General features: G+C 40.6%; 1 protein-coding gene across 1 annotated transcript; it reads left to right on the top strand.

The window, feature by feature from the left end:
- Window positions 1-31979: 31979 nt before the first annotated feature.
- LOC136877742 (lysosomal proton-coupled steroid conjugate and bile acid symporter SLC46A3) lies at window positions 31980-94111 on the top strand. The gene is made up of 8 exons (XM_067151950.2): window positions 31980-32305; window positions 38158-38179; window positions 41434-41740; window positions 48029-48130; window positions 60426-60563; window positions 73801-73884; window positions 88210-88366; window positions 93751-94111. The coding sequence occupies exons 1-8, from the start codon at window positions 31980-31982 to the stop codon at window positions 93887-93889; spliced, it is 1275 nt and encodes a 424-aa protein (XP_067008051.2). The 3' UTR covers window positions 93890-94111.
- The last annotated feature ends 50068 nt before the right edge of the window (window positions 94112-144179 follow it).

Raw genomic sequence — 144179 nt, 5'->3', positions numbered from 1 at the left:
ATTTATTTATTTATTTATTTATTTATTTATTTATTTATTTATTTATTTATTTATTTATTACGATCAGTAGTATTCTGTAAGAACGAAATCAGCTCCTGGACGAAACTATCTTTACACCAGTCTGTTTTCAGACTAACTTTGCTTTACGGGAGTGGAAGCTCAGTGGATTCAGAATATCTTATTCATAAGTTAGAAGAAGCGAGAATTATTGTGGATACAAACAGGTGGGAACAATTGCAGGAGGGTGCTCGGAATGAGGAGATAAAGGCTACGGTAGGAATTAATTCGATGGATGAAGCTGTACGTTTAAACCGGCTTCGCTGATGGGGTCATGTGGGGCGAATGGAGGAAGATAGGTTGCCTAGGAGAATAATGCACTCTGTTATGAAGGGTAAGAGAAATAGAGGGAGACCAAGTTGACGATGGTTAGGCACAGTTTCTAACGATTTAAGAAGTATAGAACTATGCGAGGCCACAAAACTAGCTGCAAATAGTGGATTGTGGCGACATTTAGTAAATTCACAGAGGTTTGCAGACGGAATGTATGTATGCTATTTATTTAATTAAGGCCACGGTCGCTTCTTTCATACTCCTAGTCCTTTCCTATCCCATCGTCGCTATAAGACCTAACTGTGCCGTTGTGACGTAAAGAAGCTTGTAAAATTTATTTATTTATTTATTTATTTATTTATTTATTTATTTATTTATTTATTTATTTATTTATTTATTTATTTATTTATTTATTTTTCTTCTGTAAACTTAAAATCGATGAGTTTGTGTACCCTTTGGCTGCCTGCCAATTCTATTGGCTGAGCTCAGATACCGAGAGTTTGCACGAACAGCTCTGCAACGTATTTGGAAGGTGTTGAAGAATATTTCAGTAAATACAATTTAATTGTAAGTGTTATCAGAATATGACAAATCCCGTCACTCCATGTGAGATTTGTGCTGGACAAAGCGGAGGTGGGACAGGTTTATCTCCGGGTACTCCGGTTTTCCCTGTCATCTTTCATACCAGCAACACTCTCCATTACCATTTCATAGCATTTATCAGGCATTAATATAAACCACCTTGGAGTGGCGACCCATTGTAATAATAGCCTATATATGGTTCATTCGTTACATCCCTGACCCAGCCAAGAACTGGAAAACTGGTTGTAGGTTTTCATTTCATCAGAATATGAATGACACAACAAAATATTCAAGTACGGTCCATGATTTCATTCAACAATCTCACTAGTTCATGAGTATTGCTTAAGTTAACTTTGTATATTTTCTTTTTATTATTCTGGTTTTACATCGATTATATGCTCGTTATGCTTTAGCGCAGTGGTTCAAAACTTCCCTGTCCACAGACCCCTTGAAAAAATAATATTTCACGGACCCCATCTGAATTTTGAAATAAAAGAAACTGAAAATATATTACAAAATCTGTATATTTGAATATAAATTTGTTAAAATTGAAAGGCATAAGTATAATGTCAAACAATTTAACTTGAACAACACAACTACTTTTGAACAATTAACTCTGTAACATTTGATGTAATGTCTGATAATTTTAATAATAAGTCCAGTCAACTTAAAGTTAATTTATTGACTTTCATTATAATACGTGAGGTGGAGGAATAATCTTTCACGCAGATAAATACTGGAGAACACGGATAAGGTCTTCAAAACTTCTCTCGAGAGTTCAGGTTAATTAGTTATGACATATAACCAAAGGTCACTTACTTGTGACTGAGAAAGCCTCAATTTTATTGAACTGTCAGTTGAATGTTCTGCCAAAGGAACTTCTTCTTGTAGCGTAAGAGAGAGGTTGGTTGACACCCTATCAGCAAATGCATTCCTTATCCACAAATCAATTTCGTCCGTCACTGAGAAGTACTCCCTTAGTTGCAAGTGCAGTAATTGCTTCAAACCTGACAATTTTGAGGATACCGTTTCGAGCATTATTTCCTGACATCACGATGAAATTTGTCACTGATAGGCTAAGGGTATCTTAAGATTGTTATATGTTTATTATAGAACATAAAAATAGAGAACATTACGGTATATTCTATTTTTCTTTAATGTGTCTGTAAACCCCCTGAACCTTTGCCATTGACCCCACTTGGTGAACCACTGCGTCTAGTTATTATCAATTTAACAGTCGTGATTAAGACAGTGGAGTGAGCGGATGTGCTGAGTAGAGTGCTGAATATGGGCAATTCACTAGTGCAGTACAGGGCAGCTATAGTAAGGTGGAATGGAGGAGTGAAATGTGAAAAAGTGAGAGGAGAGGTGAAAAATGGGCAGCAAATGGGTGTATTGGCAATCTTGTTGGTAGCCGCAGTGATAGCAATCTTATTGGAAATTAGTGGAGTTGAGCTAAACCCGGGGCCTGGAGCAAATTGGTGTATTGGTAACCTTGCTGGTAGCCGCAGTGATAGCAATCTTATTGTAAATTGGTGGAGTTGAGCTAAACCCGAGGCCTGGAGCAAATTGGTGTATTGGTAGCCTTGCTGGTAGCCGCAGTGATAGCAATCTTATTGGAAATTAGTGGAGTTGAGCTAAACCCGAGGCCTGGACCGGTTGGTGCAATCGGATGGGAAGAATTCGAAATGATTAAGGAACTGATCAAAGAAGCATGTCAGGATGAGCAAACAAGAGACCTAATTAGAGAACAAGTCAAGGAGATAAATAAGGAAATACAAGAATTAAAACTGTGTTAAATAGGAGATGCATGTGATAAAAGAGAGAGTGGCTCATAACACGGTGGAAGTAGAACGACTGAAGATCAAAGTCAGGGATTTAGAGGAGGAACTGAGTCAAGTAAAGTGGTCTGAAAACAGGACTAACCAAGAGCTCAGGAGGAAAAACCTGTTTATTTAAGGTGTGCCGGAAGGAGACAACGAAAGCAAGGTGGAAATAGTATTTAAAGTGGTAAAAGTAATACAAAGAAAAATGAAAATATACTTTAGTGAGGTGGACATAGACGATGTATATAGAGCGGGGGAAGTGAAGGGTAGGAGACCGATCAAGGTTAAGTTATGTTATTATCAATTTAAAACAAGTGTAGAATTTTATTTGCTTTATGAATTTTTATTTGACGATTAGCTCCATAAAAAATTCAATTTAATTTCGCATTAATATTATCAGAAGGGGTTTCCTATTTTTCAGAATAAATCTACTACTTTTACCTTGAAAACTCAATAAAATGCTAAATTACAAGTGCATAAACTGTACAAAATGTTAAATATACAAATCAAAATGCTAAATTACTGATTTCAAAACGCTAAATTACCCCTCACATCCACATAATCATTAACAAAACATGCAGTTTTAGTTGTTCATTACACAAAATACTAAAGATTCACTACTATGAAAAGGTTAAAAAAGTCATTAATACCCACTTTATATATTTTTATCCCATACATCCTTCTTGGACGTATCTGAAATAATTGGACAAATTTAGACTTTTGAGGTAACTAGACTTTAACTATGTCACAGAGTTTAGGATACTTGCTCATGCACATCCGTGCTAGTTGCTAGCTGCGTCTTCTCTGGTTTCAACCGCTCTAATATTCTTTCCCACATTCTCTGATTAAGTAACGGAGTTTTACTGTTCTCCCTGACTTCTTCCGTTCTGTATTTGATAATTGAACAAGAGAGTAAAGTTCACATTCATTCTCAGTTTTACAAATCTCTTTCTCAACTATATATTTTTACTGATTTTCCTTGTTTTATTACAGTATTTTCTTAGGTGTTCCACTTCCATATCTTTATTGCATAAAATATGTTTTCTTATTTTTCTTGTCTTATGGCTTTATTCTTATATACTCCCATCAGCCACCAAATTATCCCTCTCGTTTCAATTTTAGTTAACGTTTTGGTCCTTATTGCCATTCATTTACCTAGTTTACTTTGTTAGTCTGCTGTTCTTTGTTTGTTTTGTTACAATTGGTTTAACATCGCACCGACACAGAGAGATATTATGGCGACAATGGGACAGAAAAGGACTACAGAGGAATGGGAAGGAAGTGGTCGTGTCCTTAATTAAGGAACAGCTCCAGCATTTGTCTGATGTGAAAATGGGAAACCGCGGAAAACCGTCTTCAGGGCTGCCGGCAGTGGGGTTCGAACCCACTATCTCCCGAATGCAAGCTCTCATCTGCTCGCCCCTAACCGCACGGCCAACTCGCTCGATTAGCCTGCTGTTACATTTCACCCTTGCTTTTGTCTATCTTTCACTCTTTGGACCTCCTTCTTAAACAGTCTGCTGTAGCCTTGGTAAATTTATTTCCCAATTTTACCCCATCCCTGTCTAATAGTTTCTTCACCCACTCCTCCCAACGAATAGAGGTGAGCCTAATTTAAAACTTAAGTGATGTTATTCTCATCTCCAGGCAGTGGATTCAATTCTGGTTCACTCCACTGGCACGCCAGTATCACGTCAGTATATTTACTGGCGAGTAAAATAACTCCTCCAGGACGAAATTTCCCACATCTCGGCACCTACGATCACCACAAAAATTGAAAGTGGGACGTATACCAGTATTATTATTATTATTATTATTATTATTATTATTATTATTATTATTATTATTATTATTATTATTATTAACAATAAGGTCATTTTAAATTGTTTGTTCTCACACAATTTACGATTTTTATACCATTCATGGGATTAGTAGAAGCATGAAAATACACATTACCTTACTAATGTTTCCTTCTTTCAAATTTGTTCCCAATAACATACTTCTATAAATTTGAGACTTCCTTTAAACTTATTTCTTTAAGGGTAGATGGTCGTGTACTGAATCAAACTTCCGAATATTTTACTCTTGTTTTGAAAGGTGTGCCTCCCTGAGCAAGTACTAAGTATCATCATCTCACATACGTTTCGTTTTTATGCTAAATCACAAAGAAATCAAGAAAGATATAAAGCTTTCTTTTGAGATGGGTGAGAGTAACACAAACTTTAACAGTAGTTTCCCGCAAACTTTTTTTTTTCACGTTTATGTATGCCTTTGCTGGCAGGGCGTAGTGTTTACAGTGCACTATGTCTTCTGGTATGGGCTAGAGCAATTTTGTTACTTTCATTGATCTGTCTCAGCTTTATCGTTGGCTTTGACAAGATGAAAGTAACTAAGGTATGAGTGATGCTAGTAATGCCATTCCTTCTGCAGCCAGTCCCTGCTATGAATGGTGTGAGAATGTTGCTCATAGGGTCAGTTGGGGCATGCATTTCAGTGGGCTTGGCGAACTGATATGTAATAGCAACTTCTGGCTCGGTGAGGAAAGCAACGGGAAACTACCTCACTCCTCATTTTTCTAGTACGCCTCTTCAGTGATGCCTAGGCCATTTATGACAGCTGATGGCGGAGCTGTTGAGGATCCAACCAGCCTTCGGGCTGAGGACTAAACAACACGTTTATGTATACATAGAATGTGAACTATTCTGTCTAGAGATATCACGTTTTACACACCCATTTATGACTACAGTGACACAAAAACTTCATCATTTTTAATTTAGCTTCTAAATTGTGGTATTTCTAAAACATTATATGTACTTAAAACAATTACGTTTCTAAATATGTGTCAAATGTAAAAATTCAATGTCATATAGCTATGAATATATTAAATATGAGGTAAAAATATGTTAGTACAAGTGTGTACGCACACACATATTTACTCGTAATGACATGCTCGAACGAGAACTTGAAACATTACACAATTTAAACAGGCTCAGTCCGCTAGTATTTGAAGGTGCTGACATACGCCAGCCTCGTATCAGTAGGTTTATTGACATGTAACGAAACTCCCGAGGGAAAAAATGCGGCCCCTCTGTATCTTCGAAAATATCGAAAAGCAGACAGTGGGATGTAAAACCAATAACTATACAATTGTTGCTATTATTATTATTACTATCATTATTAATATTATTATTATTAAATGATTATAATATTTTCTAAGGTCCGTTGGGTTAAATCGATGTAGAATTCAACAATAATAACAACGGTTTTTCTCTCTACATTATATTTTTATGGTAATCTCTTACATTTATTTATTTATTTATTTATTTATTTATTTATTTATTTATTTATTTATTTATTTATTTATTTATTTATTTGTAGTTCAACAATCATTTATGCCCAATTAGAGAACATTTGTGTTATTTCTATGTTATATATAAATAACGTACAATTAAAAATTAAAATACTCTATTACATAGAACCTAAAACTATAAGGTTCTTATGAACTATGTACAGCAATATTTTACTTTAATGATCGTTAATGCCTTCTAAAATATTTAAAAAATTACTTCGCCATACCTTAAGGAATAAAACTGCAATCTGCATGTTAATAAAGAACGAGGATAATATAGTATATTTAATTTAGGTCTACTCTGTGTGAGAGTTCCCATCTGATTGACCGTAAGAAGAAACTCACCTCCTCAAATATGACCACTTTTGATACTCTAGTAATACACTATATTTTAGTCAAACGCTGCTTCCGATAGTGAAAAATTTTGTGGACCACGATGCAACTGAAGAGATTTCACCCAGTTATCACTATTTGAGAGAGGGCATAAATTTGGAAAGCACGAGACTGTATTGAATACATCGAGGAATTATCTCTAACCTAGGCCTTTTTAGCCAGGTTTATAAGTCGTGTTAGTGCTAGTTGATGAGTGAGAGCATGCACACATGGTATCTGGGCTCGGGATACCCTCGACTGACCATCAGGAGAGAGGATCTTCTTATCCTCCGACAAGCACGAAAAGATCCAACTGTTAAGGTGTCTGCCAACCAGACAATTTCCAGGAATTTGGCTGAAAGTGGCGTGGTGTGCGAGTCTGGGGATCATCGCAAACGACAGTTGATCACCCCTACTAATTATTCGAGGGACATTAACAGCACAGCGGCATGTGTAGGACATCCTGCGGCAGCATGTAGTGTTCTTCATCGCGAGGCTTCCAAAGACACACTATCCGGCACGATAATGTTCGGCCGTACACAGTAAGGACACCGCGTCATAAGAATGCCTCCGTAACATTACCACATTTCCGCGGCGTGCCCGATCGCCAGATTTATCGCCCACTGAATATGTCTAGGACCGCCTGGAGCGCTAGCTTCAGCAGCCCACGAGTTAACATGATCTAGAGGACAAGCTGCAGCAAATATGGACAGATATGCTGCACAATACCATAGAAAACCTGTATGCTTCCATGTGCACACCAGTGGTGCTACACATACTCACACGCAAATTGTCTCCATGTATGCAGAGTGCTAATTTAAAAGACCAGTTTATCGTTAAATAAGGAAAAAACTCCCGGACACGTATCTGTTTATTTTTAACGTAGATCAGCCTCCTGAAGTTTGAAATAGGTGACCCCTTAGCTGTGGCTCCACATTATTAGTACCAAATACACGGAAATGAAACTAATTTGAAGATTATTTCTTACTTCAGGTGGTGCGCGTTTTTTGACGCGATCAACCCTGTATCCCTCGTCCTCAGTCTCTTATCACGTGTGAAGCTCTCTCCGATACAAAGTATAAACAAACTGTCCTTGACGGCTAGAGTTCAAACCTTATCCGGGACTATCATTACGTAAGGGATCACTTGTCCATATCGCAATTACATCAATGTTATTTATGAAAGATGTAGTACTCTTAGAATCTCCCAGCTGCAGCACCCGTCTCTAACAGGTTATATTAATGAGAATGGTGCCACTCGTAAAATTAAAATGTTACGGTCTACCAGAAAATCCTGAAATGATCTTCATCAGCCAAATAATATAATTACATCAAGAATCAAATAATAATAATAATAATAATAATAATAATAATAATAATAATAATAATAATAATAATAATGTTATTGGTTTTAACGTCCCTCTAACTGCATTTACGTTTTCGGAGACGCCGAGGTGCCAGTAGCTCTTTTACGTGTCAGTAAATTTACCGACACGACGCTGACGTATTTAAACACCTTCAAATATCATCGGACTGAGCCAGGATCGAACCTGCTAAGCTGGGCTCAGAAAACCAGTGCTCTATCCTCCGTGTTACCCAGCCCGGCCAAAAATTAAGTTCCTAGAAGGAAACAATAATTCAATTCACCTATTGCGAATATTATATTTTAAATCGTGGAATTACCAGCATTTCGGCTTAGGTTTTTCTTTTTTTTTTCTTTACGTCGCACCGACACAGATAGGTCTTATTGCGACGATGGGATAGGAAAGGCCTAGGAAGTGGAAGAAAGCGGCGTGGCCTTAATTAAGGTACAGCCCCGGCATATGCCTGGTGTGAAAATGGGAAACCACGGAAAACCATCTTCAGGGCTGCCGACAGTGAGACTCGAACCCACTATCTCTTGACTACTGGATACTGGCCGCACTTAAGCGACTGCAGCTATCGAGCTCGGTTTTCGGCCTAGTAAGGCAGGCATTTATATGAATGGAAGTAACTTATAACATATATGTTCCCAGTACACTGTCACAGCAGTGTCCCACAAAGGAGGCTTGCAATAGTGTACCAAATGTAAACTAGCCGCCAGCGCCTTGGGAAGAAATGCCAACTGACGAGCCCACTTTCACGCTGGGGCGAAATTAGTAATTTTACGATTGGAAAGGTCCAAAGAATTTGAATACAACAACAAAATTAAAGTTTAATAACAATAATCATGCAAGCCGTGCTGTTTTACGTGACACTTCATATCGTGATCATACACTAGCTTCGGGACGTTCGATTTTACATGGAATCCGAACCATTTCCTGAATCTCACGTGCTTTTGGGCGGGATTTTAATCACGACTGCCTGGCCTTGGTGAGGAGCCAGTGTTAGTGTCACTCGGCTATCACGCCCTCCTTATTCTGTAGCAAAGACTCGTCGAGTCTAGTACTCTTCGTCCAAACCTCACCTTCGCCATATATTTACTCAGCCAGACGTCCCTACTTACATTTCAGTATCTCCTTTTCCTTTTTTCTTTTTTTACAAGATGTTTTACGTTGCACTAACACAGATAGGTCTTATAACGATGATGGGACAGGAAAGGGCTAGGAGTGGGAAGGATGTGTCCAAGGACTTAATTAAGGTACAGCCCCAACATCTACCTGGTGTGAAAATGATAAACCTACGGAAAACCATCTTCAGGGCTGCCAACAGTGGAGTTCGAATACTGGATACTGGCCTCACTTAAACGACTGCAGCTATCGATCTCGGTTTTCAGTTTCTCAACATTATTTTCAGGATATTATTATGTTCTAAAAGTTTAAAGTTGTAAAAGCTTGTACTTATAACTAAACATCAGAAAACCCATTGCACTCCGCTTTTCCTACCTTATGACTAAACAGCCTCTCTTAAACTCATGCTGTTCGAGGTGGACAACGACCTTTACCTCCTGCTGAAACCATTTGGACAGAGAGGCTGCTTCTGTCAGGGATAGAAACACGAAGTTTAAAATTTCATCAATTCAGCAGGTATTAAGGGTGATAAATGTGTCACCGCCATACATCAGGTGGTACAGATCTCACCTGAGTTTACTTCACAGGATTATAAATGGATATTTCTACTCGCCATCCGTTCCGTTCCCACTTTATCATATTTGAAGAAAGTCCGGCTCCATGGCATGCTGGCATTTCGTCCAAGGGATGCCGGGTTCGATTCCCGGCTAATTCGGGGAATTTAACCTTCATTGCTTGATTACGACGGCTCGGGGACTAGGTGTGTGTGCCATCCTCACAGACGCGCAGGTCACCTAGAAGGTGTCGACTCGAAAGACCTGCACCGGGTCTCTCCAAAGGCCCCAAGCCATTATTAGTTATATTTGACCGGGCGAGTTGGCCGTGCGGTTGGGGCCGCGCAGCTGTGAGCTTGCATCCAGGAGATAGTGGATTCGAACCTCACTTTCGGCAGCCCTGAAGATGGTTTCTCGTGCTTTTCCATTTTCATACCATGAAAACGCTGAGGCTGTACCTTAATTAAGGCCACGGCCGCTTCCTTCCAACTCTTGGCTCTTTCCTGTCCCATCGTCGCCATAAAACCTAATTATGTCGGGGCGATTTAAAGGAAATTGTAAAAAACACTTGTATTTGAAGACTATCCCCATTTTGTCCATATTTAAGATACAATAATCCGAAGATTCTCTCGAATTCGACTCTCAACCCTGTTTGATAATGGTGGATCTAGAATGTTAAACTAGTAGTATTTCTTGTAATTTTTCCCGTGGAATTCATTGTTGTACTCCAGTTATTGTTGTTGTTGTTGTTGTTGTTGGGTAGTTTTTAAGTTTACTTCATTATCACTTGTAGTGTTAAGCCAGTAGTAAGCACAACCTATAGTATTGTAAGCCGTAGTGTTAAGTACTGGAAATACTTAAGTATGTTTGTTTGTTTGTTTGTTTGTTTGTTTGTTTGTTTGTTTGTTTGTTTGTTTGTTTGTTTGTTTGTTTGTTTGTTTGTTTGTTTGTTTGTTTGTTTGTTTGTTTGTTTGTTTGTTTGTTTGTTTGTTTGTTTGTTTGTTTGTTTGTTTGTTTGTTTGTTTGTTTGTTTGTTTGTTAACTTTACTTTGTTATTACATTACTGTAAGTGACCATTGCCACCGGTATATTTCCCATTTGTAATGAATTTGTTAATAATAATAATAATAATAATAATAATAATAATAATAATAATAATAATAACAGAAGGATTTGTTCTGGCCATCCAAGATCAAGTAATTGCTACACGGAACTACCGTAGATTTATCATGAAGGATCCAACAGTTGTCTCAGACAACTGCCGCCGCTGTTCCAGAACTACAGAGAGCATACAGCACGTCATCTCTGGTTGCCCACACTTGGCCAACACCGATTATAAGCACCGACATGATCAGGTAGCAAAAATCATTCACCTGAAACTTTCTGTAAAATGTGGATTTCTTCAGTCACCAACTGCATATTGGAAATATACACCTCCACCCATTCTCGAAAACTCTTCATATAAACTACTATGGGACCGATAAGTCATAACCGATGTCACGCTCAGCAACAATAGGCCAGATATTATTCTAATTGATAAATCAAAAAGATCCGCATCCCTTATAGAAAAGGCTTGTCCAAATACCTCCAATCTGCAAACAACAATAGCCACAAAGATATCAAAATACACAGAACTGGCAATAGAAATACAACGCCTGTGGAAACTAGAGTCAGTCACCACAGTTCCAATACCGGTAGTAATATCATGTACCGGTGTTATTCCAAAATGCTTGCACAGCTCTCTGGCCGCATTAAACCTGGATCATCACACATACGTAGAACTACAGAAAGCCACCCTCCTGAGCACTTGCCACATTGTGAGAAAGTTCCTAGGAACGACTTTTCCTCTGACTCACGCCAAACAGCATGAAGTTCCAGGCCGCAGTTCCAGTAATACTGAAGAACGGATTCCCAAAACGGGGACATAAGAAGTCTGAAGTTGTTTGTATTTATTGTATAAATGTATATGTTGTAATTATTTCTGTTGTAAATATTTGTACATATATGTACCTGTAGTTTCATAATCAAGAGGGTGACTCCTTGCTTAGGCCGAGTCAGTCCATTATGTTACCGGCACAAGCCGAGCCTTCCTAAATTGATACAAATAATAATAATAATAATAATAATAATAATAATAATAATAATAATAATAATAATAATAATAATAATAATAATAATAATAATAATAATAATAAATTAAGAGATTCGAACTAGACTTATCATCAAACTAAAGATATCGGTATATAAGAAGAAGAGAAGATAAATAAACTGTTAAAAATAAGTAATGTGAAGTTGTTAGCCGCCGTTTCAATGTACGCCGACTTAGTTTTAGACATGGACATTCGTACGGTTTTCGAAATGGGCAGTTGTTGTACAGTATATAAGCCTGTCTTGTTACTTGTATACTGTGTTCGTCATATTTCTTTTACTAATGTTAACGATCGTTACAATTATCTTGGCAGTACAAATTAGAGGTGTTCAGTGTATCGTTATATAATAATGTTATTGATGTTATTGATTTTACGACCCACTAAGTACGCTTCCGAGACGCCTAGGTGCCGAAATTTCGTCCCGCAAGAGGTTTTCAGCGTGCCAGTAAATCTACAACAATGAGGCTGACGTATTTGAGCACCTTCAAATACCACCGGAATAAGCCAGGATTGAACCTGCCAAGTTCGACTCAGAAGGCCAGCGCTCTACCGGTTAGCTACTCAGTCCGGTTAGCTTTTCCTTGTGCTTTGTGAATAAACAGGGTGAAAGGAAACTTTAATCAAATTCCTTTTATCAGAGGTTGCCAAACGATAATGTATTGTATCAGCATTTGACAAAACAGCGTGGCAGTTGCATCTTATTTATTTATTTATTTATTTATTTATTTATTTATTTATTTATTTATTTATTTATTTATTTATTTATTTATTTATTTATTTATTTATTTATTTATTTATTTGACTAGTAGTTTAACGTCGCGCTAACACATCGAAGGTTTTCGGCGACGCAAGGATGAGAAAGGGGCGACCGTAGCCCTAATTAAAGTACAGTCTCAGCATTTGCCTGGTGTGAAAATGGGAAAACATATTTCATTTAAATTAATTTATAAGTGCCTTAACAAGTACACAATATTGATGAAATGTGCTGAAACTGAAAGAGTGGATCAAGAAAGCCATGAAAGTCCCATAGAAGTGAGATTGAATGGATCGGAAAGAGCAGAGAATGCCAGAAAAGTGAGTTTGTGGGAGCCGCCTGGCCCTCTGCTGCTCAGAGATCCAAATAGCGTGATCAACAGAAGAGATTTCCAAAGAGGTGCACTCACTAACGCTGAGAGGCGATAGAGGTCCAGGAAACGTCAGGAAGCGAGTGTGACCGTTGCGCAATCGACGACCTCTGTTACGGTCGATCGACCCAGATCAACTATTAACATGGACGTTGGGGATGCTCTACTGGTGGATGCAGCGGTTTATCTTCAGTAAAGTGTTGACTGACGCTATCAGGCCAAAAAGTCTGAGGCCGCGTCAGCGATATGCCTACCAATATTTTAACGAAATTAGCAGTCAAAATGTTTGGTAAACCTAAGATGAATCTTTCTAAATTACTATACGCGTTCAAATAGCAGAGTGCAAGGCTTTAAATACTTTGTTTGTAATGTAATCTTAGCCCCTTGCGGAAGTTTCTTTTTTTAACCCTAGACGGGATTGATTTTTCACCCAGGAACCCTCTCCCCTTTTTAAGGCTTGCAACTGGCATGAATCTGCTGAGCTACACATGATATATGACAATTTCTTACCCCACAGCTTGCATTACAAGCAAAGGATGCAAAAGAAATACAGGAGCAGGTCGTCTTCCTTTTCTTCTTCATCACCATCATCATCATCATTTTCTGTGGTTCCTAGTTGGTGCTTTATTTTGGGGAAAAGCTCCGTAGCTAGTACACTCCTATGGATGCCACTAGATTCTGAACAATGTCCACGACATGCTCCCATGCTTTTTGGTTAGTGGCTAAATCCTTGCCATCGCTGACGGAAGCCCTTCATGTCTTTATTCCGTGTTCTTGAGCCAGGTTTTCTTTGGGGCAGTTCTTTGGATCTTCCATTGGGTTGGTAGTCCAGTGGTGTTCAATGGACAAACCTGATCGAACCATTGCAATCGCCGCCTTTGTGTTAATTATTTGATAGGTACCTGGTAGTCGCACCTTTTACGAATGACTTCGTTTGGAACACGGTCTTGTATAGAAATCCCCAGTATATGATGCAGGGGTGCATTTGGAATACTTCGAGCTTGTCGAGGTCGGCTTTGGAAAGTGTCCAGGTTTCAAGAACATGCAGGACCCATACTCCGCTTGAAGTAGGTACTGCGGGGAATTGAGTAGCTCAGTAGTGGCTGTTGCCAGTCTCCACATAAAGAAGGGCTAAACCCTTCCGAGGGGCGGTGAAATTAGGCATGAAACCAATACGTAACAGACAAAGAGTATGCGATAAAAAATAATCAAGAGCAATGAATAGCAAGAAACACAAGAACTCTTTACCTCAACTACTCAGTATGGGACTATAAATATCTGCGTAAGGAAAAGAATAGATGTTAGTGATGAGACATTTGGCATACACATGACAAACGAGAAATGAAACAAACCGCACCCAATAAGAGGTAGAGGTTACAGAAATGAGGGAGCTGCGGAAGTTCGTTACGAACTATATATTAGGGCCTACTGGACAGGAAAATAATAAAAAGCGAACATTATAGAATCCTGCATCGAGCAAATTGGTTACGTGGTACGGGCCACGTAACTGTAAGCTTGCATTCATCAGATGATGGGTTCGAACTGTACCATCAGCAGCCCAATAGATGGTTTTTCTGGGCTTTCCCATTTTTACATTAGGAAAACGTTGGAGCTCTACCTTAGTTAAGGTCATGGCCGCTTCCTTCCTCTTTCCTTTCCTCTCCAATCGCTGCCGAAAACTTATCTGAGCTAGTGCGACATTAAATCACCAACAAACAGTCCGGCTCCATGGCTGAATGGTTAGCGTGCTGGCCTTTGGTCACAGGGGTTCCGGGTTCGATTCCCGGCAGGGTCGGGAATTTTAACCATCATTGGTTAATTTCCCTGGCACGGGGGCTGAGTGTATGTGTTGTTTTCATCATCATTTCATCCTCATCACGACGCGGGAGTCAAATCAAAAAAGACCTGCACCTGGCGAGCCGAACTCGTCCTGGGATCTCTCGGCACTAAAAGCCATACACCATTTCATTACTAACAAATAAATGCAGTGATTCATGCCAAATTCTACCAGTCACTAAATGGATACCTTCGCAAAGAAGAGAGTAGAATCAGTCCATCAACGGAATGCGCACGGATAGGATTGTGACAATAGGAAGGAAAGAGAAGGCCTCGAAGTCCGAGGCGAAAGAGGAAGGAAATTCTGAAAAATTTAAGAATAATCAGGCCAGCGATCAGTTACTTTCTGGATCTAATTCTGCTCCTTATGGAATTTAAACACCTCCAAAACATCGCACTTCTCAGAGCAAAAAGTCATATTCAGTGTTTTTAACATTCTTTAAAAAAGAAACATAGAACACTCTCCAAAACTGTGTAAATAACAGCTAAGGTTGTGGGTAGAAGTATGCCTTCATTACTTTTGCAGTATATTCCAAAATCCTTTAAGCACACAGTGCCGCTTCACTATATAACCTTTATCTACTTCAGCTTCAGCTAACATTGTTAGGCAGCGTGGAAAAGCGAATAAGGAAGGAGGTAAGTAAAAAACTTCGACCACATATGACGAAGACAGAACTCGACGATTTTGATAAAAGTGTTGTGCACCGAAACTTCTTGGAGTATTATGCAGTCCAGAAAGAACTACTGGCGCCGTGGCGCGTTAGTGAAGGAAGAAAGATTCAAGAAAGAATAAACAGCTTTTGATATGACAGCATTTAATGGGCTCCCTCGTGACGGCTCCCAATTTGTGGCTTAGACATGCTGGGCTAGACTTCTACCTTGCAGGCATACAAGCTCTCGTTCCGAGGGGGTGAAAGGAAGCTGAAGTAGATAAAGGTTATATAGTGAAGCGGCACTGTGTGCTTAAAGGATTTTGGAATATACTGCAAAAGTAATGAAGGTGTGGAATAAAAATTGGCTTTATACAAAAGTAGTGTAACACTTGTATGATTACATTCGGGAGATAGTGGGTTCGAGCCCCACTGTCAGTAGCCCTGAAGATGGTTTTCCGTAGTTTCTCATTTTTCATACCAGCCAAATGCTGGGACTGTACCTTAATTAAGGCCTTCCCTACCCCCATCATTGCCATAAAAACCTCTCTGTGTCGGTGCAAAGTAAAGTAGATTGTACAAAATCTAACATAAGCTGTGCATTGTCCATTAACTTGCAATCAAAACAGAGTGACAACGAAATAATTTAAATTTTGTTTGTATTCACTACAGAACTGGTGCGGGCGAGACGGAAGGCAAGAATGCTGAAGCGAGCCAGACATGGGCGACGATGAGTCGTTGGGAGAAGTATCGATATCTTTTGGGGAACATCACTGTGGAACCCATTCTCTTCTGCTACATTTTCCCCGCTGTGCTGTACAGTCTGGCAATGAGTAACCTCAACCTGGAGAAGGCGTGCAGGGTTAACTTGGCGTACAACGACACAGTGTGTGATGCCCTGATGAACAGAGAAACTGATGGTCTCGAAGAACAGGATCGGAACGTTAACAGCCTCATATCCCAAATGAACATATGGATGGGGCCGCTTCAGAATGCTACACCAGGTAATTTGGTTCACTGTTATTACTTGTCTTATCGTCAGTGAGTGTGCGCGCTGACGTTCTTTGATATCTGAGCCTAGAGAGTATTTCATTATCACTCCCTTCGTGGTCATTCCTATTCTATTGTCAACATCTTCATGTTCCCAACGATCGGACCTCTTTCTTCTTTACTTATTGTTAAGAGGGGATGGTTATCTTGATGTACTTTCCCCTTAAAACAATAATCAACACCATCTTTCTATCCAGAGAAAATAAGAAGGGCTTGTTAAGCATACAACAGTCTTCTTCTTCTTTTCCTACCGCTTTTCCCACACTTGTGAGGTCGCGGGTGCGAACTGCGTCGCACATGTGGATTTGGCTCTGTTTTACGGGCCGGATGCCCTTACTGACGTCAACCCTATATGGAAGAATGTTATCACTATAGCATGTTCCTGTGATAGTTAGTAGTGTGGTATGTTGTCTGAATATGAAGAGGAGAGTGTAGGGACGGACATAAATACCCAGTCCCCGAGCCATAAGAATTAATCAGAAGCGATTAAAATCCCCTAACTGGCCGGAAATCAAACCCAGACCCTCTGAAACGAAGGGCAGTACGCTGAAGAAAAGCAGTTTTCACTAATATTTGTGATCGACCATCAGATATGTCCATTCGTGATTATATTTGTCATCATAATGCTTTGTACATTACTGCCTTGGAATTTGGTCAATGGATGAATGGTTAGCATGCTAGCCTTTGGTCATAGGGGTCCCGGGTTCCATTCCCGGCAGGGTCCGGAATTTTAACCATCATTGGTTAATTTCTCTGCACGGGGGCTGGGTGTATGTTTCGTCTTCATAATTTCATCCCCATCATGACGCGCACGTCGCCTACGGGAGTCAAATCAAAAGACCTGCTCCTGGCGAGCCGAACATGTCCTCGGACACTCCCGTCACTAAAAGCCATACGCCATTTAGGGGAAGGTTTCCTATTTCGTACCACCTCCTAAATCGTACCACCACTGTATTCTTGCCAAGTGTGGGAGGTGTTGAGCTCTGGCAGCTAATAAGTGAACCAGGTGATGTTTGCGCCAATCCTCAATAATAAAATATTGGGTTGGAGACACACCGTGCGTTGTTATCGAATTTTTATTGTTTTACTGCCTCTGGAAGTAGATTTTTAACAGCATTCGTAAGCCTGTACGAAGCTAAAAGTTAAGTTTTACTCACTCATATGCATTTATTATTATAAAATGGCTTATCCTCTTTGAGTGTCATTTATGTTAGCAAGGCGATGTACGTTTCACCAAAATGACAAGTCCTCTCAGTTTTAATTACTGTGTTGGAGGAATGAAAGTGCCTCATGGTGACTACTGTAAGAACTTACATGTTAATATAAGGAAAGATCTTCATTAGAGTAACCCCACTGTCGGCAGCTCTGAAGATGGCTTACTGTGGTTTCCCGCGGCCACGTCCTTCCCGCTCCTTGCCCTTTCTTGTCCCATCGTCACCATTAGACCTATCTGTGTCAGTGCGACGTAAAGCAACTTGTAATATATATATATTAGGGTAATCACATTAACGAGGTGGTAAATAAAGAGTATAGATCTCTTCGTACAGTTATGTGGATATTTAGGGGTTGTAGTAATGATGTAAATGAGAGGGCATATAAGTCTCTGGTAAGACCCCAGCTGAGTATGGTTCCAGTGTATGGGACCCTCACCAGAATTACTTGATACAAGAACTGGAAAAGATACAAAGGAAATTAGCAAGGTTTGCTCTGTATGATTTCCAACAGATGAGTAATGCTACAAAAATGTTGTAAACTGGGAAGACTTAGGAGTAAGGAAACGAGCTGCTCGACTAGGCGGTATGTTCTGACCTATGGCGTGGAATGACATTAGTAGACTAAGCTTGAGCGGATCTTTTAAAGGTAGGAAAGATCATAATATAAATATAAAGTTGGAATTCAAGAGTACAAACTGTGGCAATAGTAATTTATAGGAAGAGGAATTAGGGATTGGAATAATTAGAATAATAAAGGAAAATGTTTGATAAATTTCAAAGTTCTCTGAAATCATTTAAGGAAAGACTATGTAAACAGTTGATAGGAAATCTGCCACTTGGGCGACAGTCTTAAATGCAGATAATTGATGATTTGATCCTGTAAGTATTCAACAATTCATTCTTAGGGGAATACGGAAGAGACGTTAGATTTCAAATATTTGTTTCCATCAACACTTGGTTGCGTAAATCTTACCATCGCGTGGTGTCCTAAAGCGTACCGGTGCGATTTATGGATCCATATTGTGTCAGGCTCCAACTTTGCCATTAGCTAGCATAGCAAGTAAATAGAAAAGACATAATTTAGTTTTCCTGATTTTTCCTATTACGTATGTGTCCGTTGTAGTCTATGGTACAAAATGGCGAAAGGGATAGCCTATATGGGGTTAGACTGACACGGACGTGACGCTTGCAGCTTATAAGAATGGAAAAATGGGATTCAATGAATGCTGTCGACATTAGAACATTCCAAAGCCAACTCGAAGACACTTAGATGGCAAGAGTATTGGAGTTATTGAAGCTGTTAAAATATTAGATCGTACAACTACGCTTTCTCCTGAAGTTGAAGAACAACGTAAATTACATTCTAAAATTAGACTAGCTCTATTTTTGGTCTCACAATTACTTATTTCCACAAGACAGAGTTTCAAATAGCCGAACGGATTAAAATATATGTTCAATCGATAACAGAAATGACCGGGAAAAGGGGTTTTTCGCTTCTAAACACCCTCTAAAAACTCATCGCACTGAGCTCGATAGCTGCAGTCGCTTAAGTGCGGCCAGTATCCAGTATTCGGGAGATAGTGGGTTCGAACCCCACTGTCGGCAGCCCTGAAGATGGTTTTGCGTGGTTTCCCATTTTCACACCAGTAAAATGCTGGGGCTGTACTTTAATTAAGGCCACGGCCGCTTCCTTCCCAGTCCTATCCCTTTCCTGTCACATCATCGCCATAAGACCTATCTGTGTCGGTGCGACGTAAAGCCACTAGCAAAAAAACTCATCGCTTCATGAACCTAAGGCAATATCAAGTGGCCCAAGTCCCAATGGAAGCTATTTCACCAATTCCTAAGTCATTGCCAAACATTTCTAAACGAGAAATACAGGCAGCCCAGCGAACCAGTTTCCATATGCAGATACAAATGCGCCTTCCACTTCAGAAAAATCTGATGATGTGGAAGAAGAGGAAAAGGATTGGTTTCGCTCCATGTGTGGAAAGTACTCTCTGGAAGACGTGGTCTGCTGTTTGCAATGTCGCTCCAGGGTGCACGAAACGTGTGCTGCGGCAAAGTCTGCCCTCAAGTGATTAATTTTTGTAGAATGTAAGTGAATTCTTTGATTCAGTGACTCGAAACAACTTGCTGACTTTAGCACCATCTCACTTGCCTCACACTTGCAAGACTGCTGGTTCTGCTTCAGAATTGGCCGTGTGCTACAAAAGGAAGAAACGCAGAGCAGAAACGGACAACTCCATTTTCGTGGCATTCGCAGCCGAAACGATGGGGACGTGGTATCAAGAGGCTAAAAGTCTTGTTTCAGTTATTGGCAAATAATTATCTGCAATATATTACTGGGACTCTTCTGCAACAGGATTCCAGAGGCAGCGGACAGGAATTGCTATCCATCGAGGAAATGCTCGCCATGGGCTCGTTTCCGGATAGCACTCCACTGGACGAAGTATTTTATCGTACATCTTAGACTTTCGAGCTGGAGCGAAGCACCAAGGTCACCAGTAGGAAACCTTGTTCGAATGACCTCATTTTGTAAATAAAGTCTACAGTAATGTATGGTCTAAAAGAAAAAACGTCGAAGTAAGAATAATAAATAATCGATCTACTTGATTATTATAGTGGTACGACTTAGTACACTGCTGGTACGATTTACGATACTGGTTTCTTATATCGTACCGATTGCAGGCGTTAGAAAAATATATCCTTTAAATCTATATTGCTCAATATTATAATTATAACTGGTTTCCTGACAAATTAATTTCTGTGCATTAAATATTAATTTACAGCAATGAAAAATAAAATTGTTTTAAGTGGTACGATTTAGACAACTTTACCCTATATTATTTGCTGTTTAATTTATATCATCAATTTCTAAAATTGAATTTGTAATTGCTTGGCATGCGCATGCTGCGCATCGGGGGAAAGTATCTGAGTTGTACTATAAAACACTTTCTTGGTTTCCCTCGCTTGAAGGAATGAACGAGGCATTCTGCTGTATTCATGGATTGTGAAACATATAAGTTACATTTGTTTCTTGCTAATTTCTGGAAATGTTGATTTAGACAATTAATATCTCCCGAATATCAGGTCTTCAAATGTCACATGTCACGCCTAATACAAGGGGGTACAAGCATCATCAGCGATGGTAGGTCGATATAAACAAATGTAGGATCACCTGCCTGCTGCAAAGAAGTGATTACTAGTTGAGTGGTGGGCGAGTTATACCGTAACTTGCATGGCCCTAGTGATTTCATAAGTCAATACAGGTCGAATTACTGTTATACTAGCAAATGTACACGTGTTTCGCTACGGTATTCTACACTGAATACGGATTTCTACGTAAAATACTGTACACACAGTAAGTGAGATTTTATTAAATTGCATGTCTCTTAGCGTTATCAAAGATACACCGTAAGGATGTCCCCATATGATCCTTTTTTTTTTGCTAGTGGCTTTTGGCTTTACGTCACACCGACACAGGAAGGTCTTACGGCGACGATGGGATAGGAAAGGCCTAGGAGTTGGAAGAAAGTGGCCGTGGCCTTAATTAAGGTACAGCCTGGTGTGAAAATGGGAAACCACGAAAAATCATCTTCAGGGCTGCCGACAATGAGATTCGAACCCATTATCTCCCGGATGAAAGCTCACAGCCTCGCGCCTCTAACCGCACGACCAACTTCCCCGATCATACGTTCTTTGTCGTGCAAGGTGTGAGAAGGGAAGTTTCATTATAATGGCAGATCACCTTGCCTACTGTCGGTCACAATCGATACGGGGAGTTTTCGTTACAATGGCAGGCCCTCTTTCCTACATCCTGACACATTCCAATTGAGGAGCTTTCATTATGATGGTAGGCACCTTTCCTACTGCCAGTCAAAGTTAAGTTTTGCTGTTATCACTATAATGATAGGCCTCTTCTGCTAATCCCAGTCAGCTTACTAACAGACTTGAGTTGCTGAGTTTCGGTTATAGTAGCAGGCAATTTTGCCTAATGCCAGTCACATTGTAGATGACATATTTATCTATAATAGTGGACAATCTTGCCTACTGCCAGACACAATTGGGTAGAGGAGTTTTAAACAAAATTGTATATGCTCCTCTGCCTTCTGCCAGTCATATCGAGAAGGAAATTATTCATTACAATGGTAGACCCGCCTTATTAATTCCAGCTACACAAGAGTTGGAGAAGGCCCCCGTTCCTACTGCCAGTCAAAGTCCATGTGGGGAGTACTGAATACAATTGCAGACGCTCCTCCTGCTGGCAGTCACCATCAATTTGTAAAGTATTAATGATAATGGCAGACACACCCTTTCTAGATGGCTACAAATCGGCTTCAATGAATATAAATCGATATACGAAAGTACACGCACGTTTAAAATATTACTGACCCTCATTTACAGATTAACTGCTGCTAAACAGTACGTCATATTGACAAACCGATTGCACCATCAGACGCTTCTTTTAGCGATCTATATGGCGATCCGATGATATTTTCTCCTATCTATTCTATTTATGGGTTAGATTGAGTTAGAAACGTTTAACAGGGGGAAAATTTGTATATAGTTTTCACACACTGCATTTATTTTCGGATATTTATGTGACAGCTAGGAACATAGAATTTGGTTCACCTACTGTGTGGGCCAATGTTCATGCTGAATTTGACGATTCTATCTTTGCCATAAGTGCGCCAAACTTTGAAATATACGTGTAAAAAGCACAAAATTTACGTAAAATCGAGAAATACAACCACATCTAACGTATAAAGGACAGAGATACAACAAAAAGTCATAAGACTAAAGTTGTAGATCACTCCAAATTGAACTAAGATTGTGCCATCCGTTTTGTGATACGACTTACCGTTTAGCCATCAAGTACCTCGAAACGAAGGTCCGTACCGTCATTAAAATTGCCTCCATATTTTGATATTATTTGGGTGTAAAATGTGAAAAATTGAAACATCTTGGAATTTTTCCGCTGGTTACAGGCTAAGTGCTATAATTATGACAAATTTCAATTATCTATCTCGTCTGGCAGATTGTATCGCTACCTTGATTGGGGGGGGGGTGATAAAAATTAGAACTTTCAGGAAATGTTTTAGCCCACGAAACCTACATGTTATCGCTTTGGGTAATTATATCCGACTGCGTTCTTATGCTGAGCCCCCAATTTGAAACACCGCTGCGTGCCCCTCTCAGAGAATTTTGAGAATTTTCGAATTTTCTAGGGATCCTGAGATCATTAGCTTCTCTCGTTCCAAGTGCTGAGTTTCTAAGATGCTTAGAATTTCCACACTAATTCACGTCTATTTTCATTTTTATACCTTTATATAGATCTCTCCAAATCGACTTCCATTTGTTTATATAGATGATGGGCGAATATGCCTCCAGAATCAATCCCACATGCAATTCCAAACAAATGCAGGCCATTTGAACATGGAAAGAATGTGTTGTTTCATTATACTTTCCAGTGGTTTAGTTAGTATTGTTTATTATTTGATTATATGATTTAGAAGTATTTGCATTCCAAAGACGAGTGGTTTCGAACCCCACCGTCAGGCGTTCTGAGAATTGTTTCCCGTGGCTTCCCATTTTCACTCCCAGCCAAATGCCGGGAGAACTCCATTCATAGGCCACATTACCTTATTTAATTTCATTCATCTGCATTAGTTCCTCAACTGAGGTTGACGCCAGGAAGCGCATCCGGCCGTAAAACATGCCATAGAATTTCATCTCACTTTATTCCAGACCCCTTATCAAGAAACGGGATTAAGCAGTAGAAATATATAATTTTTACACGCTAAAAGCAACATTTAAAATTTAATTTTCTCTGCTTGAAAATAGTTAAGTTGAAAATTTTCTGAGGTTAAATTTTAATTGATATTTAATATCAAGATGTTACGTGGTTCATTTATTTTGTTTGTATGACTGAGGTTCCTGAACCATTTTTTTTTTCATCCAACTGATGAACTATAAAATTAATTTAAATTTAAAAATAGTGTAGGACGATTTGTAATTTATTGTGCCTTGTTTAAAGCGAATTGAAAATATCGTGTCTTTAATGTTAAACTAATCTGGAAAACCGAATCCTCTAAATAAGCTGTCCACTACTGTGCATGAAGTGTCGTCAATGTACCTGCTTATCCTTCGAACTTAACGCTCTGGGAAAGAGAAGCCGAAATGTTGCCTAGTTTACATAACCCTGCCATCGCTATACAGAGGTCTGAGAAGTTATGTATGCCTTAATAAATAAGTTTTGTGAGTGCATTTATAGAGAAGAATAGAATACTCCCATCTTATATGTCCGGATCGCTAGGTACTGGGTCAAGAGTAATAATTTATTGCAATCCAAATTATTTTGATTCATGCATGATTTTGTTACATTAATTTACCTATTACTACCTTAAATATTACAATTATGCCTACTCACTATTAATACCCTATCTCTGAATTGACATAGACGTTAACATGTTGTACAGGGTCTTTCGTATAAACTAAGACACTCTCGGATTGGGGTTCTGCAATGTGGTAGGCGCGCGCATAGTTCTAGGCCTTGCAAGCAGCCTGCACGGGCTCGACCTGGCAAGCATTTACCGCCTGTCTGAATCTCATCTGTTAACATGATGACACAGTTATCAATGCAACACGTATTTTCTAAGTAAAAGTTCTGATTTCATGTTATCGGTCGTGTGAACAGTCATAACTCTCGCTGTGTGTGTGTGCAGAAAATCCCAATGGTGTTTATGAAGGCCCTCATTATGATACGAAGAGTGGTGTTTGGTGTGCTATTAGTGAAATGTGAATAATTGGACCTATTTTTTTCAAGATGACAGTAAATGCAGAGAGATACCGAGATGACATTTTGACGCCTTTCTTTCATCAGTTAACAGAAGAAGAAAAATCGCGTGAGTGGTTTCAACAAGTTTCAGCCCCTGCTCATACAGAAAAGATTCCCTTCTTATAATCTCGGAAGTGTTTACAGACAGAGTGGTCAGTGCTGTTCTATTTCCCTTTCGTTCGCCAGATCTAACAGCGTGCGATTTTTACTTGCGGGGTGAACATGTGTATCGAACAAATCCTCACACATTGGAGGAACTGAAAGAAAACATTACGAATGAAATCAGAAACATTGCAGTGGCAAACCTCACTCGCGTCATCCAGAATCTGGTTACCAGGTACAATGCCTATAGCGTATAACGCAAGAAAGACGACACTTTCAGTATCTTTTATAAGATAATTTTTCATATAAAATTGTATACACGCTTAAAGCAGGGCGACCGCGCGCGACAGAAGTTAGGATGAGGCAGCTGCCGTAGCGCAGAGTACAAACACAGTGCTTTCGGTCTGAGTTTATATGAGAGACCCTGTATAGTCTAGGACAACATGTATCTTCTTCTTCTTATTCTTCTTCTTCTTCTATGTGCCCTGCCCAGTCTCCCAGACGTTGGCGATCAATGTGGAGAGTGCTTTTCTGTCCTCAGCAACACGGTACAGTTCTTCGGTGCTTTTTATGCCTGTCTACTTTAATATTCTTAAGGCATGTTGTTCTCCTTCTGCCTACTGCTCGGCGCCCTTCAATTTTGCCTTTCAAAATTAGATGTAAAACTGCGTATTTTTCACCACGCAAAACATGCCCTAGATATGCAGTTTTTCTGCATTTGGTGGTGGTTACTAGTTTTTTTTTTTTTTTTTTTTTTTTTTTGCAGTTTGCTCTCTGTAGTACTTGTTCATTGGTGGCATGGTCAATCCACGAGACTCTAAGCATTCTTCTATGAAGCCAAAGTTCTAAGGCTTCCAGTCTTTTGATGGTGGTCTCTTTTAACGTCCAAGCTTCAACCCCATAAAGGAGAGTAGACCAAATATAACATTTCACCATACGCTGCTGAAGTTTTAAATTTAATGCATCATCACACAACAATGTTTTCATCTTCCTGAATGTTGATCTTGCAATTTCTATTCGGCTCTTAATTTCTAGGTCTGGATTCAAATCATCCGTTATCCAACAACCATGACATTTAAGTTTATTTACTTGTTGAATATGTTGGCCTTTAAGTTTCAGAGTAGCGTTAGTTTTGTTTCTTTGATGTTGATGCTTAGACCATCTCTTCCCCAACCATATTAATTTTGTCCAGGAATAGTTGCAAACTTTCAACACTATTAGTAAGAATTACTGTGTCATCTGCATATCGCAAATTACTTATTAGTTCTCCATTTACTTTAATTTCCACTTCCAAATCGCTTTATGCTGGCTTAAATATGGCATCTGAATAGATGTTAAACAATAACTGAGACAAAACACAGCCTTGACGAACTCCTCGTAGGATTTCTATGTAGTCCGTTGTATCATCAACCTTCACCACAGCCTTCTGATGCCAATACAGATTTTCAATAATTCTTATACACTGACTGACAGAGCAAATGCAACACCAAGAAGGAGTGGTCAGAACTTTATGCCAATTGCAGGGTAGACTGACGTCACTGAGGTATGCTCATGATGTGAAATGCGCCGCTGTGCTGCGCACGTAGCGAACGATAAATGGGACACGGCGTTGGCGAATGGCCCACTTCGTACCGTGATTTCTCAGCCGACAGTCATTGTAGAACGTGTTGTCGTGTGCCACAGGACACGTGTATAGCTAAGAATGCCAGGCCGCCGTCAACGGAGGCATTTCCAGCAGACAGACGACTTTACGAGGGGTATGGTGATCGGGCTGAGAAGGGCAGGTTGGTCGCTTCGTCAAATCGCAGCCGATACCCATAGGGATGTGTCCACGGTGCAGCGCCTGTGGCGAAGATGGTTGGCGCAGGGACATGTGGCACGTGCGAGGGGTCCAGGCGCAGCCCGAGTGACGTCAGCACGCGAGGATCGGCGCATCCGCCGCCAAGCGGTGGCAGCCCCGCACGCCACGTCAACCGCCATTCTTCAGCATGTGCAAGACACCCTGGCTGTTCCAATATCGACCAGAACAATTTCCCGTCGATTGGTTGAAGGAGGCCTGCACTCCCGGCGTCCGCTCAGAAGACTACCATTGACTCCACAGCATAGACGTGCACGCCTGGCATGGTGCCGGGCTAGAGCGACTTGGATGAGGGAATGGCGGAACGTCGTGTTCTCCGATGAGTCACGCTTCTATTCTGTCAGTGATAGTCACCGCAGACGAGTGTGGCGTCGGCGTGGAGAAAGGTCAAATCCGGCAGTAACTGTGGAGCGCCCTACCATTAGACAGCGCGGCATCATGGTTTGGGGCGCAATTGCGTATGATTACACGTCACCTCTAGTGCGTATTCAAGGCACGTTAAATGCCCACCGCTACGTGCAGCATGTGCTGCGGCCGGTGGCACTCCCGTACCTTCAGGGGCTGCCCAATGCTCTGTTTCAGCAGGATAATGCCCGCCCACACACTGCTCGCATGTCCCAACAGGCTCTACGAGGTGTACAGATGCTTCCGTGGCCAGCGTACTCTCCGGATCTCTCACCAATCGAACACGTGTGGGATCTCATTGGACGCCATTTGCAAACTCTGCCCCAGCCTCGTACGGACGACCAACTGTGGCAAATGGTTGACAGAGAATGGAGAACCATCCCTCAGGACACCATCCGCACTCTTATTGACTCTGTACCTCGACGTGTTTCTGCGTGCATCGCCGCTCGCGGTGGTCCTACATCCTACTGAGTCGATGCCGTGCGCATTGTGTAACCTGCATATCGGTTTGAAATAAACATCAATTATTCGTCCTTGCCGTCTCTGTTTTTTCCCCAACTTTCATCCCTTTCGAACCACTCCTCCTTGGTGTTGCATTTGCTCTGTCAGTCAGTGTATCTTTATCCTGAATTCTAGTTTGCTACAGTAGTCTGATGAGTTCAGTACGTTTTACTCTATCAAAAACATTTTCACGGGCAAAGACACCCTTTTGTTGATCCCAATATTCTTGAAGAAGAGTCGTTCACCTGAAAATAGCTTCACGAGTTCCATATCCATTCCGAAATCCAAACTGGGTACGGTATATCCCGGTTTTCCTCATATTTCTTTCTTATTCGAGCATGGCAAACTTTTAAGAAATATTTTAACAAATGGCTCATTAGGCTAATGAGACGATATTCAACACATTTTTGAGGTTGTTTTCTTCGGAAGGGGAATGAAAGTAGAGGTTAGCCAACCTTGAGGTAATTTTCCGGAGTTATAGATGTTATTAAAAAGGTCCACTATCTTATTTTGTTCTTCATTGTAAGTTTCATAACTTCAGCTGGAATTTCATCTGGGCCTAAAGCTTTCCTATCTTTTAATTGGCCTATCGCATGAATTACTTCCGATTTCAAAATGCTCGATCCATTTGAGCATTCACATTTTCATTTTATGTCGGTCGAATATCATAGAAGAGTTCTTCTACATATTCTTCCCATATCTTAATTTTGTGAAGATGATTTATAATAGGTTTCCTTAAATTATCTTTTAGAACAAGAGGCACCTTTTTTCTGAACGTTCCAGTTACTTCTTTTATAATTTTGTGCATATTGAAGGTATCATATTTTTCTTCCAAATATTCAATGTTTCTGCATTTTTCAATCACCCAATTTTGTTCCGCCGTCCTAATTTCTCTTCTAATTTGACGATGTATCTGAAGGTATTGAGCCTTATTGTTGTTGAGTTGTAACGTGCAAAAGATAACTACGTCTTTCTTACAACACTTCATTACTACTACTTACAAAACAAAAGGGAATCTACAAGCGTAAAATTACACTTAGTTACTAGTCTGTCCGGTAGGTGTCGTTTGCTTGTACATTCAAACCTCAACATCCTCCCCACCCTGGTCGATTTCGAGAGGAATCACCAGTTGCACCGGTCGGCTGATTCTTGAACCATCCGGCAGACGCAGGATGGCTGTCCTCACTCGGCCGTCTCTTCCTTGAAGGACTTCGTCGACTCGGGCTCTTTTCCACATATAGCTAGGCAGGACGTCTTCTTGTAAGAGGGCAACATCTCCTACTCGAAGTCTCGGATGTTTACCAGTTGGAGACTTGACCTCATGGTAGTTCCGCAGCTGAAGGAGGTATTCCTTTCTCCACCTTCGCCAAAAGTCTTCAACCATTTTCATCTTCGTGCGAAATTCCCTTGCAAGGTCTTTCTTATTTACTGGCTCAGGTCCAACTGGAATTGTTGTGAGTTTCTCGCCGTTGAGGAAATGTGAGGGTGTTAACACTTCAGAGTTACTTTCGTCTTGAACAATGGGACGTGAATTCAGGGTGGCTTCAATGCTGATTAGAACTGTGCGGAGACCTTCTTCATCGACCTGTGAGCGACCTAGAACCTTTCTAAGGCAGCGCTTAGTGGAGCCAATCATTCTCTCCCACCATCCTTCCCACCAAGCCGCCCGTGGAGCTATAAACTTCCACGTCACATTGTGATGTGCCATATATTCATGAGTCTTCGGACTGTTGAGCACGTCTGAGAGTTGGAGTTCTCTGTTCGCTGCTTGGAATGTTTGTGCATTGTCGGTATATATAGTGTGTGGGACACCTCGTCGTCCTACGAAGCGTTGAAAGGCCATTAAGAATCTGTCGGTTGTTAAGTCCGTTGAGAGTTCCAGGTGTATAGCTCTCACAGTTGCACACGTGAACAGAACGATGTAAACCTTCTTGGTCGTGTTCTCGGACTTGACATAGAGTGGGCCTGCGAAGTCGATTCCGGTCACAGTAAATGGTCGACTAGGACAGACGCAATCTAAAGGCAGTGGGGCTTCTACCTCCTCATACCTTTTCTTGTGGGATATTTTGCACGGCAGGCATCCATGCAATAGCTTATTTTACTTCCTCCCACTGGTTTTCCACCTGTTGACTATTCAATGATACTTGTCTTAGCTCTTCATTAATTACTTTCGCAACGTCTTGTTTTATTTCACTGTTTACCGATTTTCTTTGGTCAATTCGGTTGGAATGTTTTAATTTCTGTAAAAGTTTCAATTTTAGTTGTACATCAGCAATTAGTGGATTATGATCAGAACCTATAATTGCTCCTGGGTATGTAATAACTCTTTTAATGAAGTTTCTGAACCTCTTATTTATGAGGATATAATCAATTTGGTTCGTGATAGGAACATGATGTTCATTGTCACTAGGTGAAACCCAAGTGTATAATCGACGATCCGGAAGTTGATACCATGTGTTTGTAATAACCATTTCATCTTCTTGACAAAATTCGTATAACCTATCCCCGCGTCCATTAGATTCCCCGAGTCCCCAATTTCCTACCAAATTTCCTCGTCGGCCTTTGCCGATCTTAGCATTGAAATCTCCCGTTACTATGGTTATGCTATCATTTTTTGTTGATTCCAGAATGTTTTGCAAGCTTTCATAGAATCTTTCCACCTCAGCGTCATACTTTTTATCTGCTGTTGGAGCATATACTTGTATTATATTGATCTTGAAGTGTTGTCCATGTAGTTGTAAAAGCATGAGTCTGTCTGATATTGGGACAAAATTGGTGACATATTTCACAAATATTGCTACACCATTTCTGTGACTTCTATCAATTTCGGGACTGCCAGAATAGTATAGATTTCCATCTTCTCTTTGACAGGTACCTTTACCTGACCATCTCAGTTCACTTATCCCAAGAATAGAAATTTTTAACCTCGCCATTTATTTAACCATTTTATCAAGTTTGCCAGCCATGAACAAACTTCTTACATTCCATGTTGCTAATCTTGTGTTGGACTTCATGTCTTTGAGCCAGGAGATTCTTCGCACCCCCTGCCCACTAAAGGTCTGCCCGGGACTTGGGGCCATTATTTCATTAACTCTCTCCATAATGATATCCTGGGGAAAAATATACCAGAATGGTTTCCCGTTGCCTTCTCTGGTTACTATTCAGCCGCCCCTAACCTGGGAAACAGACGCTGTTGATAGCCGCCCCTAACATGGGATACAGCCGCTACCGAATGGGATAGAGTGGCATTTCCTCCACTGAGGGACCATTACCCACCTAAAGGAGCTCATCCACCCTAAGATGTTGGCCCCTTTAGGGTGTTAGGTTATTTCCCGCCGCCCAACACTCGGCGTTGAGACGCTGGCTGTACGGTCTACTCCATTACCGTAGCAGGATAACCTGGACAGACAAACACATGTATCTTACCCCCTAGTAATTCGTGTTAGTGTCTCTATGTCATGAGTCGGAACAGTGTTATCCTTAACATATTATAATAGACGTTATGATTCAACTGAATGACTGTATGTATGAATGAATTAATTAATTAATTGTCTGATTGGATTGGATTTCATGAGTGTATGAACAATCCTCTCTCCCAACCACGGATAGCCACCAACAGGGGACAGAACTTTCGTTAATGAATGAGTGACTGAATGATTGAATCCTCTCAGCCTACAGCTGCGGAACTCCAGCAGCTGAGAAAGGAAAATTTTAATACATAGTAACCTAAGCATGTTCACATGCAATTAACACATAGTTATCTTAAAGAAATGACAACAGCAATACAACCATAAAACTAAAAATTAACTTTGTGCTTGGTTTCTTTGATTCCTTTTTGACACATAATTTTAGTATCTCGAAGAATTTTGCTGTCTTATTCGGTGCGATCCATTCTTTGTTTAACAAATTGTATAAAATACATTCTCTCTTTCTATTTTTACTTTACAGCCACTACCCAGGTATTTGATCCTAAGGTGATTCTGTTTCCCTTCATAATCTCAACAAGTGTGCCCCCTCCATTAATTCTCCACATAACAAATAGCAATAATTGTCTTCGTCTCTCTTAGATCCATAATCTTATAGATACCCATTGTCCACCACAGTATACCTCTTATTTCTCTATTTGTAAGGCTTTCTTTATGGACAGTTGTTTTGCTAATTTGACAGAATTCCCGTAATGTTCTTTTAGTTCTAGATTCTGACATAATCATCTGTTTCTCAATGTCTTTCACTCTAGTAGTTACTTTCTTACTTCGTTCTGCATCTCTTTATCACAAGCCTCTCCTATTCCTTTTCTATCTAGAATCCTTTTCACCTTGGTTGCCCAGTACTCTTCGTGTAAATGTTTCATCTGATGTTGGTATACTAAACTTAGTATTTCCCTCCCGTTTTCCCCTCTTTAATCTTAACCAATATTTTGTTACTTTCGTTAGCACCGGGTGAGTTGGCCGTGCGCGTAGAGGCGCGCGGCTGTGAGCTTGCATCCGGGAGATAGTAGGTTCGAATCCCACTATCGGCAGCCCTGAAGATGGTTTTCCGTGGTTTCCCATTTTCACACCAGGCAAATGCTGGGGCTGTACCTTAATTAAGGCCACGGCCGCTTCCTTCCAACTCCTAGGCCTTTCCTATCCCATCGTCGCCATAAGACCTATCTGTGTCGGTGCGACGTAAAGCCCCATAGCAAAAAACTTTCTTTAGCTATATCTGCTTGCATACTCGTATCTTCACATAGAATTCTAAAACTAAGATGTTCTTTCCTCATGCAGCGCTTCTAATCCTGTTCGTGGGCTCATGGAGTGACCGACGTGCTCGACGCAAGCCATGCATAGTTGCACCCATAATCGGCCAGGTCATAACTTGTATCGGCCTTAGCCTGTGCTGGATCTTCTACGAGTGGCCGTTGGAGGCCGCTGGGGTTGTAGAATCTCTCTTCTCTTCCATCACCGGAGGCGGCATGGTGATGTTCATGGGAACTATGAGCTACATCTCTGACATAACCACCGACGAGGAACGAACATTCCGTCTTGGTGTCATTAATTTGTTGGTGAGTTTTCCTCCTATGCACTTTACGAAGTAAGCACAATTCTTTCGTAAATCGTTCTTTTTCATTTCTCATTATCGTGATATACTTCTTAATAATAATTAGCCGAAACCCGTCAAAATATGAAGATAAATGAGGTAAATATTTAGTGAAAATTTTCTATATATGGCATTCTTTGTACAATTACATTTTGGCAGCATTGCAACTTTAAGAACGTCAAAAGTTCCCACTCTTGACATTGCAACATATTCCATGGCTGAAAACTGGCTGAGGTAAATTGAAATTTGCACATTCCAGTGTTTCCCCTTTGAGCTTTATTGGTCGTGATACAAAATGCCAAATAAATTGGAAATTGGTGCCACTTAAAAGGAAATGGAAGTATTTTATCTGAGGGACTTAAATCATCTCGAGGGATTATAGCGCTCTGCCTATTTTGAATGTACAGTGCAGTGGTCTCCTGGTTTGCTATGAACACAATGCCGGTCAAATCAGAATTGAAAATTGGCACAGTAGCAGTTTGCTCGTAGTAAAGGTAAAATCTTTCGTGTTTCCATGACAGTAAATTATGACACGGAGGATCGACCCTCTTTGCTAATTAGCGAAGTGGGAGAAGTTCACAGCCTTAGTGTTAAAATTACTATATGGAGGAAAGGACTTTTACACCTCTCCGGCATCACATCAAGCTAGCAAGGTCTCGACTAAGCGACTCTATGAAACATAATATAGACTGGAACAGCTGACCAGGAAGATGTCCGACTGTGCATGCGTGCTTGCGCACATCCACCTCCCTTCTCATATGTCACAGCGCTCAGCGCTTTTGCAGTCCAGAGGCCTTGAAGTCCTGGCGAGCGCTTTGGCAAATCGGAATCCTACATTTATCTTTATAATTTAAAAATATACGGCAGTAATTTTTTATACTTTTAAAGTCACTCTGCAAAGCTTTCGTCAGAATGCTTTACGATGTCAATCGGTTCATCTGCTCTCTGAAAACTACAAAAATCAGCCTAGTATTTTAAATATATAGATAATAGATAATAGATAATAGATAATAGATAATAGATAATAGATAATAGATAATAGATAATAGATAATAGATAATAGATAATAGATAATAGATAATAAATATTCTACGACCCACTAGTAACTTGTATGGTTTATGGATACATCGAAGTGCAGGAATTTTCTCCCTCAGGGGTTCATTTACGAGGCTGGTGTATTTTAGCACTTTATTTTATTTTATGAAATACTTCCTCTCATGCAGAGGCTGCCTTACGACAAAGTATACTTTTACATTTATTTTTAGAAGATAAATAGATGTACTGTACTTAATAAATGTTGAAGGTAACCTAATTGTAACAGTGATTTCTTAGAATTATCAGTGAGCCCCTTAAGGCTATGATGGCAATCTCCCGTAACGCTGTACAGTAACTGGCAGAGACATCTGTTTCCAGAAATTAGCGGCAAAAGCGGGAATCGTTCCCCTTGCTCCAGTCATCAGACCTACTATGTCGATTTCCTCTATCTGGTATTTCTCCCTGTAGTAAGGAATTGTTGGTAAGTAAATATTCCTTTTCTCTAGGTTAACATCTGAGGGCTGCGACTTATTGTTTTCAAAGCGAATTGTGGGGTCGATGATGTAACCTCTCTTCTTATTCTTGAAAGTAATGATGTCAATCCTTCTGTGGCCGGGATCGATCCCCTTATTAAGCTCATAAAGCCAACATTCTACTGCCTAAGCTACTAATTCCTGTTTTCTTATTCTTATTCTTCTCCTTCGGAACAGGTTGGTTTATCACAGACGGCCACTAACACCGCAATACATCCTGATACACCAGAAAATATTATTTGAAAATCTGTTTCTGTAGTCAATGTAACAACAACATGGCTGCTAGCGTCCGGTTCCGAGACTGTCGGTCCAATGGGTCTCGGAGTCGATTTACAGCAGGGTCAGGTTAAGTCCTCTGACTGGGGGATTCGGTGTTTGTGCTTGTCTCAACACACTCCTCCTCCTAGTATTTACACGCATATCACACAACATTATCGATCACCGAAAAACGCACAACAGTGGATACATCACTCCATATTGTGTTGGTGTCAGGAAGGGCGTGTGGCTGTAAAACACGACCACATCCACATATGTGTGGCACAGTTCACATCTGGAAACCCGCCATAGTGCGGGATAAGCGGTGGAAGGAGAACGACATGGCTGTTAGCAAAGGGCCTGGTTTAACCGGTTATGCATATTAAGCAGTCCGTGGAGTATGGGCTTGGCTGCAGCAAGGATTTTCTTCACTCAAGGAAATAAAAATTAGTACTGACAGCGGTGAGTGACATCTACTGTATGTCCTGAGAGGTACAACAGTCCCCCAGTCAGAGGACTTAATCTGACCCTGCTGTAAATCGATTTCGGGACCTACTGAACCGAAGGCCTCAGAACCGGACGCTTGCAGCCATGTTGTAGTTAGATTGACTACAGAAACAGATTTTCAAATAATGTTTTCTGGTGTATCAGGATGTATTACGGTGCTAGTGGCCGTCTGTGATAAACCAACCTGTTCCGAAGAAGAAGAATAAGAAGAATAAGAAGAAGAAGATGGACCAGTAAAAAATAACGTTGTTGGTCCCAAAGCATCGAACAGTGGAAGTTTTCCTCGTACAGTCACAGATGAAGCAATATTGTAGTTGCAAGTTATGTGAATTCAACAAAGCTCTTAAAGTAAGCTATTGATAAATGTTAAAATGACTCGAGACAATTGTACGCCTGATTTAGTTATTACCTGGAATATTTAGGATTAAGTCGAATACGCGCACTGCCTGGAGTGTATGAACGTGTCCGACAATCAATGAAGTGGTGTGCTAGGGCGTGCACTCAGACGCTTGGTGGTCATTCTGAGCACTTCTTGCATTAGAATGCAGTATCCCTGCTGGTACATCGACATGGGGACAGCTACTCGACATGGGACGTGCCACGTAAGGCTGTTCCCGTAAAAAGTTGGAAAGCCGGTAGCTCTTACAAGATCGAACGTAGGACATTCGTTCATACGGAATGTTTGTGTTGTTACTTCCCACATGCTTGGGAACACCATGTATACTATAATGCACTTCCTTATCTAAATGGATAAACCGAAAAAGTCAAACTCAGAAGTGATTTTTAATAAGAATGTTTATAACAAGAAATGCTTGTCCTGGAACTATAAAATTCGTAATTACTTAACAGCGATAAAACCTGAAGCTCTTTATGTATCAGAAACGCTCGATTTACATCATACAATCCCAAAGGAAGAATTGGGATTTAAGAAAGGAAAATCATAAGGAAAAATCTTAGGGCCCAAAATTCAAAAATGGAATACATTACCCCAAACCAAACTCGGTAATATATTTAAAAATGTCTAAACTTACTATTACAATGACACTGGGACGAATTCAAATTTTAAACCATTCGGAAAAATGAATAACAAAAGACTTAGCCTACTTATCGAATACACTATTTCTGCAATAATAATAATAATAATAATAATAATAATAATAATAATAATAATAATAATAATAACTCTATGTCGCACTAATTACTTTTAATGGATTTTGGAGAAGCCGAGGTGCCAAAATTTAGTCCCGCAGGAGTTCCTTTACGTGTGAGTAAATCTAACGACACGAGGCTGATGCATTTTAGCACCTTAAAATACCATCGGTCTGAACCAGGATCGAACCTGCCAAGTTGGGTTCACAAGGCCAGCGCCTCAACCGTCTGAGCCACTCAGCCCGGCTAATAAAATGATACCAATCACTTAACCAAGATGAGCTCAGCTCTATGGCTAAATTGTTAGCGTGCTGGCCTTTGGTCACAGGGGTCCCGGGTTCGATTGGTTAATTCCACTGGCACGGGGCTGGGTGCAAGTGTCGTCTTCATCATCATTTCATCTTCATTACGACGCGCAGGTCGCCTACGAGAGTCAAACCAAATGACCTGCATCTGGCGAACCGAACTTGTCCTCGGACACTCCTGGGACTAAAAGCCGTACGCCATTTCATTTCAGCCAAGATGATGTACCTGGTCATCGTCTACAAACAATAGGTTCAAGCCATTTCAATGTAGAATTAAAATGTTTAATAAATTGCCCTTGTGTCTAAATATAAACTTAAGAAGTGGTTAATCATGCACCCTGTTAACTCAGTGTAGGAATATTTTGAATATTATTAAAATTATACGTTATTCTGACGAAGGATACCCTTAAACTCGAACATTCTGAATCGCACGAAAGCATTCTTAGAATATACAGTAGATCGTTCATCACAAAAAAGAGTGGCCTGGACTCTTCCATGCAAAACTCGCCAGTTGCCTGCTAGCGCCATTAGACGGTGGGTTGTTGTATCTGCACTGACAAATATAGCTGCAATATTTCTGCGTCTCTTGGATTCGACTCCTTGGCTGAATTAGTCTTCGGTACAGAGGGTCACGGGTTCAATTCCCAGCCGCGTCAGGGATTTTAATCGCGTGTGATTAATTCTTCTGCCTCGGAGACTGGTTATTTGTGTTTGTCCTAACACTCTCCTCTTTAAATTCAAACAACACAACACACTACCAACCACCACAGAAACACGCAATGTACATTGAGGATAATTAATCCCATGAAGGTCAAAATATTAGAGACAAAGTTGCGACATGTTCAATATGGACACGCAATCGGAGTCGAGGATATCGAGTTCGCGAATATGTTATGTAGTCATAGTAATGACGAAATATAATAGGGATGACACAGAAATACATGACGTTACACTGGTGGTGGTGATTATTGTTTTAAGAAGAAATACAACTCCTGTATGAACAATCAGAGGGAAAAATTGAAGGGGACCCGACACTTCAAAAATTAAGATATCGGCTAAAGAAAGACAAGGGCCACGAAGGTGTTGAAAATTAAAGAATACCTAGGCCTCGACATCTAATACTGTCGGGTCGGAAAAGAACAAAAGTTGACCAAGAGAAGGCGGATAGGGTAGATGAAAGTGAGGAGCCTGGCAAAATAAATGGAAGAAATATCAGGACTCAGCTAACGGCCCCGCGGTGTTCAAACCACGCTCTAAGGTTGAGAGATCGCTAGGCTTCTTTTAGTCATCCCTTGCGACAGATAGGGGATACCGTGGGCGACATTCTACAACCCCAACTCACAGGGGGAGACGTTACGGTGGACAGATGTACTGATTTTCAAGGAGAGGAAGGGCCTGCACGTGAAGATGGCTGCTCAAACAGTATGAGACTTCCATCTGCAGAGTAACAGTAACCTTCAAGACAAAGTGAGTAAGAACTATCTCCACCAAAAAAGAGGTGAGATGAGGCTATTAGAAAATATTAAGGACAGCACAGTGAGGAGCATTTATGAAGACAGTTATAATCATGGCTTCAATTCCTATAGCAAACTAATGAGGCGCTAATAGTGCATTAGAAGTACATCAAATTTTAATTTAGTTTTACATTTTGTGATTAGGTAACGATGAGAGAGATCTCACTTAAAAGGAAACAGGCTGTCTCAATTATATACTTTAAAAGAGCATATAATGTGGCAATTTGATATATCAAGGACGTATAGATCTACAACTCACTGTTGGCAATCTTAATACTAAATATGGCATAGTACTACTCTCTCCATATGGACACTGGCGGTTTGGAATTTAATCCAGGCTCTTGGTACGCAATATTGTGATTAGACATTGTATACCCCTACCTCTCCCACCCTGCCGGCCAGCATTCTGATGGCGAAAATGTTTTAGACCAACAGGACTCGAACCGGCTGACCACGGCGTCAGACCATTTAGACTTGACGCCTTGACCACCAGGCGGACGCCAATGTAATAGTGTCGGGGTCAGTCGGATGAAGATCAGATGAAGAAGATGTACGAACATTCTGGAACAAGTAAGTGTAAATAACTCCAGGCTCATCTAACGCACCATATCTCAAAAAATATGAACCCGGGATCATTCAACTTTATTTACATATAGTCACGATGATGATCCCTTGTGCTCGACAGTTAGACAGTGCGTTATAGTATTTCACCTTATTTCGTATACAGCTCCCTCCAAGACCGTAAATAGTATGATTGTGGCTACGTTGAATTAAAATCCCAGAAATAAACCGAGTGTCATCCTTTCCATCACTTCTCCATTTTTTGTATTATTTACATACTGAATGTATTGCAAGTTTGTCTGGAAGTGCTGTTGTCATATCCGTGTGTCCTCACTGGCAGGCGAATGTTGCAGTTCAATCTGGATGTTCCAATCGGCAATTCTTCTGCGCTCTACTGTGTTCATACAGAACAGTCTTATATTCTAGATCAGTCTGCGTACTGCAATCTACTGTGTTCATACTGATAAGTCTTATGTTCTAGATTAGTGGGAGTTCCAGTTGGCAACTCTCTGAGAGGCATTGTTCGACACACTACTGAGATCATATTGACAAGTCTTATACTCTAGGTCGGTCTGTGAGTTCAAGCTGACAAATATGTTGTGTTCATACTAACAAGTCTTATATTCTAGATCAGTCTGCGAGTTCTAGTTGGCACCTCTATGAGCGATATTCTTCTGCTCTCCACTGTTTTCGTACTGACTAATATTGTTTATGCTATAACGCTAAAAATAGTTGCATATTACTATTTTGGGCGGTATATATCACGGCACCTCAAACATGTTTATAGTATGGTCTGTATGCCAATGTCTGAGGCACATACGGACGTAAAACATAGATGAGGTGTAATAGGACGGATATGTTGTATCGGTCATGTCAACAACACTTGTAAGGTCACTGGTGTATCGAAATCATTTGTAGAACGAAGGTGACCATAACAAGAGTATCTGTATCTGCTACTGACCACATTCTAATAGTTATAATGCTGTAAGAGGGGTAGTGACAAGTGGATGTCACCACTCGTGTTGGAGTAAGTCGGAGTGATGTGTCCAGAGCTTAGAGAAAGCTCAGGAGGACTCGAACGGTTGCTGATCCACAAGCGGAAGAATGTCCACACAAAACAACTCGCAGGGAGGATCGGCATTTGTTGCTTTCAGCACGTCATGAACCGACTGCTGCTGCCTACTTTCTCCGCCAGGATCTTCGGACGGCCACCGGAGAGCATATGTCAGATAAGATAGTGAGAAATCTGTTGCACGACGGAGTATTCATATCAAGGAGGCCCGTGCCAAGAACACCTCTTAAACCACAACACACGGTAGCTCACGGGAGGTGAGCAACAACTCACAGGCCATGGTATCAGGAACAGTAGAAGCGTGTACTCTTTTCTTATAAGGTCACAATAATTTTGCACTCATGCAATGGAGTCCGAAGACGATCCGGTGAGAGGTGGAACAAGATCTTCAACGCAGGCGTCATCAGCAGCAAAGGTGTTTCGTCATGTTTCGGGATGGGATCATGTTTGGTCGACGTACGCGAGTGGTCTGCTATACAGAGACAACATACTCCAGCCTGTAGCTACAGGATTTTCTGTTACTGTGGGCGATGGCTTTACACTAATTAATGGTAATTCTCGTGCCCATCGAGCCAGCGTAGTCAATCAGTTCCTTGAGATGAATGACATACAGCGAATAATGTTGCCAGTATATTCCGCAGATGTTATCTACGTGGAACATGCATGGAATGGACAGAATAGAGCAACTTCCCATTACTTCGGCTAACTTTCAGTAGCTGATTGAATCTGCTATCCGTGAGTGGGGTTTTTCTGCCCGAAAACAAGTTGGATTCTTTGGCGCTGAATATGCCTCGTCGTGTTGAAGCATACCTCAGGGTCTGATGTAGCTATACATTGTATTGATAAACCACCCTGTGAAAAATGATGTTTGCGTTCAAAAATCCACACTACCAACTTCACTATTTCCTTGCGGTTCTGTTACTTTTGCTTAGCTCACTTCAAAGTACTTTTGTTTGTATACACCCTACGTAATCTATAATGTGTACGATCAATCATATAGCAAAATAAAAAGTGCACTAAAGCAGAATATGCAAATCTTGTTTGAGTACTGTAGATCATTCTGAAAGTTTCAGTTGGCAGCTCTCCCCCTGCTCTTTACTATGTTCATACTGACCAGTCTTATGATCTCGATCAATCTTTGATGTCCAATTGGCAGTTTTCTAAGAGGTATTCTTCTATATTGTACTGTCCTGTGTTCATACTAACAATCCTTATATTCTAGATCAGTCTGAGATTTCCACTTGGCACCTACATCAGCGGTGTTTTCCTATTCTTCACTGTGTTCATACTGACCAGCCATATACTGTATTCTACGAGGGTAATTCCGAAAATAAGTTTTGCGTACTTATATGTTCGGAAGTAAGGTGTGTAGGCGAAAATCATACTCTCTGCATTCAGGGACATTCGTATGTGTCACTACATATCATGTGATTGCAAGAGCCCGTGCCGTAATGCAAAACAGTAAGCTGAAGCAAGCGACGACATTCGAGTGCGTGTCCGCACCATAGCTGCATGCGCCACGACAGCTGACGGAAGTGTGTTTCAGACGTGGACGAAAGAGGATATCAGGTCGGTTGCACCTTAGGAATGGGCACGTGACACGAGTGATAAAGAAATCCAGACGCGACCTGTGGAGGTGCACGGTCCAGGCATGAGTTTGTGCTCAACTTCCTTCGTGATGGGACGTTTTATGCCTGGTCTGGTGTTGTGCTTCTGCAGGTAACGTGAGATACCACATCCCCAACAGCAACTATTCTGGAAAGGTTCGGTTGGGTATGCATGGATCATGCATGAGCCCTACAGTACCGATCTCGCAACCAGTGAAGTACACTTGTTCCCAGCTTTGAAGAAGGCGGTGTCTGGATATCGTTCTATCTACAATTAACACGCTCTTTGTGCTTTTGTCCTGGCACAGGACACGGAGTTTTATTAGTGTGGACTTCAAAAACTCGTGAAGGCACATGAAAAGTATTTCAATTTTCATGAAAAATATGTATAAAAGCAAAACGCATACATGTCTTCCTATTAACTCTGTATTTGATTTCATAAATGAGAGACCTGCAGAACTTATTTTTAGAATTACCCTCATAGATCAGTCTGGACGTTCCAGCTGGCACGTCCCTGACTGGTACTCTTATGTATTCCTGTACATGTACGAAAACTGTATCTGGTGTCTCTTTAAATGTTCCAGCTTACTATCACGAGCCCTATAGCCAACACTCTGAGTGGTACCTTACTTAAGCCCCTTGGCTTCTTGGGTATATTCGCACTGACGGGCTTGATATTCCTCGTCGGTTTCCTGTACGGCGCCCTAGGTTTGAAGGAGTCCAGGCCGACTATTCCTCGTCCTGCTGATGTTGGCTTCCTGTGCGACCTGTTCAACCCTCGCTCTTTGCTGGATACTCTAGCGGTGTTGACAAAGAAGCGAGAGAACAGTCGCAGATCACGGCTCGTCATGGTCATCCTTGCCAATGTTCTCATTATTGGTGCAGGCAGAGGTAGGATCCCCTGAGCTTACCTTTATCAAGTTTTATCTACATGTGCAGAAATGGTTCTTATCTCTCGAGGCTGTTTTACATGGGTCGAGTAACCCTTCTACTTTCTTTAACACGTAACAGGAATCAAGTGTTCAGGTAGTGAGAGTTATTTAAGTAGGTATTTAACATTTTTTCAAGTTTAGACAAACAATGTCCGCCTCTGTGGTGTAGTGCTCGAATTCCATTCCCGGCTATGCGACGAAATTTGAAAAGTGGTACGAGAACTGGAACGGGGTTCACTCATCCTCGGGAGGTCAACTGAGTAGAGAGGGATTCGATTCCCGCCTCAGCCATCCTCGAAGTGGTTTTCCAAGATTTCCGACTACTACAGGCAAATGCCCATGGTACCTAACTTCAGACTACGTCCGCTTCCTTCCTTCCTTCCTTCCTTCCTTCCTTCCTTCCTTCCTTCCTTCCTTCCTTCCTTCCTTCCTTCCTTCCTTCCTTACCTATCCCTTTCAAACTTGCCATCCCCCACAACGTCCGTTATTGAAGATGTCTAGTATTGAGAAGCACTTTTCCTATACATGCCCACGGATGTAGTCGTCTAGGTAGATATTTTAATCTATCAGTAAATACTGTTGATTGCAAATTTCATTTCGGTAGATTTACTGGCACGTAAAAGAACTCCTGCGAGGATAAATTCCGGCACCTCGGACTCTCCGAAAACCGTAGAATTAGTTAGTGGGACGTAAAGCAAATAACATTATTAAATTCCTCTTAGTTATCTAATGACTACGTAGATATTTTAAAATATTAGTGAACTTTGTTGATTGTAAATTCCACTTAGTAACCTAATGACTACGTAGATATTTTAAAATATTAGTGAACTTTGTTGATTGTAAATTCCACTTAGTAACCTAATGACTACGTAGATATTTTAAAATATTAGTGAACTTTGTTGATTGTAAATTCCACTTAGTAACCTAATGACTACGTAGATATTTTAAAATATTAGTGAACTTTGTTGATTGTAAATTCCATTTAGTAACCTAATTGGCCATTGCTTGATATTCAACAGGGAGGACATGATTTCCATCTCTTAACCATGTAAGTTGAAATGAATTATGTTTCAGTCCCTACATATCTAGCACCTGAGGATGTCCTGTGTTTGGACGAAACATGTTCTACTAATTTTTGTCATGTTATTCTTCACTGAATAAATGTTGTATTTGAAAGATGGAATTATAGCATTCCTTCTATATGTGCAGAAGATGTTGTCCAATAACATTTACTTTGTTGTGTCTGCGTCCGTTATTGAGAAGCATTTTTTCCTTCATACTTGCCCATGAATTTCTACTGGAGAATTAAAAAATGTCCGCTGTTCAGAAGTGTCCGCTAGGGGAATATTCACTGTATTTTTCAAATCGTCTTCTTCCTTCACCGCCGTAAGACGTATCTGTGTCGGTGCGACGTAAAGCAAATTATAAAAAAAGTCTTCTTCCCGTTTAAGTTACTTGGTCTCCTCGATCCATGTAAACCAGCCTTATGATTAAAAACACGTTGTTGAGTTTCAAACATTTAGAACTTGTAATACCTAGTAGAGTCGACGGGATGTCCATCTTTTGCGCTCGAAAGAATTAAAAAGTCATCAGTTTTACGCGAACCATTTCATTGTAAGCACGTCATTTGCGCTCGGTTACAGTTACAGTGGACATTTGGTTTGACATCCTTTGATTCTGCAGAAGTTAGAGATGTCTTTGTTGAACTGATTAGCATCGAGCCATTCGGTTCAAAATTCGCAGACTTCGACGATAATTTGCTTACAAACTTTCATAGCATCTAAAGCTTTATTTGAAACGTGGCCATAACAGAGGTGTGAGCCATACAATTTGTAAAAATGAGATTTTCGTGTAACAACGTTGTACAAGTCCTTCTACATCTCTGAAAAAGATTGTCATGATTATATGGGCACTTGTTATGCGAGCAGGATATTTATGATATGTTGGCTACCTTGTAACAACGTTTTATGTTACAAGAAAATGGATGGCGTAAGGCCTGTTATTTTTCTACCCTCTACACAAAAACATGCAAATCGGAGAATAAAGCGAAAAAAAGAAACGTATCTGACTTGAAATAATATATTTATCAAAGACTCAGTGATGAACAGAAAAGAGATATCTCAGTTCCAAGAATGTTGTAAAACTTGAACAATCAGAACCAAATGAGGTATGTAAAACAACATTGAATGTTGAGGGAGATTCTTGTTTTCATGATAGAACTTGTTTAATGTACCGCTAATATATTAATAAAAGACAAACGTAGATTAGTTACGTAATTATTTACTGTATTTCGTATGGCAGAAGGATACACGTTTACAAATAATGATAACACTTATTTACAACTATATACATATCTGAGTAGTCTTAAAACATATAGAATGAGACTTAATTCACATGATGTAGTAGTGCCAGAGTTGAACTTCCTGAGTGGGTAATCCATAGCGATATGTTGGAGAGTCTGGGGCACGTCTGCATAGTCACAGTAAGGGTTCTACTTTTCATTTATGCTTCCAGTTTTGGCATTTGCCATGTTGGTTTCTTATTCAATTTAATGACGTCACGATTTTTCTGGGTAGGTTAAAACCAGGAGGACGGTTAACTCGATCCAGGGTTAAGCCTAGTTTGTCTGGATTTGAAGTGAACCACATAATGCACCATGTTTGATTCACGTTAAATTGTTTTTGGATCAGACTCTCACCTAGTACCCTAGATGTTTCTTGAATTTAACCTGAGGCGTTGATTCACGTCCGTAGGTTTAACCTTAAAGTACACTACACGTGATACCCGGGTGGTGCTAAGGAAGAAACAACATTAGCTGCTGGACTAAAGCTCTTCTTTTGGATATTCCAGCAATTAGAGGATACACTACTGTGAGTACTCTAAGTTATGTAACAAATACAGACTGCACGACTTTAGGAAACGTATAATTCCCAGTTTCTTACTGTTCATGTAACAGTGTTGAATATCTCTGTTCGTTGTAGTATGGAATACTGCTTCCATTTAGTCTAAAATTATTTTTGGTAGATAGAAAAATCAGAAAAATATTACTAAATAATAAATAAGATACACTTTTATCACATTTTGCTATTTGTTGAAAACAATATTCATACTTTGTCTTATAATTACAAGTAGTATTTTGAACTTTATGGAAAATTTAGTAAATGTAACGTACCGGGTGCGCACAAAGTCCGTATACCCCAATATTAAATTAAATTAAACTCAAACTGACATATAAAAGTACATGTACTCATTATTTATTTATTTATTTATTTATTTATTTATTTATTTATTTATTTATTTATTTATTTATTTATTTATTTATTTATTTATTTATTTATTTATTTATTTATTTATTTATTTATTTATTTATTTATTTATTTATTTATTTATTTATTTATTTATTTATTTATTTATTTATTTATTTATTTATTTATTTATTTCTAAAACATCCGTATGTGTCCATCCATGGTCTCTGCACAGCTGAATACGCCGCCATATTCTGATGCTCATATTAAGCAACATCATTAGGGTCACTGCCTGGGAAGCTTCGCGCACCGCATTTTTCAGATCATCAGTCTGTCTGACATGTGCGCTACTTCCTCACATGTCCCTTGATGTAACTCCGGAGTGCGTTATCGGTGGCCATGGAAGAGGAGCTGGATCATTGTTCGATACTCGACCGATCCAGCGATTCCCAAAGACTGCCTTCAGACGTTGTCGAACAGCCACTGCGAAGTTAGCCGGCGCCCCATCGTGTTGAAACCAAACAACGTCTGAGATTCCCGCATTTTGCAGCTGAGGTATGAGGCAGTCATTAATCATCTAGAGCTAACTGTTCTGATAACAGAACGATCAAAAAATTATGGGCCAAACAGGTGCGTTTGTGCCATTCCAGCCCAGATCATGACGTGAGACGCGTTTTGCTAGATTTTTTGAAAAAATGGATTTTATTTTCCCAAAAATAAATATTACGATTACGGGAGGTAGGATACATCGAGCATTCAACAGTTAACGTGACTTCTGCTTTCTGAGCCATTGTTTGGAATTGTTGCAGCATCCGACCACAAGCATTAACACTTCTCTCCAAATCATCATCTGAATTCATTGACACTCAATGGACGCCACACCTCATTTTCAGATCCACTTTGATGTGTTTTCTAATAGTTGAGTCCGATATCCCCAACTCTGACGCACATTTCCGTATGGATTTGACCGGAGGTTGTTTGATAGATTTTTGCACGTCAGCAAAAAGTTGTCTTAAGAGCGTGCTTTAAAAAGAGCCGTTTTGGAAATTGATCCTGGTGGAGGAAGGATCTACCGCTAGGATTAATCCTAACGTTGCCCAAGGTAAGCCCGATCGTTTGATTTTGCATATTTCTTAATGAAGTATAATATCAATCACGATTTTCGGGGAGGCTCCTTCTGTGTACCCGTGTGAAAATAATATCATTCGTAAACTAACTGGCTCCACCTGGGGTACAGAGCCAATACATCTGCCTTGGCATCGTGTTCCTCAGCGGCAGAATTCTCGGCACCAGTTTGGTGGAACTCCGCACATGTTAGACAGATTGATATAGCTCCGAATGCGACTGGACGCATCGTGACAGGATGTCTGAGACCAACTCCTATCTGTAAAATAATTATATCAAATCATGGGAATAGCACCATCGGATATTCGGAGAAGAACAGATGCGGAAATGGAGAAGAAGAATAATGAGAAGCAGGAATCTGATCCGAGACATCGCCTAACAGACACAAACAACAAATTCCAAGGCTGATATCAACAAAGAGCTTCCTGGAGTCAACAGTGGCAATTTCATCATCACCTAGTAAACATCGACTCCAACAGTAGCGAGATTCGATACCTGAAGTGCATTGGGAGAATGTTAAGGAGATACCTGCAGCGGGCTATCATTTGCCGTATGCTGCATGGAAGACGTTAAATAGGCTGAGAACTGGAGTGTCCCGTTGCAAGGTGAATCTGAAGAAATGTGGATACATCACTGAAGACGAGCTTTGCGAGTGTGTGAATTGCAGGATCCACAACAACTGGTAATCTGCAGAAACCTGCCTGAAAGTTTATGAATGAACGATTTAATTTCTGCTAATGATAAGACCATCAAGACTGCTGAATTTTGGTCCTCACTTTCCATTCAGTAATGTAGTTTGCATTCTCACAGATTTCTCTAACTCTGTAAAATTGATATCCTGGACACGTAAAACAAAAACTAAATAAGCACAAAGTTCAAGTCTGGTGGATGCTCTTCCACTTCTCCGCGCGTCGCGAACACTGCCCGTTAAAGAGGCCTTCTTTTCCCATGTTAACAACGTCTTTTTTGTCGGTGCTGCTTTCATAAACCGCGCAACGAAATCGTCCCTCATATTTTTAAATTGATTTCCCACTAATTTTACGCTCATGAATCCACACAGCGGCCAGAAAACGTTCATCAATCGCACAATCACCTGCATCAGCCATTCTTTCAATATCTTGGCACCAATTGCTATCAACAATCAAAGTCGATAACAATGGGTATCTGACAATAGAAATAAATAATGAGTAGGGGTAGATGAACTTTTTGCGCACTCTGTACAACGTCGTTAAGGTATTTTATAGACCTGTGCACATACTTTCAATTTTGTAGATTCTGTCATTCAAACACAAACGAGTACGTATATTAAATTGAATGGCATGGAAAAATGCTATAGAGTCAAATCAAAATATAATAAACGCAAACATCACACTGAAGAGCTGTGTTCCCAGGTAGTACACTCCATTTCCTCGAAGGCATTAGTTATTACTAAAAATATACAAATTAATTGTTTCAATTATTTATTTTATACATTTTGACAAGTACCAAGTTACTGGTGCGAGTATATGATAAAACATGCGGTTTAAAATGCCATAATGGCAAACTGCTACACGTTAAGTCGTAAGTTTCTATGAAGGTGAAGGAAAATGCTGCCGCGCGGAAATTTACCGTGCTCGACTGACATAAATAAACAAATTTGACCATGGAGCGTAACTGCTGTATTGCGTTCCGATTAGTATACTTGAGCGCAACTGATGAACTTCCAGTTGACCATGAGTGGGCAAATCATCCTTTAATCCCAGTGCACCAGTTGTAGCTCTGTGATGTGCGCTCACCAGTCTGTAAATTTTATGATTGAACTACTGTGTGTATGTTTGATGTATGTGATGTGCGCTCTGTCCGTATATCCAGTGAGTGGATTCTCATTTTAATTGCAGGCGAAGATGGATTATCCTATCTTTATGTCCGAGAACGGTTCAAATGGAACGAAGTTGACTACAGCTATTTCACTACCTTCGGCATCATCATTAGTCTTGTCGGTAAGTTGTTGTTCTTCTTCTTCTTCTTCTTCTTCTTCTTGGACTTTTCCAATTTTAGGGGTCAGCAAACGCCGAGGATTTGGCCCAGTTTTACGGCCGGATGTCCTTCCTGAGTCAATCCTATATGAAGAGATGTATTAATTATTACGTCTTTCTATGGTGGTCAGTAGTGTAGAAGAATAGACGTGTATTAAGAAAAACACAAACACCCAAATAGCCGCGCCGGGAGCATTAACCATATTCAGTTAAAATCTCCGGCCGGGAATAGAACCCAGAGCCATCTGAACTGAATGCCAGTACGCTGACCGTTCAGCCAAAAGAACCAGACTGGTAAGTACTACTATTTTATATCTATATAATTGTATCCATACACTTCAGATTGGTCCGATGACCTATATGCTAGGTCCCTTAATACAACAAGCATCATCATCATCATCATTATTATTATTATTATTATTATTATTATTATTATTATTATTATTACGTCAGATTTTTGCTCCTTAATTTGCTTTTATCTCGGATTGGGTACACAAAACTCATACAGTAGGTTCAGTTCAATTCTTGTAAAACTGGTGAACAGAATTTCTCGACACTCGATATTTAAATTCCATTATAGCTGGGTTGTGCATGAGTATATATCTTTATTGATTAGAATGCATTGGAAACAGTAAATATCTCCGTTATCTGCAACGAAAAACTGAAAAATACAAGCTGTGCAAAATATAATTTCGGATCCTTTACATTTCACGCATTTCTACCGTACAGCGGAGATATTCGGTATGATTACTGTTACTTTGTTTTCGTGTACCACAGAAGGAAAGGAACGTGAGGGGAAAATGCTTGACAAAGCATCAAACAAAAATTAAATTTTGACAAGTTTGTTTAGCAATGACTGTTTCCTTTTTTTCTTTTCTTGAAAAATTAGGAAACAACAATAACAATAAAAGATGAGATTTAACAATAGAAAATAACAGATAAGCTTAGAAGAGTTACTCCACACTTCAGTCTTTACACAAGACGTTCCTCAGCAGAGAGGATATAGAATAGTACTTGTTCATAACAGAAAGAAGTAGAAGCTTCCAGAACAAAGTTACCACGAGGGAAATCGAACCCTGAACAACAATTTACATTTTACACTTTACAGTACACTGATGAGCCTAGAACTTACATTAGCTTTAAAAAAATGTACGTTAATGACTTCAAGTAAAAGCACCTCTAGTTATATTCCACTTTCTGCTCTTAAAAGCTTAAACAGCTTTCACACTCGCTACCCTTACATCATAGGGGAGTTCCCCCGAAAGCGGATCGAAAGATACAGAAAATACAGCAGCCGAAGCTCATACTGCTGTACATGGCCAAGAAAAAGAAAACAATGGTTAATGGAAAGAACGAGAACAAAAATAGAATGGAGGATGAACCCACTCAAGCACTCCCAGTACAAGACTTAAGATAAAACCTAGTAGGGAATGTGGCCCATAAGGATAAGCCATGCTACTAGATGGCTGAGATAGAAAAGGTTTAAGTCCGAAAAAGCAGGGTAGAAACATTAAGAAACTGAAAACTTAGTCACCAGAAAACAAAATGAATAAGGGAAACGAGGGTACACACTCGTGTGTCCTTACATTTTACAAAATCCCCATGAGGGGTTCTACATTAAGTCTGTGCACTGCCCTAACTAAACCCTACGATAAAATTAGGAGAGATGCAAATCGACCTAACCGTTACATGTTAAGGGGAATGCTGGAACCTTCCCTTTGTCATACGTAAATAAAAATTCACGTAGTTAAATGGTAGTTCTGTTTCACCTTATGACGCAACCTCTACGTCGAAGCTAGCCCCTCCTCGATTAGCGTATCAGTCTCAACATTCAGAATAAGACATACTTTAAGATTCGAACTCGAAGCTATATATACGGGGCTGTATGGCAGTTCTAGAAAAGGACGTAATTAAACTGTCTGATGGGTGGAACATGACCTCATAAGCCAGAAATCTGACTGACTTATAAAGTCAAGAAACAGCAGAAGGTGGTCAGGTTATAGAACTCTAAAACATGAACATCCCCGATCGCGTTTATTACAGTACACTCCACCAGGTGGCGCTTAGAAACAACGGCGGAGACATCTAGTTAAGATACATTAAACTTCGTTGATGTGGTACAGTTCAGGCCGTTTCCGTTAGATTGCACTACTGTTAGTAAGTAAAGCGGGAGTTCAAAGTCAGGGAGAGGTCTTATGATTGTCACAATTATACTTCTCAAAAACTGTCAAGTATCTCCGGAAACTATGCGTAACAAAAATGATGTAAGCTAATATCCAATCATTTATATTTCGTGCATTTTTATCTTACGGGCTATAATAACAGAGATGTTTACGAATGGAGATTTTTAGTGCCAAATATGCTAACACGACAAAGACCTATGCTACATTATTCACAACTCAACTAAATATGGTGCAAGAGGTGACACACACATATATATATATATATACCGGGTGGTTCACCAGCCCCTTATTTTGTCGAAGATAGGCACCCCAAATAACGAGTATAACCTAAAGATCCTTATAATTTAGTTTTATGAACACTAAGTAACTTAAAATTTCTTCTTGCGGTCGATAAGGCTCTCTGCTACCTTTGCGTCATTACTGTAAATGTTGATCCATGGACCTAGCATAGGAAAAACTACTATGCACAATTCCGCACCAAATACTAAGGACCATTCCGCAAACATGTTATTTATCGCGTCTTGAAATAAAACAGATACCCGTAATACGATCGAATTAATAGATTATGACACGTGTTCTGTAATAGTAAATAAGTTAAATGAACGCTGTAAAACATTATTGAAAACGTTGACACGGGTATTAACTTTCGAGGTGGAACGGCCATCCGTAAATACTAAACATCTAGCTAGAATGATGTACGTTGACTTCGTGGTGAATCGGTTAAGGGCTGGACCACAAGTTGCTTGAGTATCGGCAGCGTAATGGTTCGAATCTAGCATATGGCAATTTTTTGAATGACAGATATGCTCCATTTTCTTTACAGTTGGTTTTACGTCGCGCCGACACAGATAGGTCTGATGGCGACGAAGGGTTAGGAAAGGGCTAGGAGTGGGAAGGAAGTGACCATGGCATTAATTTAGGTACATTCCCAGCATTTTCCTGGTGTGATAATGGGAAACCACGGAAAACCATCTTCAGGGCTGCCGACAGTGGAATTCGAACCCACTATCTCCCGGATGCAAGTTCACAGCCACGCGCCCCCTAACCGCACGGCCAACTCGACCGGTAAATGCTCCATTTTAGCGGGGATACAATAGTAATCAATATCCTTTGTCCTATTGGTTTTAGGGGATGCGCTCTGATTTGGCGTTTTTCCTAAAGGATGGGTTGGGGGAAGGATTGGGAAGAAAATTGGCCTTGCTCTTTTACTAGTGCATTTGCCTGATGTTGAAATCGGGAAACCGCGAAAAACTATTTTCAGGACAGCCAGCATGGTATTCGAACCAACAACCTCCCGAGTCCAACGCATGCTAATGATAATCCACACCTACCAGGTCACACCATAGCACTTATTCATTTCCTCACGATGTATTCCTATGAAGAGTACGTTGAGTTGTTACTAATTTATGGGGAAAGTAGGTCGAATTAATATGTATGCTACGCGCTCCGTAATAAATGAAGACTGTAAAGCACTATTGAAGACTTCGACACGGATATTAACTTTCGATGTCGAACCGCCATGCTTAAATTATAATCATTTTGCGAGCGTTTTGTACAGTATGTTGTATTTGTGGCTGAGTCGATTAAGAGCTGGTGACACAAGGTGTCTGAATAGCGGTAATGCATCGGTTCGTTTCCAACCTTATGCATAATTTGTTGACCGACAGCTAGTGCCCCATTTTAATGGACGCACAATGTTTACGCACACTTCCCAGGTCACATCACAGCACATTCACTCACGATGTATTCTAGTGACGAGTACGTTGATATGTCGCTCATTTATGGGGAAACAAGGCAGAACGCAGTCCAGTATCTATCACGAGCGTTTTCCTGACAGACGACTACTGACTACCAATATGTTCTGAAGCCTTGAACGAAGATTGCGGTCAACTGGGACGCTTGGAAGGGTAACTTCCGTTAGAGATGCTCCTGTAATGTCTGGTCGAAATGAAGAGATTGTTTTGGACGCTATCCATAATAACCCACATATTAGTACACGGAAAGTTGCACAAAAGACCAACATCAGCCGGTCATCAATCATGCATATACTGCATAACAATAAATTTCACCCACACGATCTGCAGTTACACCAGCAGCTCCACGGACGAGATTTCGATGCTAGAGTAAACTTTTGTCAATGGACATTACACAATGTGACCAATAATACAGCCTTCTTTTTGTCAAGAGTCCTGTTTTCAGACAAATCGCGATTTCACAACAATGCCGAGGTTAATCGGCACAATACGCACTATTGGAGCGCGGAGATTCTCCATTGGATAAGACAGGGTCCGTTTCAAGTGCAGTGGGGAGTAAATATCTGGTGTGGAATCTTGGGTGACTACCTCATCAGTCCATATTTCTTCGACGGACATCTAACGGGACCACGTTTCCTTCATTTTCTTCAAAATTAACTCCCACAGTTGCTGGAGAACGTGCCGCTGCGCAAACGATTACGAATGTGGTTGCAATAGAACGGGGCTCCGCCTCACGGATCAGTAGTCATCCGGAACTATCTTCATCCTTCATATCCAATTAAATGGACAGGAAGGTGCGGACCCATTCACTGGCCCGCAAGATCACCCGATCTAAGGCCACTTGACTTGTTCCTGTGGAGTCACTTAAAGCAGGCAGTGCATGCACAGGAGCCTCAAGGTACTGGTCACCTTCGTCAAATGATCACCGAGGCATGCATAGCTGTTACACCTGATATGTTACAACGTTCAAGAATGTCTTTAAAACGTCGTGTTTGCATAAACAAAGGGAGTCAGCATTTCGAACACTTGTCACACTGAATATGCAGGATATCCTACTTCCTACCTAAAGACCATCATGTTGTTGTCCAACCTGGCTACGTAACATCGGATATAAACGGTCCTTTTCAGTACCAAATATGAATTCACTCCTTGGAGCAGGATGATATGTGGCTACATTACAGTCACTGTAAACGGCGTTAATCGAAAAAGAAAAGTGGGCCAGCCTCTGCATAGAACCTACATAATAGCCGTCATACGTTATTTAGCCACCTTAGCTACCACAAGCGGTAGCGCATATCTAGCACGTTGTAGTCCATAGTCCTTATAGACACTTCCTGCCCAAACGTAAAGTAGTGTTATTCGCAGCTGTGATCGTTTTACATACTCATTATAGTTTAAATAATAGAAATAACACTGTCGCTAATGATTTCTCCCATATTCGCGAACATTATATACACGGTATATTTGTGAAATGAAATGGCGTATGGTTTTTAGTGCCGGGAGTGTCCGAGGACATGTTCGGCTCGCCAGGTGCAGGTCTTTTGATTTGACGTCCGTAGGCGACCCGCGAGTCGTGATGAAGATGAAATGATGATGAAGACAATACATACACCCAACCCCTATGCCAGCGAAATTAACCAATGATGGTTAAAATTCCCGGCCCTGCTGGGAATCGAACCCGGGACCCCTGTGACGAAAGGCCAGCACGATAACCATTTAACCATGAAGCCGGACACGGTATAGTTGTACTAATGCCATAAAGGAGCAGATACTAATGTTTAACGGATGACTATGATATACGCGTTAGTTGGATTACCTCCCTCCGAAAAAAATAAGGTGCTGGTGAAACACTCGGTATATGTCTTAAACTTTTTAATACATTACTGAATCTTCTTTCTTTCTTTCTTAATCTGTTTACCCTCCATGGTTGGTTTTCCCTCGCACTCAGCGAGGGATCCCACCTCTACCGCCTCAAGAGCAGTGTCCTGGAGTGTGAGACATTGAGTATGGGATACAACTGGGGAATGACCAGTACCTCGCCCAGGCGACCTCACCCGCTGTGCTGAACAGGGGCCTTGTGGGGGATGGAAAGATTGGAAGGGATAGACAAGGAAGAGGGTAGGAAGCGGCCGTGACCTTAAGTTAGGTACCATCCCGGCATTTGCTTGGAGGAGAAGTGGGGAAACCACGGAAAACCACTTTCAGGATGGCTGAGGTGGGAATCAAACCCACTTCTACTCAGCTGACCTTCCGAGGCTGATGGACCCCGCTCCATCTCTCGTACCACTTTTCAAATTTCGTGGCAGAGCCGGGAATCTAACCCGGACCTCCGGGGGTGACAGCTAATCACACTAACCACTACACCACAGAGGCGGACCTTGAATCGAATTAAATAAAAATCTGATTGCCTTTAAGGCAAAACAAAATATTTTCTGGATGCTTACTTTGTCCGCTTTTCCTTCTATGATCTCAAGTTTTTGGATAAGGCGTCCGGCTGAATGGCTAAATTGTTAGCGTGCTGGCCTTTGGTAACAGGGGTCCCGGATTCGATTCCCGACAGGCTTGGTAATTTTAAACATCATTGGTTAATTTCTCTGGCACGCGGGCTGGGTGTATGTGTCGTCTTCATCATCATTTCATCCTCATCATGACGCGCAGTTCGCCTACGGGCGTCAAATCGAAAGACCTGCACCTGGCAAGCCGAACATGTCCTCGGGCACTCCCGGCATTGAACGTCATACGCCATTTCATTTTCATTTCTCAATAAGGCCTTTTTGCTCATTGCAAAGCACTCCGCTGCATAGAGGGCCTCCGGACGAATGACGGTGCGGTAGTTTCTAAACGTGGCGTTGAAGGTTATCGATATTTTGTTGAACAGACACTTGGTTAGACGATATACCATTTCCATTATATTCATACGTGACATGAGGGTTTCTTCCTCAGACATATTGAGTTCTATTCACTCACCTAGATAGTTTAACTTTCCTTTAACTTTCATTAATATTGACTCATTAACATTTTCCAAAAAATATCATTGAACTAGGTTATCTACCTCAAATTCATTTTGAAATTTCAATCCAAACAATTATAACTACAAGTCTTCTATACATTAATTGTTCAATCGATATTACATCATTATCCTTCTCTCGTGGCTTCATACCTCCCATCTACGAACAACTAAATGTGAAAAACCAATTCGGACCGACGAGTACATTCGGACACGACTACTATAGAATATCATTTAGATTTTAGCTTAAAAACATTAACTCCACACATACATAATCAACTGTTTATATTTCACACTAAATAAAAACAAACTCGTAGCGAAGGGCCCTACAACGAACACTAAGTCCCCCAAAAGCTTATATCTACGCTGTGTCTACTGCAGTAGGACAGAACCTCTGCTTCAAAACATGACAACCACCTGAAATTAAATCAATCAATCAATCAATCAATCAATCAATCAATCAATCAATCAATCAAAACATTACAACCACAAATCAGAATTTGTGTTGCCAAAATGTACGTATACAATAAACGCAAGTTCACATATGCCAACAGAATACCTCATCCATCAATAATAACCACCCGAAAATACAAGTCCATTGACCTGGTCAAGAGTCGAAGTGACGACCATCAGGATTGTGACATTACAGTGACCTGAAAATCCCCACTTTTAATTGGAGTATTGCAAATCATATTAAATCTTTAGATTACTATGTGCTGTAACCTAACTGGTCAATCTGAATTAAATAATAAATAACATCGTAACTATCCTTTGATGAGCCTATCTCGACGGTGTTTATTCTTTAACACGAAACGCAGAGCAGTGGAAAAATCTTATCTCGAAACTAGAGCACATTTATTTTCTTCGCGCCTTCAGCGGTATACCTGTCAACTCAACCAATGTCTCCGTGTCCTCGGCAATTCCTATAATTCCCTCAAATCGTACTCCACATAACTTAGCCTACACTGACTTATAATCTCAATTGTTCCTTTGCATTTTGCATTTTAAATACACAACATCTAGCATATAATCCATATATCCACTGGTTCAAGTCTCACCAGGATTTACATTATCTTACAGTATTTCGAGAACACTTAATTCCTTTGCCTGCAATACTTTTAATGGTATCCCGTTCTATATTATCCTTGGTTCACTGCCTAATACTAGCGTTTTTGAGTGTTAAAGTGAGTAATCCCAAACTAATCTCGAAACAAATTACAAAATGAAGTATATAAAAAAATAACTCACAGCACATATCATTAGCCACAAAAATTAAATTAAAGAGTTAGCCAGAATATTTCAGTTTAATTTTTCTAACCATGTAGAGGTCTTATTCATCTTTTATAATATCTTCTTGTGGATTTCAGGTAATCTTACAGCGCGTTCACATTGGTGCCCTTGCCACTGCATCATTTCGCTCCTCACGCACTACCGTGCGATTCGCTGGTTCAAAAGTCCTGCCAACTTAATTTTGGAGAGCTCTGTCGCCTAACTCTTACACTTCTCTCTCTAGATTGGAAGATTCCATTGCCTTCCTTCTTGTACAATATCCGCCAGCCTTGACACGTGCGCTATTGGACCTACAAATTTAGCAGGCTGGATTACAACATGCATCCGGCTTACCATACAGACTTTGCCCCATATTGAGCCGTATCCTGCCGGCCCATAATAATAATTAGAATATTATTTGACCCAATATGTAAAATTTATTCATAAAAGTTACAGTCTAACATGTTAAAGCATCGTATCCCAAGATAGTTGATACCGGATATTGAGCAAGACAGTGAATCGCTGGATATTGCTTCATATTTCCGTATGACCGTGAGAAAGGATAGCGTACCCAAGCGCTGGCAAGGATCGACACGTGCATTAGATGCTGACCAAGCAAGATATTTCGGCCAATGGGAACTCAAGGATTTGGCAAACCTGGAGGCTACACCGCGCCAAATCTTAATTCCAGGATGACCAACGTGCTCAGTTGATAAAGTTAGTTTCTGTAGGTAATCGGTTTTCCATAGTTTCAGAAGTCAGATATATTTGGAAATGTAATATAAAAATTGGTGGAAGAGATTTGCTAGTGTTTGAGCTGTGTTTTGTAAATATATCACAATAAGTATTGTGTCATCATATATGACGAACTCTCTGATTGGTGGTTGGTTCAGACACCCGGGAACCCCAGTATTAATGGCGTCACCGAAGCCTCCGCGGTAACCCAAGCTCTAGAGAGCGTCACTCTGTGTTAAAGACTTGGATAGTGCGGAAGCACCAACCTGTATCTCTGTGTCATATGCTTGGATAGTGCGGAAGCACAAACTTTGATTGGCGATCGTGATTAACGTGGTGTTATTCCAGTAATAGTAACTGGTTCTCAATGATACTTTAAATTGTGCAGTTGCAAGATTTTACTGTTCTTGAGTAAGTGGAATAGTATAATTTTGGCAGAGTTTACTTTCAATCGATAAAGACGGTGTTTAGTGACCGCTGAGTAACAAGTGTAGTGGAAACGTGCTATTGTTTCACTACTTCGAGACGGGCGCGTTTCGCGATGAACTTCCGTAGCGAACCGTGTGCTGCTTTTTAAACTGTATTCTCACCCTTTAAGTGAAGTGTGTAATATATATGTGAATCAGTGTGTTTAGCTGATCTTGTAAAGAGAAAGGGTATTTCGGCTCGCAGCATTAAGCAGCGAAGATATTATCAACTATAGTCTTCTGTGTTCCAGTGAATTATTTTCCAGCAAGATGATGGATATGCCTGCAGAGGAAGGAAGTGCATTCCCACATGTTAATGCTGTGATTAACATGGTGTAGATCCCTAAATCAGTGGGGATGTAAGCTGCTATCCTGGTATCTCGAGAGTTGTCATGAAAATACAGTAAGGCACATGTGTTATTTATGGCATGATATGTAAGTTATGTTAAGGTACTAGGGCAGTGTAGATAGATTTTTTTATTTTCATGTAAAGTAAGCCTGGCGGCATGTGTTTGTTTAATTTTGTTAATATGATAGATTCGGATTCGAGAATAATGCATGTTTATTTTATTTTCATTTTGCTTTATGATTAGATGTTTGGGAAAATGAGGGATTGATAGGATCAGTTGTTGTTTATTTGTGTATGTTACTTAGCGTAGGATATTCCGAGTTTTCCTTAAATATATGCTAGAAGGACTAAATTGACAGGTTCATTTTTATACAACGTTAAACACGTATTAGTTCATTTTATTTCGGTTATTCAGAGAGACAGGTATAGCTATTTTGCATGATGCATGATTTTACAGAAGCTGATTGAAGGAGCTGCAGAACGCCGTTGTTAAAATAAGATCTTTGAAGTTAAGTTGGATTCTGTTTGCCTGATGGTCTGCCAAGGACACGAACTGCGTCTCATTATGTGGAAAGGCCAGTGGGATTCATGAGAAATAATGAGATAAAAATTGCATGCTGAATTATAATGTATTGGTTCAGGCTGATTGTATGCCTGACAAGATAAAGAGTATTGTGCAGATGTGTGTGCCTGCCTAGTGTCTTCTGAGTGTATATTGTGATCAGAATGGACAGTGTTAATTCCAGACTATTGAGTCTGATGTTGTTAAATGGCCCAAGCAGGCTAAGAAGGAATGAATATACGTGAGTTTCCGTGTAGCCGATGAAAGGCGTTATCTCATGGCAAGCTGATTTCTGGCCTGTGTTTATCTGTAAGTGTGAAGGAGACAGTATTTCCTTGTGGCGGCCTCGGGAGACAAAATCCAATCTTTAGCAAAGTGGAGTTCAACATTTCTTTTCAGCTCGTAATCTACCCGGAAGTACATGACGGATGACCGCGCTGTTGAGCGCTCAAACGCAGCAGAAGGAGGCAATGTTGCCCATTGCTTTCTTCATGATATCAAGGGTTATTTATATGTTTTTCCTTTACAGGATGATGTTTTACATTATTATTTGTGATTGTATACCTTGTCTCGTTGTTTTTAAAGGGAACAGCCCGAGTGCTGAAGTATTGTTGGTTTATCTAGTTCTGTCTAGATCTTTTGCAGTGAACCGGGATTCACATTAGAATCAGTGTAGCATTTAAGATTTTACTCGATATCCGATGTATATATATGTTTAGTTTGATTATTTGAATTGTTGTAAATACAGTGTAGGATTTGCCCCTAGTATTTTGCATAACTTACCTAGCGTCCATTGCGTCTTAATTATTTTTCTGCCTAGTGTCTTCTGAGTGTATATTGTGATCAGAATGGACAGTGTTAATTCCAGACTATTGAGTCTGATGTTGTTAAATGGCCCAAGCAGGCTAAGAAGGAATGAATATACGTGAGTTTCCGTGTAGCCGATGAAAGGCGTTTTTTTTCTTTTTTTTTTTCTTTTTTTTTCTTTAATTTCGGCGACTCTCGGGAGTAACTTAACTTTTGAAACCGTATCGTTGGGATGCGATAGTGTGAAACTCCATACGGAAATACCACATGTCAGTGTTTGCGTACACTTGTTGCCATACAATATAAACATTGGACTATAAGAAGAAACTCAGTCTTGATTTATATAAATGTTCTTTGTTGAACTTTTTTTTATGTCAAATTTGGTATAATCATTCAATTAAAGTTCCTAGTTTCGACTTATTTCAATACTTTGAGTTCATTTTTTTACAAATTATTTTTTTCTTGATTTAATTATTTTCATGTGATATGATCGGGGATATTTATTAATAAATCCATCTTACCCCCTATGTTTGTTTCTCATTCGTGTTATACCTCCATTTCCTGTCATTGATTGCTATTTTAGTGTATCCTGACCCAATCGACAACCAACCCACACTCTGCCCAACCCTGAGTTAGTCGGATGTTCATACAGGAATGGAGGCATCGTCCTAGAGGGTATTTACCCCTGGGTACGGTACAATATAGTATTACTTCTATACAATTTTTACAATTATATGCCAATGACCTGAACCAAGTGGGTTCAGTACGTTGCCTCAAAATGTTACTTTTTGTTTTAACAAACAAATAAAAAACCGACATACAATAACATAACTCCGTCTACTTCCGACTTCTGTGTACCTTGGCCGAGACATAAATGTAGTATGTGGTAAAACAGACAAAATAACAATTGTATATACCGTAAACATCGATACTGAAAAAGAGAAAACTTCAAAAAATGCAGCTTTCCTGCAGGACTCAAAAGGTTTAAAAGAAATTTTAGCAGCGTATTCTCAAAAATTAACATTACTCTTGATTGTTTATACAGTAAGCAGTAAAAACATGTAGCACTTAAAATCCGAAGGTTGCTTGTAATTTGAACATAGCTTGTTTTGTAATTTCTTTGTAGGAACTGTACTCGCCACGGGAGTTCTCAGTCGAGTTCTTGGAATAAGCGACTCCCTCATTTGCCTCATCTGCTGTGTGTGCCACGTGGTGGCCAACTGTATCAATGCCTTCGCCACCGTTTCCTGGCTCTTTTATTTAGGTGAGAAGCTAAATAATTCACCATGAAACCCTCCAGTGCATGTTTTAGCCTACTAAATTAAAGTAAAGTAGTTTCATTAATCTTTTTATAACTTACAAACGGATGCTCCAATTTTAATTAATTTGGTACGATAAAAATACTGCCATCACATTCAAGATTAGTCGGTAAGAATGACCACCTCAATAATATTTTCGGATCCGGTAAAGATATCGACATTTGGTTTTGATATATTTAAATGATATCAAGAGGCTCGTGGACCAATATGCTTTTACATTGGATTATTAATAATGGAAATATTGACACCAACTTTACTTTTTAAAGGGAGTATTCAAATATCATCCGCCAGCACAGAAGAGTTAAATTAGACAAATTCAGTTGTGTATTCCGTTTCAACGTACGATGATTCATCTGGGAGCAAATCAATATTGCAGACTATACCCTTTCAAATGTGGCGCGTTTGTAGGATAGGCCTATTACTGAGACACGGTCCCTCCTACCATCTCGCTACATACCGGAACATGGTTTTCATTCGATGGTGCAGAATGCAAACTTTTTTATGTCAAAGTCGTCAACTTGAAAGAAGTCAAGGCCGGATTGAGTAGCTCGGGGGTAGAGGGCTGGCCTTCTGAAGTGAAGTTAGCGGGTTCGATTCCTCCCGGCTCAGTCCGGGGATATTTGAAGGTGCTCAAATACGTCGGGCTCGTGTCTGTAGATTTACTGGTATGAAAATGAACTCCTGCTGGACCAAATTCCAGCACTTCGCGCGTTTTCGAAAACTTCTTGTAAAGTAGTTAGTGAAAACCAACAATATTATTGAAGGAGACAGGGCAAACTAGTATTAAATTGGAAATGCATGGGCATGTACTGGTTCACGAACCACAAGCGGTTCTCGAACTTTCCACAAATTGCAAGAATGGCACTGCTGGAGGTCCGTCACTCTTTGGTATTTTTACGTGGTTATGTGTCTGTCAGCCCTCTTGAAGCCCCGTTCAGTATTTCCTGAAAGAGATAAGTGATAAGGCCCACGAAGGGCGTGAAAATGAAAGAATCGCTAGGATTTGCAACCTAATACCGTCGGAGTCGGAAAAGAACAGGAGTTGACCAAGCGAAGTCGGATAGGATATACGAAATTGAGGAGCCTCACACAAGTAAGTGGAAGCAATGACAGGACTCAGCGAAGGGCCCCGTGGTCACCAACCCACGATTCCAAATTGAGAGCCCTGGGGCCCCTTTTAGTCGCCTCCAGCGACAGACAGGAGATACCGTGTGTGTTATTCTACCGTCCCAACCCACAGGGAAAAACTGAGAGAGAAACTGTCAAAGCATGTATGTGCCACAGACCTGATGAAAAACTGTGAATGTGTACTGTACACATCTTAATCCAATAATGTCAAAAATTGACAAATAAGGATTGCGATATTCGCCATGGAATTCTGTTTCGTCAGCAGGGCACGCTGAACGATTGAAATATTCCCATGCTGTTATGATTTGCACAAACAAGGGTTGCGTTCTGCACCATCGAATTCTGTTTCTTCAATCAATCGCTACTGATCTGCATTTAGGGCAGTCGCCCAGGTGGCAGATTCCCTATCTGTTGTTATCCTGGGCTTTTCTTAAATTATTGCAAAGAAATTGGGAATATATTGAACATCTCTCTTGGTAAGTTATTCCAATCCCTAACTCCCTTTCCTAGAAACGAATATTTGCCCCAATTTGTCCTCTAGAATTCCAACTTGAACTTCATATTGTGATCTTTCCTACTTTTAAAGATACCACTCAATCGTATTCGTCTACTGATGTCATTCCACACCATCTCTCCGCTGACAGCTCGGAACATACCACTTTGCCGCGCAGCTCGTCTCCTCTCCCCCAAGTCTTCCCAGCCTAAACTTAGTAACATTTTATAACGCTACTCTTTTGTCGAAAATCAGCCAGAAGAAATCGAGCCGCTTTTCATTGGATTTTTTCCACTTCTTGAATCAAGTAATCCTTGTGTGGGTCCCATACACTGGAACCATACTCTAGTTGGGGTCTTACCAGAAACTTATATGCCCCCTCCTTTACATTCTTATTATAACCCCTAAATGCCCTCATGACCATGTACAGAGATCTGTATATACACCCTTTATTTACAATCATATTTATGTGAATACCCCAATGAAGATCGTTCCTTATATTACTTACAATGATCCCCAAAAGGAACTTTCACGCCATCAACGCAGTAATTAACTCTGAGACGACGTTCTCTATTTGTGAAACTCACAACCTGACTTTTAACCCCGTTTATCGTCGTACCATTGCCTGCTGTCTATATCACAACATTATCGAGGTCATTTTGCAGTTGCTCACAATCTTGTAACTTATTTATTACCCTGTACAGAACAGCATCATCTGCAAAAATCCTTATCTCTGATTCCACTTCTTTACTCTTATCATTGATGTTTGTAAGAAAACATAAAAGTCCAATAATACTGCCTTGATGAATTCCCCTCTTAATTATTACAGGGTCATATAAAGATTCGCCTACTCTAATTCTTTGAGTTCTGTTTTCTAGAAATATAGTCACCCATTCAGTCACTCTTTTGTCTAGGTCAACTGCACTTATTTTTACCAGTAGTCTCCCATGATCTACCCTATCAAATACCTTAGATTGGTCAATCGCAATACAGTCAATTTGACCTCCTGAACCAGGATGTCTGCTATACCTTGCTCTAATCCTGCAAGATAAGCACCGGGCGAGTTGAGCGTGCAGTTAACAGCGCGCAGCTGTGAGCTTGCATCCGGGATATAGTGGGTTCGAACCCCACTGTCGGCAGCCCTGAAGATGGTTTTCCGTGGTTTCCCATTTTCACATCAGGCAAATGCTGGGGCTGTACCTTAATTAAGGCCACGGCCGCTTCCTTCCCACTCCTAGCCCTTCCCTATCCCATCGTCGCCATAAGATCTTTCTGTGTCGGTGCGACGTAAAGCGAATAGCAAAAAAATAGCAAGATGAGCTTCAATGGAATAACCTTTCCTAAACCCGAAATGCCTTCTATCGAACCAATTATTAATTTCGCAAACATGTCTAATATAATCAGGAAGTATGCCTTCCCAAAGTTTACATGCAATGCATGTCAAACTGACTAGCCTGTAATGTTCAGCTCTATGCCTATCACCCTTTCCGTTATACACAGGAACTACTATAGCAACTCTCCATTCATTTGGTAGAGCTCCTTCATGCAAATCAAACCAAACCGAACCCCATGGCGCAACAGCCCCGAAGGGTCATGGCCTACCAAACGACCGCTGCTTAGCCCGAAGGCTTGCAGATTACGAGGTGTCATGTGGTTAGCACGACGGATCCCATCGGCCGTTATTCTTGGCTTTCATGACTGAGGCCGCTATCTCTCCGTCAGATAGCTCCTCAATTGTAATCACGTAGGCTGAGTGGACCTCAGATGCAGGTAAAATCCCTGACCTGGTCGGAAATCGAACCCGGGGCCTCCGGATAAGAGGCAGACACGCTACCCCTACACGCATACAAACAATAATCAAATAAGTACTTCAGATATGTGCCATATCTCAACCCATGGTCTTTAGTACACTGACTGACAGAGCAAATGCAACACCAAGAAGGAGTGGTCAGAACTTTATGCCAATTGCAGGGTAGACTGACGTCACTGAGGTATGCTCATGATGTGAAATGCGCCGCTGTGCTGCGCACGTAGCGAACGACAAACGGGACACGGCGTTGGCGAATGGCCCACTTCGTACCGTGATTTCTCAGCCGACAGTCATTGTAGAACGTGTTGTCGTGTGCCACAGGACACGTGTATAGCTAAGAATGCCAGTCCGCCGTCAACGGAGGCATTTCCAGCAGACAGACGACTTTACGAGGGGTATGGTGATCGGGCTGAGAAGGGCAGGTTGGTCGCTTCATCAAATCGCAGCCGATACCCATAGGGATGTGTCCACGGTGCAGCGCCTATGGCGAAGATGGTTGGCGCAGGGACATGTGGCACGTGCGAGGGGTCCAGGCGCAGCCCGAGTGACGTCAGCACGCGAGGATCGGCGCATCCGCCACCAAGCGGTGGCAGCCCCGCACGCCACGTCAACTGCCATTCTTCAGCATGTGCAAGACACCCTGGCTGTTCCAATATCGACCAGAACAATTTCCCGTCGATTGGTTGAAGGAGGCCTGCACTCCCGGCGTCCGCTCAGAAGACTACCATTGACTCCACAGCATAGACGTGCACGCCTGGCATGGTGCCGGGCTAGAGCGACTTGGATGAGGGAATGGCGGAACGTCGTGTTCTCCGATGAGTCACGCTTCTGTTCTGTCAGTGATAGTCACCGCAGACGAGTGTGGCGTCGGCGTGGAGAAAGGTCAAATCCGGCAGTAAATGTGGAGCGCCCTACCGCTAGACAACGCGGCATCATGGTTTGGGGCGCTATTGCGTATGATTCCACGTCACCTCTAGTGCGTATTCAAGGCACGTTAAATGCCCACCGCTACGTGCAGCATGTGCTGCGGCCGGTGGCACTCCCGTACCTTCAGGGGCTGCCCAATGCTCTGTTTCAGCAGGATAATGCCTGCCCACACACTGCTCGCATCTCCCAACAGGCTCTACGAGGTGTACAGATGCTTCCGTGGCCAGCGTACTCTCCGGATCTCTCACCAATCGAACACGTGTGGGATCTCATTGGACGCCGTTTGCAAACTCTGCCCCAGCCTCGTACGGACGACCAACTGTGGCAAATGGTTGACAGAGAATGGAGAACCATCCCTCAGGACACCATCCGCACTCTTATTGACTCTGTACCTCGACGTGTTTCTGCGTGCATCGCCGCTCGCGGTGGTCCTACATCCTACTGAGTCGATGCCGTGCGCATTGTGTAACCTGCATATCGGTTTGAAATAAACATCAATTATTCGTCCGTGCCGTCTCTGTTTTTTCCCCAACTTTCATCCCTTTCGAACCACTCCTCCTTGGTGTTGCATTTGCTCTGTCAGTCAGTGTATATCCCCCGAAACCTTATCAATTCCAGCTGCTTTTCTAGGTTTCAACTTTTGTATCTTACTGTAAATGTCGTTATTGTCATAGGTAAATGTTAATACTTCTTTAGTATTACTCACCTCCTCTATCTGGACATTATCCTTGAAACCAACAATTTTTACAATCTGAATACTTCTGTCTTTTGAAGATCCTCGCATGCACACTCCCCTTGTTCATTAAGGATACCTGGAATATCCTCTTTGGAACCTGTTTCTGCCTTAAATTCTTAAACCCTTCCATTTTTCACTAAAATTTTTATGACAGCCAATTATGCTTGCCATCATGTTATCCTTAGCTGACTTCATTGCTAGATTCAATTTCCTAGTAAGTTCTCTCAATTTCTCCTTACTTCCACGGCCATTTCTAACTCTATTTATTTCTAGCCTGCACCTCCTTCTTAGCGTCTTTACTTCTCTGTTATAATATAGTGGATCTTTACCATTCCTTACCACCTTTAAAAGAACAATCCTGTTTTCACATTCCTCAACAATTGCCTAAAACCCATCCCAGAGTCCGTTTACATTTTTATTTACCGTTTTCCACCGATCATAGTTAATTTTTAAAAACTTCCTCATGCCTGCTTTATCAACCATATGGTACTGCATAACAGTCCTATTTTTAATACCTTCCTTTCTATCATATTCATTTTTTACTACGACAAAAACAGCTTCGTTATCACTAATACCATCTAATACTTCGTTTTCTCTATAGAGTTTATCTGGTTTTACTATCACCACCTCCAGAATATTCTTCCCTCTAGTTCGTTCCATCACATTCTGAATCAGCTGTCCTTCCCATATTAACTTATTTGCCATTCGTTGGTCATGCTTCCTGTCGTTTGCATTACCTTCCCAATTGTCATTTGGTAAATTCAGATCAAGTGCTACAATCACGTTCCTTTCCATATCGCTTCCCACATAGCTGATTATCTTATCAAATAATTCTGAACCAGCGTCTACGTTACCATTTCCCGGTCTGTACACTCCAGAACATCAAGTTGCCTATTATCTTTAGAAATGAGCCTTACACCTAGAATTTCATGTTTGTCATCTTTAATCTTTCGTAGCTTACAAATTATTCTTTCAACAGAAAGAATACTCCTCCTCCTACCATTCCTATCCTATCTCTACAATACACATTCCAGTTACGTAAGAATATTTTTGCATCCAATATATCATTTCTCACCCATGATTCAACTCCTATTACAATATCTGGTAAGTATATATCTATTAAATGACTTAATTATGTTCCTTTCTTTACAATACTTCTACAGTTGAGAACTAACTTTTTTATGCCATCCCTAGTTGATTTCCAGATCCCTCTACCCTTATCTGCGCTCCCTAGACCACCCTGTTTCCTTGAATGTACCTCCATATAACCCTTCTAAACAAATTTCCTATCTTATATGTACCACTGCGGTTTAAGTGAAGGCCATTTGAGCGCAGGGACCTATCTCCTACCCACCCATTAGGATCTAGAAATCTCTTTCCCGGTTTCCGACTTACCCACTCCATAGTCTCATTTAAATCCCCAATCACCTTCCAGTCAGTATCTCTCTTACAGAGTATTCCACTGATAACAATCGCCGCTTCCTTAAACTGCACCCGAGCTGCATTTACCAGATCCAACACATCTCCAACTATATTGGTACTTATACCTGCTTGCCTTACGTTGTTGGTACCAGCGTGAAACACCACCACCTTCTCCATTCCCTCCTCCTTCTCTTTCACTTCCCTCAACATCAGCCTTAACCTAATTCCTGGATAACACTCTGCTGGTTTCCTTTCCTCCACGTACTTTCCCCACATGTCTAACAATGGAATGCCCCATGCCAGAGCCTCAACCCTACCCACCTCATTTGATCCCTTCACCTCCTGGTCAGCCCTATATTTCCTCATTTCTGCAGAAGCTACTTCCTCCTCCCTTTTCTTCCTCCAATGACCCTGTTTCACCTGTACTTTCCTATCCTCTGTTCTACATTTCCCTTCCCTACCTTTTCCTTTCATCCTACTTCCCCACTTGTCAGCAACAGTTCCCTGTTCCTCATTTTCGCTCTGTTGTTGTAACTCCAGTGACTCGTACCGATTTCTCAGATACCTGACCTGAATTCTGTTCCTGAATAGAGCCCGTAACCTTCAATCTCCAACCCCTTAAAACATTAGACCATCTGTCTTCGACAATCCCTCCCCCTTTCCTTCCCATCCCTCTTTTACAACTACCGTGTACTGTACATTGTTTGAGGGAGTCCTACTTTCCTTCAAGTCCTCTGAGAGAATCCTAATTATCTCTCTCAAACTCTCCAACTCCTCCCTCATACGCTTTAATGCCTCGCCACACCCACAGTTCCTACATTTGCACTCCTTAGTCATTCTTTACGGAATAATGAAAGGAAAAAGAAAAAGAAAATAACTTTTTCTGTGCTAAATAAACATAAAAGGAAAGAAATATTGTCTAGGTTAGTACACAAAGTTCATACGACAATTCGGTAATTAATACAGGCTACTACTACACTACAATACTACTTAGTTGTACTAAATTGTTATCCTACAACACCCTAACAGGATGAAAACTGCTGTTAATTACTGAAAACCGAAAGGAATACACTGGAATTACACAATTATAAACTGCAGTTAAGTCTACCCTAATTACTACAACAGAGCTCCATGGCTAAATGGTTATCGTGCTGGCCTTTGGTCACAGTGTTCCCGGGTTCGATTCCCCGCAAGGTCGGGAATTTTAACCATAATTGGTCAGTTTCGCTGACCAATTGGCAAGGGGCTGAACGTATGTGCCGTCTTCATCATCATTTCATCCTCATCACCAGACGCAGCTCGCCTACGGGAGTCAAATCAAAAGACCAGCACCTGGCGAGCCGAACGTGCCCTCGTACACTCCCGGCGCTAAAAGTCATACGCCATTTCATTTCACTACAACATAATTCTAGTAAGAGAGTTACTACAGATTCTTCAACTATACTGCACAATGTATTTCACAGCAATAGAATAACCACACTAATTTCTAATAAAATACACTACAATAATTTAAACTACGTTCAGACGTATCCTAATTACAACAGGTTATTACTAAGCACAAACAGAAATGGAAATTATAATTATAGTTTTAAATTCGCAAGAACTACTCAAAGATTACCAACAAAGCTAAATGCGTAGGCAGATTATTAGTAGTAGGCCTACTATTTTATTCTACTATGCTCTAATAGAAATGAAAACTGCCGTTTGGTTAAATGCTGAGGGCTACCGTACACACAGATACACACGATTTTATCAGGCAAGATACTACCTAATATCTCGTATCTACACTACAGTTCTTAACTGAAATACGGTCATGTTATTTTTACTGCTGGTGGATTACTATTATTTTCCCTACTACGCGGGCGGAAAATAAAAGTGTCCTTAAATGCTGAAAAATATGAGGTTGAGTACAATAATTTATCTAAAAAACTGTAGTCGAATCTACTCCGGAGACTTGAACTGCAATTATTGGGATATAGAAATTTCATTATTAACTTTTACTCGATGAATAATCGAAGGTGCAAAGTGCGAAGCATGCTGGGGACTTGGAACTACAAATTATCGGGTACAGTAATCAGATGTTTCCTGTATTATTGTTTTTTCAGCTACCCTCTACTGTTTGATCTCATCGGAATGCAGCTAACATTCGTCAACAGTCCAAAGACTGTGGAATAATTCAACAGTGAAATACCTTGTATTCTCTTTAACTTATTTCTTTAAATCGAAGTTTACAGGCGTATCGTATTATTTAATTGAAAAAAATATTACCTTCATGACAGTTTGAACGGATATCGATACAAAATACCATGTCTATTGCCTGTTCGAATGCAAAAGCTGTAGAAATTAGAACTCCTTATGAAAATCTGTCTTTATAAGTATTATACTAACGCACCTACAGATATTTAAATGTTTAAAAAGTTAATATTATTACCCAATTTATTACCTAAATTAAATTCTTCAGCAGGACATGCTGAACGCTAGAAATATTTCCATGCTCTTATAATTTACACAGCAGAACAACTAACGATCTTGTTTACTTTCATGTTTCGTGCTAACTAATAGTGAACAATTTTTATAAATCTCTCTACTGTTTCCAATTAGCCACAAATATTAAACGTGTCCTGATAGTGGATTCCATCGTTCTCTGCTTATGTCCTCTGATGTAAAGCAACTAACTACAGTCGTCTCCAACTGGACAGAACACACAACATAGTTACCAATAATTCCTGACATATGCCTATCCACTAAGACCTTCTCCTGCTGAATAACATCCAACATAAACGCACTACAACTGGAAGAGAATAGTCTGCGGTGACGAATTTGTTCCCAAACTCGTACGCTACTACACCGCTGAATTTGCCTAATGTAACACTGTCGTGCTGGTGGTTGAAACTTATATAGTTCGATTTGAAAAGGAGAAACGAAAGGTAACATCAATATCTCCATCATTTTCAATCTCGTGGAAGTAGTATTCATATTATTTTCGGGCCCCGTATGAAAATGGAAACAAAATGTCGAAATCTTCAACGAATCTGGAGGTACGCAAGGTGGACGTTTTTATTCACTGTCCTACACATGAATTCTGTACTCTTCGACTGTATAAGTCCAATTATTTCAATGATCCCTCTTTCCTGAATGAAAGTTGAAATTATTATTTTTGTATTATGTATAGTGTTACTATGAATCGATCAACCTAATAATACTTGGCGTCAGTATCTTTATTACTTAAGAAACGTCGTACGTCCATGATGACGGTTCAACTTGAAGAATTCATGTCCTCAGCTGATGCTCTAAGTACTCCTTAAAAAGAGCAGTTGGTAGGCATACAAGAGATCTTTAAAAGTGGTGATACTGTGAACTGTAGTAACTGGCAAAGACACTGGAGTTATAAGCAGTAGCAGCAGTACCTGCTCGCCAATGATATGATTCCAGTTTCATCAAATGAATCGATCAAGGCACAGACCAGCATTGCCAATCTCGGAACAGAAAAGTACCGTGCCGAGTCTTCTAAATTATGTATTTACTGATACTGTATTATCGTAGGTCTTGAATAAATCTCTTTCATAAAGAGAGGTTTACTTTATTATTCTCTCAGATGATGATGAAGATATGCAGCTGGCGCAGCATCAGCACTCTGCAGCTAAAGTGTAAACGAGTTCGATTCAATTCCCCGAGGAGCTTCGGAATGTTTTGGCAGTGTTATGAAAGGCTACTACCGCCACCACCAGGTATTGCTACGGAGGGGAATTACATCAAGGTGTCTATCGACAACACCTACATACCTTATGAAAATCATCGACCACCTGAATCCACTAAACGTACGAACAAGAAAAAAATCGCACAATGAATACGGATGGGCGATATTATCAACACTGTTCTTAAATTATCGTATACGGTATATTACCAGTAGCGTACAACCTACTGTATTATATCGTATCAACCTCAAAATTACCAAATACCCTCATAATTACCGTACAAGTTCCCATTCCTACCACAGACGTCATAATTACTTGGTTTATTCTTGTATTAGTAAATATCTGATTAGAATCACAGGATGACAGCAGGGTGCAATAACCAGCAATACATTCTAAGAAGCAGATAGGATTTAAGAGATTTAGAGGGAGTAATCAAGGGTAAGAACATCATTTATCGATAAAGTCGTGCATTATCATCTCATAGCTGCAGCTATGTATTTCTATTACAACACTATTCCACTTGATTTCCAAATTTAGGATATTTATCTTAGTGGCTTTATTGGAAGACACTTTCTTCTGCACCTGAATGCTGCCTCCAGTTGGTACTTAGTTTTGACAATGATCATTTCAGATGAACTAAATTAATATTATTCCATGGTTAGACTAATCACCCTCTTCTTGTCCTGATGAAAATGCTCTGTACTCCCCGATACTACAAACTCGCTATAAATCGCCCCACGTCAGTTCACTAGAGGAAATATAATATGAAAAACTACCGATCTGTATGTGTTGATAATGTTATCCTTGATAAACTGTACCCCTTCGTAGATAATATCACCCCGGACTATCCAGCTGGCTTCAGGCCTAATAGATGAGTAATAGGCCACTTTTTTCACTTTAAGGCAACTATCTGATAAATTATGATTAAAACATGCTATAACCTTTCCGTCGACTTTCAGCATGCAGACGACAGCATACATAGAAAGACCCTCTACAACGCAATCGCTGAAGAGTTAGTGAGAATGGTACCAATTAGCATGGAAGTGTAGAGTGCATCAGTGGGTTCCGTGGGGTCACATCAGGCAAATTTGATATTAAGACTGGTTTTAAACAAGGGGATTCACTTTTGCGTGTGCTGTTTAACGCATTTCTGCAGAAAGTGATGATGGAATGCAGACAATAGAAGTGGAGTGGAATGCGGATGGGAAGTAATTTCAAATGCATCACATTCGCGGATTATACAGTGCTACCTGGTGAATCAAAACAGTGTTGGTGATGAATATTGTTTTAAGAGGAAGTACAACTAGACAATCATCCTCTATACAACACCAATGAGAGAGAAAAAATTGAAGGTATACGTCACTTCGAAAAATGAAGGTATCGGTTAAAGAAATACAAGGGCCACCCACGAAGAGCATGAAAATGAAAGACTCCCTAGGCCTCAAGAGCTTCAATATCGCTTGGATCGGAAAAGAACAAGAGTTGACCAAGGGAGGTCGGATAGGATAGATGAAAGGGAGGAGACTGGCACAAGTAAGTGGAAGCAATGCCAGGACTCAGCTAAAACCCTCATGATCGCCAACCCATGCTCCCAAATTGAGAGACCCTGGAGCCCCTATTAGTCGCCTCTTACGACAGCAAGGGATACCGTGGATGTTATTCTCCGCCCCCACCCACAGGGGATGAATCAAAACAGGGGCTGAAATAAATATATCGACCTGGCCAGGAGAAAGTGTTACCTTCTAGTTGGCTCACCTCCCCCTTCAGGGGGGGGGGGATGAAAAATTGCTTAAAATAAAGAGTAAAAATATATTTATCCTGGAAGGACAGTTATGCCGGAAACGCTATACTATTGGTGAATTAAGATAAGACGTTTATTTTTTGCTTATGGCTTTACGTCGCACAGACAGGTCTTATGGCGACGATGGGATAGGAAAGATCTAGGAGTTGGAAGGAAGCGGCAGTGGCCTTAATTAAGGAACAGCCCCAGCATTTGCCTGGTGTGAAAACGGGAAACCTCGGAAAACCATCTTCAGGGCTGCCGACAGTGCGATTCGAACCCACTATCTCCCGGATGCAAGCTCATAACCGCACGCCTCTAACCGCACGGCCAACTCGCCCGGTAAGATAAAGCGTAGTATGTAAATGTAGCTGTACATTATAGCCGCTAGCGATATTGTGCTACAGACCTCCACAAAAGCTGGGGCACCAGAAATTCAAAGAAAAATGAAACAAACAACCAAGGATAGGGAGGACTCCTTCGAGATAGACATCCTCAGGTCCAATAAGACTAATCCGTTCCAGTATTTGAGACCTTGGTTTAGCAGTGACAACAACCTCTCAATGGCTATCAAAAAGAGGATAGCAGTGGAGCAAAGATACACGTGTGCCATCAGTGAGGCACTCAACTAAAGATCAAAATCAGCGAACATTCCGATGAAAATGTGCAACACGATGATATGCCGAGTAATCCTGAGGATCGAAAACTTTAAGTTTGACAATGTGAGAAAAGGAAAAAAGTATTAATTTTTGAAAGAGAAGTTATGAGGAAGATTTGGGGTCCTGTACTGGAAAGCGGAACATGGAGGAGAAGGAAGAAAGAATAAATATATCTCCTGATGCAACAAATAACAATCCTGCAGAAACAGAAGAGGTGTCGAATCCAATCGACAGGCCATCTAGCCCACATGCCCGAATAAATACTGGTGAAAAGGCAGTCGAAGGGAAGCCAAACGCCAGACGCCCCCTAGGACGACTTCGCTGGATGGATGACCTGGTGAAGGACCTGACAGCCCTCGGTCTCTACGACACTTAAAGGAACCAAGCACAGAATAGAGGTAACTGAAAGAAGTTTGTTGAAGCAGCGCGTGGTCTGCTGGGTCTTTGATCACTGAATATTCTATATTGAATTGTACCGAATTCAACATAATTGCCAGATATTGTGAATTTAAGTAATTTCTCTGATTTCCAGGTCAAGTAGTGGACATTATGATCGGCTCTACCATTATCGTCGCACGTTCTCTGTCTTCCAAATTTGTGCCTCCCGAAGATTTTGGTAAGTAAACATGGCTATTCGTTTTAGTTCTTTTTATACTGTTTATGTTTGTTTTACGTCGCAACGATACACACAGGTCTTATGGCTACCATGGGATAGGAAACGGCTAGAACTTGGGAGGAAGCGACTATGACCTTAATTATGGTACATATGGAGAAACTGTGGAAAACACTCTTCAAATTTGCCGCCCAAACAGCGTCCTCGGTATCCATTGTAGTAATCAGATGTGTATTGTGAACTTAGTATGTAAACATAACTGTGCATTATAACCACAAGTTATATTGTGCCACAGACCTCTACAAACGCTGGGTCAAAATAAAATAAAATAAAAATGAAACAACCAAGGGGAGTTAATATTGTAATAAGTCGTATCAATTTTAAATCTATATTGCTCAAAATATATACAGAGAAATCAAAACTATACGAGTGAGGAGTGATAAGAATATTGAAATGAATCATGATACCAATATATAAGAAATCTGAAGTTGTAATATGTATTATTAAGTTTTAGTATAGTTAATAAGAAAATGGGGAAACAAGTCTCTTGCGTATAACAATTAATAATAATAATAATAATAATAATAATAATAATAATAATAATAATAATAAATTGCCATATAAAACTGTCATAGAAGCACAACCATGCAGAAATGTAGGGAAGCCACATATCACCCTAATTCATATACAAACAGATATATCCCCACACCTGAAGAAAGAATACAGTTAGGAAATTAAAAGGTAGAAATTCGCTCTCCACAGTAGATTTATTTATTTATTTATTTATTTATTTATTTATTTATTTATTTATTTATTGTTTGTTTGTTTGTTTGTTTGTTTGTTTGTTTGTTTGTTTGTTTGTTTGTTTGTTTGTTTGTTTGTTTGTTTGTTTAATCGTGTCAGAAACCTGTAACGTCAAGGATATTAACAGATAACATAAAACATCCAAAAATTGGTACTACAAGCGTATTATAATTTCTGTTAACAAGATAATATCACATCACATGGGTTTACCCTACACAACTACAATTTAAATGTAGTGTAACCATTATCTAGCCAATTCGCACGCTTCCTTGGTGGCATCAATCAGGTTTTAAGGAGAACATGTAGTTGGGCAAAACTTGCAGACAAGGGGATGGTTCATGGTCTGCTTTTCACCACATTTACACAGTGTGGAGTCGCAGACGAACAGCCACTTTCTCATGTTAATCTTTGATCTGCCAACTCCAGTGCGCAGCCTGTTGATTGCCTTTCATATTGACCAACTTTCCTCGTGACCTGAACAAAAGCTTTCATAAGGTACCATCCATTCTACGAGGTAGTTGTATCTGGAAAGCAATTAATTTACTCGAAATGTTGAAGGTGGTGCATTGAGGCTTCCTGTTGAATGAAGGAAACTTTTCTTTGACTGAAGCCTTCAGGTTGCTGGTTGATAACCATATGGTGCATGGGTCGTCAATCTCAATGCCTTAGATTTCTTTAGTCTGGCTGCAGACTTACGACGTATATCTGGAGGTGAGATAATTGCTAGACAGTACACTGTTTCAAGTGGTATAGACCTATAACAACCTGTAACGAGTCTGCTAGTCTCATTTAAGGCAATATCCCCTTGGTCAACATAGCTGGATCGATACCAGATGGGACAGGCGTATTCTGCAGCTGAATAGCAAAAAGCTATAGTTGAAGTTCTTAAGGTGTGAGGCTGCGTCCTCGAGGTTCTACCCGACAGTTTCCGAAAAATGTTGTTCCTTGCTGCTACCTTCCTTTTGGTGTTCAAGCAGTGTATTCTGTAGGTTACTGCTTGATCGAGAGCTACTCATAGATATTTGAGTGTGAAGCACTGGTCTAGTTGTGCACCTTCCCAGGTCACCTGCAGTTTTCATGACACCTGCCTGTTTTGAGGCGAAAGGCACAGACTTTTGTTTTTGATAGATTCGGTTTCAGCTGGTTCTCCTTAGATCTTACAGAACATGTGAGAGCTTCTCTTCAGCATTTTTTTTTTCAAGGCTTGCCCCTTGAACTGCTAGAGCGAGATCATCTGCATAACGAAAAGTCTTATTTCCTTGCGAGAGTGGCTGATCATTAGTATAGATGTTAAACAGTACAGGAGCTAGCACACTGCAGGTAGATAACGTTATTTAACTCCTGATTATATTCGTCATAGAACAACCATAACCTCCACAAATAGTTGTAAGTCTCACTAAAATGATCATCCTTCGCACTCTGAATTAAATTAGTAGACAAAAGGGAGAAGAAAATATTTTTTTTTTTTACCGGCCGATGATATAATCATAATAAGATCAAATCAGGTCTTGATCGTTTCACACTTCAATCAAGCAATACTCAGCCAAACTTCGATACACGTCTCTCATTTACTCACCTGTCTTTCACAACATACACACCAACTCAACCATGCATCAAACATACATACCGCGAAGAAGAGGACAAATAACAATATTTTTAACGGAAGTATAACCACAAACAAAACACCGGTTTAGGTGAATCCTTCGAACACACTGATAGGGGAAATCGTGGAAGGAAATCGACCAATCATCAGAAACTGAAAAAATTGGGTAAGGTGGTAGTGATTATTATTTTAAGAGAAAGTACAACAAGGCAATCATCATCTATTAACAATAACCACAGAAAAAAATGGAAGGGACCCTACTCTTCGAAAAGTGAAGATAACATCCAAAGAAAGACAAGGGCCACGAATGGCGTGAAAATGTAAGACTCCCTAGGCCTCGAATACTTTAATAGTGTCGGGGTCAGAAAAGAACAAGAGTTCTCCAAGGGAGGTCGGATAGGATAGTTAGAGTGAGGAGTCTGGCGCAAGTAAGTGCAAGCAATGCTAAGACTCAGCTAAGGGCACCGTGATCGCCAACCCACACTCCCAAGTTGAGAACCCCTGGGGGCGGTAGAACAACACCCACGATAGCCCCTGTCTGTCGTAAGAGGCTACTAAAGGGGGACCAAAGGCTCTCAACTTGGGACATGGGTTGCCACCACGGGGCCCTTAGCTGAGTCGTGGTATTGCCTCCATTTACTTGTGCCAGGCTCCTCACTTTCATCTATCCTGTCCGACCTCCCCTGGTCAACTCTTGTTATTTTCCGACCCCGACGGTATTAGACCACTCGAGACCTAGGGAGTGTTTCATTTTCACGCCCTTCGTGGGCCTTGTCTTTCTTAGGCCGATACCTTCATTTTTCGGAGTGTCGGATCCCTTCCATTTTTCTCTCTGATTAGTGTTATAAAGAGGAGGCCCATTTAATTGTACTTTCTCTTAAAACAATAACGACCACCACCACACAGGAGACGCAGGTGTTATTTTACCCCCACCCACACAGGGAGACGTGTTATTCCACCGCCCCTCATCCATAAGGGGGATTCATCCAAAGACCCAGACTGAAATGTTGTTCTCAGTTCCAGCACAAAATAGAGCTTCGTAACGCTCAATCGAAAGATTAATAAACTGAAATAATCTTATGGGCCCAATTAACACAAATCTTGTGCAAATATAAAGCCTGTTGTAAAATTCGGAACACTCTTGACACAGAAATATCAGTATGTGTGGATAATTCCTGCACAGTCAAACGCCTTTCACAGAGCAGCTATGGCTCTGCATTCGGGAGGTGGTGTGCTGGTTCCACTATCGGCTCTCCTGAGAATATTTTTCTGTAGTTTCCCCTTTTCCTCACTAAGGCAAATGCTGGAACAATTCCTTTTATAGACCACCGCCACTCCCCTCGAACCCTTCTCCACACCTCAAATTCCTGCAACATAACCGGAGGAAGCCCGCCACACCCCATCAAGGGACGGAATGGAAGATTTGTATATGCATTGTATTATATCCCTGTTCTCTGTAAGTGCTTCCGTCAATGACGCTTCTATGTGAGCGGATGCAGGATGTTCATTCTCTGAGAGTTCAACAGTTTCTACGTGTCTACGTGTTAAAAACTTACAAGTTTGATATGATACTCATTATTTATCCCAGCCCTGCATGACACTGAGCGCGATTAGCTGCCATGGAGGCCAGTCATTTTCACACATGACTGTTGTTCAACTTTTCTTATATCCATCTTGGACCACGAGCGGTAGCCTTCCAATATTACGTCGTGCGTTGTTAACAAGCCACCTGTGCATTAATCGATGGCATTCAGTAGTGTGTGACACAGGCTTTCAAACGTATATATTCTGGATATACTGTGTTCCCACATGACTTTTACTGAACCGGCACGCTTCTTTTATACGCGTGGGTCGGCTTGCAAAATTTCAAATACAAGATTCTTCAACCTTTAATAATTCTGCTATTCTTCCGCCGATTGAAATTTGGTACATTATTATCTGTTATAAGAATCTACATGATGACGTGCTTAAAATTTTGATCAGACATTCCACTCTGGAGTTAACGAATTAGAAGCAATGGAATGTTCGACCGTGACGTCACTTGGCTTTGCCTGGCTCCCTGCAACGAGCGACCACCTGTCTCGCTGTCACATCCGCTGCCGGAACGCTCAGCGGTCGTTTCAAACCCTAGTAGACGGGTGTTAGCGCGATTTGCGTAAGAAATACTTTGAGGGCGAATGTCGACAGGGCATTCCCGTTTCACTATATACACTAATATCTACCATTATACCAACTATCAATTTGTTTATTTACCGTATGACAGCTATACATGAAGAATATTGAAAAGCACAGAGGTTATAAAGCGTTAAATACACTAATATGTTTAATGCCCAGCACCTGTATCCAGTCCAGTGCCTCTGTATTTGCCTCCAGAAAGTCAGACAATTCACTAGAATAGGCTCTTCTATTACACTCTCTCACAATGTGTTCGATACTCTGAGGAGAGACACGACACTCACACTCGGTGGATTGGATCTTAACCCCACTTAAACAGAGCTGCAGCGCAGACATCATGACCGTAACGGGTCTTATTAAGGATGAACTTAGTTCTTTCCATCAGGCCAAACCACGAATTTCATGAAGCAAGAGCCAGAAGAGTCGTGTTGTTCTGTTATAGAGGGTCACTCTTCCTTCCATTGAACTTTGGGATAGAAATTACTTTCCGCCATTTTCTCTACATATATGATTGATGAGTGGCATTTAAGTCGTTTTGTCTACAGATCAGGAAGAGTGGAATGAATGGCCAAGTCACAATTGTTGTTTATCTTTCAGTACCGTATTCTCTGAACAGTGCTTGTCTTCTACAAAATTTTACCCGAATATGATTAAATATACAAAAATTATATATACATCAAAAACATACCATCGAATCAGAACTATCGAATGATCATATCTGACATAAAGAGGATTTTATAATCATTGTCATTCAGGATGCTCAAATACAATTATATTTCACTCTTCCGCACTATTATATGATACAAATTATAAGAATAATATTATTTAACTTTTATTTTACATGTTAACGGCCTTAACTGCCGTTAGAGAGTGGAAATTTTGACCTCTAGACTTATTTTACGTTTTGGAAGTCAACGATATATGGAGGTCTAATTAATTGTGTGTGAGGTGGACTAATGGGTTTCTCTTATAAATCCAGACCGCCCAGCGGCGTTTCTACTCTCGGAGACCTGAGCAGCTGTACGGGAGGCGCGCGCGTAGTTCTTGACCTGGCAAGGAGCGTGCCTGTGTTCGACCTAACATCAATAGCTAGTCTGAATCTCAGCTGTTAACATGGTGAGACAGTTACCATTGCAACACCGTATTTTCGTATATAAAAGTTATTTCGAGTCGGCTCGGCGGATACGCGATGCTATTTGTTCAGCAATTTGCTGGTGAAGTGTCACTTTCAATTCACGTAATTGTAAATACATTTGAAACTACTGGTTCAGTGGTCAATAACAGAACATGCGCGCAAAAGAGGAAAAGCTAGATGACATTGGTGCGAATCTTGAACGGTTACCGAAGAAATCACTCACAAAATTAGCAAGACAAGCAGGGGTTTCGGTTTCTTCTGCACGTAGAGCTACAAAGCTGTTACACATCAAACCGTGCTGTTTAAAAACTGCTGATCCAGCCACAAGAGTGAGATATTGTGAGTGGTATCTTTCATCATTGAATAACCGTTTATTCGCCCCAAAGCTTGCGTTCTTTTCAGATGAGGCCTGGTTTCATCTTAATGGTCATGTGAACAGTCATAACTCTCGCTATTGGTGTGCAGAAAATACTAATGATGTTTATGAAGTATCTCATTATGAAAGATGACATTTCCAGCATCTTTTATAAGGTAAGATTCCATATAAGATTATACACACGCTTAAAGAAGGGCGGCCGCACGCGACATAAGTTGGGCTGAGGCAGCTGCTTTAGCGCTCGATATGGGTTTATAAGACACACCTTGCATCAGTAGTGCAACCAGGATTGGCCCATTTGGGGGGGGGGTTAGTGTTTATAGTCTGATGATAGAACACATTGAAGGTGCTTGTGCGGGTGTGGTGCGCGCACTTGTCATTATAAGGAGACCGATACAAGTGAATTATGTTGATATTTAGACTGCAGTACACTAAACAATCTTACATTCAAATACAGAACAAGAACAATACGATCAAGGTCAACAGGTTTATCACTGTCATGCAGGATGCTAAAATACAATTATATTTCACTCTTCCGCACTATTATATGATACAAATAATAAGAATAATATTATTTAACTTTCATTTTACATGTTAACGGCCTTAACTGCCGTTACAGAGTGGAAAATTTTCAAGTAACACCCTCCCTCCGCTTGGCTACTTCCCTGGAGAAATTAAAGACGCTGGGCAGCGTTTTAACAATTGGACGTTGAAATCAACTGCCGAATCAGTCCAGCAGCAGAAGCTTCTTTCGAGAAGCTTAGCCGGCGCGTTTTCTCGTCCCATGACCAGAAATTATACACAAAACTTAATGTTCAAGGATGTTCTGTACGCTTCTGATACTTGATGTCCCTATCGAAGGCATATCAAGATGTTAGATAGTGAAAATGGAAACTTACAACCTGTTTTCCAGTCTTTGATCGGATCAGGGATGGAACGATTGAACCATATACACTGACTGAGCAAATGTCATGGGATAGCAGAGCACTGATGCGCAGGTGTGTTGTCTCCGCACACCACGCCCCCAGTGCCAGCGTCAGTTGTATAGGAGACCTTGTGAGCAGTGGCTGTGCATGTGACAGGTGTAACGTGGAACGTCGTCGTGAGCTGATACCGTTCGAACGGGGTATGGTGGTCGGTGTCCGACGGATGGGAAGTGCGATTTCGGAAGTGCTGCGGGAATTCGGCTTCACACGATCAACTGTGTCCAGGGTGTATCGTGAATGGTTGAATGCGGGTGTCACCGTCCACAACAGACGAACGACTGGCCGTCCAGCCACCCTCGATGACCGTGAGCGGCGACATCTGAGACGGATTGTCAATAATGACAGACGGGCAACCGTGCAAAAAATCACGGCTCATTTCAACACAGGCCGTGATAGACACGTCTCCCAGTGGACAATCCGTAGGAACATGGGATCTATGGGGTATGAGAGCCAGCGCCGCACACGGGTGCCACTGTTAGTGTGTATGTGAGGATCTTCAAAAGGCAGAAGTATTCAGTCAGCAGTATGTAAAGATTGTTGGTTACAAGGACAATGTCCAGATAGAGGGGGAGACTAAGGCTAAAGAAGTATTAAAATTTACATATGATAACAATGACATCTACAATAAGATACAAAAGTTGAAAACTAGAAAAGCGGCTGGATTTGATAAGATTTCTGGGGATATACTAAAGACAATGGGTTGGGATATAGTAACATATCTGAAGTACTTATTTGATTATTGTTTGGTCGGAGGAGCTATACCAGATGAACGGAGAGTTGCTGCAGTAGCCCCTGTGTATAAAGGAAAGGGTGATAGACATAAAGCTAAAAATTACAGGCCAGTAAGTTTGACATGCATTGTATGTAAGCTTTGGGAAGACATTCCTTCGGATTATATTAGACATGTTTGTGAAATTAATAACGGGTTCGATAGAAGGCAGTTCGGTTTTAGGAAAGGTTATTCCACTGAAGCTCACCTTGTAGGATTCCAGCAAGGTATAGCAGATATCTTGGATTCAGGAGGTCAAATGGACTGGATCGCGATTGACCTGTCTAAAGCATTTGATAAGGTGGATCATGGGAGACTACTGGCAAAAATGAGTGCAATTGGACTAGACAAAATAGTGACTGAATGGGTTGCTATATTTCTATAAAATAGATCTCAGAGAATTAGAGTAGGTGAAGCTTTATCTGTCCCTGTAATAATTAAGAGGGGAATTACCCAAGGCAGTATTATCGGACCTTTATGTTTTCTTATATATATCAATGATATGAGTAAAGGAGAGGAATCAGATGTAAGGCTTTTGAGGAAGATGTTATTCTCTATAGAGTAATAAATAACTTACAAGATTGTAAGCAACTACAACGTGACCTCGAAAATGTTGTGAGATGGACAGCAGGCAATGATATGTTGATAAACGGGGTTAAAAGTCAGATTGTGAGTTTCACAAATAGGAAAAGTCCTCTCAGTTTTAATTACTGCGTTGATGGGGTGAAAGTTCCTTTTGGGGATCATTGTAAGTATCTAGGTGTTAATATAAGGAAAGATCTTCAGTGGGGTAATCACATAAATGGGATTGTAAATAAACGGTACAGATCTCTGCACATGGTTATGAGGGTGTTTAGGGGTTGTAGTAAGGATGTAAAGGAGAGGGCATATAAGTCTCTGGTAAAACCCCAACTAGAGTATGGTTCCAGTGTATGGGACCCTCACTAGGATTACCTGATTCAAGAACTGGAAAAAATCCAAAGAAAACCAGCTCGATTTGTTCTGGATGATTTCCGACAAAAGAGTAGCGTTACAAAAATGTTGCAAAGTTTGGGCTGGGAAGAACTGAGAGAAAGAAGGAGAGCTGCACGACTAAGTGGTATGTTCCGAGCTGTCAGCGGAGAGAAGGCGTGGAATGACATTAGTAGAAGAATACGTTTGAGTGGCGTTTATAAAAGTAGGAAAGATCACAATATGAAGATAAAGTTGGAATTCAAGAGGACAAACTGGAGCAAATATTAATTTATAGGAAGGAGAGTTAGGGATTGGAATAACTTACCAAGGGAGATGTTCAATAAATTTCCAATTTCTTTGAAATCATTTAGGAAAAGGCTAGGGAAACAACAGATAGGGAATCTGCCACCTGACCGACTGCCCTAAATGCAGATCAGTATTTATTTATTTATTTATTTATTTATTTATTTATTTATTGATTGATTGATTGATTGATTGATTGATTGATTGATTGATTGATTGATTGATTGATTGATTGATTGATTGATTGATTGATTGATTGATTGATTGATTGATTGATTGATTGATTGATTGATTGATTGATTGATTGATTGATTGATTGATTGATTGATTGATTGATTGATTGATTGATTGATTGATTGATTGATTGATTGATTGATTGATTGATTGATTGATTGATTGATTGATTGATTGATTGATTGATTGATTGATTGTTAACCCAACGTCATCGGGCACAACGACGCGCATTTGTCGCCAGTCACCAGGGATGGACACTGGAACAATGGCGTAACTGCTGTGGTCGGACGAATCACGATTTCAACTGCACCATGCCGATGGGAGGCACCGTGTATGGCGCAGACCACATGAAGAGATGTATCCCGCCTGCCTCGAAGGTGTGGTCCAGGGCGCTGGTGTCTCTGTTATGGTCTGGGGTGCATTTTCCTGGTACTGTACGGGCCCCCTAGTTGTTCTGGAAGAGACTTTGAACGGTACGCGGTATGTTGAGCTGCTCGGAGACCATCTCCACCAATTTTTGGCCTTCCAGCGCCCAGACGGTTCTGTGGTGTTACAAGATGATAGCGCGCCGCCACATCGCTCCCACGTCGCCCGGGAATGGTTCCAGGAACATGCAACGGAGGTCCAACGACTGCCATGGCCACTCAGGAGCCCCGATGTGAACCCTATCGAGCATATCTGGGATGTCCTGGAACGCAGGCTCCGTGCCATGGATCCTGCACCCACGAACAGACAAGCATTGGCGGCCGCTCTGCAAACGGTTTGGTGTCAGCTGCGTCCATGGGACTACCAGGGACTTGTCGACTCACTTCCACGGCGTCTCACTGCAGTTCGCAGGGCCAGAGGAGGCCCCACGCGCTATTAGGTGACTATCCCATGACATTTGCTAAGTCAGTATATATAGGCTATTAGTACGATGGGGTCGCCGCTGCCGAAGTGATATATCAATGACTGATAGATGCTATGATGGTGGTGGTGGTGATTATTGTTTTAAAAGGAATTACAACTAGGCAACCATCCTCTATATAACATTAATCAGAGGGGAAAATGGAAGGGATTCGACACTTCGGAAAATGAAGATATCGGTCAAAAAAGACAAGGGCCACGAAGGGCGTGAAAATGAAAGACTCCCTAGCCCTCACAAACCTAATAGCGTCGGGGTAGGAAAAGAACAAGTGTTGACCAAGAGAGGTCAGATAGGGTAGATGAAAGTGAGGAGTCTGGCACAAGTAAGTGGAAGCAATGTCAGGACTCAGCTGAGGACCCCGTGGTCGCCAGCCCACGTTCCAAAGTTCAGAGTCCCTCGGGCCCCTTTTAGTCGCCTCTTACGACATGCAGGGGATACCGTGGGTGTTATTCTATCGCCCCCACCCACAGGGGGATAGATACTGTGAGATGATAATGGAGGGTGTTGCTGGAATGAAAGATGACAGGGAAAACTGAAGTACCCGGAGAAAAACCTGTCACGCCTCCGCTTTGTCCAGCACAAATCTCATGTGGAGTGACCGGGATTTGAACCACGTTATCCAGCGGTGAGAGGCCAACGCGCTGCCGTCTGAGCCACGGAGGCTATGTTAGATAGTATCCAGCTGAAATGTTTTAAATCAGTCTTACGCATCAAATGGAATTATTACGTCAGAAATACTGAAGGACTTCGAAGGGAAAACTTGTTAGATATTGAGACAGTGGTCACAAAAAAAACAATTACGGTGTACGGGACATGTTATCCGGATGTAAGATCACCGGCTGCCTAAAAATATACTCTACGGTGGATTAAAGGACGGGAGAAGAAAGGTTGGCGGACGTAAACTTCGGTTCAGAGATGTCCGGAAGCGTAGTGTGGATATCGGGTGTTTGGCTGGTGATCGTTTCAGATGGTATCATATAATTAATACATAAGCAAACAGACGCTTTTGGAAAGGAGCGCCTGCAGATACCGGATAATAATTGGTATGAAATGATGAATAGGCAGGGGCCGATGACTTATATGTTAGGTCCCTTTAAACAATAATCAGCATCATCATGGAGAGTAGGCGGAAGGTACAGATCATTATACCCCTACAATGCCAACAATATTATTCAGTGCACCATCTGCCACAGTCACTTCAAAACAAAACTGGGTTCAGGAAGCACAAATGAGCACCCATTCCCACGAATTTGTTCACATTCCATCACTCTTTCTAATATGAACCATAAAATTCAAACTGTTTCACTCTCAGACATTTAGTCTTCATTTCAACACTGCTATGAATTCAGAGCAGAATCTTAAACTAATTAATCATTGAAATTGTTTTAAATGGAGTATGTTTTCCAAATAGTATTGCGGTCAAGATTTCAACTGTATCTTAGGAAGAATTCAACAATATCGTGATCATTATTAGAGGTAATAATATCCTTCAATAAAAACTGGACAGGCTTGGACTGCCTAACCACAATGTAATAATGCAAGAGATCTTCCTTTCCGCTAAACAATTGACATAGGTTTAAATAATCAGACATCGCACTCTAGTTTTCTGTCCCACGAGAGAACACTAAAACAAACCATGGAGTTTGTCATGTTGACTCGTACAGCGTAGCGAGTTAAGCATTTATCTACAACTGAAACTTCCCATTTGTGATCGAAGCTAAGATCTTCGGAACTTGAGGATTATCCTCACCCTTGATTTACCGACACTGTTATACAACTCGATAAGATGTACCAGAAATACAAATATTATGAATGATGCCGTCAGGTGGAGACTCGTTCCCTGTGCGGTCTGCACCTACTAGATACAAGATGCGCATCTAATAATGTCCCCAGCGGAGGCGATAATGAGATTTTTCAACAAGCCGAGAACTCAGGTGCAGAGCTTTCCTTTGCAGCTGTTAAGGTGAGTTCTGGCCCGAAGACCGATCCGAGTTCTGACACGAGCCAGCAATGTTCTCTCAACTGAGGGGGTGTATCATGGCGTACAATATCGTACTAAATTAATTCTCTCTTCCTTCGAGAGATAATTCATTGCCTCGTGCCAGAACTGCGCGTCGCATGTCTCGACTAGTTGGTGAATCTCTTCTTGTGGTTGATCGCCACGCTGAGTTGGGGGAGTGGTTGGGGCCCCCTGAAGTACACCAACTCTGGGTGTTATGTGCATCATAAAATATGAAGGTAATGTACAATGTGTAGCACATAAAAACATGAAGATATATACGGAAGTGTGAGTGTAATGTTGAATGTGCAGCAAATAAAAAATGCATTCATACTATGTTCTTGTCTCATTGTCATTGTGTAAATACACAATAGCCGAGATCATGATCATGATATCTTGCAGTCAAAACTTGACAGGGTTGGACTGCCTAACCACTAAATAAAAAATTGACATGATCAACTAAGTGAAATAACTTCAAAATCCAAAGAACGACATGTTCTGACAAGGTGGCTGAAGTATTTTATCTCTTCAACACATCTGCGCTTGTGTTAAACCATCTCACTCAGTATATTTGAGCATGAGTTGTTTTTTCAGGAACATGCAAACCAAGCAGGGCAGTTTGTGCCACTGAGAGACTTACCTGTAGATGTTGTCTTGCACTCAACTACTTTTTCAGAGACTACAATGCTTCTAAAAATAAAAATATCTGCACCATTTTGTCTAAACAGCGGTGTATGCTAGCCAGCGGCGTAGACAGGATAGGCCGATGGGGAGAGAGGTGGGGGGGGGGGGTGTTATAGTTACGAAATGGTGATAGAACACAATGAAGGTGCTTGTGCATATGTGGTGTGCGCATGCAAGACTTGTGATTATAAAGCCACTGATACAGGTATGGCTTTTAGTGCCGGGAGTGTTCGAGGACATGTTCGGCTAGCCAGGTGCAGGTCTTTTGATTTGACACCCGTAGGCGACCTGCGCAATGTGATGAGGATGAAATGATGATGAAGATGCCACATATACCCAGCCCCCACCTCGGCGAAATTAACCAGTGGTGGTTAAAATTCCCGACTCTGCCGGGAATCGAACCCGGGATCCCTGTGACCAAAGGCCAGCACGTTAACCATCTAGCTATGGAGCCGGACACTGATGCAAGTGAATTATGTTGGTATTCGGCCGGGCTGAGTGGCTCAGACGGTTAAGGCGCTGGCCTTCTGACCCCAACTTGGCAGGTTCGATCCTGGCTCAGTCCGGTGGTATTTGAAGATGCTCAAATACGTCAGTCTCGAGTTGGCAGATTTACTGGCACATAAAAGAACCCCTGTTGGACAAAATTCTAGCACCTCGGCGTCTCCGAAAACCGTAAAAGTAGTTAGTGGAACGTAAAGCAAATAACATAATTATTAGTTGATATTCAGATTGCAGTTCACTAAAAAATATTACATTAAAACACAGAGCAAGAACAATACTATCAAATTCAACAATTTTACAGTGAAGGGTACTGTATGTTCTGCTTACAATCTAAAATCCATCTTTCGAGGCTTCTTAGCTAATAGATTTTTTTTTTTTTGCTAGGGGCTTTACGTCGCACCGACACAGATAGGTCTTATGGCGACGATGGGATGGGAAAGGCATAGGAGTTGGAAGGAAGCGGCCGTGGCCTTAATTAAGGTACAGCCCCAGCATTTGCCTGGTGTGAAAATGGGAAATCACGGAAAACCATCTTCAGGGCTGCCGATAGTGGGATTCGAACCTACTATCTCCCGGATGCAAGCTCACAGCCGCGCGCCTCTACGCGCACGGCCAACTCGCCCGGTAGCTAATAGATTCAACAGATCTGTTGGTTTCTACAATTATGTATCTGAAGGTTTATTTAGTTCATTGTGTATTATCTGCTGCTGGTTATTTTCTTTTTGTAAAATTTCCATGGGAGGGGGGAGTTTCTAACCCCCAGTAACACACACCCCTCCCTTGGGTACGCCCCTGCCCTTTATACTGCACCGTTCAAGGGTTAACTGAATTGTTGTGAGGTGTTATAGTCCTGGCATGAACATACCAGGGTAATGTGTGTATTGCTTTCTTGCAGGAAAGGTGAACTCGTTGATCGGCGTGTTTTCAGCCCTGGCACAAGTTATCTATGCGCCCATCTTCAACATCTTCTACGTGAATACCCTTGAGTTCATGTCGGGGGCCTTCTACCTTCTAGGAGCTGCACTCCTCCTGCCACCTATCGGGATATTTTTGTAAGATATATCAGATGACTGCATTTAAAAATGTGTTACTACCCATTAGTGTCTCTATCTGAAGTTCAAATGTTCAAAGGCAGGTACTTGTGGCTGGGGTGATTATTGTTTTAGGAGGAAGTACAATTGGCTACCATCGTCTATTAACATTAATCAGAGGGGGGAAAATGGAAGTGGACCGACATTTCACAAAATAACGGTACCCGCCAAAGAAAACGAAAACGAAAGACGCTCTAGGATTCGCAAATATAATACCATCAGGGTGAGAAAAGAACAACAGTTGACCAAGGGAGGTCGGATGGCATACATGAAAGTGAAGGGCCTGACACAAGTAAGTGGAAGCGGTGCCAGGACTCAGCTAAGGGTCCCGTGGTCACCAACCCACGCTCCCAAGTTGAGAGCCCCTGAGGCTGAATGTGAAAGATCCTACCGAGTCTGTTTGTGCACGGTCCTTTCTCTCTGTATCAAATCCGTACTTTCAGGCAATTCCTTCAGTTGCTGTAGAATCCTACCAGGTGGTGGTGGTGATCATTGTTTTAAGAGGAAGTACAACTAATGAGAGGGAAAAATGGAAGGTTTCCGACACTTCGAAAAATGAAGGTATCGGCCAAAGGAAAACAATGGCCATGAACGGTGTGAAAATGAAGGACTCCCTAGGCCTCTACGCGTAATACCGCCGGGGTCACAAAAGAACTAAAATCCTACCACCACTACCACCACCACCAACAACAACAACAACAAAAACAACAACATTGTCACACACTATGATAGTTTCCTGTTTTAAATTCCTTTCTACTTCCTGGCTTTTTCCCATTTTATTGAGGTCAAAACTTTTCCGACTCCTTTTGTCAACGTTTGGGCCTTAGGTTCAGAGAGTTCTTGGTTCGATTCTTGGCCGGCTCAGGGATTTGAAACGCACATGATTAATTCCTCTTATTCGTGAACTAAGTTTTTGTGTTTGTCTCCAGACACTCCTCTTCATATCCTCACAAAACACCGCACTACCACTCACTATAGAAACACGCACGCTAATAATGAATCATCCCTCCACATAGGGTTGGCGTCAGGAAGGACATCCGCCCGTAAAACAGGGCTAAATCCACAGTTGCAACCCAGTTCGCACCCGCAACTCCACTACGGGATGGGATAAGTGATATAAGAAGAAGAAGACTGGGTTCGGCACTTGATGAAATCTTTCAATTTCACTGCTTTTACTTGAACTAGGGTATGCACTCATGCCTGGTAAGGAACAAGTCTCCTTTGAAGGTCTAGAAACATATGCACTTTATATTTCAACGTCGTTAATATGCGTCAAGGTTTTCATTTATCTTAGCATATCTTCATTAAATACAAAATTATATGAGTTTCTGATTGCCCTTTACTGCCCCCCGCCCCCTTTTCTTTTGTCGCTTACTTCAGAACAAGCTATTTTGTGTAGTGTTATTTTATCCGCTGTTTGAAGTCAAAAGTCTCAAAATTCTTTACTTTCTTGACCACAAACTTCCCTCGCCTGTTACTTTTTACATCATCTCCAATGGCCCTCATTACTGAATAAATATCACTGAATGATAGCGCTTAAAAAAACGGCCTAACGTTCTTTCCCCTGCCACGGGCAATTGAGTGAACAGACTGATGCCCTCTAACAGAAAACGATGGGTATACTAACAAAGTTCTCAAAATTCTCATGAACTGAAAATAGCCAACGTAGTGAAGGATGCCCTTTTGAAAAATTACGATTCAATACAGTCTGTATTTGTTTATATTATTTTAATGAGCCCGCGCAAGTTTCAGTTAATCACGTCTCATGTGTGGTGGTGGTGGTGGTGGTTTTCGTTTTAAGAGGAAGTACAACTGGGCAATCGTCCTCCGTTGACACTAATCAGAGGGAAACATGGCAGGGGTCCGACACTTCGAAAAATGAAGGTATCGGCCTAAGAAAGGCAAGGGACACGAAGACGGTGAAAATGAAAGACTCCCTAGGCCTCAAATGCTCTAATATCGTTGGGGTCGTTCAGTAACAAGAATTGACCAAAGAAGGTCGGATAGGATAGATAAAAGTAAGAAGCCTAGCACAAGTAAGTGGAAGCAATGCCTGAACTCAGCGAAGGGCTCCCTGGTCGGCAACCCACGCTCACAAGTTAAGAGCCCCTGCGGCCCCTTTTAGTCACCTCTTACAACAGGCAGGGGATAGGTTGGATGTTGTTTTAGCACTCCCACCCACAGGGAGATCTCATATGTATGTATGTATGTATGTATGTATGTATGTATGTATGTATGTATGTATGTATGTATGTATGTATGTATGTATGTATGTATGTATTGTACTCGTCCAAATGGTACCTTACGAGAATGAAAGGATATTTGGTTTAATTTGCATTTTATTCATGCATACGCACGGTCTAGTTAACAGCTGATAACTAGGCCGTCCCGTTGATGAAATGTGAGCTGGAACTTGGTCGAGCGGTCAAGGACACGTGGGCTACGTTACAGCGGTGTGCTAATGTCATGCGAGAGAAGTTTGGAGAAGGTGGTGTCTGAATTCTAGAAAGATCCGTACTCTCGAAAAGGGGAACAAATCACAGTTAAGCTGCAATCGCGATCAATAGTAACTTTAATCGGGAGATTACGTCACTTTACTAGTTCATTGGTCGAGAGGTGTAATGTTAAGACGATGTGAAGGAACGACCATTCTTCTTTTTTCTCTCTCTGAAGAAGTAAGAAGATGTGAAGGAACGGACATTCTCTTTCTGGAACAGTCTAGATCAGGGCCTCTCAAACGCCCAAAATCTCACGCGTGCAAATCGAGGCGCAAGAGATCCGTGCACTGTACATCGCTCCCGCTCGGCACGGCTCGGACCAACGCTTCGTCTCTGGGCTACTCGGCTAAGCTCGGCTCAACTCGGCTCAATTCGGCTCTGATTTGGAGCGCTACGCAGCAAGTGTGGAAGAGGGAGACAGGGGAAGCGAGCGAGACAGGCGTGGAGAGAGAGACAGCGCTATTGCTCCAAATCGAGGAGTGGAGGGTCTGCACTCTGGTCAACCAAGTGAAGTCGTCTTTTGCACCGTGCACAGTGCATGCACCAAGCGCATGCACCCTGAGAGGCCCTGGTCTAGATGATACAACTTCGTCTTGTAGGCCTATATTACATCTGAAAACTTCGAATACGTCTACGTAATCCTACGGAATTTGTCTGTAATAATGTCTTATGAGTTCGTATTCCAACTTCTAGTTGGAATTTCATTCTACGATTCCGTATGGATTATTTCGTTCTGAAGTAAACTTGGAACATTTCAAGTCGTAGAGAAGAAATTATTATTTCACGAGTGAAATTGTGAACCCGTTGAATATGAAGTGGATCAACATAGAAAATTACCGTACTACAGGGCGTAAGTCAGCTAGAGACAATCTCAAGTAGTTTATGGCGTGTGTTACGCAATTGTGGGACATTGAATCAAGGTATTAGCTAGAAATTATACGTCTTGGACACTTTTCCAAGGTGCCCGAGGATAAATGAAGCGTTAAATGTTGTACATCTTTGCGTCAAGAAATAGTCAAGTACAATAGTGCACAACTTAGTGATGTAACGCAAGTGGATCACAATTTCTAATTTGAATCTTAGTTTCAGCCTAACTACGAGAGCAAGATCATCAGTCATGGATCGGCGAGGGAGGATCTCCTCGAGAATTTCACGGAATTATCGCCACAAATTCGTTTCGCCTGACTTCGTGGACATCATGTACATCTAAGCTCTGATTATGTGAGCCAGCACAATAATAATAATAATAATAATAATAATAATAATAATAATAATAATAATAATAATAATAATAATAATAATGGCGTATGCCTCCGGAGAGGCCTGGTGCAGGTCGTCTTCTAGTAGACGGCCTACTAGGCGACATGCACGTCTGTGAAGATGAGGGCCCTACATAGGATGATTTCTAATGTTGAATACGCCACACACACCCAGCCCTCGAGCCACTGGAATTAACCAATTAAGGCTAAAATCCCCGAGCCGGGCGGGAATCGAACCCGGGACCCTTTGAAGACCTGTCTTCACGTCTACACATTCCATCTGAATCTGTCTGCATCGAGAAAAAGGAGTATCAATTATTATTTTTTTCTTTTCTGTAGATTTTCGTCAGATTGTATTCTCTTTACTATTAGATAAAATGTTATCTTCTCTTTCATCTTGGTGTTGGTTAATTAGAGCCTGGGTGTTGCTAGTTCATTATGTGAATATGTGTGTGAATTACGATCTTCAAAGATGTTCAATGGAATAGTGAGGCCCTAATAATAATAATAATAATAATAATAATAATAATAATAATAATAATAATAAATGAAATATTTTAATAATAATAATAATAATAATAATAATAATAATAATAATAATAATAATAATAATAATACTTTCAGAAGCCGAGATTAAAGCAATGACTTAAATTAGATTAATGGTCGAAATTGAGACGTATACTACATATTTAAATCAGATCGTAACATTAATTTCATTCCTTGGCAGCCATGTGATATTTATTTCTTCGGAATATTTTTCAGGAGATAAGGAATAATAATAATAATAATAATAATAATAATAATAATAATAATAATAATAATAATAATAATAATAATAATAATAATAATAATCAGAAAATAAAACTAAAGTGAAGTAGGACGGGATAATTAAATACATGTTGTTGAGAGTTAAATTTGGTTGCGAGGTGATTGTTTAAACGGTTTAATGAACTACTGAGATAGTAGGGTGCTCAATTTCCCAGGAAAATAAAATGTCATTGGAAACGAATGAATTTATTTCGAAATGTAACATTGTTATTTGAGATGGTAAGAATTTTCACTAATGTTGAAAATTTTGATCGATTTACAGTTATTATGATTCACCTTCGATGCCTGGAAGTGGATCACACAGACGATAATAATTTTTTTATTCATGTTTAAAAATCCTACGGAAGTTCAAGAGGTATCAGTACTTGTAAATATTCTTTTCTTCTTCACATTCATGAAGGAATTCAAATTTGATTTCGATAATAATGCTCAGAATTTTCTTTGTGTTCAGTTAATGTCCATTTTCTTGATTTTGTGTAATTTCTTGTACCAGCCATCGCCTATCCTGCCACCAATGCCCTGCGAATATAAATTTTATTTTAAATGTCCTTATATAGCAATTTCGGCTCTACGAACGTTCCACACTTGGAACTCTCGTGCAGCCAGCCGAGCGACCCCAAGAAAGGTGACAGTATGTATGTATGTATGTATGTATGTATGTATGTATGTATGTATGTATGTATGTATGTATGTATGTATGTATGTATGTATGTATGTATGTATGTATGTATGAACGTAATCTGATTCTTTTTCTTTTCAGATGGTTGTATTCCTTCGAACGAAAGGAAGCGAAGGAGCTGGAAAAAGCTACTGCCAAGGAGAAGTTTCAATACACAACATCGGCACATTATCGGACTGGTCCAATGGTAAATGAAGCATTCGAAGATGACAAGTTATAGAAGAGGCACTCCATAAATACAGCCGTGGTATCAGCCATTGCAGCAAGATTGCAAAACAAGTCTTCGTACTGCTTTTCTAAATGAACTCGTCGTCAAATGTGTGAGAAAATGGTAGACATTCTGCTGCAATAAGAACTGTCTTTCCGAAATATCCTGAATAGTTCTTTTACAGTATTCCAAGGAACTCTGTATCAGAAAAATTAAGGTATATATTTACTTACAATAATTAACAACGTCGTTTTTAATTTACTGTACAAACGAATTTTATCATATGCAGTGAAACATATGAAATATGAAACAAAATGCGTTAATAGCCAAGATAAACCAACTTCATTAACCATTTTTGAACTGTCTGTAAATTCCAATTCCCACGGAAACTTAATGATCAATTGACATAGGACATCTACAATAGAAAACATGTCTTATCCTTAGGTTTACATATTTAATTTTGAAGTTTATTCTATCAAATAAATCCCTTCCTTCTTACGCGTAATTATGTGTTTAAGAACTTCTCTCAAATACAGTAAAGTGATTGATATGAATTTCTGAATCAAGAAATGATTAACTTACAATGGTTTTAATAGTAAGAAAACATAGAAAATTTATCTTTGTGAATGACTGGTAGTAGGGAGTGTAAAATAATCTCGTTTACTGAGAGAACTGGCTGTACAGTATGTGTCATGTACTTTTAAGGTGTAAGGAAATAGTAGATTCGCCCTCCCCCCACCCACCGTCGGCAACTCCGAAGGTAATTTTCCATAACTTCCAATTTATCGACCAAACAAAGACCAGGCCTGCACCTTGTAAAGGTCATAGCCATTAATTGTCCTTTCCTACGTCAATGCCGTCGAAAATGTACCTGTGTTGAGCGACGTAAACAGCTAGAATAACAGAGAACCGTAAGTTCAAGTTTAAATTGTATTAATGTAATATAAATACCGGTTAATATATTCATACTCTTTGATTTTATGGAAAAATTTATGAAACATATTTTAAATATGCACTTTCGAAATAAGACGTATTACTTATTAAAATAAATGTATAACTAAGTTTATCCTTCCTATGAAAATACAATAAATTTGGTAATGAATTAAAATTGTTATATATCCATGAAAAACATAAAAATGTGATAGGGAAGTACTTTTAAATATTTAATTCGCTGTTGTTGTTCATGATAAAATTATAAATGAATGATCTCATGCTAAAATGGTCTCAGTTACTTAAACCTAGTTTTGAAAAACTAGACAAAGTAAAACATCCCACAGAAAGTAAAAGGCGTGATATCAATGAAGGTTGCGAATTCAAGCATATACTGTAAGTAGAATATTTGTCCCTTCAGTTTTGACGCGCAATATGTAAAGTTGCCAATGAGACCCATTTAGCATGCATTTGAAATTTACATACAATGTAATTTGTATTTTACATTTGTCATGGATAAATTGAACAAATACTCAGATAAATATAGAGTACAAATTAGAAATAAATTACATTACCTTACCCAAGTTAAATATTATTCAAATTATTTGGTCCTCTTAGTTTCTGTCAGTAAACCAATTCATTATTTCACCATATGTCATATGTAAACCAGAGTACTCTAGGTTTTATTCACTAGATGTTCAATAGCTGGTTGCCCAGGAAGTCGAAGTGATGGATATGGATGACAATACCACCGATGGATGATCTAATCAAAATACGACCGTCGTATTGCAAGTCATAAGATAAATGCGTCAAACTAATTATAAAATGTAACTTTCTATCCCGTAGAACATTTATTTTATTTGTTTCTTCTGAAATACTATTTCATTTATAAAATATTGGCCACTATTATTTGAAATCCAATATGCCTACTGTGTCAATTTCCTGTACCATGAAATTCTGTGATTCGCTTTTTCTTAGTGTTTTCTCAATAACTTCATATAATCCGAAGATACTGTCAGACTTGTTCAATTCCTTCTTTGTTATACCGAATTCCCGATCACAGGGGAGGAAGAAATAGACCTTACATAATACTACAGTCGTCAGAGTTGCTAACATTGAGTACCAGAAGGGCCTTGGTCGGTAATTGAAGACCTTATTTTCAACATATTATTTTTCTATGTCCGTTTACATAGTAGACATGGATCAGACAGAAGTCCTCCTAGAATAAAACGCTGTGTCTACGCCTCCAGAGCGTGTTTTGGCCAATTGTATGGCTCAGTATCTCTTAGAACGAGTCGTTTCAAATATTATCTACAGCAAAATAATTAGAGATCTCAAATTTACCTAGAGATAATCTGGAGCTCGAGTTGCATTTATTTCGGCTATTTAGTGAATAACCACAAAACTGAGCACCTAATGATAATAAAAAGTGCATGAATATGAAACAAATCTAATAGGTATTCATAACTTAACCACATAACAAAACTTTTTTTTTTGCTATTTGCTTTACGTCGCACCGGCACTTGATATCTTCCCGTCTGTGCGTACGTCGAATTTTTGTATTTGCACCATGTTAGTTATTAGGAAAGTTCTGCCATCTGATGAGTAAATTAAGAAGCTGGGGAAGGTCAGAGAATCAAAGAGTATATAGCACAGAATAATAATAATAATAATAATAATAATAATAATAACACGATGAACAAAACTTTTAGCATGAAAATATACTGTTTTAATTTTTCATTTAAAATCTCTCACACCAGTCTCAAAACATGTCGGCTGTTGGCTTTATCAGAATAACACAGTTTCATCCTGTTGATCGTCTTTCACAATTTACCAACTGAATCCTTGCCAACGTATCAACACTGTTTAATAAACTGTCTTGTTTTAATTGCTCTAATCGTCTTCCCGATTCCATCTGCAAGTCGGTGAACTGTACGTAAACTCGATCTTTTCTTTCCATAACCAACAGTTTATGTAATTCATATCCCGATTTCTAAAATATCTATGCCAGTATATTAAAAGAAATTTTCCTAAAACAGCTTTGGCAAATCAAGTAGGTCCGTTCTACTGGACAGATTTACTTCATTTCTCCGGAATTACCTGCCGGTAAATCATGAGATATTGATAGGTCTCTAAGTTCAGCCACCATAAAATCAAATCACTAAATGATCACCCATTAATTGCAGATGAAGGCTTACCCTAACGCTCCATACATTCTGTACTTAGCAGATTGCTAAGCGACTAACACATTTATTAATATTCTGATCGAATTATGAGATTTTCCTCCATAGTAATATCATCGCATGCAACCATTTTTGATTATTACCTGTCAAGCAAGGGCATACACTTCCTATGATCATGGAAGAATATTAAAATGTGCTATATACTCTTTGATTCTCTGACCTTCCCCAGCTTCTTAATTTACTCAACAGATGGCAGAACTTTCCTAATAACTAACATGCTGCAAATAGAAAACATCGACGTGCGCAGAGACGGGAAGATATCGCGTCGACTAGCGATCATTACCAGTAATAAAGTGCAGGAACAACCTCTTGAAAAAGTGGGTGTCTACTTACCCGAATCAGTATTCGGTCACGGCCAATATATGTTGCACTATCTCGGGCAAGATCGTTTGAAAATGTTAAGATCCAGATATGGCCGAATGGTCGAAACACGGTGAATACTATACAAAAAGAAGTGTTATAAACTGCATAACGAATGAATCTGTTATTATGTACCGGTATAAATGTTCATAAGGTGAGGCAAAACAATATGACTACGACAGGCATATCAAGACGAGTTATCTGACCTGTTAATAAGAAATACACCGGGCGAGTAGGCCGTGCGCGTTGAGGCGCGCGGCTGTGAGCTTGCATCCGGGAGATAGTAGGTTCGAATCCCACTATCGGTAGCCCTGAAGATGGTTTTCCGTGATTTCCCATTTTCACACCAGGCAAATGCTGGGGCTGTACCTTAATTAAGGCCACGGCCGCTTCCTTCCAACTCCTAGGCCTTTCCTATCCCATCGTCGCCATAAGACCTATCTGTGTCGATGCGACGTAAAACTAGCAAAAAAGAAATGCTGCAGAGCAGCGCGGGTTCGATATTAAAATATAACAACGACTTCGCATTGAAACGGAAGAGAAGGAGGACCTTGGCAGAGAAACAAGGACAGAAGGTGCTCTGTAAGGCGTAGAGGAGCTAATCATCCTAGGAGAGACAACTCACAATAATAAACACTCGAAGACTAACAACCTAGGTTGTACCTTGGGCAATGACCCGTCGTGTCCCCTAAATAATTATCTTCAATTGAGAATGGAAGAACATTTCGGTAATTGTACTACTCCAGGTGGTAATCAATCCACTGTCGCCTACGACGACGTCGTGGACCTTCGCATTCTAGGGAGTCCGCACCAACATGCTACAAGGATGAATAGGAGCATTCTGAAAACACCGGACGTAAGATCGAGCTGCGTCCGTAAAGCTTCTTCACAACATTTAAACGCCAATTTTTTTGCTCAAAATGGGTAAACTGAAACATCTGATGGACACACTGAAACAACATGATATTTTACTAACAGCAGTGCAGGAAACCAGGTAGGCCTACACCATCGACAATAACTTCGAATAATAATAATAATAATAATAATAATAATAATAATAATAATAATAATAATAATCCTGCCGGGTTGAATGGCTCAGACGGTTGAGGCGCTGGCCCTCTGGCTCCAACTTGGCAGGTTCGACCTTGGCTTACTCCGGTGGTATTTGAAGGTTCTCCAATACGTCAACTTCGTGTCGGTACATTTGCTGGCACGTAAAAGAACTCCTGCAGCACTAAATTCTGGCACCTCGGCATCTCAGAAAACCGTAAAAGTAGTGGGCCGTAAAGCAAATAACATTATTATTATTATTATTATTATTATTATTATTATTATTATTATTATTATTATTCATACCTGTTAGCTTGTGTGGGGGTTTGGATCTGAATTGAAAAGGGCCTAAATGTAACCCTGAATAAGACAATGGGGTGGAGGACTTCAACCCCGACACGGCGCGTCCCATATGGCTGATAAGGGAAGTTCCTCTAGATATGCAGGACAGGCGTGAATAAGGCAGTGCCAAATAAGCACCCGCGGATCATCTGAGGTCAAGAGAAAAACGGTCAACGGTCTCAAAGGCGGAAGAAGAATCTCATTCCTCAACGGCTGAGAGGGCGGAAGAACCTAGTGGATTCAACCACGAAAAAAAAAAAAAAAAATTCAGACCAACAATCTGATCTTACTATGTAATGTTATTCCTACCCGTGAAACATAAAATTTCAATTGCAGAATGGAAAAGCCACCGAAAGAAAGCACTACTCTAGGTGGCAGCTCGGAAGAGAAATCCACCATTGTTTTATGCAATGCATCCGGACCTAGGGTTCTGGGGAGTCCCAACCTCTGCAATAAGGATGAGTCGGAGCATCCTTGGAATCCGTTCAGGCTTAAATTTAAATATAAGTTTTTTTCAGGCACTTTGAATGTAAATTCTTTGTTGAAGGTTGGTAAAGAGAAGGAATTAGAACTACTCCTAGACAGAAACGAAATTCAAATTTTAGCAGTACCGGAGACGAGATTCTTGGATTATAATGTGACAAAAACGAAAGATTATCGAATCTTTAAAGGTAAACCTGCGATTAAAATTATGAAAGGAATGCCACTCTTGGGAACAGCCTTTTATGCCCATAAAAGATTATTAGACAATGTAACTGAATTCAAATCCCGCTAAGAAGGGATATCTATTTTAACAATGAACTGTAAAAATAAAAAAACATAGTTTTATTAACTGTCATGCACCAATAACTGAAGACAACAAAAAGAACTCAAATAAAGTAGAGGAATTCTGGACACTCCTGAATGATGAATTATCTAAAATTGCAAAATCAAATTGGAGATTTCAATGCCCAAGTAGGAAGAGAGAGAATTCATAGACCAATGTTAAGATAATGTGCTGCACACCAAAGAAAAAAACATCAGTGGAATGAGATTAATTACCATCTGTAAAAACTTTCAACTGAAGTTAATGTCAACTTTCTTCAAGAAATTACCAAGAAAAGCTAAAACATGGATTTCTCCAAATCCATTACTAGGTGAATTTCAACTGGATCATGTAGCTATATCCATAAGATACATGAAAAATTATGAACGTCAAGATAGTAAGAGGCAGAGAATTTGATTCTAATCACTACCGGTCTAAAATCGAACTAAAATATTTACCCAGCATAAATCGCATGAGGGGAAAGAGTAAACAAATATAATACAAATAGACTTCGAATTACACAAGAAACATTGGAAACACATTCGGGAGATAGTAGGTTCGAACCTCACTATCGGCAGCCCTGAAGATGGTTTTCCATGGTTTCCCATTTTCATACCAGGCAAATGCTGAGGCTGTATCTCAGTTAAGGCCACGGCCGCTTCCTTCCTACTCCTAGCCCTTTCCTGTCCCATAGTCGCCATAAGACCTATCTGTGTCGGTGCGACGTAAAGCAACTAGCAAAAAAAAAAAAAAATTGGAAACATTTAAGGAAGAAATAAAAGTATCTGAACATGGGAAGAGGCAAGATTTGTCTAAAGAAATAACCAATGCAGCCCAGAAAACAACTGGGCTAGTCAAACCTAAAAAGGAACCTTGGTGGAATAAAATGTGAAGATGCGTTATAAGAGAGAATAAAACAATGGAAAAAGTGGAAATCCCCTGAAAATACTTGAGCACTATGACCAATTCAAACAGGAAAGGAAGGGCACTGCTAGAATAATAGGGGGATTTAAAAGATATTTCGAAAAATCACAACTTATTGACCTGCAAGACAGCTTTGTTAAAAATAACTCTAAACTTCCAACAGACTTTTAAGAGACAATTAAAGGTGTATCAAGCGCCTAGCATGTGATTCAAAGATGAAAATGGTAGACTTGGCCTAAACAATGCTGAAAATTGTGAAATTCTTGCGAAACACTTTGATCAACTTTTAAACTGCCCTGAACAGGACCATAAGTTGGAATCCTCTCAAACAACTGAAAACCTGGAAGAAGATTTACCACCCACTGGTGAAGAAATTAAAGAAGTAATTAACAACCTGAAAAATAATAAAGCTAGTGGAGAAGACTCTATAACAGCTGAACTTTTGAAATGGTCTCAATCAAAAATCATTGAAGAGCTGCAGTTATACTTTGAAGAAATTTGGAGAACGGAGAGGATTCCAGAAAAATATATAGTCGCTCTAGTACACCCAACGCTTAAAGAAGGGGACAAACAAAATGTTGATAACTATAGAGGCATCTCTCTTCTGCAAATTGCATACAAGGTATTCCCAAAAAGATTGCTGAATAGAGTAGAAATATCACGTGACAAGCAACTGGGTGAGTATTAAGATGGATTTCGAAAAGGTAGATCTTGTTCAGAACAAATATTTAACTTAAAATCTATAATTCGCTATAGGATATTGAACTGAAAGGACATTGTTGAGACTTTTGTAGATTTTAAAAAGGGCTTTGACTCGGTCGATGAACAAACCATGGATAAAACAATGCGTGCCTTTGGAGTGAAAAATTAAATTGGCAATCCTAATTCGTGAACACTTAGTGACACAATTTCAAAGGTGAAATTTATGAGTGAGATATCAAAACCTATTAAGACGGTTTGTCACCCTTTCTATTCAACTGTGTTCTACAGAAAATTGTAAGAATTTGGAATATAAAGCTTAAGGAACATAACATTTCGCCGGTAACTTTGGGGAGAAAAAAAAGGCATTGAAATAAATTGCCTAGCATTTGCAGACGATTTTGCTATATTGTCAGAAAACCTAACAAGTGCAACAACATACATCAATCTCTTGGAAGAAATAGCCAACAAGACAGGTTTGAGAAACTCCGTAGAAAAACCAAAATTGATTACAAACATCAAGAACGCTCCAAAATGTTTGGCAACAGATATTGGTCCAGTGGAAAGAATAACGAAATTCAAATATCTGGGAGAAATAATTCAACAAAATAGTTTAGACAAATCTTTAGAAGAAATAGCACACAAGATGGAAAGAGCATGTGGTATCACAAAGAAATTTTATAACAAAAAATGTCTAAAAATATTTAAATAAGGCACTACACTACAGTGGTGAAACCGGAATACCTATATGCAAGTGAATGCCTGGCACAAAACTATAGATTAGATAAACTTGAGGTACTAGAAAGGAAATCAAGATAAAAATCTTAGTCCCTGTGAAAAAAACATAAGTATGGAAATTAAGATCTAATGATGAAGTATACAGGAACATATAAAACATAACAGAAACCATAAAAGGACATTGCAATTTTTTGGGCATATTTACAGAATGGACGATTCCAGAATAACAAAAAGGATTTTCAAGTAAATTTACATAGATTTATTTATTAAGATAGATTTATTAAACACCAACAGGCTATTTATTCTCAATTACAGATGGGGGACTACACTTATAATATATTTCCTACAACTAGCTTATTATTTACATATAATTGGGACACAAAAAAAGGCAACAACTAGCTGGATTCAAGAAGTAAAGAAAGAGTTAGAAAGAAATAACATAAGAGAAGAAGAAATTATGGACAGAGAGATTTTTAGAAATATGGTCGGCAGCCCTGAAGATGGTTTTCCGTGGTTTCCCATTTTCACACCAGGCAAATACTGGGGCTGTACCTTAATTAAGACCACGGCCGCTTCCTTCCAAATCCTAGGCCTTTCCTATCCCATCGTCGCCATAAGACCTATCTGTGTCTGTGCGACGTAAAGCCCGTAGCAGAAAAAAGAAATATGGTAGTAAGGGTGGAAGGATTCCAAGGAAGATTGAACAAGAAACCTGGTGTGAAGTGGTCCGAAGGCAGAAAGAAACAGCATAGTGAACGGATGAAAAAATATTGGAAGGAACGGAAGAGAAAACAACATAGTAGAAATTGGCACGTGGTCCTTAGCAAGCCTCATCGGAAAGAATAATAATAATAATAATAATAATAATAATAATAATAATAATAATAATAATAATAATCATAATAATAATCTACCACTTTTCCCATACCTTTTGGAGTCTTGAGTGCGAAATGTGTCTCACAAGTTAATTTCGCACTGATTTACGACCGGATGCCCTTCCTGACGCCAAACCTATCTGATGGGATGTAATCACTATTGAGTGCTTGTGTGGTGGGGCCCCATTTCTGAATATGGGACAAACACAAACAACTAGTCCCAAAGCCGGAAGAATTAATCACATGCGATTAAAATCCGCGACCCGGCCAAGAAACGAACCCAGGACCCTCTGAGTTAGTGGTGGTGGTGGTGGTGGTGGTGATTATTGCTTTAAGAGGAAGTAAAACTTGGCAACCATCCTCTATTGATACTAATCACAGAGAGAGAAAAAAGGAAGGGATCCGACACTTCGAAAAATGAAGGTGTCGGACAAAGAAAGACAAGGGCCACGAAAGGCGTAAAGATGGACTCCCTAGATCTCGATACCGAATACTATCGAGGTCAGAAAAGAACAAGAATTGACCAAAAGAGGTCCAATAGGATAGGTGAACTGGCACAAAAAAGTAGAATTTCCAGGACTCAGATAAGGACCTCGTGGTCACCAACCCACGCTCCCAAGTTATGAGCCAATGGGGCCCATTTAATCGCCTCTTACGACAGGCAGGGGATACCATGGGTGTTATTCTACCGCCCCCACCCAGACGGGGACAGGACTCTCTGAGCCGAAGGCCTCAACGCTGACAATTCAAACAAAGAATCAGATAATAATAATAATAATAATAATAATAATAATAATAATAATAATAATAATAATAATAATAATAATAATAATATGAATATGAATATGAATATGAATATGAATAATGAAAATCCACACCCTGTTTCCAGTCATTCAACCGGGTCAGGATTAGAATGAATGAAGCCCCCATCTAGCGGCGGGGATAGGAATCGTGCCGGCTGCCGAAGCCTGTCGCACTCCTCCGGGGCGATTATTAATGAATGGCAGATGAAATGAAATGATATTGGAGAGTGTTGCTGGAATGAAAAATATGACAGGGAAAACCGGAGTACCCGGAGAAAACCTGTCCCGCCTCCGGTTTGTCCAGCACAAATCTCACATGGAGTGACCGGGATTTGAACCACGGAACCCAGCCGCCTGAGCCGCGGAGGCTCGTAATAAAAAAAAAAATAATAATAATAATAATAATAATAATAATAATAATAATAATAATAATAATAATAATAATAATAATAATAATAATAATAATAATAATAATAATGATTGCCGTGTTATTGTGGTGGAGGATAGTGTTGTGTGCTGTATGAGTTACAGCGATGTGGTCGGGCAGCTCAAACACCCAGAACTCAAGCCAAATGAATTAACCATTTAACATTAAAATCCGCGACCCGGCCGATAGAACTTGGGAACCTTTGAACAGTAAGCCATTGCGCTGACATATTCAGCCGAAGAACCGGTTAACGCCTTCGAATTACAAGGTTACGGAATCCTGAACGTAAAAGTGGGCCAGCGGGTAATGCAGAACGTACCCCACTTAGGTCGTACTCACCGACGAGAATGAAAGATTTTATCTTGGGTTAAAGATACGAACCCCTGTAAGTGGGGGCGGTAGAAAACACCCACGGTATACCCTGCCTGTCGTAGGAGGCGACTAAACGGGGCCCCTGGGACTCTCAACTTGGGAACGAAGGTTGGCGACCATGGGGCCCTCAGCTGAGTCCTAGCATTTCTTCCACTGTCTTTGCCAGGCTCCTCACTTTTATCTGTTCTTCCGACCTTACTTGTTCAACTCTTGTTCCTTTCTAACACTGTCAGCTTTAGTTTTTGCGAATCCTAGGGAGTCTTTCATTTTTACGCCCTTCGTGGCCTCTGTTTTTCTTTGGCCGATACCTTCATTTCTCGAAATGTCGAACCCCTTCCATTTTTTTCTCTCGGATTAGTATTATATAGAGGATGATAGCCTAGTTGTACTTCCTCTTAAAACAATAATCAACACCACCACGACTTAAAGCTACGAAAACCTTTACATTTGTAAAGCATTATCTCGGATAATGGGTATTATCTCGGTTTAAAATTTTAGTGGAGACAAATTGACCGGTAAACCAGAAAATCTGAGATAACAGCCTTTAAAGATGACGGCTTGTAGATGACTGGAATATTTAATTGAAAGAGAATTATAGTGACGAAGAATATGACCAAAATTATGCATTAAAACGTCCTAGGTGGATAACAAGAACGCGCTACATATACTTCGAGGACTACGATGGCACTAATTTTGAAACACATTTTAAGCTATCTAGCCTTCGACACTCAGTCTTATCCAGATCGAACCTAACCTGGAATTCCCAACACATAGGTAGGCCTAACATGAATTCTCGATTATATCCTGTATGGTACACGATTGCGTACGATTTATTAACGAAGAATCAAAAATGTTACCTTATTTTTTTTAGTAAAATGTACAATGTGTAGAACATAATTTGTTTTCTTATTCCTTATGGTAATGATTTCTGCCACCAAATTTAATACCGTAATATTTCCATTTCATACAATGCCATATTAGGCTTCTTTCTTTGTTTCTGGTCAATAGCAGACATAATATTTATGATAAATTATTTGCTAACACCGACCGTAATTAAAAACTTGTTTACATTTCGATAAAGGCGGCAGCACGTAGTCATTTATTTTCGTGCATCTGTATAAAAATTAAAAATTCAGATTGAAAGGAATGTTTAGTTTTGGTAAACCGAGATAAGAAATTCTGTGATGAATACAGAAGTGAGCGTAATCCGAGAGTGAGTTTTGGAAATCCAACGTAGCACCTTAGGTACAGCCGCAAGGTAATCGGCTCTGTTAATAGCCTTTCCTCAAGCATTTGAGTATCCACCTTCTCTTTCAAATGCACTAACGCGGGCTACACTTACGTCAATGTGCACGTCCTAGTAAACCAGGACGACAGGAGGAGCCTAAAAGAAATGAACAAATTCTGAAAAAAGCTACAAGCTTTCTTTCTAAAATCCCATACAAACAAACCAGCGACTTCAATGTCCACTTGGGGAAGAGAGAGAAACAGTGGGCAAATATTCACCGCACCGGAGAACGATTGGTAGAACGTTTGAAGGGCTTTCAGCTAGGGCAGGAAATCCAAAGACACTTATCTTAACACTAATCACAAGGTTCGATCCCTTGAAGTACGAACAAAATCTACAAAACGAAGGGAAGAACAGCGAATGGCGTGAAAAGGAAACATTTCCTAGGCTTTGCAAACCTAATACTGTCAAGCTGCTGCTTCAAATCCAAAGTATTGGCCTGAAGAGAACTTCAAATACATATACATGTAACTAAATTAATTAATTCATTAATTATCTGCTCCATAAACAACAATATGATATGAAGAACTGAACCTGTGTTTCAGGACGTAGGCACTTTACAAACCAAAATAGCAGAGACGTGGTGAGGGAATTGACACAAGAAGGATACCGGAACTTTACAATATGTAGTGGTGGTGATTACTGTTTTAAGAGGAAGTACAACTAGGCAACCATCCTCTATTAATATTAAGGTGGCGGTGTTGATTATTGTTTTCAGAGGAGGTACAGCTAAGCAACCATCCACTATATAATATTAATCAGAGGGAAATAATGGGAGGGATCCGACACTTGGAAAAATGAAGATATCGGCCAAAGGAAAACAATGGTCACGAAGGGCGTGAAAGTGAAAGACTCCTTAGACCTCGAGTGCTCTAATACCGTCGGGGTCGAAAAAGGACAAAAGTTGACGATGGGAGGTCAGTGAGGAGCCTGGCACGGGTAAATGGAAGCAATGCCAGGGCTCAGCTAAGGGCCCCATAGTTACCAAACTATGCTACGAAGTTAAGAGTCCTTGAGGCCTCTTTTAGTCGACTCTTACGACAGGCAGGGGACACCGTGGATGTTATTCTACCACCCCCACCCACAGGGGACTGAAGTTTGGGAACCACTGGTCTAGGTAGACGTGGCGCGTAGCGACATTCCATTATTCTAAACCGTCAGGATTGGATAATAAACAGCCACCACGGTGACAAAGTGGAGGGGAATGAGCTTGCGCGCTTCGTCGTTTTAATAAGAGACTTGATCAATTTATTAGTCATAGTTGTCAATTACGCCTTTATTTATTACCTCGTCTCTATCTCTAATTACATATACAAAAGTGGCTTCTGCTCAATTTGTGTCCGGCTGTCTGTCGATTGATTGATTGATTGATTGATTGATTGATTGATTGATTGATTGATTGATTGATTGATTGATTGATTGATTGATTGATTGATTGATTGATTGATTGATTGATTGATTGATTGATTGATTGATTGATTGATTGATTGATTGATTGATTGATTGATTGATTGATTGATTGATTGATTGATTGATTGATTGATTGATTGATTGATTGATTGATTGATTGATTGATTGATTGATTGATTGATTGATTGATTGATTGATTGATTGATTGTCTGCAAGAAATCACAGCAGAACGGGTTGATAAAATTGAAATAAAAATTCGGTACTTCAAGTTCAGGGATTTCCGGAGAGTGAATTAAGGTTATATATTATTTGGCTACTGAAAGCCTCCGTAGCTCAGGCGGCAGCGCGCCGGCCTCTCACCATTGGGTTCCCTGGTTCAAATCCCGGTCACTCTATGTGTGATTTGTGCTGGACAAAGCGGAGGTGGCACAGGTTTTTCTCTGGGTACTCCGGTTTTCCCTGGCATATTTCATTCCAGCAGCACTCTCCAATATCATTTCATTTCATATGTCATTCATTAGTCATTGCCCCAGAGGAGTGCGACAGGCTTCGGCAGCCAGCACAAATCCTACCCTCACCGCTAGAAGGGGCTTCATTAATACCATTCCTGACCCGGTCGAATGACTGAAAACAGGCTGTGGATTTCCATTTCCATTATTTGGCTACTATCACATGTGATTCAGCCGCCCCTTCCAATGTAGTCTTATGCAACCCGCAATATTCATTCCGTCCGGAAAACATCTACCCTGGTGGTATGCTCAGACAACACAACCGGATATCTTGGTATTTACCACCTCACCATGATAGGACGCCGTAATATTATACTCGTATTAACACTGGAATGTATGCGTGTGCCTTCTAGATCATATGAACGTGACACGCCGGTGAGACACTACATTGATATTGTGACCGCAGTAAACCTAATACATGCTTTAAGTGCACAGTGCGCAGTACAGAACCGTAGCGTAGCTGAAGGCGCGGCGGAGAGGGTATATGTGTGAGGTGGGAGATTCGAGTCCGGGGCGAAGATTCGATATTTCTGAACTATTTAATATGTACCGCACGTACTGTAAGTTCAATGCCCGAATGAATGTGTTTGTGGCCCTAAGAATGGCCGATGAGTTAGCAGGCCTGACACATACGGAACACAACTGTCCTGACAATATTTTATCGCAGCAAATGTTCGATGTGATGACCGTTTTGGGTTATGCACATTCAGGCCCGGTGTCCAATAGATCGTATTGCGCGCTGAAGTATTCGAGGTGTAACTGCTCGGCAGGCGTCCGCGATAAGTTGCCGGAGCTGGTCGGGGTTTTCCGACGTTTGAGTGTAAACGACGTTCTCCAAACGCCCCCACAAGGAGTAGTCTAACGGCATCAAGTCCGGTGATCTGGCGGGCCAAAAACAGGGCCTCCTCGTCCCATCCATTTCCCTGGCAGTTCCTCGTTCAAATTGTTACGAACGGGCAAAGTCGAATGTGGTGGAGCTCCATCCTGTTGCAACCACATCGTCAAACGATCGTGCAAAGGCACAACCTCCAGCAGCAGTAGAAGTTCCTGACGCAGAAAGTGTAGGTAATGTAGGTCCAATCAGGCGATCCCCCAAGATTCCACCGTACTTGATGGACCACCTGCCGCACCCAGTGAGGATTGTCCGGACTCCAATAGTGCATGTTGTGGCGATTGACGTTGTCATTGTTGTGGAAACACAATTCGTCCGAGAACAAGATGTGCTATACGATTGCTATACCATTGTTCAGCCTGCCTAATAGCCACCGACAGAACTCCATTCGAGCTTTGTAATCCTGCCCATGGAGCTCTTGGTGCAGCTCAAGGTGGTATGGGTGAAATTTATGTTCATGCAGTATTCGCCAGACGGATAGCTGGCTCGTGTTCACCGTTGTGCAATCGCCCTTGTACTAATGTGTGGATTATTACGAGCTGCCTCCAGAACGGCCTCTTCTGTTTCACTCGATGTAACGGTCCTATTGCAGACTGGTGGCTGCTTGAAAATCACACCTATTGTCCTTAGGCGTCTTTCAATATGGCGGAATGTCATAGTGCCCAGGTGTCACCTGTCGGGATACCATTGCTGCTCCAGACGTAGTGCCTCGCACGCGTTTTGTCTTGCTTCCCTATAAATGAGGAGCATGCCAACGTATTCCTCTGTGGAAAACATGCCGGATGACAGCAGAAATTACATTCAGGCCCTAATCAGCGGATTATGCGCAGGGCACAAGGTGAATAACTGCGTCGTTCTACTGTTTGAATGTGGCAAATGTGGGTCTGTGTTTACGTATTCAAATTTCATACCAATGCAAAAATATTTGAACGACGTACGATTCGAACTGCCGGTGGCACATTTCATCGATTGCTAGGCTAACGCCTAACAACATCCATTACGCTACACTGCTGGGAATATGCTGGTAGTACGACGACAGTAGAGTATATATGCTACCCGGTTCAGTGTTTGACATTAATTACTGCGTTGTTACCTAGTTTTATGCATTGATTTCCCTCTTCGTTACACCCGGTCACGAGGCACGACATATTAACATAGTTGCATGTTCAAACGACGTCGCTACATGATTTCAAGGCGCCATGTTTTGCGAACTGACGATGTAACATGTCGGTAAGATTCAGAATAGTGTGCAAGATGTGCTCACTGGAGCACACAGTACGCCTGCAGGGGAATAGCCACCTTACAACCATGTCGCACGTTAGTTGGGTTGCATATAAATACATTGGAAGGCGCGGCTGTATCACACGGTACAGTGGAGAAGAAATATTGAGGAGACCTAAATAGGAAATATCAAATTTCTCCATTAATATCAGCTGTATCGAAAACCTGTTCATTATAAAATTTGTCATTTCTGATCGTATGCGTTTTATGCACCATTGCCTGCCTGCTGTCATTTCTTGATGGATACAGTACTTTTGCATCCATCTCTCGGCACACGCCAGAGTAAAGTGTAGCTTCCACCGAAGTCCCAGTCAACATCCATGGCTGTGACAATATGGAAGTTGCTGGGGTATGGGTAGTGCTGAGTAATGACATTCAGAGCATGACTAGTGCATCTGAGTGTTATGAAAGGTGCTGCTCATAGGGTCAGTCGTGCTGCAATAGTACTTTCTGACCAAGTGAGGAAAGCAACGGCAAACTACCTCACTCCTCATCTTGCCTAGTACGCCTCATTTTGGTGCTGCCATTGGTTTTGGGGGTTTCCTTATAACCGCATAACCTTTGGTGGTGCTATTTGAGGATCCAACCAGCCTCTGGGCTGATGACCTAACAGACAGACCTTACAAATAATGTAGATATCGAGATTATTACTCGTACTTCCTCACAAACTTCCAAATAACTCCAAAAATTGCTGTACCATCTAAAACCTGGACATAACAAAAGTTATAGAAGGTACAATTTCCGATCATTTATACCCCACACATTTTTACCATACGGGCTCTGATAACAGAGATATTCACGAATTTAGTGTTTAGTGCAAAGTTAAATGGTGATGATGGTCATTGTCGTCATGATTATTTATATAAGATACAATACCAAGTGATCATCAGTAGGCCTACTTACTGATTAGGAAGATGACCATCGAAATGAGAAGGAAAAAGGCGAAGAATAATACGAGAAAAAGGAGTCCTGAAAATGACTGCGTTGATCTCGGATGCTCTAACATTGCCGAACTGGAAGAAAAATTGTTTCGGGCTGAGTGGCTCAGGTGGTTACAGCACTGGCTTTCTGAGCCCAAGATGGCAGATTCAATCCTTGCACAGTCCAATGGTATTTGAAGGTGCTCAAACTCGTAGCCTAGTATTTTAGATCAATAGAGACGTAAAGGATCTCCTACAAGACAAAACTCCGACAACTCGACTTCTCCAAAAATCTCGAAAGGTAGTTAATGGAGCGTTACTATTATTAAAACCAAATGCAGTGGCCTGCAATATCCTATGCAGATAAGCTCATCTAACAGTATACCGACTGTTGTTAATTGAGGTGTGCGCTCTCTCTCTCTCTCTCTCTCTCTCTCTCTCTCTCCTAAATGGCTTCACCACTGATATTTTTTAAACTAACCCAGCTAGTTATGATATTTATTTTACGTCTACGATACAGACATGTCTTATGGCGACGATGGGACCAGAAAAGGCTACGACCGGCATGGAAACGACAGTGGTCTACCATGTTTAAAAATATTTGACAAAAAAGTAAACAATTTTGTAGCAAGGTTTTGAGTCTCTAGCCTTGGTGATGAACACATTACTCTCTTTCAGTTAATACGAGGTAAAACAAGATGTACCATCCTAAATTACGCAACCTAGTCTACGGTGCGTACTCACTTTCAAATCATGCAAATCATACTTCGAAAAGTGAACAGTGTGACACAGTAGCATAGCCAAGATCGGTCGATGGCTGAGGGTTATTGTTTGATGATAGAACACAATGCAGATGCTTGTGCGTGTGCGTGTGCGTGTGCGTGTGTGGTGTGGATATGCAAGACTTGTCATTATAAGGAGACTGATGAAAGTGAATTACGTTGATATTCAGATTGCAGTACACTACAAAATCTTACATTCAAATACAGTACAAGAACCATACGATCAAAGTCAACAGTTTTACAGCAAATGGTATGTTCACTTTACAATCTAAAATCCAACTTTCAAGGCTTCTTAGAAAATATGTTCAACAGATCTGTTGGTTCCACAGTTATATCTCTGAATGTCTTTTTTTTATTGTCAGTTTCTGTTTATTGTATTTTTGTAAAATTTCCATGGGGGGGACGGTTTCTAACCCCCAGTAACACACACACACACACACACACACACACACACGCCTTGGCTGCGACCCTAGTGTGACAATAACAAAAAATAAGCATATCTTGCAAGGTTCAGAGAAAACTTACATCAGTATTAATACTGTAATTTCCAATGAGGCCTTTGGCATCTACAAACGGGGCGCACGGATTTGCGACAAAACTAGTGGTTTTTCTGCCTTCCGTCAGAGATTATATCTCGAGGATAGATAGCTCAACTAAACCATATAAATAACAACTGGATTACATATATCTGAAACCAGGGTAGACATTTTGGTAGTCTACAAACGCTGTTGAAGTTAGCATGTTAGAAGGCTATGGATTCCGTATTATGACGCAACTAACTTCATATTATGTTTACTTCTATGTTATTTGAACAAGACACGGCTCTCAAGATGTTCTAAGAAGACGATGGCGAGATGTTCGGAGGAGACTGAGCTGAGGGCACGGAAAAGGAACCTTCCCAGAGCATCCTGATGGCCAGCGAGGGGATGTAGTCGCCAAGTCTGAACTACAGATGTCCTGCAACATCTAATTCAATCCAGATGGAGCAGACGGAAAAAGATAAGTCTTCTTTATTAGCGCAGTAAGTTAAATAAATCTTACAGATGTTAATATAATAATTCATATTTGTCATTAAATAGATGCATAATCGTTATGATCTTCAAATTAGCTCAGATATGTTAGTTGCTCGCGAATTAATGTTATACTTGTGTCATAATGCAGGTATAATAGGTAGTAATATGAAATATATAACAATCCTTGGCTAGGAAATGTGAAGAGAAACATGTTAGTGCCATTGCAATGATATTTAAACATGTGAAACGGTCATCAGATATGAATTATGTGATCAATATCGGTAGATTATTGTAGGTTATCAGTGAGTAATGGTTAATATTCCGTTGTATGAATATTGAACAGTGCCATACAAAATCAGAATAGAATTATGTATGTATATGAGAGTTATATGAAGTGATAATCAGATTCATTAAGAATAGATGGATCAATCAAGTAAATAAATGATAGGTGGTTCCAAGCGTCGAATTAAGGTATATTTGAGAATAGTTATGAAGAGAAAGAAGAGATATGATGGTAATATATGAAGAAAGTGATATTGGAATATGAAATGAATATGAGGAAGAATAAATAAATGTGATCAGTATTGTTTCGTCGATTAGGAAGAGAATGATTGATTATGAAGATGGTGTATATTGATGCGAATCCAGGATCGGTAATATTCTTGGTAATCGTTGACGGCTATTCCATATCCAATAATAGTGAAAACATATGGTGAGGCTTGTAATAAGTTAAGGCACTAGTAAATCATTGGAATAATGCAGTATAGGGAATGTTAAGTACTACGTTGATTAAAAATGAACCTTTATCTCTACCGTAATGATGAGTATTAATTGAAGAGGTACACGACACTCACTGAATCCTATGCAAGAGTATTATAATTAGGGAATTCGATTCCGGTCCTTATTTCTAATCCCGGGATTTTGGGATTACACTTGGTCAGTCCCGGGATCACGGGATTATCCCGGGATTCCGGGATTATCCCGGGATTGAAATGTTACAAATAATAAAACAAGATATTCTCACAGAAATCAGCTGTTTAATCAGAAAATCGAAATTTTGACAAAATAAACATATTTTACGGTATACACTTAGCTAATCTAATCACTCTAACTAATCAGACTTAGGCTCAGACTAACCAGATTTAAAATCACTCAGTCTCTTTGTTAAAATTATTCTTTTCCAAGATTCAGTGAGATCTCGAAACTTACATAAAGTTAAAAAAACCATTATGTAACAAACTATGCAAATAAACTTTAGAAATTAACAAATCTCTCTGAACATAGACTAAATAGACGACTTTCATGTAACAACATAATAAGTAGGTAGAACGTTTCTTAGCAAAAAGTATTTAAAAATAACATTAATCAGTCACGTTTCACATTTCTCTTAAATATAAAGAAAACTAATTAAAAGTAATTTAATAGGAACATTCTAATTTGATCTGAGAAATAACAACGCGTCAGTGTCTCATCACCAAGCCTGCTTCCCAATTTGTTGCACATATATGCATCTGCTGAGAAAGAGCTTTCAGGTTCGATGGAAGTGGGAGGAATCGTTAGTAAATACTTATAAGCCAGCTGTGGGTTATAGCTCCGAGTAGAATTTGAAGACTCGTATAGGTTCATTTCGTTCTTAACAATTCTGGAAAATTCATTTTCATTTAATGCTTCAGGAGACATAATTTTCATGCTGTTTTCTATTTCCAGCTGAAGTTTTTCTTTGAGCGTCAAATCACTTTTTTCTGTATTTGTAGGCTCGACTTGCATATTTTGTTCTTCATCTTCGTCTTTTTTTACCATTTAATCTCTCAATTAAAGAAACAATTGTCACTTTGAGGATTTTGTAGGTAGCATAATACGCCACTCAACTCATTTCTTCGGCGATCTTTCATGCGCTTTTGTAAATGTATCTTGAATTTAGAAGCTAACTCGGAGCTATTGCCATTTAACTGCTTACAAAGAAACTTTAGTGCAGTACCAGTTGTGCATAAATACGCATCAGTGCGACAGAGTGCTTCTACAGTTAATTTGACTGGAGCCAAGACTTTAATGATTTCATCGATGAACTCGAAATCGGACTCTTCCAACTGCACTGGATTATTCAAAGCTATAAGCGCCTTTTTGACGCTAAATTTCAATAAGGCACTCACTCATCTCACTCACACGGGAGAGGTAATGTACCAATGCACGCAATTGTAATCAGAGTTTCACTCACATAGGGGATGAACTCATGCGCTAAACGAGAACAGGCATTTACACACCGAAAAAAACGCATAAATAACGCACTGAGAGTTTCGCTTCACGCAGTCTATTTTGCAAATTTGAAATGTTGAAATGTTGAAATGTTGTCAATCCCGAAAATCCCGGGATCCCGAAAACGTAATCCCGAAATCTACGGGATTGAAAAGCGGTCGGGATCCCGGTATCGTATCCTCTAATTATAATGCCTTTATAAATAACTCGAGAAGCTAAAATAGTTGGTAGAGTCTTCATGAATAATATTTTATACTTATTTTAGCAGATGGCACTGTGTTGGAATTCAACTAATTATCTGACAACATGTCTCATCTGATACATTTACATGATTAAGTTGATTTCTAAGATTAATAAGGTGAATGATATATTTGAGTTGACAAGTGATGTTAGATATTGATATAAATTTTAGGGCATATGATGGTTGACTTGGTACTTATTTTTTCCTGATGCATCCTAAAACGGAAAAACCTGAATGAAGAAAATCAAATGCTCATCCTAAATAAATAAATGAATAAGGAAATACATCCTAATTAAATAAATAAATAAATAAATAAATAAATCCTAAATAAATAAATGGTTATAAGAAGAGTTATAGACGATGTTGAAATGTAATATTTCCCAAGACAACTTGTTAATAATTTGAGGAACTTTAATTAGAGCCTAGGAACATTTTTGTATATACGGTAATTAATAATGGTGAGAAGACGATATGTTAATTCAGTTCAACAATTTAAATTGTACATGTTTATTTATTTTTGCTGTTATACATAATTATTATCACAATTCAACCAAGGACCCTACGGATATGATGAAACATAAATTATGATTTTTTAATGAGATGATAATATTCCTTTAATTATACTTCATTTTTCTTGGTTTTCTCAGAATTTGAATAAATAATAGCGAGTAAGATATATTGGTATTTATATTTATACTAGCAAGATACCCGTGCTTCGCTACGGTATTATACTGAAATTTATAATTGAATGTTGTTTTAGATATATAATCAGCCGAAATTCGCGATCTGAATCGTTTTCTGCGAGAATACGCCAAAATTCGCGATCTGACTCGTTTTCTAATAGATTATGGCAAGTTTCCTCCCATTTTTCAATCTTTATTTCCAGCAATCGATTTCGTACTTCCCAGGCTAGGTCCAGGTATTCCACCCTGTCAGTTGGGTCCCTAAATCTTTGCCATCTTTTCTTATAAGCAAATCCTTATTTCTTATAAACAAATCCTTCAGGAGATCCGGCGTGGTGTCGTCTTGGGTGCCTTGGCGGTATTGAACCCGCGGCCAGACTGAATTCTTAGTCATTACCCGTCCAGGACCCGTTTCCACCGCGGTCCGCACATTTGACGACGGTCCAGAACATTATTATTATTATTATTATTATTATTATTATTATTATTATAGATGTTCTGGACCCCACAGCAAGATGCAAGACCGCTACTTGGTGGTAAATTACATCTGCTGCCATTGTTATTGTTGAGAATGTGACCAGCACCAATGTCGCGCGTAGGCAAGTGTGCGGGATTTCTGGCGATACGAATGACATACTTCCGTGCATTATTGACCTTATTATAGAGGTGAACAATTGGACGGTCAATCTCATTCCTATCGTTTATTTAAATGTGTTTAAATTTTTATTCATATGCCAGGAGAATCTACTGTAATATAAGAACGTTCTCCGAAGGAAAAGTTGGCTGTTGAAAACGAACCCAGGAAAGATTAAAAAGATCGGTTTATGATCAGAATAAGTACATCGAAAATATACAGCCTGTTTCCAGTCATTCGACAGGGTCAGGAATGGAATGAATAAAGCCCCATCTAGCGGCGACAGTAGGAATTGTACCGGCTGCCGAAGCACTCCTCTGGGGCAATGATCGGTGAATGACAAATGAAATGAAATATTGGACAGTGTTGCTGGAATGAATGATGACAGGGAAAAGCGAAGTATCCGGAGAAAAACCTGTCCCGCCTCCATTTTGTCCAGCACGAATGTCTCATGGAGTGACCGGGATTTGAACCACGGAACCCAGCTGTGAGAGGCCGGCGCGCTGCCGCCTGAGCAACGGAGGCTCCTTATAAGTACATTATGAACAGCAAAATCAATTGGTCTCACCTCCTTTTACACCCCACCGCCGTTAAGTTTATTTACCCCCCAAAAAAGAATTAAAAGAAGGAGTGTTTCTTTATGTTTAAAGGAGATTCCAAACCCCAATGTTCACGTCTATTACCTTGAGTTTTGAGATATAAGTATCCCCATAAAAATAATTCGCTTTTCTTACTTCCTTTCACACTTCTCCCCCCCCCCCCTTCAGTGAATTTTCCGGCAAAAAATACTTGTTTCTTTAATAATAAAGGATCTTCTAAATAGCAATTATCACGACTCTAACTTCTTCAATTTTTGATTTATGTGTCCTCATGAAAGGAATTCAACTCCTTTCCACTCCCGCCCCCCAAGATGGTTTCCCCCACAAAACGCGTATTTCTTTGTTTTTAAAGGAGATCAAAATACAATTTTCACGTCCGTAACAACTTTAGTTCTTATTAGATGTATGTATTCTCATACAATTAAGTCAATTAATTTTAGAATTCTTCCCCCCCCCCCCTTTCATTGGATTTTCCGAGAATACGCGTTTCTTTATCTTTAAAGGAGATCCCGTATACAAATTTTTAGTTCTGTAATATATTCAGTTTCTGAGATATATGTATCCTCATTAAAGGCATTCAACCCACTATTCACCCTTTTACACCCCTCCTATTGGGATTTACAGAAAACGAAAAAATACTTATTCCTTTACTTTTAAAGGAGATTCTAAATACCAATTTTTACATCTGTAAACTTTTAAAGTTTTAAGATATAGACACAATCATTTTAAAAATTCACCCCCCTTTTCACCCCCCATTATCCGGATTTTTCAAAAACGAAAATATACGTGCTTCCTGATTTTTAAAGTGGATCCCCAATTCCAGTTTTCAGGTCTGTAATATCTTCAGGTTCTGAAATATAAGTAGCCTCGTTAAAGGCATTCAACCTCTTTTTCACCCTTTTCCACCCTTCCTATCGGGATTTTCCGAAAACCAAAAAAACGTGTTTCTTTATTTTTATAGGAGATTCTAAATACCATATTTTACATCTATAAACTTTAAAAGTTTTGAGATATAGATACACTCATTTTAAAAATTCACCCTCCTTTTCACCCCCATTATTTGGATTTTCCAAAAACAAAAAAATACGTGTTTCTTTATTTTTAAAAGAGATCAAAGGTACCAATTTTCAGGTCTGCAATATCTTCAGTTTCTGAGATATAAGTATCCTCATTAAAGGCATTCAATCCATTTTCACCCCTTTTCACCCCTCCTATTGGGATTTTCCGAAAACAAAAAATACGTGTTTCTTTATTTTTAATGAAGATTCTAAATACCTATTTTTACATCTGTAAACTTTAAAAGTTTTGAGATATAGATGCACTGTTTTTAAAAATTCACCCCCCCTTTTCACCCTCCCATTAATTGGATTTTTCAAAAACAAAAAAATACGTGTTACTTTATTTTTAAAAAAGATCAAAAGTACCAATTTTCAGGTCTGTAATATCTTCAGTTTCTGAGATATAAGTACCGGTATTCTGATTAAAGTCATTCAATCCCCTTTTTTACCGTTTTTCACCCCTCCTATTGAGATTTTCTGAAAACAAAAAATACGTATTTCCTTATTTTTAAAGGAGATTCTAAATACTAATTTTTACATCTGTAAACTTTCAAAGTTTTGAGATATAGATACACTCATTTTAAAATTCCAACCCCCTTTTCACCCCCTTAGCGAAGGAATATCCAAAAATTCTTTCTTAGCGAGCACCTACATCCTAATATGAATCTATGCCCAAAATTTCATTTCTTTATGTCCAGTAGTTTTGGCTCGGCGATGATGAATCAGTCAGTCAGTCAGTCAGTCAGTCAGGACAAGCTATTTTATATATATAGATTCTAGCATAAGCATTATATATATATATATATATAGAGAGAGAGAGAGAGAGAGAGAGTTAATTTAAGGTAAAATCAGGAAATATTTCTCGATATCTCCTGCAAATTGGTAGGATGGAGACGTCCATAAGAATCTGCGGCAGGTGACTTGGAAAGCTTTCGGAATCTCTTCGTAATCCACGTTAAAGAAACTCTTGATAGGAAATGGATCCTGAGTAAGCTAGTCTGGATTTCTTCGCGACCCACCCTGGACGCAGGTAAGGCGCAATATGTATGCCAAATTGAGTACTACTTCGAGCCATCAAAACATTTCCTTTTCTTTGTATATATATATAATTCTGAACTTTTGTTTGCTTGTAACATGTTTAATTGATTGATAACGATGAAAGGGAGATGCCCCCCCCCCCCCCAACAAACTAATCATTTCAGTAAGACAAAAGTTTTATGAAAAGCTACAATAAAGTACGTAAGTTAATAAAAACGAAAATAAAAAATAAAATAAAAGATAACCACTAGCCTAATCATTTCAGTAAGTAAAAAGATGTTTTAAGAAAAGTTAAAAAATACAAAAATCACAATATTAAAAAATCAAAATAAAATGGAAAACGAGAAATAAAAGTGCAATACATCAGGCCATCAAGAAACACTCCGCTTGTCTGTGCATGACTCTAACCCTGGTTGTCTGTATATACTCTGACGATTGTATCTCTGTACTCTAAGGAAAGTTGAAAACTAACAATTCTAGCTAGTTAAAATGTGTGCTATGTTTAAACTATCAAACTGGATTTTCTTGAATATGTCTGTATGTAATACTGCATGATTGGAAATTTAGTTTGTATATAATTCCGAATTGTTTGTCCGTTTATAATACTGAATACTTCATTCCTTATGTTTTAAGGTAAGATGGCAGATAAAAAATTTAAGTCTATTAACAATATGCAACTTGCCTGAAGCCTTCAAGAAATATTACATTTTTTGGACCTATCAGAACATAATCCTGAATGATTGAAAATTTTAATTTGTTTGTATACGGTTTCGAATTTGATTGATTCCACGGGTTATAAGATAAGATGGCAGCTAAGAAATTTAAGTTTATTAACAATATGCACCATGCTTGAATCCATCAAGAATGATTTCATTTGTTCGAATCTGCTTCTGTTTGATTGTATATAATTCTGAACCTGATTTGCATGAAAATCTGAATATTTCCCCAAAACAACTAATAAAGAGACGTCCCTCCCTCCTCTACAACCCTTCAAATCTGCACCCAACATCCTTCTTCCATCCCACAACTCTCCTCCACCTCGCCTAATCTCCTGGCCAGAGAGAAGGCGTAACCTTCTAGGTGGCCAGCCCCAGCGAAGGCCAAAGTTGCCGGCAGATAAGTAGTCAGTTGTTGACATTGAACGAGCTCGGAGGTGCGATGCGGGGAGTAGAGAATATGATGCCGCAGCAGACAAACGATCGTAAGTAGAACTGCTACACTAGCTATCCGTGAACTTAAATATAGAATTTGGAGAAGATCCGTTGAGCCATTTTCCCTGACGTCGTAACAGATAAATAAACATGTTGCCAAACATTTGGTAACAACTCGGCTGGTCACATATACCGATTATCAACAGCTAGTAAATGACAAATATTTGTAACAGTCCTTTATTTTTTACCAGTACCATAGTATATTTGACATTTTTAAATATCTAGCACATATAGTGTAAAACGACAAACATAAAATATTTCGTAAGAATATCAATATATTATATTTTAAAACAATATATTTGATTATGTATAAAACCTTGTTTTTGAAAACTGTTCCTATGAAAGGAAATGCAGCAACCTTAAAAATCTGATGTAGTAAGCTTTAACAACTTAGATTACGTTCTGACGGAAATGCATAGGCCTGTCTCTGGTCAGGACAATCCGGCCGCGTGTTCTGAAGTCCTCCCTGGCCATGGCATATATTACAGGGAATGTAGATATGGCATACGTTAGCATCAGAATTCTTCCATGCTTGTGTCTCACTTGATGAAGTTTCACATGGGTGACATTCAGAAAGTCAGGAGGAAGTATCGCGCTAAACAAAACAAGAAAATATTTATAAATGCGGTATGCATGTAATTATAAACTCTTGATTTAATCAGTACACCTTCTCTGCAATGACAGATGTTAACAGTACATAAAATCTCGGAAGGATAGAAACACCAAGGTCTGCGAAGGATAGAATTGTCAAAAATGGGATAATCTCTTTTTCATATATATAATTGATTTTATAATTAGTTCAATTAGAAAACATGCATATAATAAAATATAATTACATTCCCCTCTTCCTAGCACCATTTTCCTTGAAAATAATAACCATCATAATCACTTTCTGCATTCATTTTCACAGAATTACCGTTTTGGCTGAAACGTTAATTTGAATTTTGATGGTGGTGATCATTATTATTTTAAGAGGAAGAACAACAGGGCAACAATCCTCTCTTAGAGGGGTGGGAAGGGGAAGGAAAGGGTCCATCCCTTGAAAGAATTAAGGAATAGGAAAAAGGAAGAGAAGAGTCACGAAGGTCACGCAAACATAATTCCATCGGGGTCGGGAGAGAACAACAAGAGTTATCCAAGAAAGGTCGGATAGGAAACTGGTAAACAGGTACAAGTGGGAGCAATTCCAGATCTACCTACAGGCCCCTTGGGCGCAAACCCACGCTCCAAATATGATAATCCCTGAGGATCCCCTCTTATTCACCTCTTATGACAAGCAGAGGATTCCGTGGATGCTATTCTACCGCCTGCATCCACAGTGGGATACATACATATAAGATCACGGACGAAGTATGAGCAATTAGCGAGTGCTGTTGATAATATAGTGAGCAATGGAAATTAGTGGAAATATGAACTGAAGCGGACGATATTTGAAACTGTAAGTATTATAAGTAATAATAAGAAAGACTTGGATGAAAAAGTGAAGCAAAATATTGAACTATAGAGTGAGGTTGAAAAATGAAAAATGAAAACCTACAACCTGTTTTCCAGTCATTGACCGAGTCAGAGATGTATTGAATGAATCATATATAGGCTATTAGTACGATGGGGTCGCCACTCCCAAAGTGATTTATTAATGACTGATAGGTGCTATGAAATGAGAATGGAGAGTGTTGCTGGAATGAAAGATGACAGGGAAAACCGGAGTACGCGGAGAAAAACCTGTCCCGCCTCCGCTTCATCCAGCACAAATCTCACATGGAGTGACCGGGATTTGAACCACGGTATCCAGCGGTGAGAGGCCGACGCGCTGCCGTCTGAGCCACGGAGGCTAAGAGTGAGGTTAATGTAATGAATATTGAACATCGTGCTAACCCAATTAAGAATGCTCTAAGTCAAGAACTGTCTACAGAAAATACAAGTCCAACATGGCTGTTAACACACAGGCAGTGCCATCTGAAAACAACCGACGTAAACTGTTTTCGGAGCTAGTGATCGGCAAAACTGAGAAGCGCTACAAGTAGACAGTTAAGCCTAAAGGAAACCAGTCAGTCGACTCGGTCAAACAACTATTAAAGTCAAAAGTAAATCCCACGAAAATTAAAGTAGGGATAAGTTCTTTCAAATCTTAAGAGACGGGAGATGTTTAATTGAGACGGGAAGCATAAATTCATTCGAATTAATAAGCACAAATATAAATAATGCATGTAGTTAGCAATTAGAAGTTAATGTACACCGTTTCAGGAATCCTACGTTATTAATACGTAACGTTCCGGAAGACATTCTTTCTTTCGCTTACCCTCCAGGGTTGGTTTTTCCCTCAGACTCAGAGAGGTATCCCACCTCTACCGCTTCAAGGGCAGTGTCCTGGAGCGGGAGACATTGGGTCGGTGGATACAACTCGGGAGAATGACCAGTACCTCGCCCAGACAGCCTCACCTGCTATGCTGAACAGAGGCCTCGATGGGGGAATGGGAAGATTGGAAAGGGTAGGCAAGGAAGAGGGAAGGAAGCGGCCGTGGCCTTAAGTTAAGTACCATTCCGTCATTTACCTGGAGGAGAAGTGGAAAACCCTCGGAAAACCACTTCCAGAATGGCTGAGGTGGGAATAGAACCCACCTCTACTCTGTTGACCTCCCGAGGCTGAGTGGACCCTGTTCCAGCCCTCGTACCACTTTTCAAATTTCGTGGCCGAACCGGGAATGGAACTCGAGCCTCCGGCGGTGACAGCTAATCACACTAACCACTACACCACAGAGGCGGACTCCGGAAGACATAATGACTGAAAATGCTGAAACAACAATATTAGCTCAAAATTCAGAGCTCAATCTGGTAGAGGGTAACATAAAGGCGAAGTTTTTTTTTTAATAGTGGCTTTACGTCACACCGACACGGATAGGTATTATAGCGACGATGGGACAGGAACGGCCTAGGAGTTGGAAGGAAGCGGCCGTGGCCTTAATTAAGGTACAGCCTGGTGTGAAAATGGGAAACGACAGAAAACCATCTTCAGGGCTGCCGACAGTGGGATTCGAATCCCCTATCTCCCGGATGCAGCCTCACAGCCTATCATCTTTTCGTTATGTCAGTGTTGTGTTATTCATAGTTTAAATGATGCTTATTTTATGCATTAACCTAACTAACGCGTACGTTTGTAATCCTCTTCTTGTTTATTGTGCATCATTCCAATTATTGTCTACAAAGTACATATGTTTGACATTAATCTTGGAATTACTGGAGGAATGTAATATGCGAAGTTTTCACGTCGAAATGAAGTTATTTAGTTGACTCCCTAACCATGAGCAGTCGGCAGGTGATCACCCTGTGATGTCCACCATTTTGGTTTTGATATTACGGTCTGAGATACTGTAGTCAGTCTTGGTCGAAGATTACATAGTCGTCAACAAAACCAAACCCCATGGCACAACAGCTCCGCACGGCCATGGCCTATCAAGCGACCGCTGCTCAGTCCGAAGGCCTACAAATTACGAGGTGTCGTGTGGTCAACACAGCAGTTCCTCTCAGCCGTTATTCTTGGATTTCTAGGCCGAGGCCGATATCTCACCGTCAGATAGCTCCTCAATTCTAATCACGTAGGCTGAGTGGGCCTCGAACCAGCCCTCAGATGCAGGTAAAAAATTCCTGACCTGGCCGGGAATCGAATCCTAGGCCACCTGGTAAGAGGCAGGCATGCTACCCCTACACCATAGGGCCGGCTCATAGTCGTCAGCAGATATTTTAAATGCATCAGGTACAATCACAGGTAAAAGGAATGCAGAGAACAGGAAACTTGCCCCTTATGCGCTGGTAATCATAAGATACGGGACTGCACTGCATATGGCTTTGAATATAAAAGCATAAATTGTATTACATATAATAAATATAGAAAATGAAAATCCACAGTCTGTTTCCAGTCATTCGACCGGGTCAGGAATGAAATGAATGAAGCCCCCATCTAGCGGCGAGGATTAGGAATTGTGCCGGCTGCCGAAGCCTGTCGTACTCCTCTGGGGGATGGTTACTGAATGACAAACGAAATGATATTGGAGAGTGTTGCTGGAATAAAATATGACAGGGAAAACCGGAGTGCACGGAGAAAAACCTGTCCCGCCTCCGCTTTGACTAGCACAAATCTCACACGGAGTGACCGGGATTTGAACCACGGCACCCAGCGGTGAGAGGCCGGCACGCTGCCGCCTAAGCAACGAAAGCTCTAATAAATATAGCAAGGGCGAAATTTCTGAAAGTCATTCGTCACTTGACAAGAACTGTCCAAGTCTGCATGCGGTTTTTCAAAAATACATTCGTAATACTGATTATTAAATGAAAAGTCAAACTGGTTATATAAAAGGGAAGAAATACATGTTAAAAACTGAGAATCACTCTGGTCAATCAAATGAAGTCAAATAAGCCTCCAGCACTCGCAGGTGGCGACTGACAATCTAATGCAGTTAGACAACCAAGTTGGGTCTGATATCCTGATTATTCAAGAACCCTATGTAACTGAAAATAGGATAACTGGTATTACGAAATGCTACCGAGTATATACTGCAGGTGTTGGAAGGAAAAGGGCCGCCGTAATTGTCATAAATAATGCAATAGATGCTCTATTTATTACACAGTTATCAGACGAGGACAACGTTATGTAGAAATAGCTTATTGGGAAAGTACGGTTCTTTATAGTTAGCAGTTATTGTGATATTAATCAACAGCTAGATCAGGAATTTGTCAATATTGTGCCCGTTCGCCTCTCGTAGACCATTTACAAAATGGCGGCGTAGGAAGGTATGGCCCATGCGATCTATTAAGGCAATGAACTTCTTATTAATACAGCATATAGGAGACCATGCACGTCACGGAACGGACTGATTTGGAAGACACTGCAGGACAGTAGAGGCTCATTTTGAATTGTTTTGAAAAAAATATAGCAGCGGATTGATTGTTTAAAAAAGAAATACTCTAAAAATTTCAACTGCAGAAGTAAGACGCAAATACAAGCGAAGCTTTACATCTGAAGATTATCTTAAACTCCTGAGAAAGTTAATAATAATAATGTTATTTGCTTTACGTCCCACTAACTACTTTTACGGTCTTCGGAGACGCCGAGGTGCCGGAATTTAGTCCCGCAGGAGTTCTTTTACGTGCCAGTAAATCTACCGACACGAGGCTGTCGTATTTGAGCACCTTCAAATACCACCGGACTGAGCCAGGATCGAACCTGCCAAGTTGGGGTTAGAAGGCCAGCGCCTCAACCGTCTGAGCCACTCAGCCCGGCCCTGAGAAAGATATTGACTGTTTTACAATCGGCGATAACATCTGATAAAATAATTTACCGACGTACGTTATAAAAGAGACGAAATATTATAGAAATAAGCAATTCGTGGTGAGATACGTCTGACTTGGATCCGGTGAGCAGCCACTCTGCGATTGAAGAAAAAAAAAAGACGCACCATATTGCAGAACTGATAATTTCGTATGAGAAGAAAGTTACCCCTGTGGTTATAAACTTAACATCTAAATACGGAGAACTTATTCCAACCGAAGAAAACTTCGGCGTTTAGAATAGCAGTAGAACTATGGAATATATCATGACTGATTGCTCCGTAAAAGGAATTTTCTACGCTGACTGCAGATTTGGAATGATGACTGCTTGCTAGATCTACATGATGGACTGAACTGGGGATGAGCACCGGCCAGCCAGAGGACCGGATGATGAGGATTGGACCGGCCAGCCAGAGGACCAGCTGATGATGATTGGACCGGCCAGCCAGAGGACAGGATGATGAGGATGAGCACCGGCGAGCCAGAGGACCAGCTGATGATGATTGGACCGGCCAGCCAGAGGACAGGATGATGAGGATGAGCATCGGCGAGCCAGAGGACCGGCCGATGAGGATTGGACCGATCAGCCATGTGACCAGCTGATGACCGGGAAGACGTTATCCAACTGGAGATCCAGATCCTAACAGAGGGTCTAACCACAACCAAGGAATGGAGCGACAACCAGACCAAACGTAGCATCTGACGAGCTAAGTCCATACATTTTTTTAGTAGAGTAGTTTCTTGCAATCTACACCCTCAATCTAACTTCGGCATGTGCTGATTAATTGGTGATATTTATGAATTAATTAAGAACGTGTGTGAACCATAAAGTGAAGTGTGAGATATTTAAGGCTATAAGATAAGATGGCAGTGTAGAATTAGAATTCTATTATATCATATACAGGCTACCGCACTTGCATACATACAATAGAAACTAGCATGAGTAAATGAAAGAAGTGTTACTTGTGAAGACCTAATAGCAATGAGTCGATATAACTAGTGAAATTTCGATTAATCTCGTTTACCTGTACAAAGATTACGTCACGAATTTACCTGCGCGACACAGATGAATATAGTTAAGTTACGTATTCCTTTCTTCATAGAAAGAGGGCATTGAACTCAAACTGCTGTTTTTAAGATAAAAGGTTATTAAAATGCGTTTATTACAAGGCAATTCTAAAATGTTTGGCATATAGTTTTGGGTGTATTCGGCTATATGCGTACGGCAATATGTATGCCGGTGGTAGGATAATGTATATTTGAATGGTGTTGAAATGTGGTTATTTCTTGGAGCATATTAAGGAATACTTGAAATATACAGTAGATGTTTGTTTATATTCTGCGGTAAGAGTGAGAATTGCTATTCGCCGAGGAAACGTGTTAGATTTACATGAGGTGAGTTTCTGTGTCAAATGGAAAGAATATGTCAAAGTGTGAATATCGCGCAGATGACCATTTTAAGGTAAGATTGACATGTAGGTTACGTGAACGCTACTGATCCACGAAATATCACTGTAATATTTGTCACATATGAAAGGTAATCATTGATTTACTCAAATAAAGTCTAAAATCCCAGGTAGATTAAGAAATAATGGAAATATTTAATTTTACAGAATACATACTTAACTGCCTTACAGCAATATACAATTTTTTTCTGCGTCGCAGGGCTTCCGTGTTTTGTTTGTGTGTAACACAACACTTTCGTGTGTCATGTCTTTGCTCACGGTAATGCTTTGGTGTCGTGTCACTTCAACTGTCAATTGTCTAATAGTGCTGTTCCTTTAATAAAGTAATATATCTATTGGTCCAGGGATCATGCTATTTTCCGGTTGCTTCGGCACGAGATTTAGGTATTGTAATTTCCTTATTACATGGTGATTTTCGTCGTCAAAAAAAGCGATAACATCCTTAATGTTGTTCAGCTCCATTTTGCTTTTTGAACTGTCCGCGCTAGACAAATGCACAAAGATAATAAGAATTCACAGACATGGCACTCCCATTCATCGGTGCCAGCCCTGGACCTCAAGAAACAAACAAAAGACGGCGCGAGCAGCGGAATGCAACATGATGGACTCCTGTTTACAGCTCATAAGTACGTATTCATATTTCTTGCTAGTAACGACGGTATTTCTTAATCTACCTGGGATTCGAGACTTTCTTTGAGTAAATCAATGATTACCTTTCACATGTGACAAATATTACAGTGATATTTCGTGGATCAGTAGCGTTCATATAACCTGACATGTATTATGGTAGAATTGTGAATCGTGACAGTTTTTATCTGACATTGGTAAATGGCATGTACCGAGTATAAGAGAGTTCTTTAATATACGGTTTACTAGGCTCATGACTAAGTATACATGTAATATTCTTTGATGCGGTGACGTTTCAATATAATACGTATTAATTTCATTCTGTACTGTCCACACGAGTTGAGTAGCTCGTACACATAAGAGATATTGAGTAAGAGCAGTTAGCTAAAGCACATTGAGCCGTTGGTGGAGGAGTGTATGGATCGGAAACTACTTGAATAGTTAGATAGATGTTCATTTCTTTTCACGCAGATATGATTTCAGTTGAAGTGTTTTAAATATAAAGAATATGATAATGGTTAGTTAGGAGCCATATGTCGTAGGCTCTAGGGAGGTATTGTCTTAGCCCGTAAGTTGTTATTTATGCGTATTCAAGATGAGTGACCAAATAATCAGAGTTCAGATTTATGAATGGGAAATTTTGAGAGCAGTTTTACGATTTCATACTCACGCAAGAGTTTGTTTGGGAGATACATACGTAAAGATATGATCAGATTTACATTCGCAATCTGACTTTATCCCATTTAATTTTTATTACGTTTCAATTTTGCAAACCATCCATTTTTATCATAGTGAAATGACTTAAATGTGGTGAGAATAATTTATATAACTAGCGTGACAGTATTCACAATGAGTATTTATATGGAGACCGTGATTGCTCAGTGATCTCTTGAATATAATTGGAGAAAATCAATTACATTTCGGAACATGGCTATGAATATAGAAGTAAATAACTAATATGAATTTGAACATTAAATGAGAAAGAAGGTAAATAATTTAAATCTTAATTATTTCACTTTTATTTGAGCCAGCGCTGACTCTAATCCTTTATGCTTAAATATTATTAAGATAATACTACCCAGAATTCACATTAACTTACATTGAACATGATTTATTAAATAAATTTTCTTATATTTTTCTTTTAGAAAGTGCCTGTGTTTTGAATTCCTTTTGGATAGCGGTTAGTTTGTAAGTTAGCTAATAAGTTTTGTAGATATAAGTAATCGATGAGTTTGACAAAAAGAAAGAGATTCTTTTTGAGGTTTTCGGCTACAGGTCCTTACTTGAGCGTATAGGTATTCCCATGATGTACATCTCAACAGACCGAGTATCTTCCGAAACCACGTAAAAAAACAAACCCATATAAAATCACAGATTTTATGAGCGATAGATAGGATACCTTGAGAAGAAATTGAGTTACCGGGAGAACTTGGCACTGACCGCTCGATAGGCGGGTGCAATATTGATAACATACTTAACTTTTCAAAAGGAATGGGGGTACTTATTGCCGCTGACAGCAACTCTAGATCTACTACATGGCATGACAGGCTAACAAACTGCTTACTACCTTAACGGTTTGGAAAATCAATGAGGACGAAAGCTGCTGTGATCATATTATTAAATACAGTTTACGACATGGTGGTTTCAACAGGAGATAATTTGAATATTGCAGTGTCAGATATGTATAGAAAACAGAGAATTATAAAACATTTGATGATAAACTTACAGAAGCAATTTCAAGATGTTTCCATTTTGATGTGGACGTTGAAAAAGATGATCTGGATGGATCTTGGACTTTGAATGTGCTGTAGATACATTTTATGAGTCTTTAAAATCAGCATGTAATCAGTCCTTCAGCATAAAACATCAAGAAAAAAGATGCATAATCACTCTGTTCCCTGGTGGTCAGAAGAACTTACCATTATGAGAAAAAGAACTAATGCACTTAGAAGAAGATACCAACGGTCAAAATACAACGAAGAGCTGAGAGAATATCGTAAAACTCAGTACTATGAAGAAAAGGCAAAATATCAGTCGAAAATTAAAGAACAGAGATTAATTCTTGGAAGCAGTACTGTAGTATGATATCTTCTTAATCCATCGAATGCATTTTGCCAGCAGACAACGATCAGAATGAATATAACTCTCAGAAACACGTTAGAGCTCAGATTCAGGATGATATAATGACGGCTGATGAAAGACATTTAACACCAGAGGAAATTAGATATACAGTATAAAGCACAGATCATAATAAAGCTCCAGGCGAAGATGGCATAAGTAGCAGGATTGTATTCCGAGCCTTTGAACAGATTCCCAAGCTTGTAACAGCTTTGTATAACAGCTGTTTAAAAATAGGATAATTCTCGATGAGCTGGAAAAGAGCTAAAATAATGCCAATAATAAAACTAGGTTAAGAAAGTAGCAAAGACGTATCTAAATTCCGATTAATACGTTTAATAAATATAGGAGGGAAAGTACTTGAGAAAATTATCATTAAAAGAATAACGCATCATATCTGTACTAATGAAATGTCGTATGGCTTTTAGTGCCGGGATATCCCAGGACGGGTTCGGCTCGCCAGGTGCAGGTCTTTCTATTTGACTCCCGTAGGCGACCTGCGCGTCATGATGAGGATGAAATGATGATGAAGACAACACATACACCCAGCCCCCGTGCCGTAGGAATTAACCAATTAAGGTTAAAATCCCCGACCCGGCCGGGAATCGAACCCGGGACCCTCTGAACCGAATGCCAGTACGCTGATCGTTCAGCCAACGAGTCGAACATCTGTACTAATGATGTTATGAAACGCAACCAATATGGGTTCACTCGACAAAAAAGTACTATTGACGCTGCGATGATGGTTAAGGAATATATTGAAGAAGTTTTAAAACCAGGTCAGATAGCAGTGCTTTTGATGAAGCTTAGTGGGCGAATATTCTAAAAGCTTTAAGATACTTCAGATGTCCAAGAAGTTTATATATTCTGACAAGGAGTTATTTCAGCCAAAGGACAGCTTTCATAACAGTTAATGGCGAAGTTTCCGAGACAAACATAACTAAGGGCTGCCCACAAGGTTGATCCTGTGGACCAGGATTTTGGAATATATAGTACGACTCTTTGCTTAATCTTGAATTTAAAAAACGTGCATTGGCAGGTGATTTAATATTACCCGTCAAATGGGAAACCGATAAAGAAACCGAATACTATACGAACATGGAAGTGAACAAATTAGCAACATGACCTAACAATTAAAAAATTCATTTCAATGAACATAAATAAATTAAAGACTATGCTCATAACGAGGAGAAAACGACGAGAAGAAAAGGAGATAACAATCTACCTCGGTAAGAGCACCTTGAAGCAAATCAACAGGATGAAATATCTGGGGATAATATTTTACCACAAACTTAACCTTAAGCACCATAGAATGTACGAAATTAATTCACGCATTCTCAAAATCGGCGAAATTATGTTGGGGGCTTCAACATGAGGCTCTTGCAGTAATATATGAAAGAGCAATACAACCCCTATTGCTGTACGAAGCACCTGTATTGATTGGAGCTATGGAAAAGAATGCACCAGGAAAAATTACGTAAGAGTGCAGAGGCATATTAATATCGAAGTCGCGAAAGCTTTCCGGACTATATCGAACGGAGCACCGTGTATCATTACAAGACTGACACCTATTGTTATTAAAGCAGAAGAGATTGCCAAATTATATAGTGTTTTTAAAATAAATGAACCGGGCGAGTTGGCCATACGGTTAGGGGCGCGCAGCTGTGAGCTTGCATCCGGGAGATAGTGGGTTCGAACCCACTGTTGGCAGCCCTGAAGATGCTTTTCCGTGGTTTACCATTTTCACGGCTGTACCTTAATTAAGGCGACGGCCGCTTATTTCCCACTCCTAGCCCTTTCCGATCCCATCGTCGCCATAAGTCCTATCTGTGTTGGTGCGACGTAAAACAACTAGCAAACAAAAATGAGACGAAATACTTTAACAGACCTTGCAGGGAGTTCAACGAATCTGAAAATGAAGTCTTTCAAAGATTCACAGATGGAAGCAAGAGTGGCATCGGAGTTGGTTCAGGAGTTGCTGTATTTCTGGAAAATAAACTTATACGATGTTCGAATAATGAAGCAGAACAGTTGGAACTACTGAAAGCAGTTGAATCAATGAAGAAATGGTAATCCATGAAAAAAATTGAAATGGTGTATGGCTTTTAGTGCCGGGAGTGTCCGAGGAAAAGTTCGGCTCGCCAAATGCAGGTCTTTTGATGTGACGACCTGCGCGTCCTGATGCGGATGAAATGATGATGAAGACGACGCATACACCCAGCCCCCGCGTCAACGAAATTAACTAAGTTATGGTTAAAATTCCAGACCCTACCGGGAATCGAACCCAGCACCCCTGTGACCAAAGGCCAGCACGTTAACCATTTAGCCATGAAGCCGGACACGGCTTATTATCGCGGTAAGCCATGATATTCACTGACAGTAGAATAAAAATAGACTCATTTAAGTATAGTAACTGCAACTACCAGTCCGCCTCTGTGGTGTAGTGGTTAGTGTGATTAGCTGCCACCCCCGGAGGTCCGGTTTCGATTCCCGGTTCTGCCACGAAATTTGAAAAGTGGTACGAGGCCTGGGACGGGATCCACTCAGCCTCGGGAGGTCAACTGAGTAGAGGTGGGTTCGATTCCCACCTCAGCCATCCTGGAAGTGTTTTTCCGTGGGTTTCCCACTTCTCCTCCAGACAAATGCCGGGATGGTACATAACTTAAGGCCACGGCCGCTTCCTTCCCTCTTCCTTGTCTATCTCTTCCAATCTTCCAATCCCCCGCTAGACCCCTGTTCAGCATAGCAGGTGAGGCCGCCTGGGCGAGGTACTGGTTATCCTCCCTAGTTGTATCCCCCGACCCAGAGTCTGAAGCTCCAGGACACTTCGCTTGAGGCGGTAGAGGTGGGATCCCTCGCTGAGTCCGCGGGAAAAGCCAACCCTGGAGGGTAAACAGATTAAGAAAGAAAGAAGAACTTCAAATACCTTATTCACCAAATCAAGATGAAAGGGAAGATTCTTGCAGGAAACAACTGGAAAAACCGAGTTCATCTGGATTTTTTTTTTACTACGGGGGGCCCCCGTAGCCGGCTCCCCCGCCGTGACCATCGACTCAATCGACATGGCCTCCGACATGCTATTAATTTCTAAGAAGAAAAGAGATAGCTGGGTAGAGTGGGAAGTGATACAAGGAGTATCTGCCGGTTTCCGAGTCAGACTCGCTACCACGGCAAAGTTTGTGTTGGTTGGATAGTGTTAAGGTGTGGTATTGAAGGGTCAGGGAAAAACCACATAGGCAGAAAGAAGAAAGAGCCTACATGTAAAACCTGACATCTTTTGATAGCACATGCAAGGATGTGGGCTGGAAAAAGACCAGAGGTTGTGTTAGTTAGGAATAGGTAACATGCACAAAACATAAACCAATTCCTCGCCATTCCATCGTCTGGAGATCAGTCCGTCTGGGCACTGCTGTGACTTAGCGCGATCCTTGCCGGCTGCGGAGCCATGCGTCGAGTACCACTAGGGCCTGTCGCACGGCTACACCTCCTTGGGGTACCTCGTACCCAGTCTCCGATCCCGGAGAATGAGGCCAAGCCCGCCGAGGCGGGGGCCTCCTGGAAGGGGGTGGGTCATGGCGCCGGGCCTCCTTCCTCTCTGCCCGCGCCATGGCCCCGAAGATAGGGCAACTGCGATGGGAGGCCGGGTGGCCCCCCGAGCAGTTGGCGCACACCGGCGCCTCCCTAAGTGTTGCGCAGGCCGTGTAGTGGTGATCACCACCACAGCGGTTGCACCTCACCTCGAGCCCACAGCTGACCTGACGGTGGCCCCACCTCAGACAGCAGAAAGACTGCAAGAGCTGCTGAGGGGGACGTTTTACTCTCACCTGACTGCCGCTACCCGCTGAGGTCCTCTCCTGGTTGGTTCCTCGGTCGGCTGCTCTCCTGGGAGCAGTGTTGGGTTGCGGCTGAGCGGTCCTCTCCTGATGATCCAGCGTCGCCTTCTGGTTCCTGGTGCGGCGTCGTCTTCTTCTTCTTCCCTGGGGCTGCTTCTCGGCTGGGGGGAGGCCTCGTCCTGGTGGCCCTCCTCCCGACCTGGTGACCCCGAGGTGACTGGTGGTTCCGCTGCGTTGTCATCTGCTTCTTCTTCCTGGCTGGCGGTGGCGGCGTCGGTCAGTGCTAACACTCGACTGCGTTCCCTGTCCTGTGGGGCGCACATCGAGGTCTGCATCTCGAACGACATGTTGACTGGTAGGGCCTGGACGGCAGCCTCAGCACGCCAAGGGGCGTCCTTGTCCACTGCCGTGCTGCCATCCACCATCACGGGCGCTCTCCTGGTTTGCGCCCGGGTTACAGGCCCCTCCTGGTAGGCCTGCGTCTGCGACCACTTCGCCTTGGTAGGTGGTCGACGATCCTGGTTGGCGGCCTTGTTGGTCTGCGTGTACTTCGTAAAGTATCGCTTTCCAACTGGGGTCACGCCGTCGCGGCGCTCGGGAGCGCCGCCGTCATCCTCGGCCCTTGGCTCCGTCTGCGTGGCTGCCTCCTGGTAGCCCGAGACGTCCAGGTGCTCCCTGAGTCCTGGTAGCCGGGCAACCTGAAACTGCTGGGACGCGCGCTCCTCGTAGACCTTGAAGCTGGCTGCGTCGTTAGGGCGAATGACGATCGCCCAGGTAGTAACCACAATGCCGATGATCGGCAGGAGTGGCTCTCCGATGTACTCCGCAGTCGCATTCAGGTTGTCGAATACGTGGAGCGTCCCCTGGTGGTCGTCCTCCCCCAGCCGGTTGAACACCACCAGCCCCGGGCGTTCATAGCTGGGGGGATCCATCGTGTCGATCGCGTCTAGTAGCTTCTCGACGGCTCCCTCGTAGTCGTAGTCGACCAATCTCACTGGTAGGGTCGGCTTCTCCATCCTGGTCCTCTTGTAAGAAATCCTGAAACAGAAGAAAGAGCGAGCACTGAAAAGTGCTACAGCTCAGACAATGCTCCTTCGAAAATATACTAATAAGTACAAGTGCCTGGCTGATACTTGAAAAGTACAGAGCGCCTGGCAAGGAGAGAGAGAGCGCAGCGAGAGGCACGTATGTCCTTTCACTACGACAGTCAGCTCGTCCTTACCTGGATTAAGGCTCACGCTGGGAGCTACGGCAACGAACTTATAGATCATCTGGCCAAGGAAGCAGCGCACGGCAGTGAAATTGGTGTGTGTTACAGCAAAATTCCTACAAGTTTTTTTTAATTAAAGAATTGCGAGATGAGTGCTTAAGAAAACTGCAGAGTGAACGCGATCAATCGACGAAGGGTTCAGTAACAAAATGATGATGAAGACGACATATACACCCAGCGCCCGTGTTAGCGAAATTAACCAGTTATGGTTAAAATTCCCGACCCTGCCGGGAATCGAACCCGGAACCCCTGTGACCAAAGGCCATCACGTTTACCCCAGTGTAATAGACAGACTTTCCCAACCTATTTATTTAACGCCAAATTTCGCCGCAATGGTGACGGGTCATAGAAGATTAAGAGCTTATTTTCATCGTTTTAAAATTTTAGATAGTCCCTCATATCCGTGAAATGCCAGTGATCAGACTGTTGATGTTTATTATTTTCTTGTGAATTACTTGAGAGAGAAAGAAGCGTTATAATGAAATATATTTTAGGTACAGAGTAATGGTCAGTGTTCAAACGTAGGTTAGTCAAACATTATTTTAAACAATTCTTATGTTTCACGAAATCAATTGTATTTGAACAAATGTGAAAAAAGGATATAGTTTTGTTTACATTATTATGTTGTTTACTTATGTACATCATAACATGCAATTAGAAAATTTACATTTATATTATGATTACTCACAGCAGTATTACTGTCATTCAATGGGGCAAACTGTGAATAAACGGTAAACAATACATACGAGTACATACATATAAAAATGATAAAATATTAACTTGACACGAAAGGAGCTCAGATGCTCAAGTAAGGTTGGCCAGCCATTCTATAGCCCATTCAGAAACATTCAGAAAGTCATCCACGGACCCAGAGAAAGCCTTGGATGCACCTTCGGTGTCGATATGCTGTGTTGTTTGCTGTGATGCACCACAATCACAGTTAGGGAAAGATCGCATACCCCATCTGTGGAGCAACAAACTACATCATCCATGGTTGGTCCAAAATCTGTTCAAGCCAACCCAAGTTTTGCGTGGCAAATTAAAACCAGCTGGAGAAGAGTCTACCACTCATGTCGAGCTGCATTTATCTATTCCAATAGTCATTCAGTTGTTGCGTTAAAGCGTTTGCCGACGATCTCTTTGGGATCCAGATTCTATAGCGATAGATTGGAAGAGTTAAGTTTCTTGATATTTTCTTGTACTCTAGGGCTAAGGTGTAAATTTCTCTTATTCCATGAGGCTGTATGTGGCAAAGCACGGGCAAACAGAAAATAAATATTCCTCCAACCTCAACGAGAGTTTCTTCGTAATGAACGTTTGCCGACGTTTCTTCACGACTGCAGACGTTGAAGTTGACCCATCAGACACGTTAGTCGAGAGGCCTTTATCCTTCCCAAATGTAGCCTTCAAGAAATGTCAAGATTTTTATGGAAACAGTAGACTGCTATGATGTTATATTCCAAGGCTGAACTAACATAATTAAGATGTTTCGTTTTATTTCTCACTTGTACCACATCGAAAACGGGTGAACTGAATCATTGATGTACCCAACGCTAGTAACACCACTCTGCTAAGCAATGCTCCCGACACTAATTTTTCGCAGTACTGCATCATGTTTCCAGTAATCATTTCCTAAATTAGATGCAGGACCAACTAAAATACACACTCACCTTGTTCATTAATGATCCCTGAAATGTCCTTCCTGGAACTGTTTCTTGTCTTGAAGTATCTATACATATCCTTCCATTGCTCGCTAAAATTGATATGGCTGATAATTATGCATGCCATCGTGTTATTCTTAGCTGATTTTTTCACTGAATTCAATTTTCTAGTGAGCTCCTTCAATCTCTCCTTACTCCCGTCCACCATTCCCAACTATTTCTTTCTAATCTCTTTACGTCCCTGTTATAATACAATGGGCCCTTAATATTCCTTACCAATTTTAAAGGTGCATATCTATTTTCACACTCCTCAACAACTGCTTTAAATCCATCCCACCGGGCGAGTTGGCCGTGCGCGTAGAGGCGCGCGGCTGTGAGCTTGCATCCGGGAGATAGTAGGATCGAATCCCACTATCGGCAGCCCTGAAAATGGTTTTCCGTGGTTTCCCATTTTCACGCCAGGCAAATGCTGGGGCTGTACCTTAATTAAGGCCACGGCCGCTTCCTTCCAACTCCTAGGCCTTTCCTATCCCATCGTCGCCATAAGACCTATCTGTGTCGGTGCGACGTAAAGCCCCTAGCAAAAAAAATCCATCCCATAATCTGCATAGATTTTTATTTACCATTTTTCATTGATTATAATTGTTTTTTAAATATTTCCCCCATTCCTCTCTTATCAGCCATAGGAGCCTTACTTTTACGACATTCCTTACTAACATGCATTTTTAACTCTGACAAAGACAGCTTCATAATCACGTATACCATCTATCACTTCAGTTTCCCTTTAGAGCTTATCTGGTTTTATCAGCAGCACGTCTAGAATACTTTTCCCTTAACTGATTCCATCACTTTCTGATTCAGCTGTCCTTCCCATGACAACTTATTCACCATTTGTTGGATATGCTTTCTATCGTTTGCATTCCCTTCCCAGTTAACATTTGGCAGGTTCAGATCACCCGCTACACAAACGTTCCTTTCTCTGTTGTTCCGCACGGCAAATAATTCTGCTTCAGCGTCAGCGCCAACCTTGCCAGGTCTTTACACCCCAAAAACATCAAGTTGCCTGTTGTCCTTAGAGATGAGTCTCACACCTACAGTAGAATTTAATGTTCCTCATCCTTAACCTTTTCGTAGCTTAAAAATCTTTTCACCAGCATAAATACACCCCCCCCCCCCTCCTATCGTTCCTAATCTGTCTCTACGATAAACATTCCATTTCCGTGAGAAAATTTCCGCATCCATAATATCACTTCTCAGCCATGATTAAATTCCTATCACAATATCTGGTAAATATATATCACGTAATTCTATTCCTTTCTTTACAATACTTCTACACTTCAACACCAACAATTTTATGTCATCCTTACCTGACTCCATACTTTCTACACACTGTCTTCACCGCTCCCTGGTCTACCCCATTTCCATGAATGTACCTCCTTATAACCCCTCTGAGCAAACCTCCTAACTTATATGTACCGTTTCGGTTCAATGAAGGCCATCTGAACGTAGATCCCTATCTCCTACCCACCCATTAGGATCTACAAATCGCACTCTCAATTTCCCACATACCCAATATATGGTCTTATTTAAATCCTCAGTCACTCTCCATTCATTATCCCTCCTACACATTATCCCACTGATAACAGTCTCTGCTTTCTTAAACTACTTACGTGCTGCGGTAACCAGATCCCAAACATCGCCAACTATGTTAGTACCTATTCCTGCTTGCCTTGCATTATTGGTACCAACATGGAACATTACCTCCTTCTCTAAAACCCTTCTCTCTTCCTTCTATTTTCCTCAACATCTGTCTAAACCTAATTTCTGGATAACACTTTACCGTAGTTCTCTTTTCTCCACATGCCTGAAATTGAGTCACCGATGAGCAGAGCCTCAAACCCATCGTCATTAGATCTCCTCCACTCCTGGTCTGTATCTTCCCTGACGCCTGCAGAACTCACTTACTCCTCCCATTTCTCCCTCTCACTACTCTGTTCCACCTCCCTCTGCCTATCGTGTGCTCTACTTCCTGCAAAAAAAACCTTAACCGTCGTTGTCCTTGACCTTTAGAACACCTGTTTTCCACAACATCTCCCCTTCCTTCTCCTACCTACCATATTATTTACATTGATTGGGAGAGACCTATCTTCATTTCTGTCCCCCGTTATAAGTCTAATTACCTCCCTCAAACTCGCTCTTTCTTCCCTCATCCTCCTTAGTTCTTCAGCTTTTTCCTGGTTTTTAAAGTTGCCATTTCCCGATTTTTTTTTTTTGCTAGGGGCTGTACGTCGCACCGACACAGATAGGTCTTATGGCGACGATGGGATAGGAAAGGCCTAGGAGTTGGAAGGAAGCGGCCGTGGCCTTAATTAAGGTACAGCCCCAGCATTTGCCTGGTGTGAAAATGGGAAACCACGGAAAACCATTTTCAGGGCTGCCGATAGTGGGATTCGAACCTACTATCTCCCGGATGCAAGCTCACAGCCGCGCGCCTCTACACGCACGGCCAACTCGCCCGGTTTTCCCGATTTTCTTAACTGCTGAACTGGCGCAACTGGAGCAACGTGCAACAGTTCAGTATGGTGTAACATTATCACCCACTTCCACCACAGAAAACTGCAATTATTACATACAACCTCCTGTTGTTCTACTTTACCTGCATCCAACTTCGAGACCGGCCGGTAGCACACGAACTTTCTCGTACGCTATCTGTCCGTTGTATTCAGTAAAGAGTGGAATAGGTTTTCAAACGTAGTCTATATGTCTTTTCACGAGAGTTTAATCCTGACGTAAACATGGTATGTCCACGCCTCCGCCAGAGAAAGAGTTGTGATTCGCTGAGCGTGTAGTACCGACTTCCACCCCGTCAACGCCTCGTGTTCGGACGTACAGGGCTGCGCATCGCATACGATAACAGTGCGATGATCTGAACTTCTGAATAAACGACTAAACCTGGATTCTGTTCACTTAGCTTATTGAACACATTCACCTATGGTCACTTCTGAGCGGATTTTCTCTGTTGTGATTCACTATACGCGATGGTCCTACCTCTTGCTCCATTATTCTCACACTATGAATACTGACAATGACTGCTGGTGCTGCAAGATGCAACAACACCTTATCTCCACGCTGTACAGCTTGGGACTTTCACTACGAGAAGACTTCCTGTATTACACCACGCCTTGTGCCTTCATTTCTCGTTATTTAATCACTATTATATATACCGGTATATATGACAACTATTTGATTACGTACTCTTCCAGACTCTCTAAATGTAACAAACTACTTTCCTTCGAGCTCGCATACAGTCGAGTGAGTGCAACGGTTGCTTCCCCAATCAATTACGTCTATGTCCACGTGCAAAGGAAAGGTGCTCCTGCACAGGCCTTACCGTACTACTCCATATTCCGAAGATATGACACGGTTGCGATAACTTATGAAACAATCCACATTATTACTGAAAGCATTGTAACTGTTCCAAAAGTCTCAAGTTCCATAACAAATAAACAATGAAAATATTAAACGAAACATAGACTAATTTTTCACTCTAGAACAAATAGAAGTGGATGGTTTGCCATTTGCTATACTTACTCTGCGAAAACTGCATCCATATACTCCACCAACCCGGTGACTACACATGCAATTCCGACTAAGAAGTATGCAACACCTATTGAATAGTGGTATGGAATGAACTTTTCCCTGAATATGGCTGTTTTAATATTATTTATCACAGGACAGCACGCATACACGATCAAGCCACTGAATGCCTGGAAATTAACCAAACATGAACTGATTTAATGCACTACTCGTGTATATAACCTAGCAGAAGCTTAAGAGAAGTTTTAAACATAGTTCATATAAAGACAAGTTAAACGATGTTCAAGATCATTAATTGCAACTGCTTGACGTTGGCGGGGTAGATGATGTGATTGCAGCAACAGCGGTGGTGGCGGTGGCGGTGATGACTACTACTTTACTGAGCTTTTAAGACAAAATAGCCCAAAACCAAAACTGAGGTTTTTGCACTAAAGATTACCCCATTCCTTGGGGCACATGTTGATTCTTTTCGTACACGGCCATTTTAAAATGTCCTAGGTATTTAAAAATACCTTCGAAAGGCCACGCCCACATCCTCGATAAAGAGTTATGAATTTCGCTGTATTTCATGTTTCCACTTTTGATTTTCTGGTGTAGTGGTCTGTGTTGTTATCCGTGGGCAGTTTTCGTACTTATATATGTAGAGGAACGTTAGAAATAGTCCAATTAAGCCATTCCCCGTTATGGATGACAAGTAATGTCGAGCAGAAAATGTCCAACGCACGTGCTTTGTATTTTCGTTTACGTTTGCTGAAGAATATTTCAAGCTCCAAAATTGTTTATTTATTTATTTAATTATTTATTTATTTATTTATTTATTTATTTATTTATTTATTTATTTATTTATTTATTTATTTATTTATTTATTTATTTATTTATTTATTTATTACCGAGCTCGATAGCTGCAGTCGCTTAAGTGCGGCCAGTATCCAGTATTCGGGAGATAGTAGGTTCGAACCCCACTGTCGGCAGCCCTGAAAATGGTTTTCCGTGGTTTCCCATTTTCACACCAGGCAAATGCTGGGGCTGTACCTTAATTAAGGCCACGGCCGCTTCCTTCCCACTCCTAGCCCTTCCCTGTCTCATCGTCGCCATAAGACCTATCTGTGTCGGTGCGACGTAAAAGCAACTAGTATTTATTTATTTATTTATTTATTTATTTATTTATTTATTTATTTATTTATTTATTTATTTATTTATTTATTTATTTATTTATTTATTTATTGCACACTACAGTACTTAGTGCCCCAATTACAGTGGCAACTATGCTTGGGTTCAACAATTTGCTTTAAGTCGCATCGGCACAGATAGGTTTTATGGCGACGATAGGATAGGAAAGGGGAGGAGTGGGAAAGAAGCGGCCGTGGCCTTAATTAAGGTACAGCCCCAGCAATTTCCTGATCTGAAAATGATGTTGTTGTTTGAGTCATCAGTCCATAGACTGGTTTAATGCAGCTCTCCATGCCACCCTATCCTGTGCTAACATTTTCATTTCTATGTAACTATTGCATCCTACATCTGCTCTAATCTGCTTGTCATATTCATACCTTGGTCTACCCCTACCGTTATTACCACCGTTCCTTCAAAAACCAACTGAACAAGTCCTGGGTGTCTTAAGATGTGTCCTATCATTCTATCTCTTCTTCTCATCAAATTTAGCCAAATCGATCTCCTCTCGCCAATTCGATTCAGTATCTCTTCATTTCTGATTCGATCTATCCATCTCACCTTCAGCATTCTTTTGTAACACCACATTTCAAAAGCTTCTATTCTCTTTCTTTCTGAGCTAGTTATCGTCCATGTTTTACTTCTATGCAATGCCACGCTCCACACGAAAGTCTTCAGAAAACACCTTTCTAATTCTTATATCAATGTTTGAAGTGAGCAAATTTATTTTCTTAAGGAAGCTCTTCCTTGCTTGTGCTAGTCTGCATTTTATGTCCTCCTTACTTCTGTCATCGTTAGTTATTTTACTACCCAAGTAACAATATTCATCTACTTCCTTGAAGACTTCATTTCCTAATTAATATTTCCTGCATCACCTTCCTTCGTTCGACTGCACTCCATTACTTTTGTTTTGGACTTACAGTATTTATTTTCATCTTGTACTCCATACCCAAGACTTCATCCATACCATTCAGCAGCTTCTCGAGATCTTCTGCAGTCTCAGATAAAATAACAATATCATCGGCAAATCTTAAGGTTTTGATTTCATCTCCATGCATTGTGATTCTCTTTCCAAATTCCTCTTTGATTTCCTTTACTGCCTGTTCTATGTAAACATTGAAATGGAGGGGGGACAAACTGCAGCCTTGCCTCACCCCTTTCTGGATCGCTGCTTCTTTTTCAAAGCTCTCGATTCTTATCACTGTAGACTGATTTTTATACAGATTGTAGATAATTCTTCGTTCTCGGTATCTGATCCCAATCATCTTCAGAATCTTAAATAGCTTGGTCCAATCAACATAATCGAATGCCTTTTCTAGATCTACGAATTCCATGTACGTGGACTTATCCTTCTTGATTCAATCCTCTAAGATCAGACGTAAAGTCAGGATTGCTTCACGTGTTCCTACATTTCTTCTGAAGCCAAATTGATCTTCTCCCGACTCAGCTTCAACTTGTTTTTCCATTCTTCTGTAAACAATACGTGTTAAAATTTTGCAGGCATGAGATATTAAATTAATGGTGCGGTAGTTTTCACACCTGTCAGCACCGGCTTTCTTGGGAACAGGTATAACAACATTCTGCCGAAAATCGGATGGGACATCTCCTATCTCATACATCTTACACACTAAATAACCTTGCCATGCTGCTTTCTCCTAAGGCAGTCAGTAATTCAGAGGGAATGTCATCAATTCCAGGTGCCTTGTTCCTATTTAGGTCACTCACAGCTCTGTCAAACTCTGACCTCAAAAGTGGGTCTCCCATTTCATCAGCATCAACAGCCTCTTCATGTTCCAGAACCAAATTATCCATATCTTCACCTTGATACAACGGTTGGATATGCTCCTGCCATCTTTCTGCTTTGTCTTCTTTCCCTAGAAGTGGTTTTCCATCTGAGCTCTTAATATTTATACACCTAGATTTCCTTTCTCCAAAGGTTTCCTTGATTTTCCTGTATGCAGCATCTACCTTTCCCAGGACCATACAGCCTTCGACATCCTTGCAGTTCTCCTTCAGCCATTCTTCCTTAGCTACCTTGCACTTTCTATCCATGTCATTCTTCAATCGCCTGTATTCTTAAACCACGAAAAACCATCATCAGGGCCACCAACAGTGCGGTTCGAACCCACTATCTCCTGCTTGGGTTCAGTGTGTAAAATTTACCAATAATTATTAACTGTAGCTAATACCTCAACGCTCGTAGGTGATGTCGCTTAGCATAATGAAAAATATAAACAACTAGCTGATGTACCCGTGCTTCGCTACGGGATTCTCAGAAAGACTGCCTTTGTGGTTTTACTACCTGAAGTCGTCAGAAGGAATGTAGTGATTAAAAGCAATGTTATATAAAATACTCGATCAAATGGAAAGCCGCACGTTTTATCACTTTTAACGAACAGTGCTGCGGTTAAATTGCGGTGCCCATCTAATAGTCCAAAGTTCCGGAGCTGAGATGACCAGGCCGCAGATTGCCATGAACACTCATCTGCCATTATTCCGCTAAATATGCACACTGTTCATTCCAATCAGTGCCTAAGAGTAGGGATTGAATAGCCCGAATGCTTTGATGATCCAGTGTGTTACGTACAAGTAGTATCAGATAATTTATAAACCAGGGGAATGGCATGCTAAAGAAGAAAGTTACCTAACTCCCCAGCTGCTTCCCATCTATATTCAGGCAGGCTGTTACACTCTGTACGACTGGGTGAGTTGACCGTATGGTTAGCGGTGCGCACCTGTGAGCTTGCATCCGAGAGATAGTGGATTCGAACCCCATTGTCGGCAGCGCTGAAGATGGTATTCCGTGGTTTCCTACTTTCACACCAGTCAAATGCTGGGCCTATTCCTTAATTAAGGCCTAA

Source organism: Anabrus simplex, chromosome 7 (assembly GCF_040414725.1).
Source record: "Anabrus simplex isolate iqAnaSimp1 chromosome 7, ASM4041472v1, whole genome shotgun sequence".
NCBI lineage: Eukaryota > Metazoa > Arthropoda > Insecta > Orthoptera > Tettigoniidae > Anabrus > Anabrus simplex.
Note: the sequence above shows the minus strand (reverse complement) of the source record. Positions and strands in the feature narration are given on the sequence as shown.

Excerpts from the sequence above, each read along its gene's own strand:
- LOC136877742 (XM_067151950.2), top strand. The coding sequence starts at position 31,980 with ATGTTCTTTCCTCATGCAGCGCTTCTAATCCTGTTCGTGGGCTCATGG. Across the intron at positions 32,306-38,157 it reads CCTCCTATGCACTTTACGAA|ATGTACGAACATTCTGGAAC; the intron begins GTAAGCACAATT and ends CAGATGAAGAAG. Across the intron at positions 60,564-73,800 it reads TTCCTGGCTCTTTTATTTAG|GTCAAGTAGTGGACATTATG; the intron begins GTGAGAAGCTAA and ends TCTGATTTCCAG.